The 140930-nt window shown below is 44.7% G+C and overlaps 1 protein-coding gene and 35 non-coding genes across 36 annotated transcripts; 12 read left to right on the top strand and 24 right to left on the bottom strand.

The window, feature by feature from the left end:
• Positions 1-3114: 3114 nt before the first annotated feature.
• LOC147093864 (putative G protein-coupled receptor 139) lies at positions 3115-10517 on the bottom strand. Its single transcript, XM_085973915.1, has 2 exons — positions 10382-10517; positions 3115-4459 (listed from the first exon to the last, which is right to left on the bottom strand). Exons 1-2 carry the CDS (start codon positions 10479-10481, stop codon positions 3528-3530), a joined length of 1032 nt encoding a protein of 343 aa, XP_085830041.1. The 5' UTR covers positions 10482-10517; the 3' UTR covers positions 3115-3527.
• Positions 10518-21327: 10810 nt separating this feature from the next.
• Positions 21328-21411, top strand: trnal-uaa (transfer RNA leucine (anticodon UAA)). Its single transcript has one exon. It is a non-coding gene; the product is annotated as a tRNA-Leu (tRNA).
• A 29418-nt stretch (positions 21412-50829) lies between these two features.
• On the bottom strand, positions 50830-50920 carry trnar-ucg (transfer RNA arginine (anticodon UCG)). Its single transcript is given in 2 exon segments — positions 50830-50865; positions 50884-50920. It is a non-coding gene; the product is annotated as a tRNA-Arg (tRNA).
• Positions 50921-54060: 3140 nt separating this feature from the next.
• Positions 54061-54151, bottom strand: trnar-ucg (transfer RNA arginine (anticodon UCG)). Its single transcript is given in 2 exon segments — positions 54061-54096; positions 54115-54151. It is a non-coding gene; the product is annotated as a tRNA-Arg (tRNA).
• Positions 54152-55674: 1523 nt separating this feature from the next.
• Positions 55675-55765, bottom strand: trnar-ucg (transfer RNA arginine (anticodon UCG)). Its single transcript is given in 2 exon segments — positions 55675-55710; positions 55729-55765. It is a non-coding gene; the product is annotated as a tRNA-Arg (tRNA).
• Positions 55766-57277: 1512 nt separating this feature from the next.
• On the bottom strand, positions 57278-57368 carry trnar-ucg (transfer RNA arginine (anticodon UCG)). The gene is given in 2 exon segments: positions 57278-57313; positions 57332-57368. It is a non-coding gene; the product is annotated as a tRNA-Arg (tRNA).
• Positions 57369-60508: 3140 nt separating this feature from the next.
• On the bottom strand, positions 60509-60599 carry trnar-ucg (transfer RNA arginine (anticodon UCG)). Its single transcript is given in 2 exon segments — positions 60509-60544; positions 60563-60599. It is a non-coding gene; the product is annotated as a tRNA-Arg (tRNA).
• Positions 60600-63739: 3140 nt separating this feature from the next.
• trnar-ucg (transfer RNA arginine (anticodon UCG)) lies at positions 63740-63830 on the bottom strand. The gene is given in 2 exon segments: positions 63740-63775; positions 63794-63830. It is a non-coding gene; the product is annotated as a tRNA-Arg (tRNA).
• A 1523-nt stretch (positions 63831-65353) lies between these two features.
• trnar-ucg (transfer RNA arginine (anticodon UCG)) lies at positions 65354-65444 on the bottom strand. Its single transcript is given in 2 exon segments — positions 65354-65389; positions 65408-65444. It is a non-coding gene; the product is annotated as a tRNA-Arg (tRNA).
• Positions 65445-66967: 1523 nt separating this feature from the next.
• trnar-ucg (transfer RNA arginine (anticodon UCG)) lies at positions 66968-67057 on the bottom strand. The gene is given in 2 exon segments: positions 66968-67003; positions 67021-67057. It is a non-coding gene; the product is annotated as a tRNA-Arg (tRNA).
• A 1523-nt stretch (positions 67058-68580) lies between these two features.
• trnar-ucg (transfer RNA arginine (anticodon UCG)) lies at positions 68581-68671 on the bottom strand. The gene is given in 2 exon segments: positions 68581-68616; positions 68635-68671. It is a non-coding gene; the product is annotated as a tRNA-Arg (tRNA).
• A 180-nt stretch (positions 68672-68851) lies between these two features.
• Positions 68852-68941, top strand: trnap-agg (transfer RNA proline (anticodon AGG)). The gene is given in 2 exon segments: positions 68852-68887; positions 68906-68941. It is a non-coding gene; the product is annotated as a tRNA-Pro (tRNA).
• A 1254-nt stretch (positions 68942-70195) lies between these two features.
• On the bottom strand, positions 70196-70286 carry trnar-ucg (transfer RNA arginine (anticodon UCG)). The gene is given in 2 exon segments: positions 70196-70231; positions 70250-70286. It is a non-coding gene; the product is annotated as a tRNA-Arg (tRNA).
• A 1794-nt stretch (positions 70287-72080) lies between these two features.
• Positions 72081-72170, top strand: trnap-agg (transfer RNA proline (anticodon AGG)). Its single transcript is given in 2 exon segments — positions 72081-72116; positions 72135-72170. It is a non-coding gene; the product is annotated as a tRNA-Pro (tRNA).
• Positions 72171-73423: 1253 nt separating this feature from the next.
• Positions 73424-73514, bottom strand: trnar-ucg (transfer RNA arginine (anticodon UCG)). The gene is given in 2 exon segments: positions 73424-73459; positions 73478-73514. It is a non-coding gene; the product is annotated as a tRNA-Arg (tRNA).
• Positions 73515-75037: 1523 nt separating this feature from the next.
• Positions 75038-75128, bottom strand: trnar-ucg (transfer RNA arginine (anticodon UCG)). Its single transcript is given in 2 exon segments — positions 75038-75073; positions 75092-75128. It is a non-coding gene; the product is annotated as a tRNA-Arg (tRNA).
• A 180-nt stretch (positions 75129-75308) lies between these two features.
• On the top strand, positions 75309-75398 carry trnap-agg (transfer RNA proline (anticodon AGG)). The gene is given in 2 exon segments: positions 75309-75344; positions 75363-75398. It is a non-coding gene; the product is annotated as a tRNA-Pro (tRNA).
• A 1525-nt stretch (positions 75399-76923) lies between these two features.
• Positions 76924-77013, top strand: trnap-agg (transfer RNA proline (anticodon AGG)). The gene is given in 2 exon segments: positions 76924-76959; positions 76978-77013. It is a non-coding gene; the product is annotated as a tRNA-Pro (tRNA).
• A 1254-nt stretch (positions 77014-78267) lies between these two features.
• On the bottom strand, positions 78268-78358 carry trnar-ucg (transfer RNA arginine (anticodon UCG)). The gene is given in 2 exon segments: positions 78268-78303; positions 78322-78358. It is a non-coding gene; the product is annotated as a tRNA-Arg (tRNA).
• A 3410-nt stretch (positions 78359-81768) lies between these two features.
• trnap-agg (transfer RNA proline (anticodon AGG)) lies at positions 81769-81858 on the top strand. Its single transcript is given in 2 exon segments — positions 81769-81804; positions 81823-81858. It is a non-coding gene; the product is annotated as a tRNA-Pro (tRNA).
• A 1253-nt stretch (positions 81859-83111) lies between these two features.
• On the bottom strand, positions 83112-83202 carry trnar-ucg (transfer RNA arginine (anticodon UCG)). Its single transcript is given in 2 exon segments — positions 83112-83147; positions 83166-83202. It is a non-coding gene; the product is annotated as a tRNA-Arg (tRNA).
• Positions 83203-86340: 3138 nt separating this feature from the next.
• On the bottom strand, positions 86341-86431 carry trnar-ucg (transfer RNA arginine (anticodon UCG)). Its single transcript is given in 2 exon segments — positions 86341-86376; positions 86395-86431. It is a non-coding gene; the product is annotated as a tRNA-Arg (tRNA).
• Positions 86432-87955: 1524 nt separating this feature from the next.
• trnar-ucg (transfer RNA arginine (anticodon UCG)) lies at positions 87956-88046 on the bottom strand. Its single transcript is given in 2 exon segments — positions 87956-87991; positions 88010-88046. It is a non-coding gene; the product is annotated as a tRNA-Arg (tRNA).
• A 1523-nt stretch (positions 88047-89569) lies between these two features.
• Positions 89570-89660, bottom strand: trnar-ucg (transfer RNA arginine (anticodon UCG)). The gene is given in 2 exon segments: positions 89570-89605; positions 89624-89660. It is a non-coding gene; the product is annotated as a tRNA-Arg (tRNA).
• Positions 89661-89840: 180 nt separating this feature from the next.
• trnap-agg (transfer RNA proline (anticodon AGG)) lies at positions 89841-89930 on the top strand. The gene is given in 2 exon segments: positions 89841-89876; positions 89895-89930. It is a non-coding gene; the product is annotated as a tRNA-Pro (tRNA).
• A 1253-nt stretch (positions 89931-91183) lies between these two features.
• On the bottom strand, positions 91184-91274 carry trnar-ucg (transfer RNA arginine (anticodon UCG)). The gene is given in 2 exon segments: positions 91184-91219; positions 91238-91274. It is a non-coding gene; the product is annotated as a tRNA-Arg (tRNA).
• A 180-nt stretch (positions 91275-91454) lies between these two features.
• On the top strand, positions 91455-91544 carry trnap-agg (transfer RNA proline (anticodon AGG)). The gene is given in 2 exon segments: positions 91455-91490; positions 91509-91544. It is a non-coding gene; the product is annotated as a tRNA-Pro (tRNA).
• Positions 91545-92797: 1253 nt separating this feature from the next.
• On the bottom strand, positions 92798-92888 carry trnar-ucg (transfer RNA arginine (anticodon UCG)). Its single transcript is given in 2 exon segments — positions 92798-92833; positions 92852-92888. It is a non-coding gene; the product is annotated as a tRNA-Arg (tRNA).
• A 1524-nt stretch (positions 92889-94412) lies between these two features.
• On the bottom strand, positions 94413-94503 carry trnar-ucg (transfer RNA arginine (anticodon UCG)). Its single transcript is given in 2 exon segments — positions 94413-94448; positions 94467-94503. It is a non-coding gene; the product is annotated as a tRNA-Arg (tRNA).
• A 1523-nt stretch (positions 94504-96026) lies between these two features.
• trnar-ucg (transfer RNA arginine (anticodon UCG)) lies at positions 96027-96117 on the bottom strand. Its single transcript is given in 2 exon segments — positions 96027-96062; positions 96081-96117. It is a non-coding gene; the product is annotated as a tRNA-Arg (tRNA).
• Positions 96118-96297: 180 nt separating this feature from the next.
• On the top strand, positions 96298-96387 carry trnap-agg (transfer RNA proline (anticodon AGG)). The gene is given in 2 exon segments: positions 96298-96333; positions 96352-96387. It is a non-coding gene; the product is annotated as a tRNA-Pro (tRNA).
• Positions 96388-97640: 1253 nt separating this feature from the next.
• trnar-ucg (transfer RNA arginine (anticodon UCG)) lies at positions 97641-97731 on the bottom strand. Its single transcript is given in 2 exon segments — positions 97641-97676; positions 97695-97731. It is a non-coding gene; the product is annotated as a tRNA-Arg (tRNA).
• Positions 97732-99255: 1524 nt separating this feature from the next.
• On the bottom strand, positions 99256-99346 carry trnar-ucg (transfer RNA arginine (anticodon UCG)). The gene is given in 2 exon segments: positions 99256-99291; positions 99310-99346. It is a non-coding gene; the product is annotated as a tRNA-Arg (tRNA).
• A 5768-nt stretch (positions 99347-105114) lies between these two features.
• Positions 105115-105207, top strand: trnap-agg (transfer RNA proline (anticodon AGG)). Its single transcript has 2 exons — positions 105115-105150; positions 105171-105207. It is a non-coding gene; the product is annotated as a tRNA-Pro (tRNA).
• A 28133-nt stretch (positions 105208-133340) lies between these two features.
• trnap-agg (transfer RNA proline (anticodon AGG)) lies at positions 133341-133430 on the top strand. Its single transcript is given in 2 exon segments — positions 133341-133376; positions 133395-133430. It is a non-coding gene; the product is annotated as a tRNA-Pro (tRNA).
• Positions 133431-134957: 1527 nt separating this feature from the next.
• Positions 134958-135047, top strand: trnap-agg (transfer RNA proline (anticodon AGG)). The gene is given in 2 exon segments: positions 134958-134993; positions 135012-135047. It is a non-coding gene; the product is annotated as a tRNA-Pro (tRNA).
• Positions 135048-140930: the final 5883 nt, after the last annotated feature.

Here is a 140930-nt window from a genome sequence, read left to right as displayed (position 1 = left end):
ACGTGCTCCTGTTAGTGGAGAGGCCACTCTTCCACGCTGTAATGCCAGGGGATTGCCTTCGGGCTCTGTTGTAACTCTTGAAGGTGCCCTGGATCCAACTCTATGTGACAACGTTGACTGGCAGTGGCTCCCGCCATCCCGTGAGCCTTCATAATCTTCGTACGCACTCAACCTGGCGTGTGAGACCTCGATAGCTGTTTTTATCTCCAGCTGTTCTTTCTTTGCCTGCACCTGGGCCCGTTGGGCCTGCACTTGGGCCTGCAGTTGGGCCTGTTGGGCCTGCAGTTGGGCCTCTTGGACCTGCAGTTGGGCCTCTTCCCATTCAAGAGCTTGCTTCTCCGCTAAAGATGCTGCGCACGCCATCAGCGCCGCCCGTTCAGCCTCCGCTCTCATGCGTCGCGACGAGCTTGTGGTGGAAGCGACTGACCTGCGTCCAGAAACAGAGCTACCTTCTTTTCGATTTTTGCTCGGTCTGGCGGAAGTCTCTGAAGTGCTATCGTCTGGTCCGACTTCATCGTCAACTTTATCTTTCTCTGCTGTATCAGCATCTTGTCGAATCTTTAAAATCCACTGTTCCGTGGCCTTGATATAGTCCTGAATGCTGGTTGATTTAAGATCAAACCAGTTGTGCTGATCATCGTTTCCCTCTTCTTCAGACAGAAGTGCTAATACATCTTCATTGAGTACATTAAACTCTTCATGCAGCTTGGAGAAATCGTAATACATTATGTCTTCAGCTTTCTTAATATTAGCATTATCTTCCATGAGGCGATCAATTATCTTCATTTTTCCAGTTATCTGAGCTAATTTAGCCTTCCTTGCACCTATGCTTCTATGTAACTTCTCTTCCATTGCCTTTGGGGTGAGCTTTATTTCCCTCTTTTGGCTAGCAATCCTTCTGGCTGAGGGAAGCTCCTGGCTCCGCAAGGCCTCGGCCATTTTACCCGCAGCTCTTATTTAGCTTCTCAATAGAATGAACAAAGCAAGTAGCAGTCACTGTACCTTCGCGTTCTTATATTGTCGTCTGGCTCCGTGACCATTCATGTACACGTTCGCCGACGATTCCGTCCCTTCCTTCTTAGGGAGCAAGTTTTTGACTAATGTAGTGGCGCTTCTTAGTTTCCAAACAGGCAGGCCACTGAGCTGTGGGGCCTTTAACAACGAGTAGACGCGTGTCGAAATAAAACGTTCCCAAACGTAGCTTTGTCTTTTAAACTGTTTACTATAACACTTAACAAACGGAACTACAAAGCAAACACGTATAAACGAACACGGTCAAAAACTGTACTGCTCCAAACCTCACAGCTTCTGCCTCTTTCACCACGTGCAGTTTAAACTGTAAAATGGCTGCACCCATGTGTGGCTTAGGGACTGTTCCATTGTGGCAAGAATGAAGGGGGTGTCGGACTATATGACTGGAGCAAGAAAATAGGGGGTTTCTTAATACAATAAGTCGGTCAGGTAAATTAACTGTATTATGCCATTAAGCCACTATTTTAAAGTATTTTCTTAAGCTTTTATGGCTCTTACAGGGGACTCACTACTGGAAGCACCACTGTTCATAGACACAGGGACAGGGGACTCACTACTGGAAACACCACTGTTCATAGACACCGGGACAGGGGACTCACTACTGGAAACACCGCTGTTCATAGACACCGGGATAGGGGACTCACTACTGGAAACATAGAAGATAGGAGCATGAGTAGGCCATTCGGCCCTTCGAGCCTGCTCCGCCATTCAACGAGATCATGGCTGATCATCCAAACCCTAGCACCCGGTCCCTACACCGACAGCCATCCCACCCAAGCGCTATCCCTGTAACCCCACGTATTTAATTCCCCCCCTAACACTAAGGGCCAATTTTTTATCATGGCCAATCAACCTAACCCGCACATCTTTGGACTGTGGGAGGAAACCGGAGCACCCGGAGAAAACCCATGCAAACACGGGGAGAATGTCTGTGTGGAGTTTGCACAGTCACCCGAGGCCGGATTTGAACCCAGGTCCCTGGCGCTGTGAGGCAACAGTGCTAACCACTATGCCACCGTTCATAGCCACTGCTTATAGACACAGGGACATGGGTCTCACTATTGGAAGCATCCTTGTTCATAGACACAAGTGCAGGGGAACTCGATGCTGGAAGCAACAACAATAACAACAACTTTTATTTACATAGCACCTTTAAAGTAGTAAATCGTCACAAGGCACTGCGCAGGTGCATAAAAAAACAAAAAACGACACAGAGATGCATAAGGAGAAATTCGGGCAGGTGAACAAACACTTGGTCATAGAGGTAGGTTTTAAGGAGTGTCTTAATGGAGGAAAGAGAGGTAGAGAGGTGGAGAGGGTTAGGGAGGGAATTCCAGAGCTTAGGGCCGAGGCAACAGAAGGCACGGCCACCAATGGTTGAATGATTATAATCAGGGATGCTTGAGGGCAGAATTAGAGGAGCGCAGATAACTCGGGGGGTTGTGGGGCTGGAGGAGTTTACAGAGATAGGAAGAGGCGATGCCATGGTGGGATTTGAATATTATGACAGGAATTTTGAAATCGAGGCTTTAAGCCGGAGCCAAAGTAGGTCAACGAGCACAGGGGTGATTGGTGAACGGGACTTGGTGCGAGTAAGGACACAGGCAGCTGAATTTTGGATAACCTCAAGTTTACATAGTGTGGAATGTGGAAGGCCAGCTAGGTGTGCGATGGAATAGTGAAGTCTAGAGGTAACAAAGGCATGGGTGAGAGTTTCAGCAGTGGATGAGCTGAGGCAAGGGTGGAGATGGGCGATGTTACTGAGGTGGAAATAGGCGGTCTTCATTATGCTGCGGATACTCGGAAGCTCATTCCAGGGTCAAATATGACTCCAAGGTTGTGAACAGTGCGGGTCAGCCGCAGACAGATGTTAGGGAGAGGGATGGAGTCAGTGGCTGGGAACGGAGTTCACCACTGTTCATCGGCACAAGTCCAGGAGTCTCACTATAGGAAACAACATCGCTTTAGTTCCGATAAATCCCACAGTCCCACCGGTGATGGAGAAGCTGTGCATGAGCTGGAGAAAGTAAAAGTCCAAAGACAGCACAGGCTGATTGTTTTAATGATCTGTTTATTGTTCTCCAGGCAATCCACACACATAAGCCACCACAGTTATTGTTCATGTCCTTATATTATTTAAATATTAATCACAGTCGGGCTTATTCTCCTTTCACACTCAACTGGTGTAACCCACGTGTTCTGACGCTCATCCAGTAATCAACATCCCATTCTCACATCAGCCTAAACCTCAATGCTGGGTCTTGTATTTCTTTGTGTCCAGAGTTTGATTTAATCCAATTAAACCCCTACCGCTTTTATAACCTTACCATCCACCTCTTCTACCTTGCTCACTGACTCTTACATGGAAACACACGGGCCTTGTCAGATAGAGGCCAGCGTTATATCTGGAGAAGCCTGGGGCAGAGATGGAGCCTGTTGGGGTTCCGGTAAAAGATGGAAAGAACTCAGGATGGGATATGAGATGCAATGCAGGTCTAATGCTGGGAATTACTCCGATCTTTTCGTTGCTTAACTAATTTAAATATTATTCTCAGTGGATATTTCATCCCAATCTTCAGCTCCTCTCTGAATTTAGTCTGTGTTACTGCATAAATACATGTGTTTGTGCAGCAGCTCAATAGCAGGAGCATATAGCTGGTATAATCTGCGATAATCATTGGGTCATTGAAACCTATATGATAATAATGGTTTGTAATTCGCATTAATAAGAAAAATATCACGTATGTCATCCAGAGCAGTATGAAGTTTCCGGATATAGCGAAGAGTAGAATAATGGATTTCCTTCGGTTCTCCATCTCCGGATCATTGTGATTGGCATCATTCTTGCTGCTCCTCAGCCTCCTGCGGACTCTACTGGCCGCCAAAATGTGTCCTACGGTCAGAGCATTGAGCAGCAGCATCAGGAATATTGGGAGCAGTGGGGTGAAACAGCGATCAATCCAGGTAAATACTACCCACGCAGTTAGAGTGTAATACTCTAGTTTTGGATCACAGCCCCAGGGCACGTTGTCGATTGTATAGGAGTGTTCAAATATAAAGTACCAGGGAATGTTTTTCAAACAGAACAGCAGACACACGGTTCCTATAACCATGGCTGCAGTTTTCTCGGTGCAATATTTAGTCCTCAGCTTCTGGCAACAAATGGTAACAAAACGATCAAAAGTAAAAGCGACTGTTAACCAGACAGAAATATCTGTGACTGCACGGACCAGGACAGCGTGGAAAGAACACACAGGTGTGAGGAACAGGAAGGTAGTTGGGAAATAATAATCATTAATCCGAACCAGTATCACTTCAGTGATAATGACCAGTAGATCCGCCGCCGCCATGGCCACCAGGTAGCGGGTGATACACCTGGAGAGACCGCACTTTCCCCGGGACAGGATCACAATCGTCATCACGTTCGCTGTAAATGGGAAACAGACAGAAACAGGGAATCAGCCTTCAGATTACAGCAAGGGAGCCAGTTTCACAGTATTTGGTGTGAAATGTACTTTACTGCAGGATCTGGGGGTGGGAACTGAACTCGTTACCGCTGCCAGGATTGGGCAGTTGAAAACAATTTTAACATAAAATTGCAATGTTCAGTATAAGAGAGTCTGCAGTAAATAAGTGAAAATAAACGCCATCAGCAAAGATTAAAACATGAACAACATGGATTCTCTGGGAATTTCCTCAGAGCTGCTCCTCTTCCACCATCACAGCTTCATCGGAAGTGCAAGGAATCCTGACGAGTTCCGAGTAAATTACCGGAACTTAAATTGTATGAGCAAATGGACAGCCAGATAATGAGTTATAATTAATAGCAACAAGTAGCAGTTCAGTGACGGAAGAACAAATGAAAACAAAACGAAAGAAAAGTGATTGAAAATAAGTACTGAATGGTCAGTTATAAATTGGGAGATAAATGATGGGTGAGGAGCAGTGAGAATGAAGCCGGCCCGAAATGCGGAAAATGCTAAACGGTGAGCACCGATGGTGAGATCATCGGCGGGGTTTGGATCCGTGGCCAGGAGAGGGGCGCAGATACCAGGCGGGGGTCAGAACAGGCTCGTATTTGTCAGGTTGGATTCTCAGACTGGGGGGCATGACTAAAAACTGTTGAAAAGACAAATGTCAAACACCATGTTACAAAGCGACTTGTTGTGGGTCAACTCGACCAGTTTCTGTTTACAAACCACCAGATGGACATTTCAACAAAAGCAAAATACTGCGGATGCTGGAAATCTGAAATTAAAACAGAAAATGCTGGAAATACTCAGCAGGTCAGGCAGCATCTGTAGAGGGAGAAACACAGTTAACATCTCAGGTCGATGACCCTTCGTTAGAACAGGAAAAAGTCAGATGGACAGTTCACCTGATCAACCGACTCCCCCTCGCTGGGAACCCTAGGTCCTGACATCGGCGCCTTGAACAGTTCAACATCATGTGGGCAAACTCCAACAATCACCGCAAGGGGGAGTAGGTCAGGTGTGAGCAGCAACAAAGAAGATGACCTTGTACTGTGATCCCTGGAATAATTGAACCTTAAAAAGCACATGATGTAAGATGGAGCACACTCCCGACCTCGCTTTTGTCACCTCTGATAATGGATGAAACTTCAGAGGGAGGTGATGGCGGCGATCCCGAGCTTGCAGCAAAGACCAGTGCAAGTGACAATAGCGGCTGCTGTCCAACCCATGACAACAAAGTACCTGCCGAGATTCAGCTTCAGAAAGTTTTAGTGGGAAGGTTGTACCTCTGAATTGGACGAATCCATCTGTAAAATTAATCTGACACATGAGAAATATTGAGAACCTGTCACCCTGGTCTGTAAGATTTTCCAAAATTACATCCTAGCAGATATGGGAAATATATACAACTGAGCATCCGGAATAAACAATCAACAATATCAGAGTTTCACTCAGGATAATGTGTCGTATGGCAGGTTGTCAGCTTGACATGGAAAGAAGCGTCATGGGTTAATTGGTACAGAATAAGAGAGAGAAAGTGTGTGTGGGAGAGAGAGAGAATGAGAGACGGATAGAACGAGATAGGGAGAGACTAAAAGAGAGAGTCAGTGAAAGGGAGAGGGGAGAGAGAGGGAAAAAGAAAAATTGAGATTGAGAGACAGAGACAGAGAGAGAGAAAAACGAGAACTATATATATCAGAGACAACTCTGTGCAGAAGGAACAGCCTTTGCAAGATAAGGTAGGTGAAATAGAAATAATTCACTGTCTTCCTGCAGAACCGACTTTAGCCAAGAGACACTTCGGTGGAAATGATATGACATGATTTTAGGAGTGTATAATTTTTAAATAGTTAAGCAGCTGGGGGGATCTCCATGGATACAGAAATATATTGTAAAGGTACTGCCCCCGAATCAGAGATAAGAGATGTGAGGTGCTGTCCAGTGACCCTGAGCAGGTTGAGGTGGACCTTCTGCTTGAACCGCTGCAGTCCATGTGGTGAAGTTGCTCCCACAGGGCTGTTAGGGCGGCACTTCTAAGGTTTGGACACAGTTACTATGCACCAAATGTGATGGGATAATTTTTTCCCAATGTTACCAATATTTTGTAATGAGTCAAACCATTTCAGTAATTTATTTATCTGAAACATGCAGCATTATACAAAATTGCTAAAATTATTCGCCACATTTATCATGCACTAAACCATTAATTGATTCAACAATTGGATCAGTGTTTCAATGGTTTATTAATTATAGTCCCGCCTTACTTAGAGTCACAATTTAAACAGTGGTGACACTTAAATAACAAATGATTTGGTTACACAACGATTGCCGTCAATTACACTTGTTTCTATTTCCAAGTGCAATGACGGAATATGAAGAAAAGAATATCCACCACTCTGAGAATCCAACCACCAATGTCGTCAGTTAAAAATAAAAATATCTTTACTGCTGTGCCGCAATGTTTCTATTTCCCCAGCTCTCCGTTCCTTCAGTCTCCGGGCTCACTCTGCATGCAATGTCCCGAATATAACCATTAAAGCACAGAACATTATAATATCAATAAGCATATCGCAAAAGGAAGAGGGAGGACAGTTAGGGCGTGATATTCCCAGAATTTCTGAAACAGACCCGTAATCTGTAGAATAATCACCTCCGGACAAACACAGCAACTGAGCAGACCCGCAAGGAGAGCAGTAATACAAAGAGACACGGACTTATACAATCAATAACCGGTTACAATGCCTCACCGGGAACTCCACGGGCGACAAGTATAACTTCAGAAATCACTTATACCAGTTACACTGAAAATGGACACGCGATTAATGGAACTCCCATTGCAGAAATGCTGATGACTTGGGAGCTTGATGCACAGTTACACAGGGACACAGGAGGAGGTTATTCAGCCCCACAAGCCTTTTCCAACATCACATTAGACCCTGGCTGATCTGCACCTTAACTCCATTTACCTGTCTTGGTTCCATATCCCATGATACTCATACCATAAAAAGTTATATCCATCACAGTCTTCAAAATTTCAATTGACCGAGCACTGACGGGCTTTTGGGAAAACGAGTTCCAGGTTTCCACTGCCCTTTGTGTGAGAAAGTGTTTCCTGATTTCCCTCCTAAATGGCATAACTCTCATTTTAAGATCATGTCCCCTCGTTCTCCAATCTCCACCAAGGAAACAGTTTCTCTGCATATACATTATCGAATCTCTTTATCATTTTAAATAACTCGTATATAACACCCCTCAACATTCTAAACACAAGGAATACAAACTAAGTTTATGCAATCTGTCCTCACAATTTAACCCTTTAAGCCCCGGTGTAATTCAGGCGAACCTGCGCTGAACTCCCTTCAAGACGAATACATGTTTCCGGCGATGCGGTGCCCAAGACTGAACTCGTGCTCCAGATGGGGCCTGACCAAGGTTCGATTTAACTGAAGCATCACTTGCTCACTTTCGAATTCAAACACCCTTGTGAAAAAAAACAAAATCCCATCAACATTTATCCCTGCTTTTTGTCTCCTTCCTCGCAAGCAACTACCAACCTGTCTCACAAGGTTACCTCCAATACTGTGCAATCTCACCTTTGTTAATAATTTCTGTGTGAAACTTTATCTGAAGCAGGGAAATAACTGACACTGTATTACAACTTGTGAATATGGGGACCAACATTCCATTGCATCGTGTGCTGACGGTTTTTACAGTTAAAATTACCCCCGCTGACAGGACATTGAATGAAGATAACAATTGGAGCTTTTGCTGGATATTATATGTGCATTATGATCTCAATGAACATATCACTCAAGGAAGATGGCGGACAGGGAGGATGTGATATTCAATTAAATTCTGACATTGATTTGGAAAAAGCAAAACAAATTCTTCAGAAGGAACAGAAAAAATATCGGGCATGTACAAAGACCAGTGATACACATAAACCCTGATTCACAAAGTCAGTAAGTTCAGAATCAGTTAGCGGGAACACCAAATACCGCTTGTAGAACGGGAACATGGCAAACAGATATACAATACATTCCACTTTATTTATCTCTGAGAAATGATGGGGACTCTTGGTGCAGGACACCGAGCCACAATGGACCCTGTGAGCTGTAATATTCAGAGAAAGACTTATTAATACAGGAGCGAAGCTTCCAATGGGAGCATTAGGCTGCATTGTTCCTGAGATTTGTGAGAGTCAGTGGGACAGTGAGACAACTCACTTCACTATGTCCTTACTGAGTAACATCTTTAAACAGACCTGGCAGAGTTTAAAAACCAATAGTAGAAATATTTTAGTTTGATGCCGATCACATTTGTTCAAAAAGCAACCTGGAACTTTTAGTAGCAGCGGGTATTGGGAACTCATTCCACTGAATGTGAGATTTCAGTTTCCCAGCTGAAGGGGAGAATTTGATTCTTTGTAAAGTAGGAGTTAAAATACACCGGTTTCATACCCAGGGCTCAGTCACACTAAACTATGAATCTGAGCCAGAGGAATGTAACACAGACACAGATTACAGGGCGATATGATCAAAGTGTTTAAAATGTTGCAAGGATGGGAGAAGGTAGATAGAAGCAGATTGATTCCAGCAAATGATGGGGTCAAGAACGAGGTGTCATAGATACAAGATTGAACAGAAGACATTCGGAACATTGGAAAAGGGAGCGGGAGAAACATCTTTACAAAGAGAGTTGGGAGGCAGTGGAGTTCAGTTCCAGGGTTAGTGGTTGAGGCAGAAGCTATGCTCAGTTTCAGAGTAGAGTGGATAGGTTGATGGAGGAAGAGGTGATGAAGGGATATCGGGACAGGCTGGTTAACTGTCTTTACAAATATCTTCTAACTGTAAGGATCAGAAGGAAACTAATTATAACTTGGTAGCGAGCAGCGGTTTGACCGGGCGGACAGGCTGGCTGAGAGTTCAGCCAGTGTTATATCAACATGCAAGTGTATGATCTGAACAATAAAAGTGTCCGGTTTGTATAAAGGGACCAGAACCCGGCTTCTGATCGGTGCTCTGGGTAAAATGCGGGTGATGGAAGCTGAAACGGATTTTTCAAATGGGGACAAACCCAGGAGAGTTTCACAGAGTGCCGCTGCTTTGTTTCAATTACTCTCTCACTGCATTGGATTCCCGGTCTGAGCTGCTGGAAGAGATGTGACAGGCAGCACTGTGCCCGCCCGGTGGGTGAAGAGGAGTCTGAGAACAGGCTGGTGACCGGTCAGGAGAGAAGACCAGGGCGAGATCCTATGTCCCTGCATGGAGCACAAACCCACCCTCGGCATGGAGTGTGTTCAGCAGGAACAATATCCAGCACTTTGCTGGAAACAGACTGAGAAGAGCAGGAAGATTCTGATTAATGAGACTGAACAAATCCCAGTCCTGACTCTCCGGATTCCCAGGTATATATCCAGGAGCGGCCGTCAGTCGACCGATCCCCAGCGGGAGTCAGAGGGGGAAAAACTGGAGCATTTTATAACACAGTGAATGTTCAGCAAAATATAGTCCTTGTCAGGTATTACCGAGTGTTACTGGAAAGAAGGGGAGGAGAGAAAATTTGGCCGGGCATGGAAACAATGGAATGAAAATATTCCATGGAATCACACATTGCACGAGTTCTCAGTTAAAATGGAATCATTGGAAAGACATTAAATGCAGAAAATAATCTGCAGTTTTTATGGGGTTTAAAGAAACTAAAAAATGCAAAAAATTATCAGTCAATGAACGAGGTACAGCGGGAAATACAGTCACTGAATTTCTGCCTTTCAATTGACTTGTGAAAAACAGTGAGAAAAGGACACTTACCGAGATAGGAGCAGAAACAGAGTCAACCCTGATTCACAACTTCAGTAATGGAAGATAATCTCTTACCGGGGATTCCAACGGCTGCTATAATCGGATAGTAAATCATTACTGCCTGTATAACTGGCGGTAAGATGGTAAATGGATATGCAATGTACGGAACTCTCATTCTGTCGGAGAAGTGATGGTGACTCTTTGCACTGGACACAGGGCTCAACTGAGTCTGTGAGATGAGTGATTGAGAGAAAACCATTTATAATTGAGGGACACTTCCCGTGGGATCAGGAAGCATCAGGAGTATTGACATTACTTCCAGTCATTTGGGCAGCGTGTCAACTCCCTACACTGTCATGTTTGTGCTGCACTAATTAGATACAAATTGATATTGCAAGTGTTTTGAAATGAAACCGCCCAAAGATTGGAATAATACTTTGCTCACATTTCTCTCTGTCAATGTACTGAAAGCCGGGCTCTGACAGCATCGCTGCAACACCTTCAACAGAAGCAGCTTCAGGGTCCCCCCTGTGACGTCACACGGCTCAGTCCTGTCGATGCAGCAACTGAACTCCCCCAATTCTCCAACATCTTTCAGTGTTTACACCGCCCCCGGAGCTCCAAACTCAGCGCTTTCAATGTGGGAGTTTAGGCTGGCAATTGAGTGAGGAATTTGTGTCTTTAGGACGGGAAGAGTTCGGTCTTTGCAGCAACACCTGGAATAAATTAAATCTAAAATCTCAGGTAGAAAAATGAAACCATGGACAGGGGCTCGAAAAATCCTGGATTTCACTGAAATCCACATTCTATAAAGGTTACAGGTTAAGGCAGAGCCCTGTTCCTTTAGAGGGATAATCTAGGTATGGGGTACTATACAATATTGAAATAGGTTGGGCCACATTTAGAGCAGAATCGCTGTGGAAATCTCCATCCCCCAGGATTATGTGGGCTGCGGTGGGGATTAGAGTTTCTGCTCATTTCATTATTTTCTATTATTATCCCATTCCCGGTAGTTTCACTTTGATCTTTCCAGTGATATTATCGAAGGTCAGTCCGTGGGACACAGGTGCATTCAGACCAGGAGTAAGTCATTCAGCGTCTCGGGCCTGCTCCGCCATTCAATTTGATCATGGCTGATCTGCAGCTCAGACCCGTTTCCCCGGCTTTGCTGCTTATCGCTTCATATCCTCACCTTACAACAATGTATCGATCACAGCCATGAAAGCTCCAAATAATCCCGAGCATCTGCAGCTTTTTGTGGGTTAGAGTTTCAAATTCCCACCAGCCATCGTGTGACAAAGTGTATCTTGATTTCGCTCCTGAATGACATAAATCTAATGTTAAGCTTATTGTATAGAATTACAGATAATATACAGCAGAGGAACAGGCCATTCGGCCCAACTGGTCCAAGCTGCTGTTTCTGCTCTACCAGTCTCCTCTCACCCCATCACCATGGCCTTCTAGTCATTTCACCCTCATGTATTTAGCTAGCTTCCCCTTAAATACATCTGTGCAACTCGATTCACCTAATGATTGTGGTAGCGAGTTCGACAATACGTCCCCTTGTTCATGATTCTTGCACCAGACAGAATTGTTTCCCGGTATCTACCCTATTGAATCGTTAGACATTTTAAGCACCTCCTACAGGTCAGCCCTCAATCTCCTTTTCTCAAGGAAATGGAAGCAATATTTTGCAACATGTCCTCGTAATTTAACCCTTTTAGCTCAGGTAAATTTCAGGTGATTCTGTGCTGCATCAACTCCAAGGCCTATATATAATCAGTGAGGGACTCGGGAGGTGAGAGAAGGAAGGAAGACTGGAAAATGGATTGGAGGGACAGATTGGGGCCTCGTGGAAAGAGAGGGGCAATGGGGGTCGGAGGATGGGAAGACTAGAGAATGGGAGGTCAGAGAGAGGATAATGGGGTCAGCCAGAGGGGGAATGAGGGTCATGACAGAGGAATGGGGTTAGGGAGAGGGGGCAAGAGGGTCAACAGCAGGTACATGGGATCCTGGAGACGGGGGAAGTGAATCAGCAGCAGATAAATCGGGCCAGGGAGTGCGGGAAGATGGTCAGCAGCAGGTAAATGGGTTCAAAGAGAGGGGGAAAGAGGGTCAGCAGCCGGTAAATCGGGCCAGAGAGAGGAGGGAAGAGGGTCAGCAGCAGGTAAATGGGGTCAGAGAGAGGGGGGAAGAGGGTCAGTAGCAGGTAAATGGGGTCAAAGAGAGTGGGGAAGAGGGTCAGCAGCAGGGAAATGGGGTCAAACAGAGGGGGAAGAGGGTCAGGAGCAGGTAAGTGGGTCAGAGAGAGGGGGAAGAGGGTCAGCAGCAGGTAAAAGTGGTCAGAGAGATGGGGAAGAGGGTCAGCAGCAGGAAAATGCGGCCAGAGGGAGGGGGAAGAGGGTCAGCAGCGGGTAAATGGGGTCAGAGGGAGGGGGAAGAGGGTCAGCAGCAGGTAAATGTGGTCAGAGACAGGAGGAAGAGGGTCAGCAGGTAAATGGGGTCAGAGAGATGGGGAAGAGGGTCAGCAGCAGGTAAATGGGGTCAGAGAGATGGGGCAGAGGGTCAGCAGCAGGTAAATGGGGTCAGAGAGAGTGGGAAGAGGATCAGCAGCAGGTAAATGGGGTCAGTGTGAGGGGAAGAGGGTCAGCAGCAGGTAAATGTGGTCAGTGTGAGGGGGAAGAGGGTCAGCAGCAGATAAATGGGGTCAGAGAGAGGGGGAAGAGGATCAGCAGCAGGTAAATGGGGTCAGAGAGAGGGGGAAGAGGGTCAGCAGCAGGTAAATGTGGTCAGAGAGAGGGGAATCTCCATAGGGCTGTGGATGACTATCTTCATGACTGAGATCGATAGATATCTGCGCACCAACTGAATCAAGGGATATGAAGATCGGGCGGGAAACTGAATTTGTGGTGGAAGTTCAGCCATGATCTTACTGATTGGTGGAGCAGCCTCGAGGGTTTCTATGGCCTACTCCTGCTCCTTTTTCTAATGTTATTATGAAACGCAGCAGCCAATTTGTGCACAGCAAGCTCCCACAAACGGCAATGTGACAATGACCAGATAATCTGTTGTTTTGAGTTGATTGAGGGATAAATATTGACCAGGACACCGGGTAATTTCCCTGCTCTTTATCGAAGTAGTGCCGTATGTGATCTTTTACGCCCACCTGAGAGGGCAGACGGGGCTTGGTTTTAACGTCTCAGCTAAAACACGGCAACTCCAACAGTGCAGCACTCCTTCAGTGCGGCACTGCAGTGCCCAGGTCTCTGAACCAATATCTTTCTGATTCAGGGTGTCACCAACTGAGCCAGGGCTGACACACAGCCTCCCTGAAGGACCACTTCATTGTATCGAAACGGAGCTGGAGCTTCCCGGATTGTTGGAACCGACAGGTTGCAGGTGTCCTGTTGAGCGAAAGAATCTCTCTGAGAAGAGCGGGAAGCCAATCGGGGAAATTAAAGGAAGTGGTGAATTAGTGACCTGCCAGACACCCAATCCGGGAATGACGGATTCAAACAAATATAGGAAAGAAGGAACTCTACGGGGACCTGTTCGCTAATTCTTCAACATCGTAAAACCATCCCAAGTAATTCTCCCGGTGTCCTGGCCGGTATTTCCACCTTACATTAATTTCACGGAAACTTTGACTTTAAATCAGACAATAGTCAGAAGATGGCAGCGTGAATCTACATTGCAGCTGAATGTATTGTCATGTATTGTGTTTAAAGTTACCTCACACTATTTATAAAATGGGGCGCACAGTTAAGATGAAGAGGGGCAGGCGAACTGTGGTTTCCACTGCGGCTGCTGCTCAACAATAATTGCCCTCAGTGTGTACAGTGAGCAGAAGGAATTGCTGCTGTTTCTTCACATTTCCCACTGCACTCATTGTCATTCTGCTTTAACAGAACCAGCTTGGATCTCCAGATATATTTAAACATTAAACCTCGGGGCTGATAGAATAATGATACAATAATATGAACATCATGTGCTTTCAATGGAGAAGTGTTTTCCACCTGCCGTGAGCAGAGAGCTTGGTGAAGATAGCGTTGGGTGAATCTGCTAAACTGAGTGGTGATGGGAAGTTGGTGAGAGTGGGACTTCGGTGCAGAGGGGGAGGGAGCTGCTCAGTAATTTAAATCAAGGAACAACAGTAAATACACCAAAATAGTCGAACTAATTAGAACTAGGGATAAAATTAAAATTAACTAAGTTCAGGATAGCAACATTAAAGGAATCTGAACTGCATTAAATAAAAATCGGATGTACGTCATTAATTAAATAATAAGTAGGAGTAAGGAGTGCTAAATTAATATATATAGAATAATAGAATAGAATCATAGAAGTTTACAGCACCGAAGGGGCCATTCGGCCCATCGTGCCAGTGCCTGTTCTTTGAAAGAGCGGTAAAATTTGAAGCCAGACCCCAGCGTTTTACTCTTAATCCTGGAAATCAGTTCCCTACAAATACAGGTCCAATTTTAATCAAGATCAAGGGGCAGGTGAGACCCGATGCCTGCAATTCTTGTGGCATTTAGCAGCTGCAGAAAGTTTCCTGTTTCCTGGACAACCACGTGTGCAGGATGAGCCCCCAATTTCTCGAGCTCAGGGTTTCTGAGACTGAGGAGCGGCGGGAGTCACTGCTGGGCATTCGGGTGATGGCAATTTCCCGTAGAAAAAGTTGCAGGAGGTGGTAACCACGCAGCTACAGAGAGTTCAGGTGGGGAGTAAGTGGGTGGCCAGCCGGCAGGTGAGGAAGAGGCAGGCCCTGCAGGAATCCCCCGCGAATCTGGCCCTCTCAACCCGGTTTTCCGTGCTGATACCAGTGACGGTGATGACACCCTGGGGGAGTGCATCCTAGAGCAAAGAGCTTGGTGAAGGGAGAGATGGGTGAATCTGCTAAACGGCTTCGTGGGGCAAATGGCTGCACAGGGGGCGCAGCAATGCGAGCACATTCAGTAGTGCTTGGGGATTTGATATTCAGCGGGGAGAGACAGGCGTTACAGCATCAGTCGTCGTGATTCTCGCAGAGTATGTTGCCTCCCTGATGCCAGGGTGATGGACATCATTGATAGGGTGCATAACATTTTGCGAAGGGCAGATGAACAGCCAGCAGCCATGATCATTGTTGGAACCAATGACAGAGATAGGAAACGGGCTGTGTTCCTACAGGCACATTTTCCAGAGCAAGTTAAATTGCAGGACCAAAAATGGCAGTTATCCCTGGATTACTCCCAATGTCACGTCCTGGAGCATATAGGAGAAGTAAGATAAGACATGTTGACGTGTGGCTGGAGAACTGGTGCAGATGGGAGTTGTAAGACAATCTGATTGTCTGATAGTTTATAGAGTTCAGACTCGTGGAACAGACAACACAAAACCCAATGAATATGTGAAATTTCTTTTAATTAAAAATTCACAAGAGGTTACAAGTAAAATTAGCAGAATACAAACAGTACTCAATTCATGTACTTATCACAAGCAAGTATCAAAAATCATTTACTTTAAGCTCAGGTGATTAAAAGCAAACCCACATGCATACAACACCTGGTTGGGTATTGGAGCCGTGGGGCAGTGGGTGAATGGGTGGGAATTGGAGTTGGGGGTGCGTGGGTGAATGGTTGGGTATTGGAGCCGGGGGGGGGCAGTGGGTGAATGGTTGGATATTGGAGCCGGGGGGCAGTGGGTGAATGATTGGGCATTGGAGCCGGGGGGCAGTGGGTGAATGGTTGTGTATTGGAGCCGGGGGTCCCTGGGTGAATGTTTGGGTATTGGAGCTGGCAGTCCATGGGTGAATGGTTGGGTATTGGTGCCGGGGGGCAGTGGGTGAATGTTTGGGTATTGGAGCTGGCAGTCCATGGGTGAATGTTTGGGTATTGGAGCCGGGGGGCAGTGGGTGAATGGTTGGGTATTGGTGCCGGGGGTCATGATTGCATATTGGAGCCGAGGGGGCAATGGGTGTATGTCTGGGTACTGGAGCTGCGGGGGCAGTGGGCGAATGGTTGGGTACTGGAGCCAGGGGGCAGTGGGTGAATGGCTGGGTACTGGAGCTGAGGGGGCAGTGGGTGAATGTTTGGGTACTGGAGCCGGGGGGCAGTGGGTGAATGGTTGTGTACTGGAGCCGGGGAGCAGTGGGTGAATGGTTGGGTATTGGCACCGGGGGGCAGTGGTTGAATGCTTGGGTACTGGAGCTGGGGGTGCAAGGGTGGTGCAATGGGTGAATATTTGAGTATTGGAGCCGAGGGCCGGGCGTGTTGCAGTGGGGCATGGTGGAGTATTGGAGACGATGGGCAATGGTTGGGTATTGGAGCTGGGGGCAATGGTTGGGCATTGGAGCTGGGTGCAATGGTTTGGAATTGTTGCTGTGGGGGGAGCTGTGTTTGTGTATTGGATCCGGGGGGCAATGGTTGGGCATTGGAGCCGGGGACAATGGTTGGGTTTTGTAGCTGTTGGTGGAGCTGTGTTTGTGTATTGGCTCCGGGGGGCAGTGGTTGAGTATGGCAGCTGTGGTGGGAGCAGTGTGTATGTATTGGAGCCGGGGGCAATGGTTGGGTATTGGAGCTGCGGGGCGGGGGGATGCACTGGTTGGGTTTTGTAGCTGTGGTGGGAGCAGTGGTTCGGTATTGGAGCCGGTGGGTAATGGTTGGGTATTGTAGCTGTGGTGGGAGCAGTGGTTGGGTACTGGAGCTAATGGGCAATGGTTGGGTATTGCAGCTGTGGTGGGATCAATGGTTGGGTATTGGAACCGGGGGGCAATGGTTGGGTATTGTAGCAGTGGTGGGAGCAGTGGTTAGGTATTGGAGGCGGGGGCAATGGTTGGGTACTGGAGCCTGGTGGCAATGGTTGGGTTCTGTAGCTGTGGTGGAAGCAGTGGTTGGGTATTGGAGCTTGGGGGCATTGGTTGGGTATTGTAGCTGTGGTGGGGGCAATGTTTGTGCATTGTAGCTGTGGTGGGAGCACTGATTGGTATTGGAGCTGTGCTGGGAGCAGTGGTTGGGTATTGGAGCTGAGGGGCAATGGTTGGGTATTGCAGCTGTGGTGGGAGCAATGGTTGAGTATTGGAGCCGGGGGGACAATTGTTGTGTATTGCAGCTGTGGTGGGAGCAGTGGTTGGGTATTGAGCTGGGGGGCACTGCCAGGTGCAATATGATGGACTTTGATTCCTTGGCTGGAAGTGAGGAAAAGATGCAATGGCAGCTTGAAGGAATGTTGTTAAAGGAGAACCAGATGTTCAAGGACCAGGGAGGGGAGATTAGACAGGTGTTGTTCTCAGTGACGGACCGAGTGTCCAATGAACATAAACTGCAGGTCAAAATTAGTGCACCATCCAAGAGGATGCTCAGGCTTCAATTGACGCCTCAAAGGGAGTTGCTTGTAGCATGTATGGGGTATTCCTTCTTTCCCCTAATACACCGGGGATGGGGTGATATCAAGAACAACCTAATCCCCAACTTTGTGACAAATAAACAGCTGGCAGAATGGAAGGTGTCGACGTCACGCTTTCCATTTGTGAACTCAGGAGGTTGGGCAGAGTCTGGGCTACGACTCACCCGTGCCATGCTAAACTGAAGGGTCTGGGAGGGAGCATTCCTGCCCTGACAATACAAGCGACCCAATATCCATAAAAGTATGGTCAGTAGAATCAGTTCTGATATTGGAAGAGAAATTGCATTATGAATATCAGCCATTCCCACCGTACATGGTTCAAGTAAATGAAGGAAAGACAGTGCCAGACATGGCAAAATGTTCTTTAATCAAAGGATGTGTTCATATCACCTGAGGGAAGTTAATGAAACACTATGGTGGTCTTGTTTGGAATTAAGAAACTCCAAATTGCACCATGTCTGTAATATGCTGGCACCAGAGATAAACTAATACTAGTTGTGTCACACAGGGGCGCTATTGTGTCACTACGGCCGCAGCCTCTGTGAATACAGACCCCTCACCTGCCCTGTCACCCACTCCTCTTTCTGCTTTGAACCAACCCAGGTCACCAAGATAGATCATGAGATCCTGATACCAGTGATCAAGCATAATGTTACTAACATCACAGTGCACGGTGATATGCTCTTAGACACTGACACAATATTGATTGGATTTGGATATCCACTGGACGCCCCTCCGCCACACCACGCACGTCACTAAAACTAAAATAGATTAGAGAACGAACCGTGATCACAGTAAAACACCTGCACCAACTACACCAGGAAAATGAAAACCTGCTAACAGAGCTAGAGGGAGTGGGAAGGAAATCACGGTGGGAGCAAGTCAATAACATCTTGATACGCCTGTTGTTCAGAATTATTTCACAACTGTTAATTATTTTCCAATGCCGTCTACTGTTCCTGGTGATCATTGTGTATGCATTGCTTCGACAAGCCCTTACACAATTGAAGAGGAAAAACAAGGAGCCGGGTCAGCAGAGAGCTCTCCCAAGCCTGGAGTGCGGGGAAACACAGGAATAATGATCAACCAATCAAATAAGGCCAAAGGAACCGTTGGAGCCATGCGGACATGTTTGGTGTGCTGACATCAATGTAACAGTAATCGACTGTATACTCCAAGCAAATCAACAGTAAAGACAGAAAGAAAGTTAATTGGCTCAGAGTGATTGCTCAAATTCTGGGTCTAAAGGGGGGAAATGTTAGCATGATTTAAGATGATTTATGTCAGAATGCTTTAAGATGATTCACTGGTCCAACTATCCCAGCGTCCTTTCACTTAGATTTGCATTATTATATCAACAAGGGAGATCCAAGCATATTAATAGTAACTTTCAAAAGTGAATTGAGGTGTTCCGCAAAGCAATCACCCAATCTCTGTGTGGTCTCCCCAATGTAGCGGAGTCTGCAGCATGTACAGTTTACTAAATTGCAAGAAGAAAAGTAAATCGTTGTTGCACCTGGAAGTTGTGTTTGGGTCCCTGGACAGTGAGAAGGGAAGAGGTAAAAGGGCCGGTGTTGCATCTCCTGCGCTTGCACGGGAAGGCGTCGTGGGAAGGGGAAGGTGTGGGCGGGTGATAGATGAGTGGACCAGATTGTCGCAGAGGGAGCAGTCTCTGCTGACTGCTGAAAGGGGACGGCAGGGGAAGATGTGTTTGGTGATGGGATCACGCTGGAGGTGGTGGAAATGGCGGAGGATGATGCGTTGAATGTGGAGGCTGGTGGGGTGAAAGGTGAGGACAAGGGAAATCCTATCGTGCTTCTGAGAGGAAGAGGAATGGGTGAGAGCAGAAGTGCGGGAAATGGAACAGTCGAGAGTCCTGTCCACCATGGTGGAGGGGAGTCCTTGGTTGAGGGAAAAGTGAAACATATCGGAAGGTGGCATCATCAGAAGAGATGCGATGGAGATGGAGAAACGGAGAAAAAGGAATAGAGCCCTTACAGGAATCAAGGTGGGAGGAAGTGTCGTCAAGTTAGCTATGGGAGCAGCTGGGCTTATTTGGTTGAAGTGAATGGATTCAAAGGAGAATTAGTTCAATGTATTTTCAATACAAGGGCAGCCAGGCGGAGGAGGGGCTGGTGGATGGTGACTGTGTTGGCCTCCGTTCAGGGAAGAAGCGGAGGGCCCTCCTGCCGTCCTGGTGGCTGATGGAATGTAGAGGGATTGGATGCCCACAGTGAAAGGGAGACGATGAGGAACAGGAAACTGGAAAGTAACTGCTGTTTTTTTCCACAGCAGCTTTCAAATCACTGGCATTATCAATGGATTGGTATGTTGATGTGAAAAGAATTTGTTGAATTGTGTACAACTGCGCGTCGCTGTTTAAATCAGCAGGGCGGTTGAAGGATTCGTGTTAAAGATCGAGTGTACTTCAGTTTGTGTGGTTTCGAGCACTGCTGCTGGTGGATGCGATAACTCGTCCGAGAATTGTAACCATTGGAAAGGAAGTTTTAATATTTATCTCTCACATTTCCAGGCAGCGTTCCTACATTTACAGCAGGCTCTCCGCCGATTGACTGAAAATAGAAACAGGAGTAGGCCATTTAACCCTTCGAGCCTGTTCCGGCATTCAGTGAGATCATGTCTGACCTGGATCTTAACTTCACCCACCTGCTTTGACTTCTAATCAATCCCTATCTTGTCTAACAGAAAACTATCGACCTGAGCTTTAAATTATTAATTACATTGGCAAAAGAACGCGAGGTGAGATGAGATTGTTTTATTACTCAGACGATGAGATTGTTTTATTACTCAGAGCGTAGTTATGATCTGGAATTCGCTGTCTGAACTGTTGGTGGAAGCAGATCCGATCGCTGATCCAATAGTCACTTTCAGAAGGGAATTGGATAAATACTTGATGACGAACAATGTGCAGGGCTGTGGGGAAAGTGCTTCATTCTATGGTTCTATGATGCGACAATGCTCTCCCTCAGTGAGCTTGTGTTTTCACCGGTAAACCTCAGGTCAAGGCTTTAATTCTCGTCCGAGCAGGCAGCGACTTTCTCACCTTTAATGTGATGTTTCTCTTTTTCTCGCTCTATGATTCGCTCTATTTCTCTCTGTTTCTGTCGTTCTTACCATCTGTCAGTCTCTCTGTATGTCTCACTCAGTCTCAGTCACTTTCTGTAAGCTTTTCTCATTGGGTCTCTGTTTATCCGTCCAACTATTACTTTCTCGGTCACTCTCCCCATCGCTCCCCCACATCGTTTTACTCTGCACATTATAATATAACCCTTTAAGCGCTGGCTCAGTTTAGAGCTTGCTGATCCTGGGTGTTTGACCTGCATTTTAACATTCTTCCTTCAAAGGTTTTCAGTTTTGACGGGAGGGTTACATGTTCTGTGGGCTAAAAGCCGAGGGGTTTCTTGTCCAGTTACGAACGGTCAGCGCAATGCGTTACTTGCCCAGCTGCTGTGCTTTTGCAGTTCAGCTTTTCACCGTCTGTAGTTTTAGAAAATGTCTTTATCCTCTCACATTTTCAGATTATGCTGACGCGTAGTTTGCTCTACGCTGAAAACTAAACTTAGTCAGCAAGGGATTTGTCGAATTTTCAAGCACTGCGCGGGTGGGCTTCTGCCACTAGGGTGGCCGAGTGGTTAAGGCGTTGGACTTAAGATTCAATGAGCGTGTGTCTGCGTGGGTTTGAACCCCACTCCTTGGTAGATGCTAAGGCAACGAGGTTGAAAGTAAAACCTAAAGCTATTTTTGGTATGAAAACGCTTATGATCTCTGCAAGGGATGGTGCCATATTTATAATTCACCCTTCAAGACAGCGTTTCTTCATTTACAATTGGTGTACTGAACATAGGAACCGGAGGAGGCCATTCAGCCCCTTGAGCCTGTTCGCCCTTCACTGAATTCCTGTCTGAGCTTTGCCTTAACTCCATCCAGCTGCTTTGGCAACACATCAATTCAACGCATGTGTAGCAAAAACGTACCGATCTCAGATTTACATTATTAGTTGAGCTGGCATATACTGCTATTTTGTGTGAGAGAGTTCCACACTGCTACCAACCTTCATGTGAAGAAATGTATCCTAACTTCTTTCGCGAAAGGCCTGCCTCTGATTTTACGATTATGCCCCCTTGTCCTCGGCTCCCCCACCAACGGCCAAAAAAGGTTTCTCTCTATCTAACTTATCAATTCGTTTCAAAATCTTAAAACCTCAATCAAATCCCCACAACCTTCTATATTCCAGGAAATACAAGCCCAGTTTATGTAATCTCTGTTCATATTTTAACCATTGGAGCGCTGGTAACGTTCTGGTGAATGTGCACTGCACTTCCTCTAAGGTCAATCTATCCTTTCTAACAGGCGGTGCCCAGAACGGTACACAGAACTCCAGATGTGGTCTAACCAGGTCGCTGTATAGCTGCAGAATAACTTCCTCTCCTTTATATTCTATTTTTTTGATTATTTTTGTACCTTACTGCTACATTTCAGTGGTCTGTGTACATGGACCCGAAACCCCTTTGGAACTCCACTGTTCCGAACTCTGCACCATGTAATTAATACTCGGATCTACTTTTTAGGTCTAAAATGAATGACGATATACTTACCTGCGTTGTAATCCATCAGCCACTGTTTCGTCCATTCACTTAATCTATCAATATATCTTTGTAATTATATGCTGCTGTCTACACGACTTACCATACCACCAGCCTTTGCATCATCAGCAAACGTGGATATAGGAATTTTCTAAGTCATTAATAACTATAGAAGTATTGTGGAGTATTTTAAACCAACACCTGACACAAGGTTTTCGGATCGATAATCAAGTTGTCTTTGTTACACCAGTGGGGAGACAATCTGCTCTGTCTTAGCCAGACTTCTCCAAATTGGATTAGCAAGCCCTACATTTTTATACATTACAACATATATGTCCAGCTCATTCAAAATTCATTCCTACCACCTGATTGGTCCTTGGCCCGTATACATATTCACTGATTGGTTGCCTATGCTGCGTTATATTAAAGTACCACCTTTATTATCGGAAAAGTACATGTCCATTATCCCCCAAGCTGTTGTTGCACCTATGAACTTTGTTTATGCCAGATGGGGTCTCATCAACATTGTACTTCTGACTCATTGTCCTCCTTTCATGCCTCTCTAGGCCTCTTTACTTCCAACTCATTATTTTACTTTCCTGCCAGAACAGAGCTTACATCCTCTAGGCCTCTTATGGTTTCCTCCTCCGACTATTTGCAACTGTCTCTCAGTAACACAGTAAGCAGTTCTACAACTACTGCTTAGGTTATCTCTACTGCCAGTTCAGCAATTTAGAAAAAGCTTACCACTGCAAATATTAGATTATTCTCTTTATTACACCATTCAGTGAAGCTGCCAGCGATGTCAGTTTAACTCATTCCCCACTGCAATCCCCCCTTTTGGTACTTGGCCACTGCCCAAGTTGAACAACATGTATAAGCATTGCTGTGCCTCCTGCCCCATGTGGTGATCAGGCGCTGGCTCAGGAGGCCCTGCATACCCATCATGTGTAGAGCAAACTTGTTTATTCCAGCTCTTTCCGCTTCACTTTAGCTCTTTGTTGGTCCGTTTCTTGTTACAAGTGGTGCATGCTGCTATTCCCCATCATATAGCCATGACTAACTGTACTATCACTAATATATATGGGAAATGATGCGGATCCATGGTTGTATGTTGACATTCATTCCCCAATCCCACAGCTTCTCATACCACGGGAACTCCTGTAGCTCTATCTCTATGACCCTTTCTAATTCCCCAAGGTCCCTTTGCAGCACTATGTATTGTTTCACCATCTTACTTAAATCCTCTTTCAATTCTTGCAGATCCTCTTGCAGGTGGGGCATTGCGGTCCCTACTGCTCCTTCATAATTGACCAACTCTTTCTTTAGACTATCTGGCACATTTAGGTTTATCTCCTCCCTTGAATGTACATACACCAATCTGGTGTGTCCAATTGTGACAGGGATCTTTGGCGTAAAGCAAAAGTTAGGCATTGTGATTGCACATACAAGGTTACTCTATTGGTACTCAGCCTCTGTGGTGGCTGTACAATACTCCACTTCGCCTTTATACCCTGAGCGGGTGTGATGGTGATCAACTTGTGATCAGTCCAACACACACACTCTGTCTTATTATAGGCGCACTCATCTATAGGGCCTTCTCCTACTGGATGTGGGCACACCATAAGCGTGCCTTTCTGTGGCATCCGTTTAGGGAGACGCCTCTCATAGTATCATTCTTCCTGATGGCATAGGTATCAATTGAATAGTATTGGAGGTATGTCTCACCCCTCACTATGCCTATGTTTGTTACCTGGTACTGTGGGTATGGAGCCATGTCTAGTCCCACCACTGGCATCAGGAGTACCATACCTATCATTGCTGTCACTTCTACTTTACATTTTTGTATCACTGGATATACTCTGGTCATCCCTTTGAGGGTACAAGCAGTCAGAGGGCCTGGATTCCGGCTCAGGCCACAGAGCTGTGTGCTGTTAATCCAGTCTGGTACCTCGCCTCGCTGTATCTGTGCCAGATTGTGTTTAACTGTCCGGTGATCCACTGGCCATAGGCTTAACACAAGCCTCTTCCTACCCTGTCTTTTGCCTGTTCCTCATCTCTATGGTTTGTTTTGTTGATAATGCTAGCATGGTCCTCTATAACCTTGATTCCCTTGAGTAACTTCCTTATCGTATGTCCTCCCAACTCTGATCCTTGTCGAACCAAACCAGTTTCCTTCTCTAAAATCTGTTGTATTACCCTTTGTAGTCGTTCCACACTACTTTGGACAACTTGTATATCTAGGGCATTAATGAATTATGTCCCCGTGTTTATTCCCATGGGTATATCGGTTACTAAGCTCCTCTTAATCCTTTGGTGAAATGCAGCATGTCCCCTAACGTCAGTAGCCCCTGTCACATCAGCAGCTTGGTTAATTACATTCTTTATCATATATGCATAGAATTTTCTAATTTTAGTAAACCTGTCAGAATATCCTGGCCATTGTAACATGGTTAAGTTCATTAGTACCGGTACAATTTCGTGTCTCACGCTATCATACAATTGTTCTCCCTCAGTGAATATCACCAGTCCATTTTCAGGCCCAGGCGTCCATTTCGGACACCTCCATTCTTCAGGTATTGTTGTGATTGGGGGTGTTGTTGTTTCTAGGGTTAACCCTTGCGGTGTGGTCCTTGTTGTTGTTGGTTGAGGTGTTGTAATGCCGTGTACAATAGTCCATCTTATATCATTTTCCGCGCAGCTCAGGACATATCCTCTCCCTACTTGAGCCAACATCTGCCAGTGTCTATTACATTCTACCATATTGCTGGCATTTTTTCATTCTACAGGGTCCGCATGGTTGTTGATCCAAGTTCACCCAGGTACCGTTACACCTGTAACATCATTTTCCTTGTTTTTCACACCCCTAACTGTGTGATATGATGAAGCCTCCATGAAGTCGCCATTATGGGATCTCAACCTGCAGTCCATTTCTTCCAGCCCGTTACTTGTACTTATAAATGCTGTCATCAGGGTAGTTATGACAATCCATCTTACGGGATCCATGTTTATCTGTAATTTAAACAGAGGTCTGGTTGTCACCAGAGGTAGCTCATCTCTGGTGTTTATTCCATTGTTTCTGTGGGACTTAAGATCAGATGGGTTATTGTTGTACCGGTTTAGCTGTGTCCAATGTTTCCATCTATCCTTTCCCCTCATATGTATACATGCGCACATATCGCTGGTCATGATAACCTCAAATGTTCTGGTCCATCTAGGTGAGAATCCCGATCTCTCTGGCAATATTTTAATAACTACCTGCTCGCCTACCTTGGGTAGGTGCTCCGAGGACCGCTACTTTTGTGTATTTTTATCTCTGATGTCTTGTTGTTCTTTAACTTCTTGTTAGAGCACTTTCAATTGATTATCCAATGTTTGTACGTACTTCATATTTTTATTGTTTAATGGTCCTAGCCCCTCGCTACCAGATGCTAATACATCCGGCAGACACATTGCTTGTCCACTCATGCGTTCATATGGTGTCAGTCCGGTCATCCTGTTTGAGTTGGCTCGCAGCCTCATCAGGATACATGGAAGGACATCCACCCACCCCTGTCCAGTTTCGGCTATGGCCTTGCTTAAGGCTGTTTTCAGGGTTCTGTCCATTCGCTCTACCATGCCTGAGCTTTGCGGATGGTAGGGGATTTGGAACTTCTGTCTTACCCCCAGTAACTTACAAGTTTCTTTCATTACCTTTCCCGTAAAGTGGGTACCTTGATCTGAACCTATTTGCAATGGGACCCCCATCTCGGTATCACGTCGTATGCAAATATTCGGGCCACAGTCTGAGCACTACAGTAGGGAATGCTTCCACCCAACTTGTAAACTGGTCTATGATCACTAATCAGTATTTCTTCCCTCTACTGTGAGGTAGGGTTCCAGTAAAGTTTAATTGGAGGTTTTCCCAGGGGCCTTTGTGTCGTGGCTGGTGGGCTATTCCAACCTTTATGGGCCTACCTGGGTTGTGTTGTCCACAGATGATGCAGCGTCTGCAGTATCTTGCCACATCTTTTCCCACTCCACTCCACCACCAATCTGTACTTAGCCTACCTATCATGCCATTCCACCCCCCATGGTCTGGCTCATGGTACATTTTCAACAAGTTCCCCTGTGATCCTTTTTCCATATTCCATCTCTACCTTTGGCTGCGCCTCTCTTGATCCACTGCTCCTGCTCCTCCATTTCGGTCTCCTCTTGGATTCTTTTAAGGTTCACTTCCTCTGCTGTTATTCTATCTGCAGCTATTGGTGTAGGGATCTCTGTGTCCGCTGCTGTTCTTGCTGCCTGATCAGCTAGCATATTTCCTTTTTGTTGCTCACTCACTACCTTGCGGTGTGCCTTTATTTTAATCACTGCTCCCTCTTCTGCTCCTTTTACCGCTTCTACTAGGTCTCTCACTACTTCCTCATGCTGTATTTGTCCGCCTCCAGAGGTTACATATCCTCTCCTATTCCATGCTATCATATAATCATTCACTACCCCAAATGCATATCTACTGTCTGTGTATATATTTTCTCGTTTTCCTTTTGCCAATTTCAATGCTTCCGTGAGAGTCACTAGTTCTGATCTGTCTGGTTTACCTACCGGCCAAATTGGTGAGTTTGTGGTTGCTGTGGTTTCTTTTAACACTCCCTGTTTCAGTAACTCGATTATTATCCTGAATACGGCCTCTTTGGCTGCTGGTTTTATCGGGTATTGTCTGTGCGCCTTGTGCTCCGGTCTGGGTATCATGATAGGGTTAATTGTAGTTAGTCCACAGTCCTGTTTAGAGGTGACCCATACTCCTTCCACCGCCTGGCATAGGACTCCCCATATTCCATATTGTTCCCAATCCCTTTACTACCGATCTTTATCATATAACTGGCCATAATCCTGGCTTCAAATTTATCATCACTTACGCGCTTTCATAATACAGTCTTATTTCATACATCTGTCACATGGTCCAGTTCACTTGTTTTATCCACTCCTAAGATTGTTCCCTCTGGGTTATCACATGACCATAACTGGAATGGGAGAAAAATTCCTCCTAGTTCCAATAATTGTGTCCCGTTTTTGTAAGCGCGATTGCTCTTCCCGCCCACTCCTTGTATCTTTATAGAGGTTTTGAGGTTTGTGTGTGCGGGAGGTCCAAATTGGTTATAGACACCGATGCCCCTGTGTCAACTAACATATAGCACTGCTGGCCCCATAACAGTGCTGTTAGCTCCAGACGGGGATCGGTGCCTGTACCGAGGGCCGATGACACCTAGCGGGACTGTGACAGGGTTTTGATTAGTTCGATCAATTGAATCTTATTCATATTGGCCTCGCCCGTTATCTGCTCGCTACACGCTGCCTCTTGTTGTCTTGAGCCTTGACCTTCCTTCCCCCCTCCCTTGGACCAAGAGTCTCGCTGTTCGTGTCCAGGTTTATTACAGTTTTTACATCTCCTTCCTGTGTCTTTCCTAGTTAATGTGCAATGATAACTCTTGTGCCCAAGCCTATTGCATTTTATACAGACTTCCATCTCCTTTACTGCAGCTATCTGTTCCTCCAAGGCAGCCACCTTAACTTTCTGCTGGTTGTCTACCTCAGTCGCCCTTCTGATCAATTCATCAAACGTCTGTATGGTGACCAATCCAATTTGTACTATGGCCTGATGGGCACGACTCAGTCCTTGTACATTTTCAAAAATGCCAAATTGTCTCGTTGTGGTGCTATTATACTGGAGTGGGCTACAAAACTAGTCCACTTCCGTTCTCCATAATCATGGGTTGACACCCCTTTCCCCTGACTAATTCCCATGACTAGTCCCCAGTTTACTGGTACTAATCCTAAAACTTGTGTAACAGCGGTCCTAAAAGCTGTATAATCCACATCTCATTGCTGGTTTAGAGGGGCTACATCTTGACACCATGTCCCCTCCCTATATTGTTGAGGTAATTGACCCAACATATCTTCGCTCATTTTTGCCCTCCCTAGTCCATCAACATCCCGGTTGTGGAAGTTGTGACATATTCTCATTTCTCTTAGTTTCTGCCAGAATATGGCAATACTCTGTCAGAGCTTTAGTTCCGGCAGAATTTGAAGCAACTTTAATTTATCTCCTGTGGAGAAAGATACATAAGTGATTTATACCTGAACTGGTACTGCTGGGATCGCTACGGTGCCTGGGGGTGCCCCTACAAGTATAGGCACCGCCGGGGTGACCGGAATAAATTCCACCTTAATAGGTGCCACTTTTATGTCGTCATATGGGGGCGAGATTTTCCCATCATTATAGTCGGGGTCATGTTCAGCAACTTTTCGGCTCAGCGCATCCCAGTCTATCCTGTCCTCCTCTACTCTTTTCACCTCAGATGGCGCTACAGGAGCTGTTGCCATTATGGGTACTTGGGTACAATTTTGGCACCCGTTTTTGGTCCAAACTCGAGCACAGCTGCTCAACTCATAATATGCATGAGCCACTAAAATGATGGCCCTTTCTTCCTTTAATTTTGTTTCTTTAGCCCACCATTCTCTTTGTTTGGCCGGTGGGTCGTTCGGTTGCCAATCGTTATTAACAATTTTGTCATTGCATCTTTTATTTTTGTCCATTAAACAGTGTATCAGCGACCCCACCAAGCCCCCTCGAGTTTTTCACTTTCCATGGTTAATTGTTGTCAGCGGTATGTCCCATCCTTTACTCTCGCAACCGCAGTTGTCAGAGGTACCATCCTTGCTTTACTCTCACAGTGTGAGACGGTACTTGCAACCGCAGTTGTCAGAGGTAGCTCCCTTATTTACTCTCACAGAGTGAGTCCATACTTGCAACAATTTTGTTCGGGTAATTTGTTGTCAGATGTATGCTTAGCACTACTTGCAACTGGAGTTGTCAGAGGTATGCTTAAACTTTCTGCATTGCTTGTAACTCGAGCTGTCAGAGGTACGCTTTAGACTTTTACTCCAAAGTTAACGCACTACTTGCAACACATACCATGCCTATAGTTCTGCGTATTTCACCTGAACTCCAAGACCGCTTGACTTATTGATTCAAATCTTTTAGTTCTTTGATTCCAAAGGGGGCGGTGGACACGAGACGGTGTTGCCTTGCCCTAACTGTACGTGGTTTTTCAAAATAACTCACAGCTTTGCTCAGCTTCACTCGTCCATGCCACCCATCCATGTGGGATCCTGTTCGTGATGCCAATTGCTGTGGAGTATTTTAAACCAACACTCGACACAAGGTTTTCGGATCGATAATCAATCACCTTTATTACACTGGTGGGGAGACAATCTGCTCTGTCATAGCCAGACTTCACCAAATTGGTGCAGCAAACAGTACATTTTTATACATTAAAACATATATGTCCAGCTCGGTCAGAATTCATTCCTGCCACCTGATTGGATCTTGGCCCGTATGCATCTTCACTGATTGGTTGCCTATGCTGCGTTACATTAATGTACCACTTTTATTATCGCAAACCTATATGTCCGTTATCCCCCAAGCTATTGTTGCACCTATGACCTTTGTTTATGCCAGATAGGGTCTCATCAACATTGTACTTCTGACTCATTGTCCTCCATTCCTGCCTCTGTAGGTCTCTTTACTTCCAACTCATTATTTTACTTTCCTGCCAGAACAGAACTTACATCCTCTAGGCCTCTTATGGTTTCCACATCCGACTATTTCCAATTGTCTCTAATTGACACAGTATGCATTTCTAACACTACTGCTTAGGTTGTCTCAACTGCCAGTTCAGCACTTTAGAAAAAGCTTACTACTGCAAATGCCTATTAGATTTTTTCTTTATTACACCATTCAGTAAAACTGCCAGCGGTGTCAGTTTAACTCTTCCCCCACTGCAGAAGGAACCACTTATTTAATATCAACATTTATAAATGAGCCATGCTGGAACACCCTGGCACGATCTGTGGGGAGAGGAAGGTAGGGTTAAGGTTTCAGCTCGATGACCATCTGTTCCTACAAATAAACATCATGCATATGTTAGTCGTTTTTAAACAGTAAAAAAGAGAACTTGCACTCCTATAGCAACTTTCACGACCTTGGGACGTCCTAATGCTCACCAATGCTCAGTTTGAGTCCCGACAGGACCACTAGTTTCCAGACCTCATTACAGCCTTGATCCTAACATGGACAAAGGAGCTGGATTCTAAAGGCGAGGTGAGAGTGATTGTTCTTAGCAGCAAAACAGCATTAGACCAAGTGTTGCATCAAGGAGCCCGAGTAAAATTGAAGTCAATGGAACCTGTGGGTGGACACGGGGGAAAGTCCACTGTTAGAGACATACCTAGCATAAAGGAAGATGCTTGTGGTTGTTGGAGGTCAATCATGTCAGCACCAGGACATCACTGCAGGAGTTAATCTTCACCTGCTGCATCAATGACCTTCCCTCTATCATAAGGTCAGACATGGGGATGTTCAGCGATGATCGCAAAGTGTTCAGTTCCATTCTCCTCTCATCAGATAATGAAGCAATCCTGGCCTGCATGCAGAAAGACCTGCACAACATTCCGGCTTGGGCTGATATGTGGAAAGTAAAAATCGCGCTACACAAGTGCCAAAGCTTCTTCCACAGCACCTCCCAAAACCGCGACCTTTACCTCCTAGAAGGTCAAGAGCAGTTTGCGCATGGGAACACCACCACCTGTAAGTTCCCCTCCAAGGCATGCACGATCCTGACTTGTAAATATATCGTCATTCCTTCATTGTCGCTGGGTCAAAATCCGGGACATCCTTCCCTAACAGCACTCTGGGTCCCTTCACCTCACGGACTGCAGTGGTTCAAAAAGGGGCTCATCACCACCCTCTCAAGGGCAAGTGGGATTGTGCAATAAATGCTGATATTGTTAGCGCCATCCACATCCCATGAATGGTGATTTTTGTTTAAGTTGCTTTACAAAAAAGGAAGTACTTTTTGAAGCGTAGTCACTGCTTATAATATAAGAAAACACGGCGGCCGATTTCTGCACAGAAAGGTCCCACTGTGATGTTGTTCCTGTCCCTGTTTGGGCGCTGCTTTATGGCGCCGATGAAGATGGCTGCCGTCCTTGCGGGCTCCGTGTGTACCAGGTAGCAAAGTGTCCTTGCTGCTTGGTGCGCTCGGTTTGTTAAGGAAAAAGCATTTCACTTACTGGATTTCACTTGTATTTGGTTACGTGACGAATATAATTGAAATTGAATTGATGTTGGCTGTCGGACACAGCTATGCCCAGGACACCTAGGAAAATCAGTACCTGTTAGAATCATAGAATCTTTGAAATTTGCAGCACAGAAGGAGGGTCATCGGCTCTGGTCGAAAGAGCTATCCAGCCTAATCCCACTTTCAAGCTATTGGTCCATAGCCTTGCAGTTTACGGCACATCAAGTACATATCCAAGTACTTCTCAAATATGATGAGGGTTTCTGCCTCTACCACCATTTCAGGTAGTGAGTTACAGACCCCGCCACCCTTTGGGTGATAAAAGTTCTCCTCAACTTCCTTCTAATTCTTCTACCAATTACTTTAAATCTATTCCTCCTTGTTATTGGCCTCTCTGCTAACTAAAATGGATGCTTCCTATCCACTATAGTTCGGCCGCTCATAATTTTATACACTTCAATTAAGCCTCCCCTCCGCCTCCTCTGTTCCAAAGAAAGCAACTCCAGCCTCTCCAATCTTTCCTCAGAGTCAAAATCCTCCACTCCTGGCAACACCCAGACGACAACAGACGACATCGAATTGGAAAAGATCCAGAGGGGAGATGAGGAGATTTTCTTTTTTACATTACAAGTTATTATCATCTTAATGCTCTGCCTGAAATGGTGGAGGAAGCAGATTCAATAGTAACTTTCAAAAGGGAATTGGATAAATACTTGAATTGGAAAATTTTGCAGGGGTATGGGGAACGAACTGGGAATAATTGGGTTGCTCTTCCAAGAGCACGACGGGGCAAATGGCCTCCTTCTGTGATGTAGGATTCTGTGATTCTCTGAAAGGCTTTATGAAAAGATTCATCTAAATGAGGCGGTTATTTGCTGGCTCCACCATCTCATTTTATTCCTGTATACAAGTGTCTGTTCTGCCTTCCCTCAACCTCAAAGCAAAGGCTGATGTACGGCGTGGTGGCCAGGTGGTAAGGCCATCTGTCACATAAGCCGAATATCATGGGTTCAACCCCCAACTGCGCCTGGGTGGATTTTATCATATTTTCTTTTACATTTTTAAGGTTTCTCCTTTTTTATCTCTATCAAAACCATTCATAATTTTGAATATTTCTATCAACTCTCCTCTTGACATTCACTGCTCTAAGAAGAAAAATCCCAGCTTCTCCAGTCTCTTCCCATAAATGAGGTCCCCCATCCCTGGTACCATTCCAGTAACTCTAGTCTGCACTCTCTCCAAGGCATTGACTACTTTCCTAATATGTGGTGCCCAGAATTGAACGCAATACACCAGTGCTTTATAAATGTTTAGCATAATTTCCTTGCTTTTATGCTCTATTCGTCTATTAATAAAAGAAAGGAACCCTAATCATTTTTAACATCCTTCTCACCTTGTCCTCCCACCTTCAAAGGTTTGTGTGCACACGCCCAATGTCTCCCTGTTCCTGCACCCTCTTTAAAATTGAACCATTTAGAGCTGGTTAATAAATTGCAGTGGAGAGCATTGTGAGCAGTTTCGGGGCCAGTGATCTCCAGAGGGAGCCGATAAAAGGAAATAATCGACCCCATTAAATTAGTACCATTTAGTTTACATTGCCTCTCCTCATTCTTCCGACCAAAATATATCACTTTGCACTTCTCTGCGTTAACTTTCATCTGCCTTGAGTCTGCCCATTTCACCAGTCTCTTTCTGTTCATACTCCCTCTTTGTAGCTATTACTATCTGCTCTTACTCTCTGTTCTTTGTATCTTTCCCATTCGCCAGGATCTGTGCTATGTTTAGCATTTTTGTGTGCTTTTTATTTTATTTTAACGCTGTCTGTCTCTTACCTCTTTAGTCGTCCATGCCTGTTTTTTTGTCCAGTAGAGTTCTTGCCCCTCAGGGGTATAAACTGATTCCGTACCATGTTAAATTTATTTTGAACACCTCCCACTGATCTTCTCTCATTTTACCTATTAACAGATTTGCCCAGTTTAATGTGGACAGTCTCTGCCTCATCCCGTTGAAGTCGGCCCCACCCAAATCTAGAATCTTAGCAGTTGTGTCGCGTTTCTCCCTTTCAAACACTACGTTGAACTCGATCATGTTATGATCACTATTAAATAAATGTTCATGCACCTTTAGTCTGTTGAATAAATCTGACTCATTACTCATTCCTAAATCAAATATGGCCTGCCCGTGTGTTGTTTCTAAGGCATATTGTTGTCGAAAACTATTCCGGATGCACTCAATAAATTAACTTTCTGATAGGTTCTAGTCTGCTTATCCCTATCTATATGAAAATTTACATCCTCCATTAAAACCACTCTGCTTTTCCTACAGGCTTGTCTAATTTCTGCTTTTACTAGAACTAGGGGGCATAATCTTAAAATAATGGGCTGCTCATTCAAATCTGAGATGAGGAGAAACTTCTTCACTCAGAGGGTGGTAGGTTTGTGGAATTTGCTGCCCCAGAAAGCTGTGGAAGCTACATCATTAAATAAATTTAAAACAGAAATAGATAGTTTCCTAGAAGTAAAGGGAATTAAGGGTTACGGGGAGCGGGCAGGAAATTGGACATGAGTTTTGGTTCGGAATGGTCATGGCCCTGTGGGTAGTGGAGTGGGCCCAGGGGCCGTGTAGCCTTGTTCTGCACCAACTGTGTTCTAATTCTGTGTTAAATTTCAGGAGATGGTTTTATTCCTGTTCCTGGCTGGGGTGGAGATCGCCTTTACAGAAGGTAAGTACTGTAGAAAATATAGGGACAGAGTGATCTCCTGGAAGAATTTCGATCGCCTAGATGGGTCGGAGAGGAATTTCCCAGATTTTTTTCTCCCAAATTGGCCATTGGGTCTTTATCTGGTTTTTCACCTCACATGGGTTCGGGTGGATGCAGAGTGATAGAAGATTTGAGGTTAGGATCAGATCAGCCATGATCTTATTGAATGGTGGAGCAGGCTCGAGGGGCCGATTGGCCTACTCCTGCTCCTATTTCTTATGTTCTTATGTTCTTTATAAAATCTAGCACTTCACAGCTGCGATCAGAGGGCCTCTACTCAACTCCCACTGCAGTCTTAAATTTTTCCTAGCTCTTAATTCTAACCATAAAGTCTCCATTGCCTGCTTGTCTCTCATTATAGTCTCTCTTATGATTGAAGTGATTTCACACTTAGTCACTAAGACTACTGCTCCCCCCTGTACCATTTCCCTATCTTTCCTGTAGACGTCCAGCAGACCTTCCACCACTCTGTATTACTGCCAACTTGAGATGAAGGCTACAATTCCATGAACCTTTCATCTTCTTTTGTACCTGTCCAGCAGTTTGAAGTAATCAATGTACGTAGACTTTTAACACTTTCTGCTCCTCCACGGTTCCTAACTTCTCACCTTTTTGAATATACTCTGATCTATATTTCTCAGGTCTAAAGTGGATGATCTCACAGTTCTCCACTTTGAACTCCATCGGCCACAGTTGTGCCCACTCATTTAATCTATCAATGTTTCTTTGGAACTTTCTGCTCCCACCTACACTACTTACTTTGCCGCCTAACTTAATGCCATCAGCAAACTTGGTTATAGGATGGACGTCATCGAAATGTGAAAAAGTGCTGGGAATGGGAATAGATCAGCGGGCTGAGCTGACAGGGCATTGGAATTCGGAATGTATAAAATGCAGTCTCCAATGCTCCACTTATCTGCATCAGACTGAAAGTAATTTGTAATACATCATCGATCCATACTGGTCGCTGTAATCTGAGGTTGTAGCTCGGTGTTTCAGTTTGGAAAGGGTTGGGTCTCGTTGGCACAATCGGTTGACAAGGTCAGCTGTCAGCTCAAATAATTGATGGTTCCATTAACGATCGAGTAATCTTTACCTTATTGTCTCACTGTTTCAGGTTTCAACGAATGAACACAAATGTGCTGCAAACATTGCCAGCTGGGCCCGGCTGATATTCCCAACATTTACCCTGCGGTCGGATAGCAAGCACATCAAAAATATATAAAAGCCTGAGACTGGCTTCACGGAAATCAGAATTCATCTTAGCAGACTAGGCCCCGAAAGGACGGATGGGAGGCTGCACTGGCTGCAGGAGAGCTGGTTCGCTGTGACATGGATGTTTCCGCAGTGAGCCACACCAGACTCTCTCCATGTTTCCACAGTGAAAGTCACACCGTTTATTTTAGAAAAGCAAAATGATATTCACATCCTCACTGGCTTCAGTTGATTTGTGAGAGATCATTATAAGATCCTGCAGGGCTGCCTCGGTTAATAACAACTGTTTTAAGCTACATTTCAGACACGGCAACAAATCTATCGTTTTGTTGCTGTTTTCTAGAGCCTGGAATGAGTGAGGCTGCGAAAGCAGCTCTCTTCAATAACCCGCTGCTGGCAAATAGCAGCGAATGTGGCCTCAGACAGCGCATTACAGCCCATTTCTGGGGAACAAGATACCACTGAAGCAGAGTTCTGCAGAGCTTTGCATCTCTCGCCTATAGGTGACACCATGGAGATCGATAACATAGAATCATAGAATATTACAGCACAGTAGGGGGCATTCGGCCCATCGAGCCTTTGTAAGAGTGAACCAATTAATCCCACTCCCCTGCGGGTTCCCCATAGTCCAGCATATTTTTTTTATTTCCAAGTGTTTATCTAATTACCTTTTAAATGTTAGTATTGAATCAGCTCTGCACCTAGCTGAAGTCTTTCATCACTTGTACCATTCCAGTAAATCTCCACTGCACACTCTCTGAGGGCTTGACATGATTCCTCACTGTGGAGCCCAGAATTGGCCACAATACTCCAGCTTGTGCCTAATTAGTATTTTATGAAGTTTGAACATAAATTCCTTGCTTTTTCCTCAAATCCTCGATTTATAAAGTCATGGACCGCGAATGCCCTCCTTACAGCCTTCTCAACTTGTCCCACCACCTGCAAATACATGTGAACGTACACCCCCAGGTCGCTCTGTTCCTGCCCCCACTTTAAATGAAACACGTGGTTTATTTTGACTCTCCTGATACTTCCTACCAAACTTAATTAATTTGTCAAATTTCATCTGCCATGACCATTTCGCCGGTCTGTCTATGTCCTCCTGAAATCTGCCAATAACATACTCACTACTTATTACGTTGCCAACACATCCACAAACTTTGAAATTTGACTCGCTATACCCAACTCCAGGTCATTTATATATAACAAGAAAAGAAATAATCCTAATACCCATCGCTGGGGGACCCACTGCAGCGAAAGCAGCGCATTACTGCCAGTGAAGCAAGATACGACATGGCCCAGCGAGGCCTCCTCATACACTAGAACACATTGACAGTGAAATCCCAGGGCCTTCCAGCAACAGTTCGCGTTTTGTTTACCTCAGTGTGTAACTGCAGGGTCATTAGGTTTTGAATCAGGAGGTCAGAATGATCGAATGGTCTAAGGCGCTCTGTTTAGGTTGTAATTTCCTCTAGAGGCGAGTGTTCGAATTCCACTTCTGACAATTTGTCCTTTACTTATACAGAACGATTTTATCTAGATTTTTTGGAGGTAATTTTTCGGCCCAGTTGATTTATTCCTTCCAGAAAACGAAGCCCACTTCCATCCAAGGCAGGTTTGTTTCATTGGTTGTAAGTATGTATTGTGTTGGCAGTCAGCAGAACAGGGCCAGTGGAATCAATCCATTGTGCTTCAAACTTGCAGTTCCACATCATAAATTATCAGATAGGGCCCATATCATTCCACAGCAATCTCCAGTGGCTTTGGAAGAAGACTAATGTAAACTAGCATATTTACTTCAGGACTTAAAGACACTCAATTAAAGTCTTTTTTTAGCAATCAATAACCTGTGATCCTTTTAAATATATTTAGATGTGCCCATGTTAGATACACGTGTATTTGCGAGTTGCTAATGTGTTGAATGTAAATGATTTTGCGTCTCTGTTATTTACTAATATAGTTAGATGTGTCTGTATTATTATTTTTGTATTGGGTGGGGGATCTGTGTCAGTAATAAATGTAATAAATGTATATCTGAGCGCTGCAAATGTCCAGTCCGACACCATTCTATCTTCCCATTGTCCCTGTTATGTTCATTAATAAATAGACATTCTTATTATGAACACAGCTAGCTTTTGCTAGGTACTTTATTGAGCTCATGTGGACTGGTACAGTATCTGTAGAGGCTTCGATCTTGACTGCTGCCTTGTGGGTAGCCTAGTGCCTCATGGGTAATGTAGTCTTAATATATATACAGCTGAGTAGTGTAGTCTTATATACAGCTCTACACAGCTCTACGGCTCCACCTAGTGTCCACTATAGAATGACATGTTATTGATCGTTACATCCCCCTTTCTTTGAGGTTTAACAAAATCAATATCAATCAACTTTCAAGAAAACAATAAAGATAATATCAGTAACACTTTTGTTAGTGCTCTATAAACATAAACATTTTCAAAACAGTCAGCCCTATTCAAAGCTTTACATTGTACTCAAAGATTAAGTCTATCAGGCTCTTTTACTTCACGTGTGGATCTTCTCAACACGGGTAAGTCTGATGTGTCTTCATGAGATTGTTCTGGAGGTGAATGACAAGATGCAGTTGCGGCATTCTCATCAATCTGGTCTTGAATAGATCGAGGTCTCCTTGCAATCTTTGCTTGGAGAGGGTTTCAGTGCCATAACTCTCAATGGAGTCAATGCACTCTCGAAAAACTGCTGGCAGCTGGATCCCATCATACAGCATAGTCCTCTCAGCAGCCTCGGCTAATGGAACACCAAAGATTGGCCTAAGGGAAGAATGAGTATCCTCCAGAACTGCTTCCTGCTCTGGTGCAGGCTTCTTCTTTTTCTTTTTCTCTTTCCACTGCTTAACAACATCTGCTGCGGTTATATCTTTGGACTTTTTCTCCTTGTGTTTTCCTCTTTGTGCTTTTCTTCCTTTGGCTTCTCTTTGACCTTAAAGTATTTTTCCTTCTTCTTGGAGAAACTAGGCTTTTTGAAGACATGGATACCTTTCGCCTTTTCATCCTTGATGGGCTCTCTGCTTCATCACCTGAGTCATCTGGTCTGCTTATGGCACAGTTTATACGGTAGTCTCTCTTGACCAGTTCTAAGTCTTCACAAGCTTTGTCACCTAGTATCGAATCAAGTCGTTCAGCCACAACAGAAAACAAGAGATGATGCACTTTGTCTTTGACTGTCACTTTAAGTCTGCATACACCTAAGCTATCTATGTTCTGTCCATCATAGCTCTTCAGTAGTACTGACTTTTTCTGTATTTTCGGCTTTTCTTTCTTATTTTTTATGTCACTCATACTGATTAAGTTTGCTTTTGCCCCAGTGTCCAGTATCAATGTAACTAATGCTCCATTTATCTGCAGTGGGATCATCCATTTGTCCACTTTTACTGCATTGACTTTATGTTCAGCATTGTCCATTTCTGAGGGCTGCACATTTTCTGTACTTTTTTTGATATCGTCACATGACACCATTCCTACAAAAAATGTCTCACTTAAATCATAAGAACATCAGAACATAAGAAATAGGAGCAGGAGTAGGCCAATCGGCCCCTCGAGCCTGCTCCGCCATTCAATAAGTAATGGCTGATCTGATCCTAACCGCCAATCCACTATCACAGAACCATCTCCTGAATCTAACAGAATTAGACACACGAAATAGGAGCAGTATCAGGCTACACGGCCCCTGGGCCCGCTCCGCGACCCACAGGGCCATGACCGATCCGAACCTAGACTCATGTCCAAATTCCTGCCCGCTCCACGTAACCCTTAATTCCCTTTACTTCTAGGAAACTGTCTATTTCTGTTTTAAATTTATGTAATGATGTAGCTTCTACAGCTTTTTGGGGCAGCATATTCCACGGACCTACCACCGTCTGAGTGAAGTAGTTCCTCCACATCTCAGTTTTGAAAGAGCAGCTCCTTATTCTAAGACTACGCCCCCTAGTTCTAGTTTCACCCATCATCGGCAACATCTTCCCCGCATCCACCCGATCCACCCCCTTCACAATCTTATATGTTTCAATAAGATCGCCTCTCATTCTTCTGAACTCCAATGAGTAGAGTCCCAATCAACTCAACCTCTCCTCATATGTCCATCCTCTCATCCCCGGGATTAACCGAGTGAACCTTCTTTGTACTGGCTCGAGAGCAAGTATGTCCTTTCTTAAGTATGGACACCAAAACTGTACGCAGTATTCCAGGTGCGGTCTCACCAATACCTTGTACAACTGAAGCAATACCTCCCTATTTTTATATTCTATTCCCCTAGCAATGAAAGCCAACATTCCATTGACCTTCTTAATCCTTTGCTGCACCTGCATACTAACCTTTTGAGTTTCGTGCATCAGGACCCCCAGATCCCTTTGTACTTCAGTACTTTCCAGTTTCTTGCCATTAAGATAATAACTTGCTCTACGATTTTTCCTGCCAAAGTGCATAACCTCACACTTTCCAGTATTGTATTCCATCTGCCAAATCTCTGCCCACTTACTTAGCCTGTCGATGTCCCCTTGCAGGTTGTTTATGTCCTCCTCACTCACTACTTTCCCTCCCATCTTAGTATCATCTGCAATCTTTGATATGTTACACTCGGTCCCCTCCTCCAAATCGTTAATATAGATTGTAAAGAGCTGGGGCCCCAGCACTGACCCCTGCAGAACACCACTAGTTACTGATTGCCAGTCTGAGAATGAACCATTTATCCCAACTCTCTGCCTTCTGTTAGATAGCCAATCCTCTATCCATGCCAGAATATTACCCTCAATCCCGTGGTTTTTTATCTTAAGCAATAATCTTTTGTGTGGCACCTTGTCAAATGCCTTTTGGAATTCTAAATACACTACGTCCACTGGTTCCCCTTTATCCACCCTATATGTTACTTCCTCAAAGAACTCCAGCAAATTTGTCAAACATGACTTCCCCTTCATACAACCATACTAACTTTGTCCTATTAAATTCTGATATTCTAAATGTCCTGTTACTGTCTCCTTAATAATGGACTCCAAAATTTTACCTACCACAGATGTTAGGCTAACCAATCTATAGTTTCCAGCCTTCTGTCTGCTGCCCTTTTTAAATAAGGGTGTTACATTAGCAGTTTTCCAGTCTGCCGGGACCTTTGCCGAGTCCAGGGAGTTTTGGAAAATTATTATCAATGCATCCACAATCCCAACCGCCACTTCCTTCAAGACCCTAGGATGTAAGCCATCAGGTCCAGATGATTTATCCGCCTTGAGTCCCATTATTTTACCGAGTACCACTTCCTTAGTGATTTTGATCGTGTTTAGCTCATCCCCCCCTTTAGCCCCCTGTTTATCCAGTGTTGGTATATTCTTAGTGTCTTCTACTGTAAAGACTGATGTAAAATATTCATTCAGTGTTTTTGCCATCTCCATATTTCCCACCATTAATTTCCCGGTCTCATCCTCTAAGGGACCAACATTTACTTTAGCCACCCTTTTTCTTTTTATATAACTATAAAAACTCTTACTATCTGTTTTTATATTTTATGCTAATTTACTTTCATAATCTATCTTCCCTTTCTTAATCAATCTTTTTGTTATTTTTTGCTGTCTTTTAAAGTTTTCCCAATCCTCTATCCTCCCAATAGATTTGGCTTCCTTATATGCCCTTGTTTTTAGTCGAATACTATCCTTAATTTCTTTACTTAGCCACGGATGGCTGTCTTTTCTTTTACACTCTTTTCTTCTCAGTGGAATATATTTTTTTTGGAAGTTGTAAAATAACTCCTTAAATGTACACCACTGATCATGTATCGTCTTACCCTTTAATCTATTGTCCCAATCCACTCTACTCAATCCGCTCTCATACCTTCATAGTCTCCTTTATTCAAGCTTAGCACGCTTGTTTGAGATCCAACCTTCTCACCCTCTAATTGAATATGGAATTCAACCATGTTATGGTCACTCATTCCAAGGGGATCCTTTACTAGGACATTTTTAATTAATCCCATCTCGTTACACAGGACCAGATCTAAGTTTGCTTGCCCCCTCGTCGGTTCAGTTACATACTGCTCAAGAAACCCATCCCTAATACACTCAATGAACTCATCCTCAAGGCAGCCATGCCCAATTTGATTTGTCCAATTAATATGATAGTTAAAATCCCCCATAATTATAGATGTTCCCTTATTACAAGCCTCAACTATTTCCTGATTGATACTCCGTCCAACAGAGTTGCCACTGTTCGGAGGCCTATAGAGTACGCCCACTAGTGTTTTTTCCCCTTATTATTCCTTACCTCCACCCAAACTGTTTCATTATCCTGATCTTTTGACCCAATATCATTTCTCTCTATTACAGTGATTCCTTCCTTTAATATCATAGCCACCCCACCTCCCCTTCCTTCCTGCCTGTCCTTCCTGATCGTTAAATAACCTGGTATGTTTAATCCCCAGGCATTGTCATCCTGCAGCCATGTTTCTGTAATGGCCACAAGATCATACCCATATGTAGTTATTTGTGCCATTAACTCGTCTATTTTGTTACAAATGCTACGTGCATTCAGATAGAGAACTTTCAAAGATGTTTTGTGACACTTAGTTCCTGCTTTTCCCCTTTTTAGTACTTTACCTTTTACTGCATACCTTCTGCCCCTTCCTGACACGCACTGATTTTTAATTTCCCCACTGCAACCTAAGTCTATGACCTTCTCTGTTGTCATTTTTATTATTTGCTCTCTAGGAATCTCCCCCCCCCACGAGTCAGTTTAAAGCCCTCTCTACAACCCTAGTTATATGATCCGCCAGGACTCTAGTCCCAGCACTGGCCAAGTGAAGCCCATCCCAATGGAACAGCTCCCTCCTGCCCCAGTACTGGTGCCAGTGCCCCAGGAAGCAAAACCCATTTCTCCCACACCAGTCTTTGAGCCACGCATTTAACTCTCTAATTTTATTTGTCCTAGCCAAATTCGCTCGTGGCTCAGGTAATAATCCAGAGATTATTACCCTTGTGGTTCTGCTTTTTAATTTGACCCCTAGCTGCTCAAACTCCCTCAGCAGTACCTCCTTCCTTGTCCTATCTATGTCGTTGGTACCAACATGGACCACGACAACTGGATCCTCCCCCTCCCACTCCAAGTTTCTCTCCAGTCCAGAGGCGATGTCCTTAACCCTGGCACCGGGCAGGCAACACAGCCTTCGGGACTCTCGCTCTCGGCTGCAAAGAACTCTATCTATCTCCCTAACGATACCATCCCCTTCCACTACAACATTTATTTTAACTCCCCCCAATTGAATGGCCGCCTGTCCACGGTGCTGTGGCCAGGTTGCTCATCCTCCCTGCAGTTCCTGCTCCTGTTCCCACAGGGAGTAAGAGCCTCGAACCTGTTGGACAAGTGCAAGGGCTGCGGCTCCTCCAACACTACCTCCTTGGTCCCCGCACCTGCCTCACTTCTAGTCACACCATCCTGACCCTGGCCACGGACTACATCTGAATTAATTAATCTAATTGGTGTGACTACCTCGTGATACACAGAGTCCAGGTAACTCTCCCCCTCCCTGATGTGTCTCAGTGTTTGAAGCAAGGACTCCAGCTCTTCAACACGGAGCCGGAGTTCCTCGAGCAGCCAAAACTTACTGCAAATGTGATCACTTTGAGCATCAATGTCCTCAATCACATTAACTTGTTGCCCTTTCGTTATTTTTACTTTTGAAAAGCATTGCTTGGCAAAGTGATTCTTTCCATTACACTTTGTGCACATTTTTCCAAACGCTGGGCATTGTCTTTACTGGTGTTTGTAACCACAGCGTTTACAATTAAAAATTTCATCCTCCGATTGCTTTTCATTTCTGTTCTGCCCACGTTTCTTCCCCTTGTAGTACACAGCACCGACAGCAGCATTATCACTCATTGCAATCGCATCATTATTGATTTCACTGAAAGTCTTCGTGTGCTTTCGAGCTAGCTCGCTGGCTTGGCATATTTTCACCGCATTTTCCAAATTTAGTTTGGTTTCTCTCAACAGACGTTCCCTGACTTTTTTTATCATGAATACCAAACACAATCTGGTCACGAATCATGGATGCTTTGAGCTCAGAGAAATTACATGTCTGTGCTTTCAGTTTCAGGTCAGTTATAAAGCTAGCAAAAGTCTCATTTTGTTGCTGTGTCCGAGAACGGAAGATGTATCTTTCATACGTCTCATTCTTTTTGGGAGCGCAAAGTGCATCAAATTTTTTTAGCACATCTCCTCATTTTTCTCTGTTCTCCACTGGATTAAATACAAATGTATTAAATACCTCTATCACCTGTGGGCCTGCATCCGTAAGCAGCAATTCTATCTTCCTTGCGTCTGGCTTCGTACCGAATCCGATGGCTGCAATGTAGAGTTCGAATTACTGTTTAAAAGTCTGCCAATTGTAGTCGATTTTTTCTGTGAGATTCAAACGCTCTGGTGGCTTCAAATTCTCCATGTCGCTTTTAACAATTTTCAGCAGATCTTCACCATCCTGGTACCATGTTATGTTCATTAATAAATAGACATTCTTATTATGAACACAGCTAGCTTTTGTTAGTTACTTTGTTGAGCACATGTGGACTGGTACAGTATCTGCAGAGGCTTCCATCTTGACTGCTTCCTTGTTGGTAGCCTAGTGCCTCATGGGTAATGTAGTCTTAATATATATACAGCTGGGTAGTGCAGTCTTATATACAGCTCTACACAGCTCTATGGCTCCACCTAGTGTCCACTATAGAATGACATGTTATTGATCGTTACAGTCCCCACTTAGGACACGGCAGACCAGCTGTTACATTCGGATTCAACTTTGCTTTCATTAACCATGTTGATATTTAGACAATGTGAAGTTTACGCGATAAAAACTCATGTTCCACCAGACTCACTGCTACCACCTAAGCGTTCCTCAATCTTTCTGATAAAACCTGAGTGTTCATTTCTCACTCTGATATCTCCAGAGTATTGCTTACTCTCACTGATAGCTCCTCAGCGTCCCGTACCCTCTTCGATACAGTCTGAGCGCCCCTTACACACTCTCATACCTCCCGAGGCCTCATTAAACCTCTCTGATAACTCCTGAGTTCCCTTTCCCTCTATAATACCTTCTGAGTGTCCGTTACTCTCTCTGGTATCCATTTAGAGCCCTCATACCCACGTGATACTATCTCAGAAACCCTTCAATTCCCTCACAGCTTCTGAGCTCCCCATTGCTCTGGCAATCCCCTCTGAGAAACTCTGAGACTCCCTGATGCCAGGAGCAACGTGTGTTTGGAATGTTGCGGTGCAGGAGAAAGTGGGCAGAAACAGCTGCCTTTACATCGTGTGCGGGGAAAGGTAAGTAGATCTTGTATGTGAGAAGAGCGCAGAAACGTTTTGCCTGAAACTGCGCCCTTGAGGCAGGTTTTGTGTTGTCGGGTAAACTGCTACAGTGAAAGCACAAAATTAAAACAGAACATATTGGAAATATTCAATAGATCAGGCAGCATCTGAAGAGAAATTTTCCTTTTATCAGACGTCACTGTTCACTTTCAATTACACTTCACGTAACTTATAGCTTACAATTTCAACACCTCCGTGCAAGAAACAGTTTGGGCTGAAATGAGGACTTTGCTGATTTGTGCAAATAGAGTGAGGCAGCAAAACAAAACTTCCCACTGCGGATTGGGCAAGGAAAGGACTCAGGAGTCTTGGATGCGTTGAAAAAGATCTAGTCTTAAATACAATAACGGTAGAATTCAAAACAATGCGTGTAGAGCACAGATGATTAGCGACCCACCGCCTTAACCCCTCAACCACCTCGCTCCATAAACAGAGCTCAGAAAGCTCTTTGTTTCCTTCTTTCTCAATGCAAAGCCCTTGACTCAATGCTGGCTTTCAATTATCAGTCACCAGTATCAGAAATGAAATCCCACCAGTGTGCTAGCGTGGCCGAGCAGTCTAAGGCACTGAATTAAAGCTTCATTCTTTTCGGGGGCGTGGATTCGAAACGCACTCCTGTCATAAAATTGTATTGATTTTGTTGTTGCCCGAAGAAATGCTCGCTGCAAAGTTCAAAATAAAAAATATATGATGGAGCGAACGTTGATCAGGTCAAGTAGCATCTAGTGAGACAGGCACTTCATCAACAATCCCTTTATTAAGCAACATCAGGCGCGAAAAAACTGTTGTTTTTATTCCTTCCTGGAACGTGGGCCTCGCTGGCAATCCCTATCAAACGTAATAACGACGAGGATGGGATCCAGAACCCACGCGTACAGAGCCCAATAGATTAACAGTCCATCGCCTTAATCTCTCGGCCACCTCGTCTCCACCATACACTGCTCTCAGCCATTCCATTTCCAGCTTTTTGCATTTAAGCAGAAATACCCTGAAAGAAAGTTCACTTCACCGCTTATTCTGCCCGTGCACACAGATCTACAATGTTGAAAATGTACAATCAGCTTAATGTAAGCAAAAGGCCTTCCGCTGCTTCAGTTGAGGGACTGTCAAAAATGGTCGGTTTGCAGCCAGATTCAGAAAAGAAAAAGCGTCTCCCAGTTAATTAAACGACCGCGGCAGGACTCCAACCTGCAATCTTTCGATAACTGAAAAACTCGCAACCGAATTCAGACGCCTTATCCATTAGGCCACGCGGCCGCTGAAGCTGCTGAGCCTCTTTTTATGGGGAGAATTGTGAGCAGATTCAAGGAAACTGCTCGCAAAAACAAGCGGATTGAGGAAAAGATAAACATATTTTAACTGAGTGAACAGGACTTCTGCGAGCTGGTTTGCACCAGCGCAGGGAATCGCAATGCAACTTGAACCATAACATCGGTGGCTCGTTGGTCTAGGGGTATGATTCTCCCTTCGGTAAATTTCGTGTGGCTTAAAATGCGAGAGGTCCCGGATTCAAATCCCGGACGAGCCCAGTCACATTTAGTTAAACTCAACACCTCAGTCATGAAAGCTGAAATCGTTCTCCTTTAAAAAAAACGGAATGATCCGGGACTGTGAGCTCTGCCATTTTAAACAGACACAGAATGATCCGGGACTGTGAGCTCTGGCATTTTAAACAGACACAGAATGATCCGGGACTGTGAGCACTCCCGGTTTAAACAGACCCAGAGTGATTAACAACTGACCACGACCAATTCCATTAAAGACAGGCCTGATTTACAATGCTTATGAAATCAATGGCAACATAAATCGGACTGTTTCTATAATAGGCGGCCGATTACAATGCCCGCTCTTCTGCTGGACGACAATTTGAAGGTTTACTCCATTATAATTTTTCCATTTATCTCCGTCATTTCTCTCCAGCCAAATGAACTGAGTGCAGGTGTCAGCCGTGGCTCAGCGGCAGCAAAGTCAAGCAGCACTCCAGAGACTTGAGCACATAATCCAGGCTGACACTCCAGTGCAGTACTGAGGTAGTGCTGCACTGTTGGTGCCCCCGTCTTGCTAGTTAAGACGTTAAACCGGGCCCTCCGATCCCATGAGAGTATGCCGAAAAGAACGAGGATTTCTCACCCATTATTTAGCTCTCAACCAAAGACACTAAAACAGAAAATCTCTTCATTAATGTTGATAAATATTTTTGAAATTACATTGCCTACTAAAGCAGAAATTTATGTTTCTGCTCCCTAAACATTTGCCTCTGGTCCCGCTACACTTTCAGTCAGTGACAATCTCAGCAGAAGAAAGGAGGAGTTCGACAATCTCCGAATCACGATCACTGCTCCACATTCATTCAAGAAGTTGAAGAATTGCAGTGGTCTCGTTAATTTTAACAAGATATGAGTAATGCATGGGGCACAGACCAGGAGCACCAGGGCGATTCTGACGAAATTGCATTTGAAAGTTCATATTAGGCAAGTTTCAGTTAAAAGCTCGGAAAGTGTACCAATATCAAACGTAATAACGACGAGGATGGGATCCGCATTTTCCATTAACAGTCCATCGCCTTAACCTCTCGGCCACCTCGTCTCAACCATGCACTGCTCTCAGCCATTCCATTTCCTGGTTTTTGCATCTAAGCAGAAATACCCTGAAAGAAAGTCCACTTCACTGCTTATCATGCCCATGCACACAGATCGACAATGTTGAAAATGTACAATCAGCTTAATGTAAGCAAAAGGCCTTCCGCTGCTTCAGTTGAGGGACTGTCAACAATGGTCGGTTTGAAGCCAGATTCAGAACAGAAAAACCTCCGCCCAGTTAATTGAACGACCGCGGCAGGACTCGAACCTGTAATCGTCTGATAACTGAAAAACCTCGCAACCAAAGTCACACGCCTTATCCATTAGGCCACGCGGCCACTGACGTTGCTGGATCTCTTTTTATGGGGAGAATTGTGAGCAGATTCAAGTAAAATGCTCGCAAAAAGAAGCGGATTGAGGAAAAGGGAAACATATTTTAACTGAATGAACAGGACTTCTGCGAGCTGGGTTTGCACCAGCGCAGGGAATCGCAATGCAACTTGAAACAATACATCGGCGGCTCGTTGGTCTAGGGGTATGATTCTCGCTTAGGGAATTTCCGTGGCTTAAAATGCCAGAGATCCCGGGTTCAAATCCCGGACGAGCCCAGTCACATTTAGTTGAACTCAACACCTCAGTCATGAAAGCTGAAATCGCTCTACTTTAAAAAAAACGGAATGATCCGGGACTGTGAGCTCTGCCATTTTAAACAGTCACAGAATGATCCGGGACTGCAAGCACTCCCGGTTTAAACAGACCCAGAGTGATTAACAACTGACCACGAGCCATTCCATTAAAGACAGGCCTGATTTTCAATGCTTAAGAAAGCGACGGCAAGATAAATCGGACTGTTTCTATAATCGGCGGCCGATTACAATGCCCGCTCTTCTGTTGGACGACAAATTGAAGCTTTTCTCCATTATAATTTTTCCATTTATCTCCGTCATTTCTCTCCAGCCAAATGACCTGAGTGTAAGTGTCAGCCGTGGCTCAGCTGCAGCCAAGTCAAGCAGCACTCCAGAGATTTGAGCACATAATCCAGGCTGACACTCCAGTGCATTACTGAGGTAGTGCTGCACTGTTGGTGCCCCCGTCTTGCTGGTAAGACGTTAAACCGGGCCCTCCGATCCCATGAGAGTATGGCGAAAAGAACGAGGATTTCTCGCCCATTATTTAGCTCTCATCCAAAGACACTAAAACAGAAAATCTCTTCATTAAAGTTGATCAATATTTTTGAAATTACATTGTCTCCTGAAGGAGAAATTTATGTTTCTGCTCCCTAAACATTTGCCTCTGGTCCCGCTACTCTTTCATTCGGTGACAATCTCAACAGAAGAAAGGAGGAGTTCGACCATCTCCGAATCACGATCACTGCTCCACATTCATTCAAGATGTTGAAGAATTGCAGTGGTCTCTTTTAATTTTAACAAGATATGAGTAATGCATGGGACACAGACCAGGAGCACCAGGGCGATTCTGACGAAATTGCATTTGAAAGTTTATTTTAGGCAAGTTTCAGTTAAAAGCTCGGAAAGGGTACCAGTATCAAACGTAATAACGACGAGGATGGGATCCGCATTCTCGATGAACAGTCCATCGCCTCAACCTCTCGGCCACCTCGTCTCAACCATGCACTGCTCTCAGCCATTCCATTTCCTGGTTAATTCATCTAAGCAGAAATACCCTGAAAGAAAGTCCACTTCACCGCTTATCCTGCCCATGCACACAGATCTACAATGTTGAAAATGTACAATCAGCTTAATGTAAGCAAAAGGCCTTCCGATGCTTCAGTTGAGGGACTGTCAAAAATGGTTGGTTTGAAGCCAGATTCAGAACAGAAAAAGTGTCGCCCAGTTAATTGAACGACCGCGGCAGGACTCGAACCTGCAATCGTCTGATAACTGAAAAACCTCGCAACCGAAATCAAACGCCTTATCCATTAGGCCACGGGGCCACTGATGCGGCTGTACCTTTTTTTATGGGGAGAATTGTGAGCAGATTCAATTAAAATGCTCGCAAAAAGAAGCGGATTGAGGAAAAGATAAACATATTTTAACTGAATGAACAGGACTTCTGCGAGCTGGGTTTGCACCAGCGCAGGGAATCGCCATGCAACTTGAAACAAAACATCGGCGGCTCGTTGGTCTAGGGGTATGATTCTCGCTTAGGGAATTTCTGTGGCTTAAAATGCGAGAGGTCCTGGTTTCAAATTTTGGACGAGCCCAGTCACATTTAGTTAAACTCAACACCTCAGTCATGAAAGCTGAAATCGCTCTACTTTAAAAAAAACGGAATGATCCGGGACTGTGAGCTCTGCCATTTTAAACAGACACATAATGATCCGGGACTGTAAGCACTCCCGGTTTAAACAGACCCAGAGTGATTAACAACTGGCCACGAGCCATTCCATGAAAGACAGGCCTGATTTTCAATGCTTAAGAAAGCGATGGCAACATATATCGGACTGTTTCTATAATAGGCGGCCGATTACAATGCCCGCTCTTCTGTTGGACGACAAATTGAATGTTTACTCCATTATAATTTTTCCATTTATCTCCGTCATTTCTCTCCAGCCAAATGACCTGAGTTTAAGTGTCAGCCGTTGCTCAGCTGCAGCCAAGTCAAGCAGCACTCCAGAGATTTGAGCACATAATCCAGGCTGACACTCCAGTGCATTACTGAGGTAGTGCTGCACTGTTGGTGCCCCCGTCTTGCTGGTAAGACGTTAAACCGGGCCCTCCGATCCCATGTGAGTATGCCGAAAAGAACGAGGATTTCTCGCCCATTATTTAGCTCTCATCCAAAGACACTACAACAGAAAATCTCTTCATTAAGGTTGATCAATATTTTTGAAATTACATTGCCTCCTGAAGGAGAAATTTATGTTTCTGCTCCCTAAACATTTGCCTCTGGTCCCGCTACACTTTCATTCGGTGACAATCTCAGCAGAAGAAAGGAGCAGTTCGACAATCTCCGAATCACGATCACTGTTCCACATTCATTCAAGATGTTGAAGAATTGCAGTGGTCTCTTTTAATTTTAACAAGATATGAGTAATGCATGGGGCACAGACCAGGAGCACCAGGGCGATTCTGACGAAATTGCATTTGAAAGTTTATTTTAGGCAAGTTTCAGTTAATAGCTCGGAAAGGGTACCAGCATCAAACGTAATAACGACGAGGATGGGATCCGCATTCTCGATGAACAGTCCATCGCCTCAACCTCTCGGCCACCTCGTCTCAACCATGCACTGCTCTCAGCCATTCCATTTCCTGGTTTTTGCATCTAAGCAGAAATACCCTGAAAGAAAGTGCACTTCACCGCTTATCCTGCCCATGCACACAGATCTACAATGTTGAAAATGTACAATCAGCTTAATGTAAGCAAAAGGCCTTCCGCTGCTTCAGTTGAGGGACTGTCAAAAATGGTTGGTTTGAAGCCAGATTCAGAACAGAAAAAGTGTCACCCAGTTAATTGAACGACCGCGGCAGGACTCGAACCTGCAATCGTCTGATAACTGAAAAACCTCGCAACCGAAGTCAGACGCCTTATCCATTAGGCCACGCGGCCACTGATGCGGCTGTACCTCTTTTTATGGGGAGAATTGTGAGCAGATTCAATTAAAATGCTCGCAAAAAGAAGCGGATTGAGGAAAAGATAAACATATTTTAACTGAATGAACAGGACTCCTGCGAGCTGGGTTTGCACCAGCGCATGGAATCGCAATGCAACTTGAAACATAACATCGGCGGCTCGTTGGTCTAGGGATATGATTCTCGCTGAGGGAATTTCTGTGGCTTAAAATGCGAGAGGTCCCGGGTTCAAATCCCGGACGAGCCCAGTCACATTTAGTTAAACTCAACACCTCAGTCATGAAAGCTGAAATCGCTCTCCTTTAAAAAAAACGGAATGATCCGGGACTGTGAGCTCTGCCATTTTAAACAGTCACAGAATGATCCGGGACTGCAAGCACTCCCGGTTTAAACAGACCCAGAGTGATTAACAACTGACCACGAGCCATTCGATTAAAGACAGGCCTGATTTTCAATGCTTAAGAAAGCGATGGCAACATAAATCGGACTGTTTCTATAATAGGCGTCCGATTACAATGCCCGCTCTTCTGTTGGACGACAAATTGAAGGTTTACTCCATTATAATTTTTCCATTTATCTCCGTCATTTCTCTCCAGCCAAATGACCTGAGTGTAGGTGTCAGCCGTGGCTCAGCTGCAGCCAAGTCAAGCAGCACTCCAGAGATTTGAGCACATCATCCAGGCTGACACTCCAGTGCAGTACTGAGGAAGTGCTGCACTGTTGGTGCCCCCGTCTTGCTGGTAAGACGTTAAACCGGGCCCTCCGATCCCATGAGAGTATGCCGAAAAGAACGAGGATTTCTCGCCCATTATTTAGCTCTCATCCAAAGACACTAAAACAGAAAATCTCTTCATTAAGGTTGATCAATATTTTTGAAATTACATTGCCTCCTGAAGGAGAAATTTATGTTTCTGCTCCCTAAACATTTGCCTCTGGTCCCGCTACTCTTTCATTCGGTGACAATCTCAACAGAAGAAAGGAGGAGTTCGACAATCTCCGAATCACGATCACTGCTCCACATTCATTCAAGATGTTGAAGAATTGCAGTGGTCTCTTTTAATTTTAACAAGATATGAGTAATGCATGGGACACAGACCAGGAGCACCAGGGCGATTCTGACGAAATTGCATTTGAAAGTTTATTTTAGGCAAGTTTCAGTTAAAAGCTCGGAAAGGGTACCAGTATCAAACGTAATAACGACGAGGATGGGATCCGCATTCTCGATGAACAGTCCATCGCCTCAACCTCTCGGTCACCTCGTCTCAACCATGCACTGCTCTCAGCCATTCCATTTCCTGGTTTTTGCATCTAAGCAGAAATACCCTGAAAGAAAGTCCACTTCACCGCTTATCCTGCCCATGCACACAGATCTACAATGTTGAAAATGTACAATCAGCTTAATGTCAGCAAAAGGCCTTCCGCTGCTTCAGTTGAGGGACTGTCAAAAATGGTTGGTTTGAAGCCAGATTCAGAACAGAAAAAGTGTCGCCCAGTTAATTGAACGACCGCGGCAGGACTCGTACCTGCAATCGTCTGATAACTGAAAAACCTCGCAACCGAAGTCAGACGCCTTATCCATTAGGCCACGCGGCCACTGATGCGGCTGTAACTTTTTTTATGGGGAGAATTGTGAGCAGATTCAATTAAAATGCTCGCAAAAAGAAGCGGATTGAGGAAAAGGTAAACATATTTATCTGAATGAACAGGACTTCTGCGAGCTGGGTTTGCACCAGCGCAGGGAATCGCAATGCAACTTGAAACATAACATCGGCGGCTCGTTGGTCTAGGGGTATGATTCTCGCTTAGGGAATTTCTGTGGCTTAAAATGCGAGAGGTACTGGTTTCAAATTCTGGACGAGCCCAGTCACATTTAGTTAAACTCAACACCTCAGTCATGAAAGCTGAAATCGCTCTACTTTAAAAAAAACGGAATGATCCGGGACTGTGAGCTCTGCCATTTTAAACAGACACAGAATGATCCGGGACTGTAAGCACTCCCGGTTTAAACAGAACCAGAGTGATTAACAACTGACCACGAGCCATTCCATTAAAGACAGGCCTGATTTTCAATGCTTAAGAAAGCGATGGCAACATAAATCGGACTGTTTCTATAATAGGCGGCCGATTACAATGCCCGCTCTTCTGTTGGAGGACAAATTGAAGGTTTATTCCATTATAATTTTTCCATTTATCTCCGTCTTTTCTCTCCAGCCAAATGACCTGAGTGTAAGTGTCAGCCGTGGCTCAGCTGCAGCCAAGTCAAGCAGCACTCCAGAGATTTGAGCACATAATCCAGGCTGACACTCCAGTGCAGTACTGAGGTAGTGCTGCACTGTTGGTGCCCCCGTGTTGCTGGTAAGACGTTAAACCGGGCCCTCCGATCCCATGAGAGTTTGCCGAAAAGAACGAGGATTTCTCGCCCATTATTTAGCTCTCATCCAAAGACACTACAATGGAAAATCACTTCATTAAGGTTGATGAATATTTTTGCAATTACATTGCCTCCTGAAGGAGAAATTTATGTTTCTGCTCCCTAAACATTTGCCTCTGGTCCCGCTACTCTTTCATTCGGTGACAATCTCAACAGAAGAAAGGAGCAGTTCGACAATCTCCGAATCACGATCACTGCTCCACATTCATTCAAGATGTTGAAGAATTGCAGTGGTCTCTTTTAATTTTAACAAGATATGAGTAATGCATGGGGCACAGACCAGGAGCACCAGGGCGATTCTGACGAAATTGCATTTGAAAGTTTATTTTAGGCAAGTTTCAGTTAAAAGCTCGGAAAGGGTACCAGTATCAAACGTAATAACGACGAGGATGGGATCCGCATTCTCGATGAACAGTCCATCGCCTCAATCTCTCGGCCACCTCGTCTCAACCATGCACGGCTCTCAGCCATTCCATTTCCTGGTTTTTGCATCTAAGCAGAAATACCCTGAAAGAAAGTCCACTTCACCGCTTATCCTGCCCATGCACACAGATCTACAATGTTGAAAATGTACAATCAGCTTAATGTAAGCAAAAGGCCTTCCGCTGCTTCAGTTGAGGGACTGTCAAAAATGGTTGGTTTGAAGCCAGATTCAGAACAGAAAAAGTGTCACCCAGTTAATTGAACGACCGCGGCAGGACTCGAACCTGCAATCGTCTGATAACTGAAAAACCTCGCAACCGAAGTCAGACGCCTTATCCATTAGGCCACGCGGCCACTGATGCGGCTGTATCTCTTTTTATGGGGAGAATTGTGAGCAGATTCAATTAAAATGCTCGCAAAAAGAAGCGGATTGAGGAAAAGATAAACATATTTTAACTGAATGAACAGGACTTCTGCGAGCTGGGTTTGCACCAGCGCATGGAATCGCAATGCAACTTGAAACATAACATCGGCGGCTCGTTGGTCAAGGGGTATGATTCTCGCTTAGGGAATTTCTGTGGCTTAAAATGCGAGAGGTCCTGGTTTCAAATTCTGGACGAGCCCAGTCACATTTAGTTAAACTCAACACCTCAGTCATGAAAGCTGAAATCGCTCTACTTTAAAAAAAACGGAATGATCCGGGACTGTGAGCTCTGCCATTTTAAACAGACACAGAATCATCCGGGACTGTAAGCACTCCCGATTTAAACAGACCCAGAGTGATTAACAACTGACCACGACCCATTCCATTAAAGACAGGCCTGATTTTCAATGCTTAAGAAAGCGATGGCAACATATATCGGACTGTTTCTATAATAGGCGGCCGATTACAATGCCCGCTCTTCTGTTGGACGACAAATTGAATGTTTACTCCATTGTAATTTTTCCATTTATCTCCGTCATTTCTCTCCAGCCAAATGACCTGAGTGTAAGTGTCAGCCGTGGCTCAGCTGCAGCCAAGTCAAGCAGCACTCCAGAGATTTGAGCACATAATCCAGGCTGACACTCCAGTGCATTACTGAGGTAGTGCTGCACTGTTGGTGCCCCCGTCTTGCTGGTAAGACGTTAAACCGGGCCCTCCGATCCCATGAGAGTATGCCGAAAAGAACGAGGATTTCTCGCCCATTATTTAGCTCTCATCCAAAGACACTACAACAGAAAATCTCTTCTTTAAGGTTGATCAATATTTTTGAAATTACATTGCCTCCTGAAGGAGAAATTTATGTTTCTGCTCCCTAAACATTTGCCTCTGGTCCCGCTACACTTTCATTCGGTGACAATCTCAGCAGAAGAAAGGAGCAGTTCGACAATCTCCGAATCACGATCACTGTTCCACATTCATTCAAGATGTTGAAGAATTGCAGTGGTCTCTTTTAATTTTAACAAGATATGAGTAATGCATGGGGCACAGACCAGGAGCACCAGGGCGATTCTGACGAAATTGCATTTGAAAGTTTATTTTAGGCAAGTTTCAGTTAAAAGCTCGGAAAGGGTACCAGCATCAAACGTAATAACGACGAGGATGGGATCCGCATTCTCGATGAACAGTCCATCGCCGCAATCTCGGCCACCTCGTCTCAACCATGCACTGCTCTCAGCCATTCCATTTCCTGGTTTTTGCATCTAAGCAGAAATACCCTGAAAGAAAGTCCACTTCACCGCTTATCCTGCCCATGCACACAGATCTACAATGTTGAAAATGTACAATCAGCTTAATGTAAGCAAAAGGCCTTCCGCTGCTTCAGTTGAGGGACTGTCAAAAATGGTTGGTTTGAAACCAGATTCAGAACAGAAAAAGTGTCACCCAGTTAATTGAACGACCGCGGCAGGACTCGAACCTGCAATCGTCTGATAACTGAAAAACCTCGCAACCGAAGTCAGACGCCTTATCCATTAGGCCACGCGGCCACTGATGCGGCTGTATCTCTTTTTATGGGGAGAATTGTGAGCAGATTCAATTAAAATGCTCGCAAAAAGAAGCGGATTGAGGAAAAGATAAACATATTTTAACTGAATGAACATGACTTCTGCGAGCTGGGTTTGCACCAGCGCTGGGAATCGCAATGCAACTTGAAACATAACATCGGCGGCTCGTTGGTCTAGGGGTATGATTCTCGCTTAGGGAATTTCTGTGGCTTAAAATGCGACAGGTCCCGGGTTCAAATCCAGGACGAGCCCAGTCACATTTAGTTAAACTCAACACCTCAGTCATGAAAGCTGAAATCGCTCTACATTAAAAAAAACGGAATGATCCGGGACTGTGAGCTCTGCCATTTTAAACAGACACAGAATGATCCGGGACTGTAAGCACTCCCGGTTTAAACAGACCCAGAGTTATTAACAACTGACCACGAGCCATTCCATTAAAGACAGGCCTGATTTTCAATGCTTAAGAAAGCGATGGCAACATAAATCGGACTGTTTCAATAATAGGCGGCCGATTACAATGCCCGCTCTTCTGTTGGACGACAAATTGAAGCTTTTCTCCATTATAATTTTTCCATTTATCTCCGTCATTTCTCTCCAGCCAAATGACCTGAGTGTAAGTGTCAGCCGTGGCTCAGCTGCAGCCAAGTCAAGCAGCACTCCAGAGATTTGAGCACATAATCCAGGCTGACACTCCAGTGCATTACTGAGGTAGTGCTGCACTGTTGGTGCCCCCGTCTTGCTGGTAAGTCGTTAAACCGGGCCCTCCGATCCCATGAGAGTTTGCCGAAAAGAAAGAGGATTTCTCGCCCATTATTTAGCTCTCATCCAAAGACACTACAACGGAAAATCTCTTCATTAAGGTTGATCAATATTTTTGCAATTACATTGCCTCCTGAAGGAGAAATTTATGTTTCTGCTCCCTAAACATTTGCCTCTGGTCCCGCTACTCTTTCATTCGGTGACAATCTCAGCAGTTCGACAATCTCCGAATCACGATCACTGCTCCACATTCATTCAAGATGTTGAAGAATTGCAGTGGTCTCTTTTAATTTTAACAAGATATGAGTAATGCATGGGACACAGACCAGGAGCACCAGGGCGATTCTGACGAAATTGCATTTGAAAGTTTATTTTAGGCAAGTTTCAGTTAAAAGCTCGGAAAGGGTACCAGTATCAAACGTAATAACGACGAGGATGGGATCCGCATTCTCGATGAACAGTCCATCACCTCAAACTCTCGGCCACCTCGTCTCAACCATGCACTGCTCTCAGCCATTCCATTTCCTGGTTTTTGCATCTAAGCAGAAATACCCTGAAAGAAAGTCCACTTCACCGCTTATCCTGCCCATGCACACAGATCTACAATGTTGAAAATGTACAATCAGCTTAATGTAAGCAAAAGGCCTTCCGCTGCTTCAGTTGAGGGACTGTCAAAAATGGTTGGTTTGAAGCCAGATTCAGAACAGAAAAAGTGTCGCCCAGTTAATTGAACGACCGCGGCAGGACTCGAACCTGCAATCGTCTGATAACTGAAAAACCTCGCAACCGAAGTCAGACGCCTTATCCATTAGGCCACGCGGCCACTGATGCGGCTGTATCTTTTTTTATGGGGAGAATTGTGAGCAGATTCAATTAAAATGCTCGCAAAAAGAAGCGGATTGAGGAAAAGATAAACATATTTTAACTGAATGAACAGGACTTCTGCGAGCTGGGTTTGCACCAGCTCAGGGAATCGCAATGCAACTTGAAACATAACATCGGCGGCTCGTTGGTCTAGGGGTATGATTCTCGCTTAGGGAATTTCTGTGGCTTAAAATGCGAGAGGTCCTGGTTTCAAATTCTGGACGAGCCCAGTCACATTTAGTTAAACTCAACACCTCAGTCATGAAAGCTGAAATCGCTCTACTTTAAAAAAAACGGAATGATCCGGGACTGTGAGCTCTGCCATTTTAAACAGACACAGAATGATCCGGGACTGTAAGCACTCCCGGTTTAAACAGACCCAGAGTGATTAACAACTGACCACGAGCCATTCATTAAAAACAGGCCTGATTTTCAATGCTTAAGAAAGCGATGGCAACATAAATCGGACTGTTTCTATAATAGGCGGCCGATTACAATGCCCGCTCTTCTGTTGGACGACAAATTGAAGCTTTTCTCCATTATAATTTTTCCATTTATCTCCGTCATTTCTCTCCAGCCAAATGACCTGAGTGTAAGTGTCAGCCGTGGCTCAGCTGCAGCCAAGTCAAGCAGCACTCCAGAGATTTGAGCACATAATCCAGGCTGACACTCCAGTGCATTACTGAGGTAGTGCTGCACTGTTGGTGCCCCCGTCTTGCTGGTAAGACGTTAAACCGGGCCCTCCGATCCCATGAGAGTATGCCGAAAAGAACAAGGATTTCTCGCCCATTATTTAGCTCTCACCCAAAGACACTACAACGGAAAATCTCTTCATTAAGGTTGATCAATATTTTTGCAATTACATTGCCTCCTGAAGGAGAAATTTATGTTTCTGCTCCCTAAACATTTGCCTCTAGTCCCGCTACTCTTTCATTCGGTGACAATCTCAGCAGAAGAAAGGAGCAGTTCGACAATCTCCGAATCACGATCACTGCTCCACATTCATTCAAGATGTTGAAGAATTGCAGTGGTCTCTTTTAATTTTAACAAGATATGAGTAATGCATGGGACACAGACCAGGAGCACCAGGGCGATTCTGACGAAATTGCATTTGAAAGATTATTTTAGGCAAGTTTCAGTTAAAAGCTCGGAAAGGGTAGCAGTATCAAACGTAATAACGACGAGGATGGGATCCGCATTCTCGATGAACAGTCCATCGCCTCAACCTCTCGGCCACCTCGTCTCAACCATGCACTGCTCTCAGCCATTCCATTTCCTGGTTAATTCATCGAAGCAGAAATACCCTGAAAGAAAGTCCACTTCACCGCTTATCCTGCCCATGCACACAGATCTACAATGTTGAAAATGTACAATCAGCTTAATGTAAGCAAAAGGCCTTCCGCTGCTTCAGTTGAGGGACTGTCAAAAATGGTTGGTTTGAAGCCAGATTCAGAACAGAAAAAGTGTCGCCCAGTTAATTGAACGACCGCGGCAGGACTCGAACCTGCAATCGTCTGATAACTGAAAAACCTCGCAACCGAAGTCAGACGCCTTATCCATTAGGCCACGCGCGCACTGATTCGGCTGTACCTTTTTTTATGGGGAGAATTGTGAGCAGATTCAATTAAAATGCTCGCAAAAAGAAGCGGATTGAGGAAAAGATAAACATATTTTATCTGAATGAACAGGACTTCTGCGAGCTGGGTTTGCACCAGCGCAGGGAATCGCAATGCAACTTGAAACATAACATCGGCGGCTCGTTGGTCTAGGGGTATGATTCTCGCTTAGGGAATTTCTGTGGCTTAAAATGCGAGAGGTCCCGGGTTCAAATCCAGGACGAGCCCAGTCACATTTAGTTAAACTCAACACCTCAGTCATGAAAGCTGAAATCGCTCTACTTTAAAAAAAACGGAATGATCCGGGACTGTGAGCTCTGCCATTTTAAACAGACACAGAATGATCCGGGACTGTAAGCACTCCCGGTTTAAACAGACCCAGAGTTATTAACAACTGACCACGAGCCATTCCATTAAAGACAGGCCTGATTTTCAATGCTTAAGAAAGCGATGGCAACATAAATCGGACTGTTTCAATAATAGGCGGCCGATTACAATGCCCGCTCTTCTGTTGGACGACAAATTGAAGCTTTTCTCCATTATAATTTTTCCATTTATCTCCGTCATTTCTCTCCAGCCAAATGACCTGAGTGTAAGTGTCAGCCGTGGCTCAGCTGCAGCCAAGTCAAGCAGCACTCCAGAGATTTGAGCACATAATCCAGGCTGACACTCCAGTGCATTCCTGAGGTAGTGCTGCACTGTTGGTGCCCCCGTCTTGCTGGTAAGACGTTAAGCCGGGCCCTCCGATCCCATGAGAGTATGCCGAAAAGACCGAGGATTTCTCGCCCATTATTTAGCTCTCATCCAAAGACACTACAACAGAAAATCTCTTCATTAAGGTTGATCAATATTTTTGAAATTACATTGCTTCCTGAAGGAGAAATTTATGTTTCTGCTCCCTAAACATTTGCCTCTGGTCCCGCTACTCTTTCATTCGGTGACAATCTCAACAGAAGAAAGGAGGAGTTCGACAATCTCCGAATCACGATCACTGCTCCACATTCATTCAAGATGTTGAAGAATTGCAGTGGTCTCTTTTAATTTTAACAAGATATGAGTAATGCATGGGACACAGACCAGGAGCACCAGGGCGATTCTGTCGAAATTGCATTTGAAAGTTTATTTTAGGCAAGTTTCAGTTAAAAGCTCGGAAAGGGTACCAGTATCAAACGTAATAACGACGAGGATGGGATCCGCATTCTCGATGAACAGTCCATCGCCTCAACCTCTCGGCCACCTCGTCTCAACCATGCACTGCTCTCAGCCATTCCATTTCCTGGTTTTTGCATCTAAGCAGAAATACCCTGAAAGAAAGTCCACTTCACCGCTTATCCTGCCCATGCACACAGATCTACAATGTTGAAAATGTACAATCAGCTTAATGTAAGCAAAAGGCCTTCCGCTGCTTCAGTTGAGGGACTGTCAAAAATGGTTGGTTTGAAGCCAGATTCAGAACAGAAAAAGTGTCGCCCAGTTAATTGAACGACCGCGGCAGGACTCGAACCTGCAATCGTCTGATAACTGAAAAACCTCGCAACCGAAGTCAGACGCCTTATCCATTAGGCCACGCGGCCACTGATGCGGCTGTACCTTTTTTTATGGGGAGAATTGTGAGCAGATTCAATTAAAATGCTCGCAAAAAGAAGCGGATTGAGGAAAAGATAAACATATTTTATCTGAATGAACAGGACTTCTGCGAGCTGGGTTTGCACCAGCGCAGGGAATCGCAATGCAACTTGAAACATAACATCGGCGGCTCGTTGGTCTAGGGGTATGATTCTCGCTTAGGGAATTTCTGTGGCTTAAAATGCGAGAGGTCCTGGTTTCAAATTCTGGACGAGCCCAGTCACATTTAGTTAAACTCAACACCTCAGTCATGAAAGCTGAAATCGCTCTACTTTAAAAAAGACGGAATGATCCGGGACTGTGAGCTCTGCCATTTTAAACAGACACAGAATGATCCGGGACTGTGAGCACTCCCGGTTTAATCAGACCCAGAGTGATTAACAACTGACCACGAGCCATTCCATTAAAGACAGGCCTGATTTTCAATGCTTAAGAAAGCGATGGCAACATATATCGGACTGTTTCTATAATAGGCGGCCGATTACAATGCCCGCTCTTCTGTTGGACGACAAATTGAATGTTTACTCCATTATAATTTTTCCATTTATCTCCGTCATTTCTCTCCAGCCAAATGACCTGAGTGTAAGTGTCAGCCGTTGCTCAGCTGCAGCCAAGTCAAGCAGCACTCCAGAGATTTGAGCACATAATCCAGGCTGACACTCCAGTGTATTACTGAGGTAGTGCTGCACTGTTGGTGCCCCCGTCTTGCTGGTAAGTCGTTAAACCGGGCCCTCCGATCCCATGTGAGTATGCCGAAAAGACCGAGGATTTCTCGCCCATTATTTAGCTCTCATCCAAAGACACGACAACAGAAAATCTCTTCATTAAGGTTGATCAATATTTTTGAAATTACATTGCCTCCTGAAGGAGAAATTTATGTTTCTGCTCCCTAAACATTTGCCTCTGGTCCCGCTACACTTTCATTCGGTGACAATCTCAGCAGAAGAAAGGAGCAGTTCGACAATCTCCGAATCACGATCACTGTTCCACATTCATTCAAGATGTTGAAGAATTGCAGTGGTCTCTTTTAATTTTAACAAGATATGAGTAATGCATGGGGCACAGACCAGGAGCACCAGGGCGATTCTGACGAAATTGCATTTGAAAGTTTATTTTAGGCAAGTTTCAGTTAAAAGCTCGGAAAGGGTACCAGCATCAAACGTAATAACGACGAGGATGGGATCCGCATTCTCGATGAACAGTCCATCGCATCAACCTCTCGGCCACCTCGTCTCAACCATGCACTGCTCTCAGCCATTCCATTTCCTGGTTTTTGCATCTAAGCAGAAATACCCTGAAAGAAAGTCCACTTCACCGCTTATCCTGCCCATGCACACAGATCTACAATGTTGAAAATGCACAATCAGCTTAATGTAAGCAAAAGGCCTTCCGCTGCTTCAGTTGAGGGACTGTCAAAAATGGTTGGTTTGAAGCCAGATTCAGAACAGAAAAAGTGTCACCCAGTTAATTGAACGACCGCGGCAGGACTCGAACCTACAATCGTCTGATAACTGAAAAACCTCGCAAGCGAAGTCAGACGCCTTATCCATTAGTCCACGCGGCCACTGATGCGGCTGTACCTCTTTTTATGGGGAGAATTGTGAGCAGATTCAATTAAAATGCTCGCAAAAAGAAGCGTATTGAGGAAAAGATAAACATATTTTAACTGAATGAACAGGACTTCTGCGAGCTGGGTTTGCACCAGCGCTGGGAATCGCAATGCAACTTGAAACATAACATCGGCGGCTCGTTGGTCTAGGGGTATGATTCTCGCTCAGGGAATTTCTGTGGCTTAAAATGCGAGAGGTCGCGCGTTCAAATCCAGGACGAGCCCAGTCACATTTAGTTAAACGCAACACCTCAGTCATGAAAGCTGAAATCGCTCTGCTTTAAAAAAAACGGAATGATCCGGGACTGTGAGCTCTGCCATTTAAACAGTCACAGAATGATCCGGGACTGCAAGCACTCCCGGTTTAAACAGACCCAGAGTGATTAACAACTGACCACGAGCCATTCCATTAAAGACAGGCCTGATTTTCAATGCTTAAGGAAGCGATGGCAACATAAATCGGACTGTTTCTATAATAGGCGGCCGATTACAATGCCCGCTCTTCTGTTGGACGACAAATTGAAGGTTTATTCCATTAAAATTTTTCCATTTATCTCCGTCTTTTCTCTCCAGCCAAATGACATGAGTGTAGGTGTCAGCCGTGGCTCAGCTGCAGCCAAGTCAAGCAGCACTCCAGAGATTTGAGCACATAATCCAGGCTGACACTCCAGTGCAGTACTGAGGTAGTGCTGCACTGTTGGTGCCCCCGTCTTGCTGGTAAGTCGTTAAACCGGGCCCTCCGATCCCATGAGAGTTTGCCGAAAAGAAAGAGGATTTCTCGCCCATTATTTAGCTCTCATCCAAAGACACTACAACGGAAAATCTCTTCATGAAGGTTGATCAATATTTTTGCAATTACATTGCCTCCTGAAGGAGAAATTTATGTTTCTGCTCCCTAAACATTTGCCTCTGGTCCCGCTACTCTTTCATTCGGTGACAATCTCAGCAGAAGAAAGGAGCAGTTCGACAATCTCCGAATCACGATCACTGCTCCACATTCATTCAAGATGTTGAAGAATTGCAGTGGTCTCTTTTAATTTTAACAAGATATGAGTAATGCATGGGACACAGACCAGGAGCACCAGGGCGATTCTGACGAAATTGCATTTGAAAGTTTATTTTAGGCAAGTTTCAGTTAAAAGCTCGGAAAGGGTACCAGTATCAAACGTAATAACGACGAGGATGGGATCCGCATTCTCGATGAACAGTCCATCACCTCAAACTCTCGGCCACCTCGTCTCAACCATGCACTGCTCTCAGCCATTTCATTTCCTGGTTTTTGCATCTAAGCAGAAATACCCTGAAAGAAAGTCCACTTCACCGCTTATCCTGCCCATGCACACAGATCTACAATGTTGAAAATGTACAATCAGCTTAATGTAAGCAAAAGGCCTTCCGCTGCTTCAGTTGAGGGACTGTCAAAAATGGTTGGTTTGAAGCCAGATTCAGAACAGAAAAAGTGTCGCCCAGTTAATTGAACGACCGCGGCAGGACTCGAACCTGCAATCGTCTGATAACTGAAAAACCTCGCAACCGAAGTCAGACGCCTTATCCATTAGGCCACGCGGCCACTGATGCGGCTGTACCTTTTTTTATGGGGAGAATTGTGAGCAGATTCAATTAAAATGCTCGCAAAAAGAAGCGGATTGAGGAAAAGATAAACATATTTTATCTGAATGAACAGGACTTCTGCGAGCTGGGTTTGCACCAGCGCAGGGAATCGCAATGCAACTTGAAACATAACATCGGCGGCTCGTTGGTCTAGGGGTATGATTCTCGCTTAGGGAATTTCTGTGGCTTAAAATGCGAGAGGTCCTGGTTTCAAATTCTGGACGAGCCCAGTCACATTTAGTTAAACTCAACACCTCAGTCATGAAAGCTGAAATCGCTCTGCTTTAAAAAAAACGGAATGATCCGGGACTGTGAGCTCTGCCATTTTAAACAGACACAGAATCATCCGGGACTGTAAGCACTCCCGACTTAAACAGACCCAGAGTGATTAACAACTGACCACGACCCATTCCATTAAAGACAGGCCTGATTTTCAATGCTTAAGAAAGCGATGGCAACATATATCGGACTGTTTCTATAATAGGCGGCCGATTACAATGCCCGCTCTTCTGTTGGAGGACAAATTGAATGTTTACTCCATTGTAATTTTTCCATTTATCTCCGTCATTTCTCTCCAGCCAAATGACCTGAGTGTAAGTGTCAGCCGTGGCTCAGCTGCAGCCAAGTCAAGCAGCACTCCAGAGATTTGAGCACATAATCCAGGCTGACACTCCAGTGCATTACTGAGGTAGTGCTGCACTGTTGGTGCCCCCGTCTTGCTGGTAAGACGTTAAACCGGGCCCTCCGATCCCATGTGAGTATGCCGAAAAGAACGAGGATTTCTCGCCCATTATTTAGCTCTCATCCAAAGACACTACAACAGAAAATCTCTTCATTAAGGTTGATCAATATTTTTGAAATTACATTGCCTCCTGAAGGAGAAATTTATGTTTCTGCTCCCTAAACATTTGCCTCTGGTCCCGCTACACTTTCATTCGGTGACAATCTCAGCAGAAGAAAGGAGCAGTTCGACAATCTCCGAATCACGATCACTGTTCCACATTCATTCAAGATGTTGAAGAATTGCAGTGGTCTCTTTTAATTTTAACAAGATATGAGTAATGCATGGGGCACAGACCAGGAGCACCAGGGCGATTCTGACGAAATTGCATTTGAAAGTTTATTTTAGGCAAGTTTCAGTTAAAAGCTCGGAAAGGGTACCAGCATCAAACGTAATAACGACGAGGATGGGATCCGCATTCTCGATGAACAGTCCATCGCCGCAATCTCGGCCAACTCGTCTCAACCATGCACTGCTCTCAGCCATTCCATTTCCTGGTTTTTGCATCTAAGCAGAAATACCCTGAAAGAAAGTCCACTTCACCGCTTATCCTGCCCATGCACACAGATCTACAATGTTGAAAATGTACAATCAGCTTAATGTAAGCAAAAGGCCTTCCGCTGCTTCAGTTGAGTGACTGTCAAAAATGGTTGGTTTGAAACCAGATTCAGAACAGAAAAAGTGTCACCCAGTTAATTGAACGACCGCGGCAGGACTCGAACCTGCAATCGTCTGATAACTGAAAAACCTCGCAACCGAAGTCAGACGCCTTATCCATTAGGCCACGCGGCCACTGATGCGGCTGTATCTCTTTTTATGGGGAGAATTGTGAGCAGATTCAATTAAAATGCTCGCAAAAAGAAGCGGATTGAGGAAAAGATAAACATATTTTAACTGAATGAACATGACTTCTGCGAGCTGGGTTTGCACCAGCGCTGGGAATCGCAATGCAACTTGAAACATAACATCGGCGGCTCGTTGGTCTAGGGGTATGATTCCCGCTTCGGGAATTTCTGTGGCTTAAAATGCGAGAGGTCTCGGGTTCAAATCCAGGACGAGCCCAGTCACATTTAGTTAAACTCAACACCTCAGTCATGAAAGCTGAAATCGCTCTACTTTAAAAAAAACGGACTGATCCGGGACTGTGAGCTCTGCCATTTTAAACAGACACAGAATGATCCGGGACTGTCAGCACTCCCGGTTTAAACAGACCCAGAGTTATTAACAACTGACCACGAGCCATTCCATTAAAGACAGGCCTGATTTTCAATGCTTAAGAAAGCGATGGCAACATAAATCGGACTGTTTCTATAATAGGCGGCCGATTACAATGCCCGCTCTTCTGTTGGACGACAAATTGAAGCTTTACTCCATTATAATTTTTCCATTTATCTCCGTCATTTCTCTCCAGCCAAATGACCTGAGTGTAAGTGTCAGCCGTGGCTCAGCTGCAGCCAAGTCAAGCAGCACTCCAGAGAATTGAGCACATAATCCAGGCTGACACTCCAGTGCATTACTGAGGTAGTGCTGCACTGTTGGTGCCCCCATCTTGCTGGTAAGACGTTAAACCGGGCCCTCCGATCCCATGAGAGTATGCCGAAAAGAACGAGGATTTCTCGCCCATTATTTAGCTCTCATCCAAAGACACTACAACAGAAAATCTCTTCATTAAGGTTGATCAATATTTTTGAAATTACATTGCCTCCTGAAGGAGAAATTTATGTTTCTGCTCCCTAAACATTTGCCTCTGGTCCCACTACACTTTCATTCGGTGACAATCTCAGCAGAAGAAAGGAGCAGTTCGACAATCTCCGAATCACGATCACTGTTCCACATTCATCCAAGATGTTGAAGAATTGCAGTGGTCTCTTTTAATTTTAACAAGATATGAGTAATGCATGGGGCACAGACCAGGAGCACCAGGGCGATTCTGACGAAATTGCATTTGAAAGTTTATTTTAGGCAAGTTTCAGTTAAAAGCTCGGAAAGGGTACCAGCATCAAACGTAATAACGACGAGGATGGGATCCGCATTCTCGATGAACAGTCCATCGCCGCAATCTCGGCCACCTCGTCTCAACCATGCACTGCTCTCAGCCATTCCATTTCCTGGTTTTTGCATCTAAGCAGAAATACCCTGAAAGAAAGTCCACTTCACCGCTTATCCTGCCCATGCACACAGATCTACAATGTTGAAAATGTACAATCAGCTTAATGTAAGCAAAAGGCCTTCCGCTGCTTCAGTTGAGGGACTGTCAAAAATGGTTGGTTTGAAACCAGATTCAGAACAGAAAAAGTGTCACCCAGTTAATTGAACGACCGCGGCAGGACTCGAACCTGCAATCGTCTGATAACTGAAAACCTCACAACCGAAGTCAGACGCCTTATCCATTAGGCCACGCGGCCACTGATGCGGCTGTATCTCTTTTTATGGGGAGAATTGTGAGCAGATTCAATTAAAATGCTCGCAAAAAGAAGCGGATTGAGGAAAAGATAAACATATTTTATCTGAATGAACAGGACTTCTGCGAGCTGGGTTTGCACCAGCGCAGGGAATCGCAATGCAACTTGAAACATAACATCGGCGGCTCGTTGGTCTAGGGGTATGATTCTCGCTTAAGGAATTTCTGTGGCTTAAAATGCGAGAGGTCCCGGGTTCAAATCCAGGACGAGCCCAGTCACATTTAGTTAAACTCAACACCTCAGTCATGAAAGCTGAAATCGCTCTGCTTTAAAAAAAACGGAATGATCCGGGACTGTGAGCTCTGCCATTTAAACAGTCACAGAATGATCCGGGACTGCAAGCACTCCCGGTTTAAACAGACCCAGAGTGATTAACAACTGACCACGAGCCATTCCATTAAAGACAGGCCTGATTTTCAATGCTTAAGAAAGCGATGGCAACATAAATCGGACTGTTTCTATAATAGGCGGCCGATTACAATGCCCGCTCTTCTGTTGGACGACAAATTGAAGGTTTATTCCATTATAATTTTTCCATTTATCTCCGTCATTTCTCTCCAGCCAAATGACCTGAGTGGAGGTGTCAGCCGTGGCTCAGCTGCAGCCAAGTCAAGCAGCACTCCAGAGATTTGAGCACATAATCCAGGCTGACACTCCAGTGCAGGACTGAGGTAGTACTGCACTGTTGGTGCCCCCGTCTTGCTGGTAAGACGTTAAACCGGGCCCTCCGATCCCATGAGAGTTTGCCGAAAAGAACGAGGATTTCTCGCCCATTATTTAGCTCTCTTCCAAAGAAACTACAACGGAAAATCTCTTCATTAAGGTTGATCAATATTTTTGCAATTACATTGCCTCCTGAAGGAGAAATTTATGTTTCTGCTCCCTAAACATTTGCCTCTGGTCCCGCTAATCTTTCATTCGGTGACAATCTCAGCAGAAGAAATCGCAGTTCGACAATCTCCGAATCACGATCACTGCTCCACATTCATTCAAGATGTTGAAGAATTGCAGTGGTCTCTTTTAATTTTAACAAGATATGAGTAATGCATGGGGCACAGACCAGGAGCACCAGGGCGGTTCTGACGAAATTGCATTTGAAAGTTTATTTTAGGCAAGTTTCAGTTAAAAGCTCGGAAAGGGTGCCAGTATCAAACGTAATAACGACGAGGATGGGATCCGCATTCTCGATGAACAGTCCATCGCCTGAACCTCTCGGCCACCTCGTCTCAACCATGCACTGCTCTCAGCCATTCCATTTCCTGGTTTTTGCATCTAAGCAGAAATACCCTGAAAGAAAGTCCACTTCACCGCTTATCCTGCCCATGCACACAGATCTACAATGTTGAAAATGTTCAATCAGCTTAATGTAAGCAAAAGGCCTTCCGCTGCTTCAGTTGAGGGAGTGTCAAAAATGGTTGGTTTGAAGCCAGATTCAGAACAGAAAAAGTGTCGCCCAGTTAATTGAACGACCGCGGCAGGACTCGAACCTGCAGTCGTCTGATAACTGAAAAACCTCGCAACCGAAGTCAGACGCCTTATCCATTAGGCCACGCGGCCACTGATGCGGCTGTATTTCTTTTTATGGGGAGAATTGTGAGCAGATTCAATTAAAATGCTCGCAAAAAGAAGCGGATTGAGGAAAAAATAAACATATTTTAACTGAATGAACAGGACTTCTGCGAGCTGGGTTTGCACCAGCGCGGGGAATCGCAATGCAACTTGAAACATAACATCGGCGGCTCGTTGGTCTAGGGGTATGATTCTCGCTTAGGGAATTTCTGTGGCTTAAAATGCGAGAGGTCCCGGGTTCAAATCCCGGACGAGCCCAGTCACATTTAGTTAAACTCAACACCTCAGTCATGAAAGCTGAAATCGCTCTGCTTTAAAAAAAACGGAATGATCCGGGACTGTGAGCTCTGCCATTGAAACAGACACAGAATGATCCGGGACTGCAAGCACTCCCGGTTTAAACAGACCCAGAGTGATTAACAACTGACCACGAGCCATTCCATTAAAGACAGGCCTGATTTTCAATGCTTAAGAAAGCGATGGCAACATATATCGGACTGTTTCTATAATAGGCGGCCGATTACAATGCCCGCTCTTCTGTTGGACGACAAATTGAATGTTTACTCCATTATAATTTTTCCATTTATCTCCGTCATTTCTCTCCAGCCAAATGACCTGAGTGTAAGTGTCAGCCGTTGCTCAGCTGCAGCCAAGTCAAGCAGCACTCCAGAGATTTGAGCACATAATCCAGGCTGACACTCCAGTGCATTACTGAGGTAGTGCTGCACTGTTGGTGCCCCCGTCTTGCTGGTAAGACGTTAAACCGGGCCCTCCGATCCCATGTGAGTATGCCGAAAAGAACGAGGATTTCTCGCCCATTATTTAGCTCTCATCCAAAGACACTACAAAAGAAAATCTCTTCATTAAGGTTGATCAATATGTTTGAAATTACATTGCCTCCTGAAGGAGAAATTTATGTTTCTGCTCCCTAAACATTTGCCTCTAGTCCCGCTACTCTTTCATTCGGTGACAATCTCAGCAGAAGAAAGGAGCAGTTCGACAATCTCCGAATCACGATCACTGCTCCACATTCATTCAAGATGTTGAAGAATTGCAGTGGTCTCTTTTAATTTTAACAAGATATGAGTAATGCATGGGACACAGACCAGGAGCACCAGGGCGATTCTGACGAAATTGCATTTGAAAGATTATTTTAGGCAAGTTTCAGTTAAAAGCTCGGAAAGGGTAGCAGTATCAAACGTAATAACGACGAGGATGGGATCCGCATTCTCGATGAACAGTCCATCGCCTCAACCTCTCGGCCACCTCGTCTCAACCATGCACTGCTCTCAGCCATTCCATTTCCTGGTTAATTCATCGAAGCAGAAATACCCTGAAAGAAAGTCCACTTCACCGCTTATCCTGCCCATGCACACAGATCTACAATGTTGAAAATGTACAATCAGCTTAATGTAAGCAAAAGGCCTTCCGCTGCTTCAGTTGAGGGACTGTCAAAAATGGTTGGTTTGAAGCCAGATTCAGAACAGAAAAAGTGTCGCCCAGTTAATTGAACGACCGCGGCAGGACTCGAACCTGCAATCGTCTGATAACTGAAAAACCTCGCAATCGAAGTCAGACGCCTTATCCATTAGGCCACGCGGCCACTGATGCGGCTGTACCTTTTTTTATGGGGAGAATTGTGAGCAGATTCAATTAAAATGCTCGCAAAAAGAAGCGGATTGAGGAAAAGATAAACATATTTTATCTGAATGAACAGGACTTCTGCGAGCTGGGTTTGCACCAGCGCAGGGAATCGCAATGCAACTTGAAACATAACATCGGCGGCTCGTTGGTCTAGGGGTATGATTCTCGCTTAGGGAATTTCTGTGGCTTAAAATGCGAGAGGTCCCGGGTCCAAATCCAGGACGAGCCCAGTCACATTTAGTTAAACTCAACACCTCAGTCATGAAAGCTGAAATCGCTCTGCTTTAAAAAAAACGGAATGATCCGGGACTGTGAGCTCTGCCATTTAAACAGTCACAGAATGATCCGGGACTGCAAGCACTCCCGGTTTAAACAGACCCAGAGTGATTAACAACTGACCACGAGCCATTCCATTAAAGACAGGCCTGATTTTCAATGCTTAAGAAAGCGATGGCAACATAAATCGGACTGTTTCTATAATAGGCGGCCGATTACAATGCCCGCTCTTCTGTTGGACGACAAATTGAAGGTTTATTCCATTATAATTTTTCCATTTATCTCCGTCATTTCTCTCCAGCCAAATGACCTGAGTGGAGGTGTCAGCCGTGGCTCAGCTGCAGCCAAGTCAAGCAGCACTCCAGAGATTTGAGCACATAATCCAGGCTGACACTCCAGTGCAGGACTGAGGTAGTGCTGCACTGTTGGTGCCCCCGTCTTGCTGGTAAGACGTTAAACCGGGCCCTCCGATCCCATGAGAGTTTGTCGAAAAGAACGAGGATTTCTCGCCCATTATTTAGCTCTCATCCAAAGACACTACAACGGAAAATCTCTTCATTAAGGTTGATCAATATTTTTGCAATTACATTGCCTCCTGAAGGAGAAATTTATGTTTCTGCTCCCTAAACATTTGCCTCTGGTCCCGCTAATCTTTCATTCGGTGACAATCTCAGCAGAAGAAATCGCAGTTCGACAATCTCCGAATCACGATCACTGCTCCACATTCATTCAAGATGTTGAAGAATTGCAGTGGTCTCTTTTAATTTTAACAAGATATGAGTAATGCATGGGGCACAGACCAGGAGCACCAGGGCGGTTCTGACGAAATTGCATTTGAAAGTTTATTTTAGGCAAGTTTCAGTTAAAAGCTCGGAAAGGGTACCAGTATCAAACGTAATAACGACGAGGATGGGATCCGCATTCTCGATGAACAGTCCATCGCCTGAACCTCTCGGCCACCTCGTCTCAACCATGCACTGCTCTCAGCCATTCCATTTCCTGGTTTTTGCATCTAAGCAGAAATACCCTGAAAGAAAGTCCACTTCACCGCTTATCCTGCCCATGCACACAGATCTACAATGTTGAAAATGTTCAATCAGCTTAATGTAAGCAAAAGGCCTTCCGCTGCTTCAGTTGAGGGAGTGTCAAAAATGGTTGGTTTGAAGCCAGATTCAGAACAGAAAAAGTGTCGCCCAGTTAATTGAACGACCGCGGCAGGACTCGAACCTGCAATCGTCTGATAACTGAAAAACCTCGCAACCGAAGTCAGACGCCTTATCCATTAGGCTACGCGGTCACTGATGCGGCTGTACCTCTTTTTATGGGGAGAATTGTGAGCAGATTCAATTAAAATGCTCGCAAAAAGAAGCGGATTGAGGAAAAGATAAACATATTTTAACTGAATGAACAGGACTTCTGCGAGCTGGGTTTGCACCAGCGCGGGGAATCGCAATGCAACTTGAAACATAACATCGGCGGCTCGTTGGTCTAGGGGTATGATTTTCGCTTAGGGAATTTCTGTGGCTTAAAATGCGAGAAGTCCCGGGTTCAAATCCCGGACGAGCCCAGTCACATTTAGTTAAACTCAACACCTCAGTCATGAAAGCTGAAATCGCTCCGCTTTAAAAAAAACGGACTGATCCGGGACTGTGAGCTCTGCCATTTAAACAGTCACAGAATGATCCGGGACTGCAAGCACTCCCGGTTTAAACAGACCCAGAGTGATTAACAACTGACCACGAGCCATTCCATTAAAGACAGGCCTGATTTTCAATGCTTAAGAAAGCGATGGCAACATATATCGGACTGTTTCTATAATAGGCGGCCGATTACAATGCCCGCTCTTCTGTTGGACGACAAATTGAATGTTTACTCCATTATAATTTTTCCATTTATCTCCGTCATTTCTCTCCAGCCAAATGACCTGAGTGTAAGTGTCAGCCGTTGCTCAGCTGCAGCCAAGTCAAGCAGCACTCCAGAGATTTGAGCACATAATCCAGGCTGACACTCCAGTGCATTACTGAGGTAGTGCTGCACTGTTGGTGCCCCCGTCTTGCTGGTAAGACGTTAAACCGGGCCCTCCGATCCCATGTGAGTATGCCGAAAAGAACGAGGATTTCTCGCCCATTATTTAGCTCTCATCCAAAGACACTACAAAAGAAAATCTCTTCATTAAGGTTGATCAATATGTTTGAAATTACATTGCCTCCTGAAGGAGAAATTTATGTTTCTGCTCCCTAAACATTTGCCTCTGGTCCCGCTACACTTTCATTCGGTGACAATCTCAGCAGAAGAAAGGAGCAGTTCGACAATCTCCGAATCACGATCACTGTTCCACATTCATTCAAGATGTTGAAGAATTGCAGTGGTCTCTTTTAATTTTAACAAGATATGAGTAATGCATGGGGACAGACCAGGAGCACCAGGGCGATTCTGACGAAATTGCATTTGAAAGTTTATTTTAGGCAAGTTTCAGTTAAAAGCTCGGAAAGGGTACCAGTATCAAACGTAATAACGACGAGGATGGGATCCGCATTCTCGATGAACAGTCCATCGCCTCAACCTCTCGGCCACCTCGTCTCAACCATGCACTGCTCTCAGCCATTCCATTTCCTGGTTAATTCATCGAAGCAGAAATACCCTGAAAGAAAGTCCACTTCACCGCTTATCCTGCCCATGCACACAGATCTACAATGTTGAAAATGTACAATCAGCTTAATGTAAGCAAAAGGCCTTCCGCTGCTTCAGTTGAGGGACTGTCAAAAATGGTTGGTTTGAAGCCAGATTCAGAACAGAAAAAGTGTCGCCCAGTTAATTGAACGACCGCGGCAGGACTCGAACCTGCAATCGTCTGATAACTGAAAAACCTCGCAACCGAAGTCAGACGCCTTATCCATTAGGCCACGCGGCCACTGATGCGGCTGTACCTTTTTTTATGGGGAGAATTGTGAGCAGATTCAATTAAAATGCTCGCAAAAAGAAGCGGATTGAGGAAAAGATAAACATATTTTAACTGAATGAACAGGACTTCTGCGAGCTGGGTTTGCACCAGCGCAGGGAATCGCAATGCAACTTGAAACATAACATCGGCGGTTCGTTGGTCTAGGGGTATGATTCTCGCTTAGGGAATTTCTGTGGCTTAAAATGCGAGAGGTCCTGGTTTCAAATTCTGGACGAGCCCAGTCACATTTAGTTAAACTCAACACCTCAGTCATGAAAGCTGAAATCGCTCTACTTTAAAAAAAACGGAATGATCCGGGACTGTGAGCTCTGCCATTTTAAACAGACACAGAATGATCCGGGACTGTAAGCACTCCCGGTTTAAACAGACCCAGAGTGATTAACAACTGACCACGAGCCATTCATTAAAAACAGGCCTGATTTTCAATGCTTAAGAAAGCGATGGCAACATAAATCGGACTGTTTCTATAATAGGCGGCCGATTACAATGCCCGCTCTTCTGTTGGACGACAAATTGAAGCTTTTCTCCATTATAATTTTTCCATTTATCTCCGTCATTTCTCTCCAGCCAAATGACCTGAGTGTAAGTGTCAGCCGTGGCTCAGCTGCAGCCAAGTCAAGCAGCACTCCAGAGATTTGAGCACATAATCCAGGCTGACACTCCAGTGCATTACTGAGGTAGTGCTGCACTGTTGGTGCCCCCGTCTTGCTGGTAAGACGTTAAACCGGGCCCTCCGATCCCATGAGAGTTTGCCGAAAAGAACGAGGATTTCTCGCCCATTATTTAGCTCTCATCCAAAGACACTACAACGGAAAATCTCTTCATTAAGGTTGATCAATATTTTTGCAATTACATTGCCTCCTGAAGGAGAAATGTATGTTTCTGCTCCCTAAACATTTGCCTCTGGTCCCGCTAATCTTTCATTCGGTGACAATCTCAGCAGAAGAAATCGCAGTTCGACAATCTCCGAATCACGATCACTGCTCCACATTCATTCAAGATGTTGAAGAATTGCAGTGGTCTCTTTTAATTTTAACAAGATATGAGTAATGCATGGGGCACAGACCAGGAGCACCAGGGCGGTTCTGACGAAATTGCATTTGAAAGTTTATTTTAGGCAAGTTTCAGTTAAAAGCTCGGAAAGGGTACCAGTATCAAACGTAATAACGACGAGGATGGGATCCGCATTCTCGATGAACAGTCCATCGCCTGAACCTCTCGGCTACCTCGTCTCAACCATGCACTGCTCTCAGCCATTCCATTTCCTGGTTTTTGCATCTAAGCAGAAATACCCTGAAAGAAAGTCCACTTCACCGCTTATCCTGCCCATGCACACAGATCTACAATGTTGAAAATGTTCAATCAGCTTAATGTAAGCCAAAGGCCTTCCGCTGCTTCAGTTGAGGGAGTGTCAAAAATGGTTGGTTTGAAGCCAGATTCAGAACAGAAAAAGTGTCGCCCAGTTAATTGAACGACCGCGGCAGGACTCGAACCTGCAATCGTCTGATAACTGAAAAACCTCGCAACCGAAGTCAGACGCCTTATCCATTAGGCCACGCGGCCAGTGATGCGGCTATACCTTTTTTTATGGGGAGAATTGTGAGCAGATTCAATTAAAATGCTCGCAAAAAGAAGCGGATTGAGGAAAAGATAAACATATTTTAACTGAATGAACAGGACTTCTGCGAGCTGGGTTTGCACCAGCGCGGGGAATCGCAATGCAACTTGAAACATAACATCGGCGGCTCGTTGGTCTAGGGGTATGATTCTCGCTTAGGGAATTTCTGTGGCTTAAAATGCGAGAGGTCCCGGGTTCAAATCCCGGACGAGCCCAGTCACATTTAGTTAAACTCAACACCTCAGTCATGAAAGCTGAAATCGCTCCGCTTTAAAAAAAACGGACTGATCCGGGACTGTGAGCTCTGCCATTTAAACAGTCACAGAATGATCCGGGACTGCAAGCACTCCCGGTTTAAACAGACCCAGAGTGATTAACAACTGACCACGAGCCATTCCATTAAAGACAGGCCTGATTTTCAATGCTTAAGAAAGCGATGGCAACATAAATCGGACTGTTTCTATAACAGGCGGCCGATTACAATGCCCGCTCTTCTGTTGGACGACAAATTGAAGGTTTATTCCATTATAATTTTTCCATTTATGTCCGTCTTTTCTCTCCAGCCAAATGACCTGCGTGTAGGTGTCAGCCGTGGCTCAGCTGCAGCCAAGTCAAGCAGCACTCCAGAGATTTGAGCACATAATCCAGGCTGACACTCCAGTGCAGTACTGAGGTAGTGCTGCACTGTTGGTGCCCCCGTCTTGCTGGTAAGACGTTAAACCGGGCCCTCCGATCCCATGAGAGTTTGCCGAAAAGAACGAGGATTTCTCGCCCATTATTTAGCTCTCATCCAAAGACACTACAACGGAAAATCTCTTCATTAAGGTTGATCAATATTTTTGCAATTACATTGCCTCCTGAAGGAGAAATTTATGTTTCTGCTCCCTAAACATTTGCCTCTGGTCCCGCTACTCTTTCATTCGGTGACAATCTCAGCAGAAGAAAGGAGCAGTTCGACAATCTCCGAATCACGATCACTGCTCCACATTCATTCAAGATGTTGAAGAATTGCAGTGGTCTCTTTTAATTTTAACAAGATATGAGTAATGCATGGGACACAGACCAGGAGCACCAGGGCGATTCTGACGAAATTGCATTTGAAAGTTTATTTTAGGCAAGTTTCAGTTAAAAGCTCGGAAAGGGTACCAGTATCAAACGTAATAACGACGAGGATGGGATCCGCATTCTCGATGAACAGTCCATCGCCTCAACCTCTCGGCCACCTCGTCTCAACCATGCACTGCTCTCAGCCATTCCATTTCCTGGTTTTTGCATCTAAGCAGAAATACCCTGAAAGAAAGTCCACTTCACCGCTTATCCTGCCCATGCACACAGATCTACAATGTTGAAAATGTTCAATCAGCTTAATGTAAGCAAAAGGCCTTCCGCTGCTTCAGTTGAGGGACTGTCAAAAATGGTTGGTTTGAAGCCAGATTCAGAACAGGAAAAGTGTCGCCCAGTTAATTGAACGACCGCGGCAGGACTCGAACCTGCAATCGTCTGATAACTGAAAAACCTCGCAACCGAAGTCAGACGCCTTATCTATTAGGCCACGCGGCCACTGATGCGGCTGTATTTCTTTTTATGGGGAGAATTGTGAGCAGATTCAATTAAAATGCTCGCAAAAAGAAGCGGATTGAGGAAAAAATAAACATATTTTAACTGAATGAACAGGACTTCTGCGAGCTGGGTTTGCACCAGCGCGGGGAATCGCAATGCAACTTGAAACATAACATCGGCGGCTCGTTGGTCTAGGGGTATGATTCTCGCTTAGGGAATTTCTGTGGCTTAAAATGCGAGAGGTCCCGGGTTCAAATCCCGGACGAGCCCAGTCACATTTAGTTAAACTCAACACCTCAGTTATGAAAGCTGAAATCGCTCTGCTTTAAAAAAAACGGAATGATCCGGGACTGTGAGCTCTGCCATTGAAACAGACACAGAATGATCCGGGACTGCAAGCACTCCCGGTTTAAACAGACCCAGAGTGATTAACAACTGACCACGAGCCATTCCATTAAAGACAGGCCTGATTTTCAATGCTTAAGAAAGCGATGGCAACATATATCGGACTGTTTCTATAATAGGCGGCCGATTACAATGCCCGCTCTTCTGTTGGACGACAAATTGAATGTTTACTCCATTATAATTTTTCCATTTATCTCCGTCATTTCTCTCCAGCCAAATGACCTGAGTGTAAGTGTCAGCCGTTGCTCAGCTGCAGCCAAGTCAAGCAGCACTCCAGAGATTTGAGCACATAATCCAGGCTGACACTCCAGTGCATTACTGAGGTAGTGCTGCACTGTTGGTGCCCCCGTCTTGCTGGTAAGACGTTAAACCGGGCCCTCCGATCCCATGTGAGTATGCCGAAAAGAACGAGGATTTCTCGCCCATTATTTAGCTCTCATCCAAAGACACTACAAAAGAAAATCTCTTCATTAAAGTTGATCAATATGTTTGAAATTACATTGCCTCCTGAAGGAGAAATTTATGTTTCTGCTCCCTAAACATTTGCCTCTGGTCCCGCTACACTTTCATTCGGTGACAATCTCAGCAGAAGAAAGGAGCAGTTCGACAATCTCCGAATCACGATCACTGCTCCACATTCATTCAAGATGTTGAAGAATTGCAGTGGTCTCTTTTAATTTTAACAAGATATGAGTAATGCATGGGACACAGACCAGGAGCACCAGGGCGATTCTGACGAAATTGCATTTGAAAGATTATTTTAGGCAAGTTTCAGTTAAAAGCTCGGAAAGGGTAGCAGTATCAAACGTAATAACGACGAGGATGGGATCCGCATTCTCGATGAACAGTCCATCGCCTCAACCTCTCGGCCACCTCGTCTCAACCATGCACTGCTCTCAGCCATTCCATTTCCTGGTTTTTGCATCTAAGCAGAAATACCCTGAAAGAAAGTCCACTTCACCGCTTATCCTGCCCATGCACACAGATCTACAATGTTGAAAATGTACAATCAGCTTAATGTAAGCAAAAGGCCTTCCGCTGCTTCAGTTGAGGGACTGTCAAAAATGGTTGGTTTGAAGCCAGATTCAGAACAGAAAAAGTGTCGCCAGGTTAATTGAACGACCGCGGCAGGACTCGAACCTGCAATCGTCTGATAACTGAAAAACCTCGCAACCGAAGTCAGACGCCTTATCCATTAGGCCACGCGGCCACTGATGCGGCTGTACCTTTTTTTATGGGGAGAATTGTGAGCAGATTCAATTAAAATGCTCGCAAAAAGAAGCGGATTGAGGAAAAGATAAACATATTTTAACTGAATGAACAGGACTTCTGCGAGCTGGGTTTGCACCAGCGCAGGGAATCGCAATGCAACTTGAAACATAACATCGGCGGCTCGTTGGTCTAGGGGTATGATTCTCGCTTAGGGAATTTCTGTGGCTTAAAATGCGAGAGGTCCTGGTTTCAAATTCTGGACGAGCCCAGTCACATTTAGTTAAACTCAACACCTCAGTCATGAAAGCTGAAATCGCTCTACTTTAAAAAAAACGGAATGATCCGGGACTGTGAGCTCTGCCATTTTAAACAGACACAGAATGATCCGGGACTGTAAGCACTCCCGGTTTAAACAGACCCAGAGTGATTAACAACTGACCACGAGCCATTCATTAAAAACAGGCCTGATTTTCAATGCTTAAGAAAGCGATGGCAACATAAATCGGACTGTTTCTATAATAGGCGGCCGATTACAATGCCCGCTCTTCTGTTGGACGACAAATTGAAGCTTTTCTCCATTATAATTTTTCCATTTATCTCCGTCATTTCTCTCCAGCCAAATGACCTGAGTGTAAGTGTCAGCCGTGGCTCAGCTGCAGCCAAGTCAAGCAGCACTCCAGAGATTTGAGCACATAATCCAGGCTGACACTCCAGTGCATTACTGAGGTAGTGCTGCACTGTTGGTGCCCCCGTCTTGCTGGTAAGACGTTAAACCGGGCCCTCCGATCCCATGAGAGTATGCCGAAAAGAACAAGGATTTCTCGCCCATTATTTAGCTCTCACCCAAAGACACTACAACGGAAAATCTCTTCATTAAGGTTGATCAATATTTTTGCAATTACATTGCCTCCTGAAGGAGAAATTTATGTTTCTGCTCCCTAAACATTTGCCTCTAGTCCCGCTACTCTTTCATTCGGTGACAATCTCAGCAGAAGAAAGGAGCAGTTCGACAATCTCCGAATCACGATCACTGCTCCACATTCATTCAAGATGTTGAAGAATTGCAGTGGTCTCTTTTAATTTTAACAAGATATGAGTAATGCATGGGACACAGACCAGGAGCACCAGGGCGATTCTGACGAAATTGCATTTGAAAGATTATTTTAGGCAAGTTTCAGTTAAAAGCTCGGAAAGGGTAGCAGTATCAAACGTAATAACGACGAGGATGGGATCCGCATTCTCGATGAACAGTCCATCGCCTCAACCTCTCGGCCACCTCGTCTCAACCATGCACTGCTCTCAGCCATTCCATTTCCTGGTTAATTCATCGAAGCAGAAATACCCTGAAAGAAAGTCCACTTCACCGCTTATCCTGCCCATGCACACAGATCTACAATGTTGAAAATGTACAATCAGCTTAATGTAAGCAAAAGGCCTTCCGCTGCTTCAGTTGAGGGACTGTCAAAAATGGTTGGTTTGAAGCCAGATTCAGAACAGAAAAAGTGTCGCCCAGTTAATTGAACGACCGCGGTAGGACTCGAACCTGCAATCGTCTGATAACTGAAAAACCTCGCAACCGAAGTCAGACGCCTTATCCATTAGGCCACGCGGCCACTGATGCGGCTATACCTTTTTTTATGGGGAGAATTGTGAGCAGATTCAATTAAAATGCTCGCAAAAAGAAGCGGATTGAGGAAAAGATAAACATATTTTATCTGAATGAACAGGACTTCTGCGAGCTGGGTTTGCACCAGCGCAGGGAATCGCAATGCAACTTGAAACATAACATCGGCGGCTCGTTGGTCTAGGGGTATGATTCTCGCTTAGGGAATTTCTGTGGCTTAAAATGCGAGAGGTCCCGGGTTCAAATCCAGGACGAGCCCAGTCACATTTAGTTAAACTCAACACCTCAGTCATGAAAGCTGAAATCGCTCCGCTTTAAAAAAAACGGACTGATCCGGGACTGTGAGCTCTGCCATTTAAACAGTCACAGAATGATCCGGGACTGCAAGCACTCCCGGTTTAAACAGACCCAGAGTGATTAACAACTGACCACGAGCCATTCCATTAAAGACAGGCCTGATTTTCAATGCTTAAGAAAGCGATGGCAACATAAATCGGACTGTTTCTATAACAGGCGGCCGATTACAATGCCCGCTCTTCTGTTGGACGACAAATTGAAGGTTTATTCCATTATAATTTTTCCATTTATGTCCGTCTTTTCTCTCCAGCCAAATGACCTGCGTGTAGGTGTCAGCCGTGGCTCAGCTGCAGCCAAGTCAAGCAGCACTCCAGAGATTTGAGCACATAATCCAGGCTGACACTCCAGTGCAGTACTGAGGTAGTGCTGCACTGTTGGTGCCCCCGTCTTGCTGGTAAGACGTTAAACCGGGCCCTCCGATCCCATGAGAGTTTGCCGAAAAGAACGAGGATTTCTCGCCCATTATTTAGCTCTCATCCAAAGACACTACAACGGAAAATCTCTTCATTAAGGTTGATCAATATTTTTGCAATTACATTGCCTCCTGAAGGAGAAATTTATGTTTCTGCTCCCTAAACATTTGCCTCTGGTCCCGCTACTCTTTCATTCGGTGACAATCTCAGCAGAAGAAAGGAGCAGTTCGACAATCTCCGAATCACGATCACTGCTCCACATTCATTCAAGATGTTGAAGAATTGCAGTGGTCTCTTTTAATTTTAACAAGATATGAGTAATGCATGGGACACAGACCAGGAGCACCAGGGCGATTCTGACGAAATTGCATTTGAAAGTTTATTTTAGGCAAGTTTCAGTTAAAAGCTCGGAAAGGGTACCAGTATCAAACGTAATAACGACGAGGATGGGATCCGCATTCTCGATGAACAGTCCATCGCCTCAACCTCTCGGCCACCTCGTCTCAACCATGCACTGCTCTCAGCCATTCCATTTCCTGGTTTTTGCATCTAAGCAGAAATACCCTGAAAGAAAGTCCACTTCACCGCTTATCCTGCCCATGCACACAGATCTACAATGTTGAAAATGTTCAATCAGCTTAATGTAAGCAAAAGGCCTTCCGCTGCTTCAGTTGAGGGACTGTCAAAAATGGTTGGTTTGAAGCCAGATTCAGAACAGGAAAAGTGTCGCCCAGTTAATTGAACGACCGCGGCAGGACTCGAACCTGCAATCGTCTGATAACTGAAAAACCTCGCAACCGAAGTCAGACGCCTTATCTATTAGGCCACGCGGCCACTGATGCGGCTGTATTTCTTTTTATGGGGAGAATTGTGAGCAGATTCAATTAAAATGCTCGCAAAAAGAAGCGGATTGAGGAAAAAATAAACATATTTTAACTGAATGAACAGGACTTCTGCGAGCTGGGTTTGCACCAGCGCGGGGAATCGCAATGCAACTTGAAACATAACATCGGCGGCTCGTTGGTCTAGGGGTATGATTCTCGCTTAGGGAATTTCTGTGGCTTAAAATGCGAGAGGTCCCGGGTTCAAATCCCGGACGAGCCCAGTCACATTTAGTTAAACTCAACACCTCAGTTATGAAAGCTGAAATCGCTCTGCTTTAAAAAAAACGGAATGATCCGGGACTGTGAGCTCTGCCATTGAAACAGACACAGAATGATCCGGGACTGCAAGCACTCCCGGTTTAAACAGACCCAGAGTGATTAACAACTGACCACGAGCCATTCCATTAAAGACAGGCCTGATTTTCAATGCTTAAGAAAGCGATGGCAACATATATCGGACTGTTTCTATAATAGGCGGCCGATTACAATGCCCGCTCTTCTGTTGGACGACAAATTGAATGTTTACTCCATTATAATTTTTCCATTTATCTCCGTCATTTCTCTCCAGCCAAATGACCTGAGTGTAAGTGTCAGCCGTTGCTCAGCTGCAGCCAAGTCAAGCAGCACTCCAGAGATTTGAGCACATAATCCAGGCTGACACTCCAGTGCATTACTGAGGTAGTGCTGCACTGTTGGTGCCCCCGTCTTGCTGGTAAGACGTTAAACCGGGCCCTCCGATCCCATGTGAGTATGCCGAAAAGAACGAGGATTTCTCGCCCATTATTTAGCTCTCATCCAAAGACACTACAAAAGAAAATCTCTTCATTAAAGTTGATCAATATGTTTGAAATTACATTGCCTCCTGAAGGAGAAATTTATGTTTCTGCTCCCTAAACATTTGCCTCTGGTCCCGCTACACTTTCATTCGGTGACAATCTCAGCAGAAGAAAGGAGCAGTTCGACAATCTCCGAATCACGATCACTGTTCCACATTCATTCAAGATGTTGAAGAATTGCAGTGGTCTCTTTTAATTTTAACAAGATATGAGTAATGCATGGGGACAGACCAGGAGCACCAGGGCGATTCTGACGAAATTGCATTTGAAAGTTTATTTTAGGCAAGTTTCAGTTAAAAGCTCGGAAAGGGTACCAGTATCAAACGTAATAACGACGAGGATGGGATCCGCATTCTCGATGAACAGTCCATCGCCTCAACCTCTCGGCCACCTCGTCTCAACCATGCACTGCTCTCAGCCATTCCATTTCCTGGTTTTTGCATCTAAGCAGAAATACCCTGAAAGAAAGTCCACTTCACCGCTTATCCTGCCCATGCACACAGATCTACAATGTTGAAAATGTACAATCAGCTTAATGTAAGCAAAAGGCCTTCCGCTGCTTCAGTTGAGGGACTGTCAAAAATGGTTGGTTTGAAGCCAGATTCAGAACAGAAAAAGTGTCGCCAGGTTAATTGAACGACCGCGGCAGGACTCGAACCTGCAATCGTCTGATAACTGAAAAACCTCGCAACCGAAGTCAGACGCCTTATCCATTAGGCCACGCGGCCACTGATGCGGCTGTACCTTTTTTTATGGGGAGAATTGTGAGCAGATTCAATTAAAATGCTCGCAAAAAGAAGCGGATTGAGGAAAAGATAAACATATTTTAACTGAATGAACAGGACTTCTGCGAGCTGGGTTTGCACCAGCGCAGGGAATCGCAATGCAACTTGAAACATAACATCGGCGGCTCGTTGGTCTAGGGGTATGATTCTCGCTTAGGGAATTTCTGTGGCTTAAAATGCGAGAGGTCCTGGTTTCAAATTCTGGACGAGCCCAGTCACATTTAGTTAAACTCAACACCTCAGTCATGAAAGCTGAAATCGCTCTACTTTAAAAAAAACGGAATGATCCGGGACTGTGAGCTCTGCCATTTTAAACAGACACAGAATGATCCGGGACTGTAAGCACTCCCGGTTTAAACAGACCCAGAGTGATTAACAACTGACCACGAGCCATTCATTAAAAACAGGCCTGATTTTCAATGCTTAAGAAAGCGATGGCAACATAAATCGGACTGTTTCTATAATAGGCGGCCGATTACAATGCCCGCTCTTCTGTTGGACGACAAATTGAAGCTTTTCTCCATTATAATTTTTCCATTTATCTCCGTCATTTCTCTCCAGCCAAATGACCTGAGTGTAAGTGTCAGCCGTGGCTCAGCTGCAGCCAAGTCAAGCAGCACTCCAGAGATTTGAGCACATAATCCAGGCTGACACTCCAGTGCATTACTGAGGTAGTGCTGCACTGTTGGTGCCCCCGTCTTGCTGGTAAGACGTTAAACCGGGCCCTCCGATCCCATGAGAGTATGCCGAAAAGAACAAGGATTTCTCGCCCATTATTTAGCTCTCACCCAAAGACACTACAACGGAAAATCTCTTCATTAAGGTTGATCAATATTTTTGCAATTACATTGCCTCCTGAAGGAGAAATTTATGTTTCTGCTCCCTAAACATTTGCCTCTAGTCCCGCTACTCTTTCATTCGGTGACAATCTCAGCAGAAGAAAGGAGCAGTTCGACAATCTCCGAATCACGATCACTGCTCCACATTCATTCAAGATGTTGAAGAATTGCAGTGGTCTCTTTTAATTTTAACAAGATATGAGTAATGCATGGGACACAGACCAGGAGCACCAGGGCGATTCTGACGAAATTGCATTTGAAAGATTATTTTAGGCAAGTTTCAGTTAAAAGCTCGGAAAGGGTAGCAGTATCAAACGTAATAACGACGAGGATGGGATCCGCATTCTCGATGAACAGTCCATCGCCTCAACCTCTCGGCCACCTCGTCTCAACCATGCACTGCTCTCAGCCATTCCATTTCCTGGTTAATTCATCGAAGCAGAAATACCCTGAAAGAAAGTCCACTTCACCGCTTATCCTGCCCATGCACACAGATCTACAATGTTGAAAATGTACAATCAGCTTAATGTAAGCAAAAGGCCTTCCGCTGCTTCAGTTGAGGGACTGTCAAAAATGGTTGGTTTGAAGCCAGATTCAGAACAGAAAAAGTGTCGCCCAGTTAATTGAACGACCGCGGTAGGACTCGAACCTGCAATCGTCTGATAACTGAAAAACCTCGCAACCGAAGTCAGACGCCTTATCCATTAGGCCACGCGGCCACTGATGCGGCTATACCTTTTTTTATGGGGAGAATTGTGAGCAGATTCAATTAAAATGCTCGCAAAAAGAAGCGGATTGAGGAAAAGATAAACATATTTTATCTGAATGAACAGGACTTCTGCGAGCTGGGTTTGCACCAGCGCAGGGAATCGCAATGCAACTTGAAACATAACATCGGCGGCTCGTTGGTCTAGGGGTATGATTCTCGCTTAGGGAATTTCTGTGGCTTAAAATGCGAGAGGTCCCGGGTTCAAATCCAGGACGAGCCCAGTCACATTTAGTTAAACTCAACACCTCAGTCATGAAAGCTGAAATCGCTCCGTTTTAAAAAAAACGGACTGATCCGGGACTGTGAGCTCTGCCATTTAAACAGTCACAGAATGATCCGGGACTGCAAGCACTCCCGGTTTAAACAGACCCAGAGTGATTAACAACTGACCACGAGCCATTCCATTAAAGACAGGCCTGATTTTCAATGCTTAAGAAAGCGATGGCAACATAAATCGGACTGTTTCTATAACAGGCGGCCGATTACAATGCCCGCTCTTCTGTTGGACGACAAATTGAAGGTTTATTCCATTATAATTTTTCCATTTATGTCCGTCTTTTCTCTCCAGCCAAATGACCTGCGTGTAGGTGTCAGCCGTGGCTCAGCTGCAGCCAAGTCAAGCAGCACTCCAGAGATTTGAGCACATAATCCAGGCTGACACTCCAGTGCAGTACTGAGGTAGTGCTGCACTGTTGGTGCCCCCGTCTTGCTGGTAAGACGTTAAACCGGGCCCTCCGATCCCATGTGAGTATGCCGAAAAGAACGAGGATTTCTCGCCCATTATTTAGCTCTCATCCAAAGACACTACAAAAGAAAATCTCTTCATTAAAGTTGATCAATATGTTTGAAATTACATTGCCTCCTGAAGGAGAAATTTATGTTTCTGCTCCCTAAACATTTGCCTCTGGTCCCGCTACACTTTCATTCGGTGACAATCTCAGCAGAAGAAAGGAGCAGTTCGACAATCTCCGAATCACGATCACTGTTCCACATTCATTCAAGATGTTGAAGAATTGCAGTGGTCTCTTTTAATTTTAACAAGATATGAGTAATGCATGGGGACAGACCAGGAGCACCAGGGCGATTCTGACGAAATTGCATTTGAAAGTTTATTTTAGGCAAGTTTCAGTTAAAAGCTCGGAAAGGGTACCAGTATCAAACGTAATAACGACGAGGATGGGATCCGCATTCTCGATGAACAGTCCATCGCCTCAACCTCTCGGCCACCTCGTCTCAACCATGCACTGCTCTCAGCCATTCCATTTCCTGGTTTTTGCATCTAAGCAGAAATACCCTGAAAGAAAGTCCACTTCACCGCTTATCCTGCCCATGCACACAGATCTACAATGTTGAAAATGTTCAATCAGCTTAATGTAAGCAAAAGGCCTTCCGCTGCTTCAGTTGAGGGACTGTCAAAAATGGTTGGTTTGAAGCCAGATTCAGAACAGAAAAAGTGTCGCCCAGTTAATTGAACGACCGCGGCAGGACTCGAACCTGCAATCGTCTGATAACTGAAAAACCTCGCAACCGAAGTCAGACGCCTTATCCATTAGGCCACGCGGCCACTGATGCGGCTGTACCTTTTTTTAAGGGGAGAATTGTGAGCAGATTCAATTAAAATGCTCGCAAAAAGAAGCGGATTGAGGAAAAGATAAACATATTTTAACTGAATGAACAGGACTTCTGCGAGCTGGGTTTGCACCAGCGCAGGGAATCGCAATGCAACTTGAAACATAACATCGGCGGCTCGTTGGTCTAGGGGTATGATTCTCGCTTAGGGAATTTCTGTGGCTTAAAATGCGAGAGGTCCTGGTTTCAAATTCTGGACGAGCCCAGTCACATTTAGTTAAACTCAACACCTCAGTCATGAAAGCTGAAATCGCTCTACTTTAAAAAAAACGGAATGATCCGGGACTGTGAGCTCTGCCATTTTAAACAGACACAGAATGATCCGGGACTGTAAGCACTCCCGGTTTAAACAGACCCAGAGTGATTAACAACTGACCACGAGCCATTCATTAAAAACAGGCCTGATTTTCAATGCTTAAGAAAGCGATGGCAAAATAAATCGGACTGTTTCTATAATAGGCGGCCGATTACAATGCCCGCTCTTCTGTTGGACGACAAATTGAAGCTTTTCTCCATTTTAATTTTTCCATTTATCTCCGTCATTTCTCTCCAGCCAAATGACCTGAGTGTAAGTGTCAGCCGTGGCTCAGCTGCAGCCAAGTCAAGCAGCACTCCAGAGATTTGAGCACATAATCCAGGCTGACACTCCAGTGCATTACTGAGGTAGTGCTGCACTGTTGGTGCCCCCGTCTTGCTGGTAAGACGTTAAACCGGGCCCTCCGATCCCATGAGAGTATGCCGAAAAGAACAAGGATTTCTCGCCCATTATTTAGCTCTCACCCAAAGACACTACAACGGAAAATCTCTTCATTAAGGTTGATCAATATTTTTGCAATTACATTGCCTCCTGAAGGAGAAATTTATGTTTCTGCTCCCTAAACATTTGCCTCTAGTCCCGCTACTCTTTCATTCGGTGACAATCTCAGCAGAAGAAAGGAGCAGTTCGACAATCTCCGAATCACGATCACTGCTCCACATTCATTCAAGATGTTGAAGAATTGCAGTGGTCTCTTTTAATTTTAACAAGATATGAGTAATGCATGGGACACAGACCAGGAGCACCAGGGCGATTCTGACGAAATTGCATTTGAAAGATTATTTTAGGCAAGTTTCAGTTAAAAGCTCGGAAAGGGTAGCAGTATCAAACGTAATAACGACGAGGATGGGATCCGCATTCTCGATGAACAGTCCATCGCCTCAACCTCTCGGCCACCTCGTCTCAACCATGCACTGCTCTCAGCCATTCCATTTCCTGGTTAATTCATCGAAGCAGAAATACCCTGAAAGAAAGTCCACTTCACCGCTTATCCTGCCCATGCACACAGATCTACAATGTTGAAAATGTACAATCAGCTTAATGTAAGCAAAAGGCCTTCCGCTGCTTCAGTTGAGGGACTGTCAAAAATGGTTGGTTTGAAGCCAGATTCAGAACAGAAAAAGTGTCGCCCAGTTAATTGAACGACCGCGGCAGGACTCGAACCTGCAATCGTCTGATAACTGAAAAACCTCGCAACCGAAGTCAGACGCCTTATCCATTAGGCCACGCGGCCACTGATGCGGCTGTACCTTTTTTTATGGGGAGAATTGTGAGCAGATTCAATTAAAATGCTCGCAAAAAGAAGCGGATTGAGGAAAAGATAAACATATTTTATCTGAATGAACAGGACTTCTGCGAGCTGGGTTTGCACCAGCGCAGGGAATCGCAATGCAACTTGAAACATAACATCGGCGGCTCGTTGGTCTAGGGGTATGATTCTCGCTTAGGGAATTTCTGTGGCTTAAAATGCGAGAGGTCCCGGGTTCAAATCCAGGACGAGCCCAGTCACATTTAGTTAAACTCAACACCTCAGTCATGAAAGCTGAAATCGCTCTGCTTTAAAAAAAACGGAATGATCCGGGACTGTGAGCTCTGCCATTTAAACAGTCACAGAATGATCCGGGACTGCAAGCACTCCCGGTTTAAACAGACCCAGAGTGATTAACAACTGACCACGAGCCATTCCATTAAAGACAGGCCTGATTTTCAATGCTTAAGAAAGCGATGGCAACATAAATCGGACTGTTTCTATAATAGGCGGCCGATTACAATGCCCGCTCTTCTGTTGGACGACAAATTGAAGGTTTATTCCATTATAATTTTTCCATTTATCTCCGTCATTTCTCTCCAGCCAAATGACCTGAGTGGAGGTGTCAGCCGTGGCTCAGCTGCAGCCAAGTCAAGCAGCACTCCAGAGATTTGAGCACATAATCCAGGCTGACACTCCAGAGCAGGACTGAGGTAGTGCTGCACTGTTGGTGCCCCCGTCTTGCTGGTAAGACGTTAAACCGGGCCCTCCGATCCCATGAGAGTTTGCCGAAAAGAACGAGGATTTCTCGCCCATTATTTAGCTCTCATCCAAAGACACTACAACGGAAAATCTCTTCATTAAGGTTGATCAATATTTTTGCAATTACATTGCCTCCTGAAGGAGAAATTTATGTTTCTGCTCCCTAAACATTTGCCTCTGGTCCCGCTAATCTTTCATTCGGTGACAATCTCAGCAGAAGAAATCGCAGTTCGACAATCTCCGAATCACGATCACTGCTCCACATTCATTCAAGATGTTGAAGAATTGCAGTGGTCTCTTTTAATTTTAACAAGATATGAGTAATGCATGGGACACAGACCAGGAGCACCAGGGCGATTCTGACGAAATTGCATTTGAAAGTTTATTTTAGGCAAGTTTCAGTTAAAAGCTCGGAAAGGGTACCAGTATCAAACGTAATAACGACGAGGATGGGATCCGCATTCTCGATGAACAGTCCATCGCCTCAACCTCTCGGCCACCTCGTCTCAACCATGCACTGCTCTCAGCCATTCCATTTCCTGGTTTTTGCATCTAAGCAGAAATACCCTGAAAGAAAGTCCACTTCACCGCTTATCCTGCCCATGCACACAGATCTACAATGTTGAAAATGTTCAATCAGCTTAATGTAAGCAAAAGGCCTTCCGCTGCTTCAGTTGAGGGACTGTCAAAAATGGTTGGTTTGAAGCCAGATTCAGAACAGGAAAAGTGTCGCCCAGTTAATTGAACGACCGCGGCAGGACTCGAACCTGCAATCGTCTGATAACTGAAAAACCTCGCAACCGAAGTCAGACGCCTTATCCATTAGGCCACGCGGCCACTGATGCGGCTGTATTTCTTTTTATGGGGAGAATTGTGAGCAGATTCAATTAAAATGCTCGCAAAAAGAAGCGGATTGAGGAAAAAATAAACATATTTTAACTGAATGAACAGGACTTCTGCGAGCTGGGTTTGCACCAGCGCGGGGAATCGCAATGCAACTTGAAACATAACATCGGCGGCTCGTTGGTCTAGGGGTATGATTCTCGCTTAGGGAATTTCTGTGGCTTAAAATGCGAGAGGTCCCGGGTTCAAATCCCGGACGAGCCCAGTCACATTTAGTTAAACTCAACACCTCAGTTATGAAAGCTGAAATCGCTCTGCTTTAAAAAAAACGGAATGATCCGGGACTGTGAGCTCTGCCATTGAAACAGACACAGAATGATCCGGGACTGCAAGCACTCCCGGTTTAAACAGACCCAGAGTGATCAACAACTGACCACGAGCCATTCCATTAAAGACAGGCCTGATTTTCAATGCTTAAGAAAGCGATGGCAACATATATCAGACTGTTTCTATAATAGGCGGCCGATTACAATGCCCGCTCTTCTGTTGGACGACAAATTGAATGTTTACTCCATTATAATTTTTCCATTTATCTCCGTCATTTCTCTCCAGCCAAATGACCTGAGTGTAAGTGTCAGCCGTGGCTCAGCTGCAGCCAAGTCAAGCAGCACTCCAGAGATTTGAGCACATAATCCAGGCTGACACTCCAGTGCATTACTGAGGTAGTGCTGCACTGTTGGTGCCCCCGTCTTGCTGGTAAGACGTTAAACCGGGCCCTCCGATCCCATGTGAGTATGCCGAAAAGAACGAGGATTTCTCGCCCATTATTTAGCTCTCATCCAAAGACACTACAAAAGAAAATCTCTTCATTAAGGTTGATCAATATGTTTGAAATTACATTGCCTCCTGAAGGAGAAATTTATGTTTCTGCTCCCTAAACATTTGCCTCTGGTCCCGCTACACTTTCATTCGGTGACAATCTCAGCAGAAGAAAGGAGCAGTTCGACAATCTCCGAATCACGATCACTGTTCCACATTCATTCAAGATGTTGAAGAATTGCAGTGGTCTCTTTTAATTTTAACAAGATATGAGTAATGCATGGGGACAGACCAGGAGCACCAGGGCGATTCTGACGAAATTGCATTTGAAAGTTTATTTTAGGCAAGTTTCAGTTAAAAGCTCGGAAAGGGTACCAGTATCAAACGTAATAACGACGAGGATGGGATCCGCATTCTCGATGAACAGTCCATCGCCTCAACCTCTCGGCCACCTCGTCTCAACCATGCACTGCTCTCAGCCATTCCATTTCCTGGTTTTTGCATCTAAGCAGAAATACCCTGAAAGAAAGTCCACTTCACCGCTTATCCTGCCCATGCACACAGATCTACAATGTTGAAAATGTACAATCAGCTTAATGTAAGCAAAAGGCCTTCCGCTGCTTCAGTTGAGGGACTGTCAAAAATGGTTGGTTTGAAGCCAGATTCAGAACAGAAAAAGTGTCGCCCAGTTAATTGAACGACCGCGGCAGGACTCGAACCTGCAATCGTCTGATAACTGAAAAACCTCGCAACCGAAGTCAGACGCCTTATCCATTAGGCCACGCGGCCACTGATGCGGCTGTACCTTTTTTTATGGGGAGAATTGTGAGCAGATTCAATTAAAATGCTCGCAAAAAGAAGCGGATTGAGGAAAAAATAAACATATTTTAACTGAATGAACAGGACTTCTGCGAGCTGGGTTTGCACCAGCGCGGGGAATCGCAATGCAACTTGAAACATAACATCGGCGGCTCGTTGGTCAAGGGGTATGATTCTCGCTTAGGGAATTTCTGTGGCTTAAAATGCGAGAGGTCCCGGGTTCAAATCCCGGACGAGCCCAGTCACATTTAGTTAAACTCAACACCTCAGTTATGAAAGCTGAAATCGCTCTGCTTTAAAAAAAACGGAATGATCCGGGACTGTGAGCTCTGCCATTGAAACAGACACAGAATGATCCGGGACTGCAAGCACTCCCGGTTTAAACAGACCCAGAGTGATTAACAACTGACCACGAGCCATTCCATTAAAGACAGGCCTGATTTTCAATGCTTAAGAAAGCGATGGCAACATATATCGGACTGTTTCTATAATAGGCGGCCGATTACAATGCCCGCTCTTCTGTTGGACGACAAATTGAATGTTTACTCCATTATAATTTTTCCATTTATCTCCGTCATTTCTCTCCAGCCAAATGACCTGAGTGTAAGTGTCAGCCGTTGCTCAGCTGCAGCCAAGTCAAGCAGCACTCCAGAGATTTGAGCACATGATCCAGGCTGACACTCCAGTGCATTACTGAGGTAGTGCTGCACTGTTGGTGCCCCCGTCTTGCTGGTAAGACGTTAAACCGGGCCCTCCGATCCCATGTGAGTATGCCGAAAAGAACGAGGATTTCTCGCCCATTATTTAGCTCTGATCCAAAGACACTACAAAAGAAAATCTCTTCATTAAGGTTGATCAATATGTTTGAAATTACATTGCCTCCTGAAGGAGAAATTTATGTTTCTGCTCCCTAAACATTTGCCTCTGGTCCCGCTACACTTTCATTCGGTGACAATCTCAGCAGAAGAAAGGAGCAGTTCGACAATCTCCGAATCACGATCACTGTTCCACATTCATTCAAGATGTTGAAGAATTGCAGTGGTCTCTTTTAATTTTAACAAGATATGAGTAATGCATGGGGACAGACCAGGAGCACCAGGGCGATTCTGACGAAATTGCATTTGAAAGTTTATTTTAGGCAAGTTTCAGTTAAAAGCTCGGAAAGGGTACCAGTATCAAACGTAATAACGACGAGGATGGGATCCGCATTCTCGATGAACAGTCCATCGCCTCAACCTCTCGGCCACCTCGTCTCAACCATGCACTGCTCTCAGCCATTCCATTTCCTGGTTTTTGCATCTAAGCAGAAATACCCTGAAAGAAAGTCCACTTCACCGCTTATCCTGCCCATGCACACAGATCTACAATGTTGAAAATGTACAATCAGCTTAATGTAAGCAAAAGGCCTTCCGCTGCTTCAGTTGAGGGACTGTCAAAAATGGTTGGTTTGAAGCCAGATTCAGAACAGAAAAAGTGTCGCCCAGTTAATTGAACGACCGCGGCAGGACTCGAACCTGCAATCGTCTGATAACTGAAAAACCTCGCAACCGAAGTCAGACGCCTTATCCATTAGGCCACGCGGCCACTGATGCGGCTGTACCTTTTTTTAAGGGGAGAATTGTGAGCAGATTCAATTAAAATGCTCGCAAAAAGAAGCGGATTGAGGAAAAGATAAACATATTTTAACTGAATGAACAGGACTTCTGCGAGCTGGGTTTGCACCAGCGCAGGGAATCGCAATGCAACTTGAAACATAACATCGGCGGCTCGTTGGTCTAGGGGTATGATTCTCGCTTAGGGAATTTCTGTGGCTTAAAATGCGAGAGGTCCTGGTTTCAAATTCTGGACGAGCCCAGTCACATTTAGTTAAACTCAACACCTCAGTCATGAAAGCTGAAATCGCTCTACTTTAAAAAAAACGGAATGATCCGGGACTGTGAGCTCTGCCATTTTAAACAGACACAGAATGATCCGGGACTGTAAGCACTCCCGGTTTAAACAGACCCAGAGTGATTAACAACTGACCACGAGCCATTCATTAAAAACAGGCCTGATTTTCAATGCTTAAGAAAGCGATGGCAAAATAAATCGGACTGTTTCTATAATAGGCGGCCGATTACAATGCCCGCTCTTCTGTTGGACGACAAATTGAAGCTTTTCTCCATTTTAATTTTTCCATTTATCTCCGTCATTTCTCTCCAGCCAAATGACCTGAGTGTAAGTGTCAGCCGTGGCTCAGCTGCAGCCAAGTCAAGCAGCACTCCAGAGATTTGAGCACATAATCCAGGCTGACACTCCAGTGCATTACTGAGGTAGTGCTGCACTGTTGGTGCCCCCGTCTTGCTGGTAAGACGTTAAACCGGGCCCTCCGATCCCATGAGAGTATGCCGAAAAGAACAAGGATTTCTCGCCCATTATTTAGCTCTCACCCAAAGACACTACAACGGAAAATCTCTTCATTAAGGTTGATCAATATTTTTGCAATTACATTGCCTCCTGAAGGAGAAATTTATGTTTCTGCTCCCTAAACATTTGCCTCTAGTCCCGCTACTCTTTCATTCGGTGACAATCTCAGCAGAAGAAAGGAGCAGTTCGACAATCTCCGAATCACGATCACTGCTCCACATTCATTCAAGATGTTGAAGAATTGCAGTGGTCTCTTTTAATTTTAACAAGATATGAGTAATGCATGGGACACAGACCAGGAGCACCAGGGCGATTCTGACGAAATTGCATTTGAAAGATTATTTTAGGCAAGTTTCAGTTAAAAGCTCGGAAAGGGTAGCAGTATCAAACGTAATAACGACGAGGATGGGATCCGCATTCTCGATGAACAGTCCATCGCCTCAACCTCTCGGCCACCTCGTCTCAACCATGCACTGCTCTCAGCCATTCCATTTCCTGGTTAATTCATCGAAGCAGAAATACCCTGAAAGAAAGTCCACTTCACCGCTTATCCTGCCCATGCACACAGATCTACAATGTTGAAAATGTACAATCAGCTTAATGTAAGCAAAAGGCCTTCCGCTGCTTCAGTTGAGGGACTGTCAAAAATGGTTGGTTTGAAGCCAGATTCAGAACAGAAAAAGTGTCGCCCAGTTAATTGAACGACCGCGGCAGGACTCGAACCTGCAATCGTCTGATAACTGAAAAACCTCGCAACCGAAGTCAGACGCCTTATCCATTAGGCCACGCGGCCACTGATGCGGCTGTACCTTTTTTTATGGGGAGAATTGTGAGCAGATTCAATTAAAATGCTCGCAAAAAGAAGCGGATTGAGGAAAAGATAAACATATTTTATCTGAATGAACAGGACTTCTGCGAGCTGGGTTTGCACCAGCGCAGGGAATCGCAATGCAACTTGAAACATAACATCGGCGGCTCGTTGGTCTAGGGGTATGATTCTCGCTTAGGGAATTTCTGTGGCTTAAAATGCGAGAGGTCCCGGGTTCAAATCCAGGACGAGCCCAGTCACATTTAGTTAAACTCAACACCTCAGTCATGAAAGCTGAAATCGCTCTGCTTTAAAAAAAACGGAATGATCCGGGACTGTGAGCTCTGCCATTTAAACAGTCACAGAATGATCCGGGACTGCAAGCACTCCCGGTTTAAACAGACCCAGAGTGATTAACAACTGACCACGAGCCATTCCATTAAAGACAGGCCTGATTTTCAATGCTTAAGAAAGCGATGGCAACATAAATCGGACTGTTTCTATAATAGGCGGCCGATTACAATGCCCGCTCTTCTGTTGGACGACAAATTGAAGGTTTATTCCATTATAATTTTTCCATTTATCTCCGTCATTTCTCTCCAGCCAAATGACCTGAGTGGAGGTGTCAGCCGTGGCTCAGCTGCAGCCAAGTCAAGCAGCACTCCAGAGATTTGAGCACATAATCCAGGCTGACACTCCAGAGCAGGACTGAGGTAGTGCTGCACTGTTGGTGCCCCCGTCTTGCTGGTAAGACGTTAAACCGGGCCCTCCGATCCCATGAGAGTTTGCCGAAAAGAACGAGGATTTCTCGCCCATTATTTAGCTCTCATCCAAAGACACTACAACGGAAAATCTCTTCATTAAGGTTGATCAATATTTTTGCAATTACATTGCCTCCTGAAGGAGAAATTTATGTTTCTGCTCCCTAAACATTTGCCTCTGGTCCCGCTAATCTTTCATTCGGTGACAATCTCAGCAGAAGAAATCGCAGTTCGACAATCTCCGAATCACGATCACTGCTCCACATTCATTCAAGATGTTGAAGAATTGCAGTGGTCTCTTTTAATTTTAACAAGATATGAGTAATGCATGGGACACAGACCAGGAGCACCAGGGCGATTCTGACGAAATTGCATTTGAAAGTTTATTTTAGGCAAGTTTCAGTTAAAAGCTCGGAAAGGGTACCAGTATCAAACGTAATAACGACGAGGATGGGATCCGCATTCTCGATGAACAGTCCATCGCCTCAACCTCTCGGCCACCTCGTCTCAACCATGCACTGCTCTCAGCCATTCCATTTCCTGGTTTTTGCATCTAAGCAGAAATACCCTGAAAGAAAGTCCACTTCACCGCTTATCCTGCCCATGCACACAGATCTACAATGTTGAAAATGTTCAATCAGCTTAATGTAAGCAAAAGGCCTTCCGCTGCTTCAGTTGAGGGACTGTCAAAAATGGTTGGTTTGAAGCCAGATTCAGAACAGGAAAAGTGTCGCCCAGTTAATTGAACGACCGCGGCAGGACTCGAACCTGCAATCGTCTGATAACTGAAAAACCTCGCAACCGAAGTCAGACGCCTTATCCATTAGGCCACGCGGCCACTGATGCGGCTGTATTTCTTTTTATGGGGAGAATTGTGAGCAGATTCAATTAAAATGCTCGCAAAAAGAAGCGGATTGAGGAAAAAATAAACATATTTTAACTGAATGAACAGGACTTCTGCGAGCTGGGTTTGCACCAGCGCGGGGAATCGCAATGCAACTTGAAACATAACATCGGCGGCTCGTTGGTCTAGGGGTATGATTCTCGCTTAGGGAATTTCTGTGGCTTAAAATGCGAGAGGTCCCGGGTTCAAATCCCGGACGAGCCCAGTCACATTTAGTTAAACTCAACACCTCAGTTATGAAAGCTGAAATCGCTCTGCTTTAAAAAAAACGGAATGATCCGGGACTGTGAGCTCTGCCATTGAAACAGACACAGAATGATCCGGGACTGCAAGCACTCCCGGTTTAAACAGACCCAGAGTGATCAACAACTGACCACGAGCCATTCCATTAAAGACAGGCCTGATTTTCAATGCTTAAGAAAGCGATGGCAACATATATCAGACTGTTTCTATAATAGGCGGCCGATTACAATGCCCGCTCTTCTGTTGGACGACAAATTGAATGTTTACTCCATTATAATTTTTCCATTTATCTCCGTCATTTCTCTCCAGCCAAATGACCTGAGTGTAAGTGTCAGCCGTGGCTCAGCTGCAGCCAAGTCAAGCAGCACTCCAGAGATTTGAGCACATAATCCAGGCTGACACTCCAGTGCATTACTGAGGTAGTGCTGCACTGTTGGTGCCCCCGTCTTGCTGGTAAGACGTTAAACCGGGCCCTCCGATCCCATGTGAGTATGCCGAAAAGAACGAGGATTTCTCGCCCATTATTTAGCTCTCATCCAAAGACACTACAAAAGAAAATCTCTTCATTAAGGTTGATCAATATGTTTGAAATTACATTGCCTCCTGAAGGAGAAATTTATGTTTCTGCTCCCTAAACATTTGCCTCTGGTCCCGCTACACTTTCATTCGGTGACAATCTCAGCAGAAGAAAGGAGCAGTTCGACAATCTCCGAATCACGATCACTGTTCCACATTCATTCAAGATGTTGAAGAATTGCAGTGGTCTCTTTTAATTTTAACAAGATATGAGTAATGCATGGGGACAGACCAGGAGCACCAGGGCGATTCTGACGAAATTGCATTTGAAAGTTTATTTTAGGCAAGTTTCAGTTAAAAGCTCGGAAAGGGTACCAGTATCAAACGTAATAACGACGAGGATGGGATCCGCATTCTCGATGAACAGTCCATCGCCTCAACCTCTCGGCCACCTCGTCTCAACCATGCACTGCTCTCAGCCATTCCATTTCCTGGTTTTTGCATCTAAGCAGAAATACCCTGAAAGAAAGTCCACTTCACCGCTTATCCTGCCCATGCACACAGATCTACAATGTTGAAAATGTACAATCAGCTTAATGTAAGCAAAAGGCCTTCCGCTGCTTCAGTTGAGGGACTGTCAAAAATGGTTGGTTTGAAGCCAGATTCAGAACAGAAAAAGTGTCGCCCAGTTAATTGAACGACCGCGGCAGGACTCGAACCTGCAATCGTCTGATAACTGAAAAACCTCGCAACCGAAGTCAGACGCCTTATCCATTAGGCCACGCGGCCACTGATGCGGCTGTACCTTTTTTTATGGGGAGAATTGTGAGCAGATTCAATTAAAATGCTCGCAAAAAGAAGCGGATTGAGGAAAAGATAAACATATTTTAACTGAATGAACAGGACTTCTGCGAGCTGGGTTTGCACCAGCGCAGGGAATCGCAATGCAACTTGAAACATAACATCGGCGGCTCGTTGGTCTAGGGGTATGATTCTCGCTTAGGGAATTTCTGTGGCTTAAAATGCGAGAGGTCCTGGTTTCAAATTCTGGACGAGCCCAGTCACATTTAGTTAAACTCAACACCTCAGTCATGAAAGCTGAAATCGCTCTACTTTAAAAAAAACGGAATGATCCGGGACTGTGAGCTCTGCCATTTTAAACAGACACAGAATGATCCGGGACTGTAAGCACTCCCGGTTTAAACAGACCCAGAGTGATTAACAACTGACCACGAGCCATTCATTAAAAACAGGCCTGATTTTCAATGCTTAAGAAAGCGATGGCAACATAAATCGGACTGTTTCTATAATAGGCGGCCGATTACAATGCCCGCTCTTCTGTTGGACGACAAATTGAAGCTTTTCTCCATTATAATTTTTCCATTTATCTCCGTCATTTCTCTCCAGCCAAATGACCTGAGTGTAAGTGTCAGCCGTGGCTCAGCTGCAGCCAAGTCAAGCAGCACTCCAGAGATTTGAGCACATAATCCAGGCTGACACTCCAGTGCATTACTGAGGTAGTGCTGCACTGTTGGTGCCCCCGTCTTGCTGGTAAGACGTTAAACCGGGCCCTCCGATCCCATGAGAGTATGCCGAAAAGAACAAGGATTTCTCGCCCATTATTTAGCTCTCACCCAAAGACACTACAACGGAAAATCTCTTCATTAAGGTTGATCAATATTTTTGCAATTACATTGCCTCCTGAAGGAGAAATTTATGTTTCTGCTCCCTAAACATTTGCCTCTAGTCCCGCTACTCTTTCATTCGGTGACAATCTCAGCAGAAGAAAGGAGCAGTTCGACAATCTCCGAATCACGATCACTGCTCCACATTCATTCAAGATGTTGAAGAATTGCAGTGGTCTCTTTTAATTTTAACAAGATATGAGTAATGCATGGGACACAGACCAGGAGCACCAGGGCGATTCTGACGAAATTGCATTTGAAAGATTATTTTAGGCAAGTTTCAGTTAAAAGCTCGGAAAGGGTAGCAGTATCAAACGTAATAACGACGAGGATGGGATCCGCATTCTCGATGAACAGTCCATCGCCTCAACCTCTCGGCCACCTCGTCTCAACCATGCACTGCTCTCAGCCATTCCATTTCCTGGTTAATTCATCGAAGCAGAAATACCCTGAAAGAAAGTCCACTTCACCGCTTATCCTGCCCATGCACACAGATCTACAATGTTGAAAATGTACAATCAGCTTAATGTAAGCAAAAGGCCTTCCGCTGCTTCAGTTGAGGGACTGTCAAAAATGGTTGGTTTGAAGCCAGATTCAGAACAGAAAAAGTGTCGCCCAGTTAATTGAACGACCGCGGCAGGACTCGAACCTGCAATCGTCTGATAACTGAAAAACCTCGCAACCGAAGTCAGACGCCTTATCCATTAGGCCACGCGGCCACTGATGCGGCTGTACCTTTTTTTATGGGGAGAATTGTGAGCAGATTCAATTAAAATGCTCGCAAAAAGAAGCGGATTGAGGAAAAGATAAACATATTTTATCTGAATGAACAGGACTTCTGCGAGCTGGGTTTGCACCAGCGCAGGGAATCGCAATGCAACTTGAAACATAACATCGGCGGCTCGTTGGTCAAGGGGTATGATTCTCGCTGAGGGAATTTCTGTGGCTTAAAATGCGAGAGGTCCCGGGTTCAAATCCCGGACTAGCCCAGTCACATTTAGTTAAACTCAACACCTCAGTCATGAAAGCTGAAATCGCTCTCCTTTAAAAAAAACTAAATTATCTGGGACTGTGAGCTCTGCCATTTTAAACAGACACAGAATGATCCGGGACTGTAAGCACTCCCGGTTTAAACAGACCCAGAGTGATTAACAACTGACCACGAGCCATTCCATTAAAGACAGGCCTGATTTTCAATGCTTAAGAAAGCGATGGCAACATAAATCGGACTGTTTCTATAATAGGCGGCCGATTACAATGCCCGCTCTTCTGTTGGACGACAAATTGAATGTTTACTCCATTATAATTTTTCCATTTATCTCCGTCATTTCTCTCCAGTCAAATGACCTGAGTGTAAGTGTCAGCCGTGGCTCAGCTGCAGCCAAGTCAAGCAGCACTCCAGAGATTTGAGCACATAATCCAGGCTGACACTCCAGTGCAGTACTGAGGTAGTGCAGCACTGTTGGTGCCCCCGTCTTGCTGGTAAGACGTTAAGCCGGGCCCTCCGATCCCATGAGAGTTTGCCGAAAAGAACGAGGATTTCTCGCCCATTATTTAGCTCTCACCCAAAGACACTACAACGGAAAATCTCTTCATTAAGGTTGATCAATATTTTTCCAATTACATTGCCTCCTGAAGGAGAAATTTATGTTTCTGCTCCCTGAACATTTGCCTCTGGTCCCGCTACTCTTTCATTCGGTGAAAATCTCAGCAGAAGAAAGGAGCAGTTCGACAATCTCCGAATCACGATCACTGCTCCACATTCATTCAAGATGTTGAAGAATTGCAGTGGTCTCTTTTAATTTTAACAAGATATGAGTAATGCATGGGACACAGACCAGTAGCACCAGGGCGATTCTGACGAAATTGCATTTGAAAGATTATTTTAGGCAAGTTTCAGTTAAAAGCTCGGAAAGGGTAGCAGTATCAAACGTAATAACGACGAGGATGGGATCCGCATTCTCGATGAACAGTCCATCGCCTCAACCTCTCGGCCACCTCGTCTCAACCATGCACTGCTCTCAGCCATTCCATTTCCTGGTTTTTGCATCTAAGCAGAAATACCCTGAAAGAAAGTTCACTTCACCGCTTATCCTGCCCATGAGCACAGATCTACAATGTTGAAAATGTACAATCAGCTTAATGTAAGCAAAAGGCCTTCCGCTGCTTCAGTTGAGGGATTGTCAAAAATGGTTGGTTTGAAGCCAGATTCAGAACAGAAAAAGTGTCACCCAGTTAATTGAACGACCGCGGCAGGACTCGAACCTACAATCGTCTGATAACTGAAAAACCTCGCAACCGAAGTCAGACGCCTTATCCATTAGGCCACGCGGCCACTGATGCGGCTGTACCTCTTTTTATGGGGAGAATTGTGAGCAGATTCAATTAAAATGCTCGCAAAAAGAAGCGGATTGTGGAAAAGATAAACATATTTTAACTGAATGAACAGGACTTCTGCGAGCTGGGTTTGCACCAGCGCATGGAATCGCAATGCAAACTGAAACATAACATCGGCGGCTCGTTGGTCAAGGGGTATGATTCTCGCTTAGGAAATTTCTGTGGCTTAAAATGCGAGAGGTCCAGGGTTCAAATCCCGGACTAGTCCAGTCACATTTAGTTAAACTCAACACCTCAGTCATGAAAGCTGAAATCGCTCTCCTTTAAAAAAAACTAAATTATCCGGGACTGTGAGCTCTGCCATTTTAAACAGACACAGAATGATCCGGGACTGCAAGCACTCCCGGTTTAAACAGACCCAGAGTGATTAACAACTGACCACGAGCCATTCCATTAAAGACAGGCCTGATTTTCAATGCTTAAGAAAGCGATGGCAACATATATCGGACTGTTTCTATAATAGGCGGCCGATTACAATGCCCGCTCTTCTGTTGGACGACAAATTGAATGTTTACTCCATTATAATTTTTCCATTTATCTCCGTCATTTCTCTCCAGCCAAATGACCTGAGTGTAAGTGTCAGCCGTTGCTCAGCTGCAGCCAAGTCAAGCAGCACTCCAGAGATTTGAGCACATAATCCAGGCTGACACTCCAGTGCATTACTGAGGTAGTGCTGCACTGTTGGTGCCCCCGTCTTGCTGGTAAGACGTTAAACCGGGCCCTCCGATCCCATGTGAGTATGCCGAAAAGAACGAGGATTTCTCGCCCCTTATTTATATCTCAACCAAAGACACTAAAGCAGAAAATCTCGTCATTAAGGTTGATAAATATTTTTGAAATTACATTGCCTCCTAAAGGAGAAATTTATGTTTCTGCTCCCTAATCATTTGGCTCTGGTCCCGCTACTCTTTAATTCGGTGACAATCTCAGCAGAAGAAAGGAGGAGTTCGACATTTAGTTGAATTCAACACCTCGGTCATGAAAACTGAAATCGTTCTCCTTTAAAAAAAACGGAATGATCCGGGACTGTGAGCTCTGCCATTTCAAACAGAAACAGAATGATCCGGGACTGTGAGCACTCTCTTTTTAAACAGACCCAGAGTGATTAACAACTGACCACGTCCCATTCCATTATAGACAGGCCTGATTTTCAATGCTTATGAAATCGATGGCAACATATATCGGACTGTTTCTATAACAGGCGGCCGATTACGATGCCCGCTTATCTGTTGGGTGACAAATTGAAAGTTTACTCCATTGTAATTTTCCCTTTATCTCCGTCATTTCTCTCCAGCCAAATTAACTGAGTCTAGGTGTCAGCCGTGGCTCAGCGGCAGCAAAGTCAAGCACCACTCCAGAGACTTGAGCACATAATCCAGGCTGACACTCCAGTGCAGTAATGACGTTGTGCTGCACTGTTGGTGCCTCCGTCTTTCTAGTAAGACGTTAAACCGGGCCCTCGGATCCCATGAGAGTATGCCGAAAAGAACGAGGATGTCTCGCCCATTATTTATATCTCAACCAAAGACACTAAAGCAGAAAATCTCGTCATTAAGGTTGATAAATATTTTTGAAATTACATTGCCTCCTAAAGGAGAAATTTATGTTTCTGCTCCCTAATCATTTGGCTCTGGTCCCGCTACTCTTTAATTCGGTGACAATCTCAGCAGAAGAAAGGAGGAGTTCGACAATCTCCGAATCGCGATCACTGCTCCAACTTCATTCAAGAAGTTGAAGAATTGCAGTGGTCTCTTTTAATTTTAACAAGATATGAGTAATGCATGGGGCACAGACCAGGAGCACCAGAGCGCCTCTGACGAAATTGCATTTGAAAGCTTATTTTAGACAAGATTCAGTTAAATGCTCGGAAAGTGTACCTGTATCAAACGTAATAACGACGAAGATGGGAGCTGAACCCTTGCGTACAGATCGGCAATAGATTAACTGTCTATCGCCTTAACCTTTCGGCCACCTCGACTCAACCATATACTGCTCTCAGCCATTTCATTTCCTGCTTTTTGCATCTAAGCAGAAATACCCTGAAAGAAAGTCCACTTCACCGCTTATCCTGCCCGTGCACCCAGATCAACATTGTTGAAAATGTACAATCAGCTTAATGTAAGCAAAAGGCCTTCCACTGCTTCAGTTGAGGGACTGTCAAAAATGGTCGGTTTGAAGCCAGATTCGGAACAGAAGAAGTGTCGCCCAGTTAATAAAACGACTGCGGTAGGACTCGAACCTGCAACCTTCTGATGACTGAATAACTCATAACCGAAGTCAGACGCCTTATCCATTAGGCCACGCAGCCGCTGATACTGCTAGGTGTCTTTTTATGGGGAGAATTGTGAGCAGATTCAAGGAAACTGCTCGCAAAAAGAAGCGGATTGAGGAAAAGTTAAACATTTTAACTGAATGAACAGGACTTCTGCGAGCTGGGTTTGCACCAGCGCAGGGAATCACAATGCAACTTGAAGCAGAGCATCGGTGGTCCGTTGGTCTAGGGGTATGACTCTCGCTTAGAGAATTTCCGTGGCTTAAAATGCGAGACGTCCCGGGTTCAAATCCCGGACTGAGCCCCGCCGCATTTAGTTAAACTCAACACCTCGGTCATGAAAGCTGAAACCGTTCTACTTTAAAAAATACGGAATACAGAAACAGAATGATCCGGGAATGTGAGCACTCCCGGTTTAAATAGACCCAGAGTGATTAACAACTGACCACGACCCATTCCATTATAGACAGGCCTGATTTTCAATGCTTATGAAATCGATGGCAACATAAATCGGACTGTTTCTATAACAGGCGGCCGATTACGATGCCCGCTTTTCTGTTGGGTGACAAATTGAAAGTTTACTCCATTGTAATTTTTCCCTTTATCTCCGTCATTTCTCTCCAGCCAAATGAACTGAGTCTAGGTGTCAGCCGTGGCTCAGCGGCAGCAAAGTCAAGCACCACTCCAGAGACTTGAGCAGATAATCCAGGCAGACACCCCAGTGCAGTAATGAGGTAGTGCTGCACTGTTGGTGCCTCCGTCTTTCTAGTAAGACGTTAAACAGGGTCCTCCGATCCCATGAGAGTATGCCGAAAAGAACGAGGATGTCTCGCCCCTTATTTATATCTCAACCAAAGACACTAAAACAGAAAATCTCGTCATTAAGGTTGATAAATATTTTTGAAATTACATTGCCTCCTAAAGGAGAAATTTATGTTTCTGCTCCCTAATCATTTGCCTCTGGTCCCGCTACTCTTTCATTCGGTGACAATCTCAGCAGAAGAAAGGAGGAGTTCGACAATCTCCGAATCGCGATCACTGCTCCAACTTCATTCAAGAAGTTGAAGAATTGCAGTGGTCTCTTTTAATTTTAACAAGATATGAGTAATGCATGGGGCACAGACCAGGAGCACCAGAGCGACTCTGACGAAATTGCATTTGAAAGCTTATTTTAGGCAAGATTCAGTTAAATGCTCGGAAATTGTACCAGTATCAAACGTAATAATGACGAGAATGGGAGCTGAACCCTCGCGTACAGATCGGCAATAGATTAACAGTCTATCGCCTTAACCTTTCGGCCACCTCGACTCAACCATATACTGCTCTCAGCCATTCCATTTCCTGCTTTTTGCATCTAAGCAGAAATACCCTGAAAGAAAGTCCACTTCACCGCTTATCCTGCCCGTGCACCCAGATCTACAATGTTGAAAATGTACAATCAGCTTAATGTAAGCAAAAGGCCTTCCCCTGCTTCAGTTGAGGGACTGTCAAAAATTGTCGGTTTGAAGCCAGATTCGGAACAGAAGAAGTGTCGCCCAGTTAATTAAACGACCGCAGCAGGACTCGAACCTGCAATCTTTCTGATAACTGAAAAACTCGCTAACCGAATTCAGACGCCTTACCCATTAGGCCACGCAGCCGCAGATGCTGCTGAGTTTCTTTTTATGGGGAGAATTGTGAGCAGATTCAAGTAAACTGCTCGCAAAAAGAAGCGGATTGAGGAAAAGTTAAACATTTTAACTGAATGAACAGGACTTCTGCGAGCTGGGTTTGCACCAGCGCAGGGAATCGCAATGCAACTTAAAACATAACATCGGCGGCTCGTTGGTCTAGGGGTATGATTCTCGCTTAGGGAATATTCCATGGCTTAAATTTGCGAGAGGTCCCGGGTTCAAATCCCGGACTGAGCCCCGCCGCATTTAGTTAAACTCAACACCTCGGTCATGAAAGCTGAAACCGTTCTACTTTAAAAAATACGGAATTAATCGGGACTGTGAGCTCTGCCATTTCAAACAGAAACAGAATGATCCGGGACTGTGAGCACTCCCGGTTTAAATAGACCCAGAGTGATGAACAACTGACCACGACCCATTCCATTATAGACAGGCCTGATTTTCAATGCTTATGAAATCGATGGCAACATAAATCGGACTGTTTCTATAACAGGCGGCCGATTACGATGCCCGCTTTTCTGTTGGGTGACAAATTGAAAGTTTACTCTATTGTAATTTTTCCCTTTATCTCCGTCATTTCTCTCCAGCCAAATGAATTGAGTCTAGGTGTCAGCCGTGGCTCAGCGGCAGCAAAGTCAAGCACCACTCCAGAGACTTGAGCAGATAATCCAGGCAGACACCCCAGTGCAGTAATGAGGTAGTGCTGCACTGTTGGTGCCTCCGTCTTTCTAGTAAGACGTTAAACAGGGTCCTCCGATCCCATGAGAGTATGCCGAAAAGAACGAGGATGTCTCGCCCCTTATTTATATCTCAACCAAAGACACTAAAACAGAAAATCTCGTCATTAAGGTTGATAAATATTTTTGAAATTACATTGCCTCCTAAAGGAGAAATTTATGTTTCTGCTCCCTAATCATTTGCCTCTGGTCCCGCTACTCTTTCATTCGGTGACAATCTCAGCAGAAGAAAGGAGGAGTTCGACAATCTCCGAATCGCGATCACTGCTCCAACTTCATTCAAGAAGTTGAAGAATTGCAGTGGTCTCTTTTAATTTTAACAAGATATGAGTAATGCATGGGGCACAGACCAGGAGCACCAGAGCGACTCTGACGAAATTGCATTTGAAAGCTTATTTTAGGCAAGATTCAGTTAAATGCTCGGAAATTGTACCAGTATCAAACGTAATAATGACGAGAATGGGAGCTGAACCCTCGCGTACAGATCGGCAATAGATTAACAGTCTATCGCCTTAACCTTTCGGCCACCTCGACTCAACCATATACCGCTCTCAGCCATTCCATTTCCTGCTTTTTGCATCTAAGCAGAAATACCCTGAAAGAAAGTCCACTTCACCGCTTATCCTGCCCGTGCACCCAGATCTACAATGTTGAAAATGTACAATCAGCTTAATGTAAGCAAAAGGCCTTCCACTGCTTCAGCTGAGGGACTGTCAAAAATTGTCGGTTTGAAGCCAGATTCGGAACAGAAGAAGTGTCGCCCAGTTAATTAAAGGACCGCAGCAGGACTCAAACCTGCAATCTTCTGATAACTGAAAAACTCGCTAACCGAATTCAGACGCCTTACCCATTAGGCCACGCAGCCGCAGATGCTGCTGAGCTTCTTTTTATGGGGAGAATTGTGAGCAGATTCAAGGAAACTGCTCGCAAACAGAGGAAAAGTTAAACATTTTTACTGAATGAACAGGACTTCTGCGAGCTGGGTTTGCACCAGCGCAGGGAATCACAATGCAACTTAAACCATAACATCGGCGGCTCGTTGGTCTAGGGGTATGACTCTCGCTTAGTGAGATTTCCGTGACTTAAAATGCGAGACGTCCCGGGTTCAAATCCCGTACTGAACCGCGCCGCATTTAGTTAAACTCAACTCCTCGGTCATGAAAGCTGAAACCGTTCTTCTTTAAAAAATACGGAATTAATCGGGACTGTGAGCTCTGCCATTTTAAACAGAAACAGAATGATCCGGGAATGTGAGCACTCCCGGTTTAAAAAGACCCAGAGTGATTAACAACTGAACACGACCCATTCCATTATAGACAGGCCTGATTTTCAATGCTTATGAAATCGATGGCAACATAAATCGGACTGTTTCTATAACAGGCGGCCGATTACGATGCCCGCTTTTCTGTTGGGTGACAAATTGAAAGTTTACTCCATTGTAATTTTTCCATTTATCTCCGTCATTTCTCTCCAGCCAAATGAACTGAGTCTAGGTGTCAGCCGTGGCTCAGCGGCAGCAAAGTCAAGCACCACTCCAGAGACTTGAGCACATAATCCAGGCAGACACTCCAGTGCAGTAATGAGGTAGTGCTGCACTGTTGGTGCCTCCGTCTTTCTAGTAAGACGTTAAACCGGGCCCTTGGATCCCATGAGAGTATGCCGAAAAGAACGAAGATGTCTCGCCCCTTATTTATATCTCAACCAAAGACACTAAAACAGAAAATCTCGTCATTAAGGTTGATAAATATTTTTGAAATTACATTGCCTCCTAAAGGAGACATTTATGTTTCTGCTCCCTAATCATTTTGCTCTGGTCCCGCTCCTCTTTCATTCGGTGACAATCTCAGCAGAAGAAAGGAGGAGTTCGACAATCACCGAATCGCGATCACTGCTCCAACTTCATTCAAGAAGTTGAAGAATTGCAGTGGTCTCTTTTAATTTTAACAAGATATGAGTAATGCATGGGGCACAGACCAGGAGCACCAGAGCGACTCTGACGAAATTGCATTTGAAAGCTTATTTTAGGCAAGATTCAGTTAAATGCACGGAAATTGTACCAGTATCAAACGTAATAATGACGAGGATGGGAGCTGAGCCCTCGCGTACAGATCGGCAATAGATGAACAGTCTATCGCCTTAACCATTCGGCCATCTCGACTCAACCATATACTGCTCTCAGCCATTCCATTTCCTGCTTTTTGCATCTAAGCAGAAATACCCTGAAAGAAATTCCACTTCACCGGTTATCCTGCCCGTGCACCCAGATCAACAATGTTGAAAATGTACAATCAGCTTAATGTAAGCAAAAGGCCTTCCACTGCTTCAGTTGAGGGACTGTCAAAAGTGGTCGGTTTGAAGCCAGATTCGGAACAGAAAAAGTGTCGCTCAGTTAATTAAACGACCGCTGTTGGACTCGAACCTGCAATTTTCTGATGACTGAAAAACGCATAACCGAAGTCAGACACCTTATCCATTAGGCCACGCGGCCGCAGATGCTGCGGAGATTCTTTTTATGGGGAGAATTGTGAGCAGATTCAAGGAAACTGCTCGCAAAAAGAAGCGGATTGAGGAAAAGTTAAACATTTTAACTGAATGAACAGGACTTCTGCGAGCTGGGTTTGCACCAGCGCAGGGAATCACAACGCTACTTGAAACAGAACATTGTCGGCTCGTTGGTCCAGGGGTATGATTCTCGCTTAGGCAATTTCCGTGGTTTAAAATGTGAGAAGTCTCGGGTTCAAATCCCGGATCTAAACCTCACCGCATTTAATTAATCTCAACACCTCGGTCATGAAAACTGAAATCGTTCTACTTTAAAAAAAATGGAATTAACCGTGACTGTGAACTCTGCCATTTCAAACAGAAACAGAATGATCCGGGAATGTGAGCACTCCCGTTTTAAATAGACCCAGAGTGGTTAACAACTGACCACGACCCATTCCGTTATAGACAGGCCTGATTTTCAATGCTTATGAAATCGATGGCAACATATATCGGACTGTTTCTATAACAGGCGGCCGATTACAATGCCCGCTCTTCTGCTGGACGACAAATTGAAGGTTTACTCCATTGTAATTTTCCCTTTATCTCCGTCATTTCTCTCCAGCCAAATGAACTGAGTCTAGGTGTCAGCCGTGGCTCAGCGGCAGCAAAGTCAAGCACCACTCCAGAGACTTGAGCAGATAATCCAGGCTGACACCCCAGTGCAGTAATGAGGTAGTGCTGCACTGTTGGTGCCTCCGTCTTTCTAGTAAGACGTTAAACCGGGTCCTCCGATCCCATGAGAGTATGCCGAAAAGAACGAGGATGTCTCGCCCATTATTTATGTCTCAACAAAAGACACTAAAACAGAAAATCTCGTCATTAAGGTTGATAAATATTTTTGAAATTACATTGCCTCCTAAAGGAGAAATTTATGTTTCTGCTCCCTAATCATTTGGCTCTGGTCCCGCTACTCTTTCATTCGGTGACAATCTCAGCAGAAGAAAGGAGGAGTTCGACAATCACCGAATCGCGATCACTGCTCCAACTTCATTCAAGAAGTTGAAGAATTGCTGTGGTCTCTTTTAATTTTAACAAGATATGAGTAATGCATGGGGCACAGACCAGAAGCACCAGAGCGACTCTGACGAAATTGCATTTGAAAGCTTATTTTAGGCAAGATTCAGTTAAATGCTCGGAAATTGTACCAGTATCAATCGTAATAATGACGAGGATGGGAGCTGAACCCTCGCGTACAGATCGGCAATAGATGAAAAGTCTATCGCCTTAACATTTCGGCCATCTCGACTGAACCATATACTGCTCTCAGCCATTCCATTTCCTGCTTTTTGCATCTAAGCAGAAATACCCTGAAAGAAAGTCCACTTCACCGCTTATCCTGCCCGTGCACCCAGATCAACAATGTTGAAAATGTACAATCAGCTTAATGTAAGCAAAATGCCTTCCACTGCTTCAGTTGAGGGACTGTCAAAAATGGTCGGTTTGAAGCCAGATTCGGAACAGAAAAAGTGTGCCCAGTTAATTAAACGACTGCGGCAGGACTCGAATCTGCAATTTTCTGATGATTGAATAATCGAAGTCAGACGCCTTATCCATTAGGCCACGCAGCCGCTGACACTGCTGAGTCTCTTTTTATGGGGAGAATTGTGAGCAGATTCAAGGAAACTGCTCGCAAAAGGAAGCGGATTGAGGAAAAGTTAAACATTTTAACTGAATGAACAGGACTTCTGCGAGCTGGGGTTGCACCAGCGCAGGGAATCGCAATGCAAATCGAAACAGAACATCGGCGGCTCGTTGGTTTAGGGGTATGATTCTCGCTAAGGGAATTTCCGTGGCTTAAAGTGCGAGAGGTCTCGCGTTCAAAGCCCTGACGAACCCTGCCGCATTTAGTTAAACTCAACACCTCGGTCATGAAAGCTGAAATCGCTCTACTTTAAAAAAAACGGAATGACACGGGACTGTGAGCTCTGCCATTTTAAACAGACACAGAATGATCCGGGACTGTGAGCACTCCCGTTTTAAACAGACCCAGATTGATGAACAACTGACCACGACCCATTCCATTTTAGACAGGCCTGATTTTCAATGCTTATGAAATCGATGGCAACATAAATCGGACTGTTTCTATAACAGGCGGCCAATTACGATGACCGCTTTTCTGTTGGATGACAAATTGAAGGTTTACTCCATTATAATTTTTCCCTTTATCTCCGTCATTTCTCGCCAGTCAAATGAAATGATTGTAGGTGTCAGCCGTGGCTCAGCGTCAGCAAAGTCAAGCACCACTCCAGAGACTTGAGCAGATAATCCAGGCAGACACCCCAGTGCAGTAATGAGGTAGTGCTGCACTGTTGGTGCCTCCGTCTTTCTAGTAAGACGTTAAACCGGGCCCTCCGATCCCATGAGAGTATGGCGAAAAGAACGAGGATGTCTCGCCCATTATTTATATCGCAACCAAAGACACCAAAACAGAAAATCTCGTCATTAAGGTTGATAAATATTTTTGAAATTACATTGTCCCCTAAAGGAGAAATTTGTGTTTCTGCTCCCTTATCATTTGCCTCTGTTCCCGCTACTCTTTCATTCGGTGACAATCTCAGCAGAAGAAAGGAGGAGTTTGACAATCTCCGAATCGCGATAACTGCTCCACCTTCATTCAAGAAGTTGAAGAATTCAGTGGTCTCTTTTAATTTTAACAGCATATGAGTAATGCAAGCGGCACAGACCAGGAGCATCAGAGCGGTTCTGACGATGTTGCATTTGAAAGCTTATTTTAAGCAAGATTCAGTTAAATGCTCGGAAAGTGTACCAGTATCAGACGTAATAACGATGAGGATGGGATCCGAACCCTCGTGTACAGAGCACAACTAAATTAACAGTCCATCGCCTTAATTTCTCGGCCACCTCCTCTCAACCATTCACTGCTCTCAGTCATTCCATTTCCTGCTTTTTGCATCTGGGCAGAAATAGCCTGAAAGAAAGTCCACTTCACTGCTTATCCTGCCCGTGCACACAGATCTACAATGTTGAAAATGTACAATCAGCTTAATGTAAGCAAAAGTCCTTCCGCTGCTTCAGTTGAGGGACTGTTAGAAATGGTCGGTTTGAAGAGAGATTCAGAACAGAAAAAGTGTCGCCCAGTTAATTAAACGACCGCGGCAGAACTCGAACCTGCAATTTTCTGATAACTGTAAAACTCGCAACCGAAGTCAGAAACTTTATCCATTAGGCCACGCGGCCGCTGATGATACTGAACCACTTTTTATGGGGAGAATTGTGAGCAGATTGAAGGAAACTGCTCGCAAAAAGAGGTCATTAACAACTGACCACTCATAACTCTTGTGCCACATCCTGTTGCATTTAATACAGACTTTATTTAAAATTATTCATTGATGGGATGTGGGCGTCGCTGGCTGGTTGGCCTGCATTTAGTGCCTATCCCCAATTGCCCTTGAGAAGATGGTGATGAGCCGCCTTCTTGAACCGGTGCAGTCCATATGGTGTAGGTACTCCCACAATGCTGTTCGGAAGGGAGTTCCAGGATTTTGGCCCAGCGGCAGTGAAGGAACGGCGATACAGGTCCAAGTACGGATGGTGTGTGGCTTGGTGGGGAACTTGTAGGTGGTGATATTCCGATGCGTCTGCTGCCCTTGTCCTTCTAAGTGGTAGAGGTCACAGGTTTGGAAGGTGCTGTTGAAGGAGCTTTGGCGAGTTGCTGCAGCGCATCTTGCAGATGGTACACACTGCAGCCACAATGTGCCGGTGGTGGAGGGAGTGAATGTTGAAGGTGGTGGATGGAGTGCCAATCAAGCGGGCTGCCTTATCTTGAATGGTGTCGAGCTTCTTGAGTGTTGTTGGAGCTGCACTCATCCAGGCAAGTGGAGAGTATTCCATCACACTCCTGACTTGTGCCTTGTAGATGGTGGAAAGGCTTTGGGGAGTCAGGAGGTGAGACACTCGCCGCAGAATTCCCAGCCTCTGGCCTGCTCTTGCAGCCACAGTATTTATATGGCTGGTCCAGTTCAGTTTCTGATCAATGGTAACCCCCAGAATGTTGATAGTGGGGGATTCAGCGATGGTAATGCCATTGAATGTCAAGGGGTGATGGTTAGAGTCTCGCTTGTTGGAGATGGTCATTGCGTGGCAGTTGTGTGGTGCGAATGTTACTTGCCACTTGTCAGCCCAAGTCTGAATGTTGTCCAGGTCTTGCTGCATATGGACATGGACTGCGTCATTATCCAACGAGTCTCGAATGTTGCTGAACAGTGTGCAATCATCAGCGAACATCACCACTTCTGACCTTATGATGGAGGGAAGGTCATTGATGAAACAGCTGAAGATGGTTGGGCCTAGGACACTGCCCTGAGGAACTCCTACAGTGATGTCATGTGATTGAGATGAATGTCCCCCAACAACCACAGCCAACTTCCTTTATGCTAGGTATGATTCCAACCAATGGAGAGTTTTCCCCTTGATTCCCATTGACTTCAGTTTTGCTAGGGCTCCTTGATGCCATACTCGATCAAATGCTGCCTTGATGTCAAGGGCAGTGACTCTCACGTCACCTCTTGAGTTCAGCTCTTTTGTCCATGTTTGGACCAAGGCTGTAATGAGGTCAGGAGCTGAGTGGCCCTGGAGGAGCCCAAACTGGGTGTCAGTTAGTAGGTTATTGCTGAGTAAGGGCCGCTTGATGGCACTGTCAAAGACACCTTCCATCACTTTGCTGATGATTGAGAGTAGACTGATAGGACGGTAATTGGCTGGGTCGGATATGTACTGCTTTTTGTAGACAGCACATACTTGGGCAATTTTCCACATTGCCGGGTAGATACCAGTGTTGTAGCTGTACTGGAACAGCTTGGCTAGGGGCGCAGCTTGTTCTGGAGCACAAGTCTTTAGTACTATTGCCGTAATGTTGTCAGGGCCCATAGCCTTTGCAGTATCCAGTGTCTTCAGCCGTTTCTTGACATCACGTGGAGTGAATTGAATGGGCTGAAGACTGGCATCTGTGATGCTGGGGACCTCAGTAGGAGGCCGAGATGAATCATCCACTCGGCACTACTGGCTGAAGATAGTTGAAAATGCTTCAGCCTTGTCTTTGCACTCACGTGCTGGGCTCCACCATCATTGAGGATGGGGTATGTTTGGACCCTCCTCCTCCTGTTAACTGTTTAATTGTCCACCACCACTCACGACTGGATGTGGCAGTACTGCAGAGCTATGATTTGATCCGATGGTTGTGAGATCGCTTAGCTCTGCCATCTCCTTTACTGCAGCTATCTGTTCCTCCAAGGCAGCCACTTTAACTTTCTGCTGGTTGTCTACCTCGGTCGCCCATCTGATCAGTTCATCAAAGGTCTGCATGGTGACCAAACCAGTTTTCAGTATGGCCTGATGGGCACCACACAGCCCTTCCTTGTACATTTAAAAACATGCCAAATTGTCTTGTTGTGGTGCTATTATACCTGAGTGGGCTACAAAACTAGTCCACTTCCGTTCTCCATAGTCATGGGCGGACTCCCCTTTCCCCTGACTAATTCCCATGACTTGTCCCTAGTTTACTGGTACAAATCCTAAAACGTGCGTAACTGCGGTCCTAAATGCTATATAATCCATATCTCGTTGCTGCTTTGTCGGGGCTACATTTTGATACCATGTTCCGTCCCTATATTGTTGAGGTAATTGACCCCACATATCTTCACTCATTTTTGCCCTCACTACTCCATCAGCATCCCGGTTTTTGAAGTTCTGACCTATTCTCATTTCTCTTAGTTTCTGTCAGAATATGGCATTACTCTGTCGGGGCTTTAGTTCCGGCAGTATTTGAAGCAACTTTAATTTATCTCCTGGGGAGAAAGGTACGTAAGTGTTTTTTATCTGAACTGGTACTGCTGGGATGGTAATGGTGCCTGTGGATGCCCCTACCAGTGTAGGCACCGCCGGGGTGCCCGGAATAAATTCCACCTTAATCGGTGCCGCTTTTATGTCATCATATGGGGGCGGGATATCCCCATCATTATAGTCGAGGTCATGTTCAGCCCCTTTTTCGCTTAGCACCTCCCAGTCTATCCTGTCCTTGAATACTCTTTTCACCTCTGATGGCGCTACAGGATCTGTTGCCATTACTGGTACTTCGGTACAATTTTCGCGCCCATTTTTGGTCCAAATTCGAGCATGGCTACTCAACTCATAATATGCGCGAGCCACTAAATTGATGGCCTTTTCTTCATTTAATTTTGTTTCTTTAGCTTACCATTCTCTTTGTTTGGCTGGTGGGTCATTCGGTTGCCAATGGTTATAAACAATTTTGTCAATTAATCTTTTATTTTTGTCCGCTAAATAGCGTGTCAGAGACCCCACTGGTCCCCACTCGAGTTTTTCACTTTCCATGGTTAATTGTTGTCAGCAGTACGTCCCGTACTTTACTCTCGCAGAGTGAGACAGTACTTGAAACTACAGTTGTCAGAGGTACCATCTTTGATTTACTCTCGCAGAGTGAGATGTTACTTGCAAACGCAGTTCTCAGAGGTACCTCCCTTATTTACTCTCACAGAGTGAGTCCATCCTGGCAACAATTTTGTTCGGGTAATTTGTTGTCAGATGTATTCTGAGCACTACTTGCAACTGGAGTTGTCAGAGGTATGCTTAAACTTTCTGCATTGCTTGCAACTCGAGTTGTCAGAGTTATGCTTTAGACTTTTTCTCCAAAGTTAACGCACTACTTGCAACACATACCACACCTACACTTCCGCGCATTTCACCTGCACCCCAAGACCGCTTGACATATAGATTCAAATATTTTATTTCTTTGATTCAAAAGGGGGCGGTGGACATGAGACGGTGTTGCCTTGCCCTAACTGTATGTGGCTTTTTAAAGTACTCACGTTTTTGGCTCAGCTTCACTCGCCCATGCTTCCCGTCCATGAGGATCCTGTTCATGATGCCAATAGATGTGGAACATTTTAAACAAACACTTGACACAAGGTTTTCGGATCGATAATCAAGTCTTCTTTATTACACTGGTGGGGAGACAATCTGCTCTGTCTTAGCCAGACTTCACCAAATTGGTACAGCAAACACGACATTTTTATACATTAAAACACATATGTCCTGCTCGCTCAGAATTCATTCCTGCCACCTGATTGGACCTTGGCCGTATGCATTTTCACTGATTGTTTGCCTATGCTGCATAACATTAAAGTACCACTTTTATTATCGTAAACCTTTATGTCCGTTATCCCCCACGCTGTTGTTGCACCTATGATCTTTGCTTATGCCAGATAGGGTCTCATCAACATTGTACTTCTGACTCATTGTCCTCCTTTCCTGCCTCTCTAGGCCTCTTTACTTCCAACTCATTGTTTTACTTTCCTGCCAGAACAGAACTTACATCCTCTAGGCCTCTTATGGTTTCCACATCTGACTATTTGCAATTGTCTGTCAGTGACACAGTATGCAGTTCTAACACTACCGCTTAGGTTATCTCAACTGCCAGTTCAGCAATTTAGAAAAAGCTTACTGCTGCAATGACTTGTTAGATTATTTTCTTTATTACACCATTCAGTGAAACTGCCAGCGATGTCACTTTAACTTTTTCCCCACTGCAGAAGGAACCATTTATTTAATATCAACATTTATAAACGGGCCATCCTGGGACACCCTGGCAGGATCTGTGGGGAGAGGAAGGCAGAGTTAAGGTTTCAGCTCGATGACCATCTGTTCCTACAAATAAACATCACGCATATGTTAGTAGTTTTTAAACAGTAAAAAAGAGAACTTGCACTGCTATAGCACCTTTCACGACCGTCGGACGTCCCAGTTGCTCACCAATGCTCAGTTTGAGTCCCGACAGGACCACTAGGTTCCAGACCACATTACAGCCTTGATTCTAACATGGACAAAGGAGCTGAATTCTAAAGGCAAGGTGAGAGTGATTGCTCTTAGCAGCAAAACAGCATTAGACCAAGTGTTGCATCAAGGAGCCCGAGTAAAATTGAAGTCAATGGAACTTGTGGGTGGACACAGGGGAAAGTCGACTGTTGGAGACATACCTAGCATAAAGGAAGATGCTTGTGGATGTTGGAGGCATATCATGTCAGCACCGGGACATCACTGCAGGAGTTAATCTTCACCTGCTTCATCAATGACCTTCCTTCTATCATAAGGTCAGACCTGGGGATGTTCAGCGATGATTGCACAATGTTCAGTTCCATTCTCGTCTTATCAGATAATGAAGCAATCCTGGCCTGCATGCAGCAAGACTTGCACAACATTCAGGCTTGGGCTGATATGTTGTAAGTAACTAGCGCGCTACACAAGTGCCAAATCTTCTTCCACCGCACCTCCCAAAACCGCGACCTGTACCTCCTAGAAGGACAAGAGCAGTTAGTGCATGGGAACACCTCCAGCTGCAAGTTCCCGTCCAAGGAATGCAACATCCTGACTTTGAAATATATCATCGTTCCTTCATTGTCGCTGGGTCAAAATCCGGGATCTCCATCCCTAAAAGCAACGTGGGTACCTTCACCTCACGGACTGCAGTGTTTCAAAAAGGCGCTCATCACCACCTTTTCAAGGGCAATTAGGGATGTGCAATAAATTCTGATGTTGCCAGCGACACCCACATCCCATCCATGGTTATTTTTTTTAAATTGCTTTACAGAAAATGAAGTACCTTTTGAAGCGTAGTCACTGCTTATAATATAGGAAAACACGGCAGCCGATTTCTGCACAGCAAGATCCCACTGTGATGTTGGCTGTCGGACACAGCTATGCCCAGGACACCTAGGAGAACTCAGTACCTCTTAGACTCAAAGAACCTTCGAAATTTACAGCACAGAAGGAGGGCGATCGGCTCTGGCTGAAAGACCGACCCAGCCTAATCCCACTTGCCAGCTATTGGTCCGTAGCCTTGCAGTTTACGGCACATCAAGTGAATATCCAAGTCCTTTTCAAATATGACGTGGGTTCCTGCTCTACCACCATTTCAGGTAGAGAGTTACAGACCCCCACCAAGCTTTGGGTGAAAAAAGTTCTCCCCAACTTCCCTCTAATTCTTCTACCAATTACTTTAAATCTATTCCTCCTTGTTATTAACCTCTCTGCTAACTGAAACGGATGCTTCCTATCCACTCTAGCTCGGCCCCTCATTATTTTATACACCTGAATTAAGTCTCACCTCCGCCTCCTCTGTTCCAAAGAAAACAACTCCAGCCTATCCAATCTTTCCTCAGAGCCAAAATTCTCCAGTCCTGGCAACACCCAGAGAACAACAGTCGAAATGTAATTGGCAAAATAACCAGAGGGGAGATGAGGAGTTTTTCTTTTTTACATTACGAGTTATTATAATCTGTAATGCTCTGCCTGAAATGGTGGTGGATGCAGCTTCAATAGTAAGTTTCAAAAGGGAATTGGATAAATACTTGAATTGGAAAATTGTGCAGGGGTATGGGGAAAGAGCTGGGAATAATTGGATTGCTCTTTCAAGAGCACGACGGGGCAAATGGCCTCATTCTGTGATGTATGATTCTGTGATTCTCTGAAAGGTTTTATTAAAGGATTCATCTAAATGAGGCGGTTATTTGCCGGCTCCACTATCTCATTTTATTGCTGTATACAAGTATCTGTTCTGTTTTCCCTCAACCTCAACTCAAGCTCTGAGTACTGCGCGGTGGTCAAGTGGTAAGGCGTCCCTCTCATAAACCAAATATCACCCCCAACTGTGCCTGGGAGGGTTTTATCATATTTAATTTGACATTTTTAAGGTTTCTCCTTTTTTATCTCTATCAAAACCATTCTTAATTTTGAACATATCTATCAACAATCTTCTTGACATTCACTGCTCCAAGGAGAAAAATCCCAGCTTCTCCAGTCTCTTCGCATAAATGAGGTCCCCCATCCCTGGTACCATTCCAGTAACTCTATTCTAGACTCTCTACAAGGCCTTGAGTTCTTTCCTAAAGTGTGGTGCCCAGAATTGAAAGCAACACTCCAGCTGAGGCTTCACCATTGCTTTATACATGTTTAGCATAATTTCCTTGCTTTTATGCTCTATTCATCTATTAATAAAAGAAAGGAACCCTAATCATTTCTAACATCCTTCTCGCCTTGTCCTGCCACCTTCAAAGGTTTGTGTGCACACACCCAATGTCTCCCTGTTCCTGCACCTTCTTTATAATTGTACCATTTAGAGCTGGTTAATAAATTGCAGGGGAGAGCATTCTGAGCAATTTAGGGGCCAGTGATCTCCAGAGGGAGCCGATAAAAGGAAATAATCGACCCCATTAAATTAGTACCATTTAGTTTACATTGCCTCTCCTCATTCTTCCGACCAAAATATATCACTTTGCACTTCTCTGCGTTAACTTTCATCTGCCATGTGTCTGCCCATTTCACCAGTCTCTTTCTGTTCATACTCCCTCTTTGTAGCTATTACTATCTGCTCTTACTATCTGTGCTTTGTATCTTTCCCATTCGCCAGGATCTGTGCTATGTTTAGCATTTTTGTATGCTTTTTATTTTATTTTACCGCTGTCTGTCTCTTACCTCTTTAGTCGTCCATGCCTGTTTTTTTGTCCAGTAGAGTTCTTGCCCCACAGGGATATAAACTGATTCCGTACCATGTTAAATTTATTTTGAACACCTCCCACTGATCTTCTGTCATTTTACCTATTAACAGATTTGCCCAGTTTAATGTGGACAGTCTCTGCCTCATCCGTTGAAGTCGGCCCCACCCAAATCTAGAATCTTAGTAGTTGTGTCGCGTTTCTCCCTTTCAAACACTACGTTGAACTCGATCATGTTATGATCACTATTAAATAAATGTTCATGCACCTTTAGTCTGTTGAATAAATCTGACTCATTACTCATTCCTAAATCAAATATGGCCTGCCTGCGTGTTGTTTCTAAGGCATATTGTTGTCGAAAACTATTCAGGATGCACTCAATAAATTAACTTTCTGATAGGTGCTAGTCTGCTTATCCCTATCTATATGAAAATTTACATCCTCCATTAAAACCACTCTGCTTTTCCTACACGCTTGTCTAATTTCTGCTTTTACTAGAACTAGGGGGCATAATCTTAAAATAATGGGCTGCTCATTCAAAACTGAGGTGAGGAGAAACTTCTTCACTCAGAGGGTGGTAGGATTGTGGAATTTGCTGCCCCAGAAAGCTGTGGAAGCTACATCATTAAATAAATTTAAAACAGAAATAGATAGTTTCCTAGAAGTAAAGGGAATTAAGGGTTACGGGGAGCGGGCAGGAAATTGGACATGAGTCTAGGTTCGGAATGGTCATGGCCCTGTGGGTAGTGGAGTGGGTCCAGGGGCCGTGTAGCCTTGTTCTGCACCTACTGTGTTCTAATTCTGTGTTAGATTTCAGGAGATGGTTTTATTCCTGTTCCTGGCTGGGGTGGAGATCGCCTTTACAGAAGGTAAGTACTGTAGAAAATATAGGGACAGAGTGATCTCCTGGAAGAATTTCGATCGCCTAGATGGGTCGGAGAGGAATTTCCCAGATTTTTTTCTCCCAAATTGGCCATTGGGTCTTTATCTGGTTTTTCGCCTCACATGGGTTCGGGTGGATGCAGAGTGATAGAAGATTTGAGGTTAGGATCAGATCAGCCATGATCTTATTGAATGGTTGAGCAGGCTCGAGGGGCCGATTGGCCTACTCCTGCTCCTATTTCTTATGTTCTTATGTTCTTTATAAAATCTAGCACGTCACAGCTGCGATCAGAGGGCCTCTACTCAACTCCCACTGCAGTCTTAAATTTTTCCTAGCGCTTAATTCTAACCATAAAGTCTCCATTGCCTGCTTATCTCTCATTATAGTCTCTCTTATGATTGAAGTGATTTCACGCTTAGTCACTAAGACGACTGCTCCCCCCTGTACCATTTCCCTATCTTTCCTGTAGACGTCCAGCAGACCTTGCACCACTCTGTATTACTGCCAACTTGAGATGAAGGCTACAATTCCATGAACCTTTCATCTTCTTTTGTACCTGTCCAGCAGTTTGAAGTAATTAATGTACGTAGACTTTTAACACTTTCTGCTCCTCCACGGTTCCTAAATTCTCACCTTTTTGAATATACTCTGATCTATATTTCTCAGGTCTAAAGTGGATGATCTCACGGTTCTCCAGTTTGAACTCAATCGGCCAGAGTTGTGCCCACTCATTTAATCTATCAATGTTTCTTTGGAACTTTCTGCTCCCACCTACACTACTTACTTTGCCGCCTAACTTAATGCCATCAGCAAACTTGGTTATAGGATGGACGTCATCGAAAATTGAAAAAGGGCTGGGAATGGGAATAGATCAGCGGGCTGAGCTGACAGGGCATTGGAATTCGGAATGTATAAAATGCAGTCTCCAATGCTCCACTTATCTGCATCAGACTGAAAGTAATTTGTAATACATCATCGATCCATACTGGTCGCTGTAATCTGAGGTTGTAGCTCGGTGTTTCAGTTTGGAAAGGGTTGGGTCTCGTTGGCACAATCGGTTGACAAGGTCAGCTGTCAGCTCAAATAATTGATGGTTCCATTAACGATCGAGTAATCTTTACCTTATTGTCTCACTGTTTCAGGTTTCAACGAATGAACACAAATGTGCTGCAAACATTGCCAGCTGGGCCCGGCTGATATTCCCAACATTTACCCTGCGGTCGGATAGCAAGCACATCAAAAATATATAAAAGCCTGAGACTGGCTTCACGGAAATCAGAATTCATCTTAGCAGACTAGGCCCCGAAAGGACGGATGGGAGGCCGCACTGGCTGCAGGAAAACTGATTCACTGTGACATGGATATTTCCGCAGTGAGCCACACCAGACTCTCTCCATGTTTCCACAATGAAAGTCACACCGTTTATTTTAGAAAAGCAAAATGATATTCACATCCTCACTGGCTTCAGTTGATTTGTGAGAGATCATTATAAGATCCTGCAGGGCTGCCTCGGTTAATAACAACTGTTTTAATCTACATTTCAGACACGGCAACAAATCTATCGTTTTGTTGCTGTTTTCTAGAGCCTGGAATGAGTGAGGCCGCGAAAGCAGCTCTCTTCAATAACCCGCTGCTGGCAAATAGCAGCGAATGTGGCCTCAGACAGCGCATTACAGCCCATTTCTGGGGAACAAGATACCACTGAAGCAGAGTTCTGCAGAGCTTTGCATCTCTCGCCTATAGGTGACACCATGGAATCGATAACATAGAATCATAGAATATTACAGCACAGTAGGGGGCATTCGGCCCATCGAGCCTTTGTAAGAGTGAACCAATTAATCCCACTCCCCTGCGGGTTCCCCATAGTCCAGCATATTTTTTTTTATTTCCAAGTGTTTATCTAATTACCTTTTAAATGTTAGTATTGAATCAGCTCTGCACCTAACTGAAGTCTTTCATCACTTGTACCATTCCAGTAAATCTCCACTGCACACTCTCTGAGGGCTTGACATGATTCCTCACTGTGGAGCCCAGAATTGGCCACAATACTCCAGCTTGTGCCTAATTAGTATTTTATGAAGTTTGAACATAAATTCCTTGCTTTTTCCTCAAATCCTCGATTTATAAAGTCATGGACCGCGAATGCCCTCCTTACAGCCTTCTCAACTTGTCCCACCACCTGCAAATACATGTGAACGTACACCCCCAGGTCGCTCTGTTCCTGCACCCACTTTAAATGAAACACGTGGTTTATTTTGACTCTCCTGATACTTCCTACCAAACTTAATTAATTTGTCAAATTTCATCTGCCATGACCATTTCGCCGGTCTGTCTATGTCCTCCTGAAATCTGCCAATAGCATACTCACTACTTATTACGTTGCCAACACATCCACAAACTTTGAAATTTGACTCGCTATACCCAACTCCAGGTCATTTATATAAAACAAGAAAAGAAATAATCCTAATACCCATCGCTGGGGGACCCACTGCAGCGAAAGCAGCGCATTACTGCCAGTGAAGCAAGATACCACATGGCCCAGCGAGGCCTCCTCATACACAGAACACATTGACAGTGAAATCCCAGGGCCTTCCAGCAACAGTTCGCGTTTTGTTTACCTCAGTGTGTAACTGCAGGGTCATTAGGTTTTGAATCAGGAGGTCAGAATGACCGAATGGTCTAAGGCGCTTTGTTTAGGTTGTAATTTCCTCTCGAGGCGAGTGTTCGAATTCCACTTCTGACAATTTCTCCTTTACTTATACAGAACGATTTTATCTAGATTTTTTGGAGGTAATTTTTCGGCCCAGTTGATTTATTCCTTCCAGAAAACGAAGCCCACTTCCATCCAAGGCAGGTTTGTTTCATTGGTTGTAAGTATGTATTGTGTTGGCAGTCAGCAGAACAGGGCCAGTGGAATCAATCCATTGTGCTTCAAACTTGCAGTTCCACATCATCAATTATCAGATAGGGCCCATATCATTCCACAGCAATCTCCAGTGGCTTTGAAAGAAGGCTAATGTAAACTAGCATATTTCCTTCAGGACTTAAAGACACTCAATTAAAGTCTTTTGTTAGCAATCAATAACCTGTGATCCTTTTAAATATATTTAGGTGTGCCCATGTTAGATACACGTGTATTTGCGAGTTGCTAATGTGTTGAATGTAAAGGATTTTGCGTCTCTGTTATTTACTAATATAGTTAGATGTGTCTGTATTATTATTTTTGTATTGGGTGGGGGATCTGTGTCAGTAATAAATGTAATAAATGTATATCTGAGCGCTGCAAATGTCCAGTCCGACACCATTCTATCTTCCCATTGTCCCTGTTATGTTCATTAATAAATAGACATTCTTATTATGAACACAGCTAGCTTTTGCTAGTTACTTTATTGAGCTCATGTGGACTGGTACAGTATCTGTAGAGGCTTCCATCTTGCCTGCTGCCTTGTGGGTAGCCTAGTGCCTCATGGGTAATGTAGTCTTAATATATATACAGCTGAGTAGTGTAGTCTTATATGCAGCTCTACACAGCTCTACGGCTCCACCTAGTGTCCACTATAGAATGACATGTTATTGATCGTTACATCCCCCTTTCTTTGAGGTTTAACAAAATCAATATCAATCAACTTTCAAGAAAACAATAAAGATAATATCAGTAACACTTTTGTTAGTGCTCTATAAACATAAACATTTTCAAAACAGTCAGCCCTATTCAAAGCTTTACATTGTACTCAAAGATTAAGTCTATCAGGCTCTTTTACTTCACGTGTGGATCTTCTCAACACGGGTAAGTCTGATGTGTCTTCATGAGATTGTTCTGGAGGTGAATGACAAGATGCAGTTGCGGCATTCTCATCAACCTGGTCTTGAATAGATCGAGGTCTCCTTGCAATCTTTGCTTGGAGAGGGTTTCAGTGTTTCCTTCACTCTTCATGCCATAACTCTCAATGTAGTCAATGCACTCTCGAAAAACTGCTGGCAGCTGGATCCCATCATACAGCATAGTCCTCTCAGCAGCCTCGGCTAATGGAACACCAAAGATTGGCCTGAGGGAAGAATGAGTATCCTCCGGAACTGCTTCCTGCTCTGGTGCAGGCTTCTTCTTTTTCTTTTTCTCTTTCCACTGCTTAACAACATCTGCTGCGGTTATATCTTTGGACTTTTTCTCCTTGTGTTTTCCTCTTTGTGCTTTTCTTCCTTTGGCTTCTCTTTGACCTTAAAGTATTTTTCCTTCTTCTTGGAGAAACTAGGCTTTTTGAAGACATGGATACCTTTCGCCTTTTCATCCTTGATGGGCTCTCTGCTTCATCACCTGAGTCATCTGGTCTGCTTATGGCACAGTTTATACGGTAGTCTCTCTTGACCAGTTCTAAGTCTTCACAAGCTTTGTCACCTAGTATCGAATCAAGTCGTTCAGCCACAACAGAAAACAAGAGACGATGCACTTTGTCTTTGACTGTCACTTTAAGTCTGCATACACCTAAGCTATCTATGTTCTGTCCATTATAGCTCTTCAGTAGTACTGACTTTTTCTGTATTTTCGGCTTTTCTTTCATATTTTTTATGTCACTCATACTGATTAAGTTTGCTTTTGCCCCAGTGTCCAGTATCAATGTAACTAACGCTCCATTTATCTGCAGTGGGATCATCCATTTGTCCACATTTACTGCATTGACTTTATGTTCAGCATTGTCCATTTCTGAGGGCTGCACATTTTCTGTATTTTTTTTGATATCGTCACATGACACCATTCCTACAAAAAATGTCTCACTTAAATCATAAGAACATAAGAACATAAGAAATAGGAGCAGGAGTAGGCCAATCGGCCCCTCGAGCCTGCTCCGCCATTCAATAAGTAATGGCTGATCTGATCCTAACCGCCAATCCACTATCACAGAACCATCTCCTGAATCTAACAGAATTAGACACACGAAATAGGAGCAGTATCAGGCTACACGGCCCCTGGGCCCGCTCCGCTACCCACAGGGCCATGACCGATCCGAACCTAGACTCATGTCCAAATTCCTGCCCGCTCCCCGTAACCCTTAATTCCCTTTACTTCTAGGAAACTGTCTATTTCTGTTATAAATTTATGTAATGATGTAGCTTCTACAGCTTTTTGGGGCAGCATATTCCATGGACCTACCACCGTCTGAGTGAAGTAGTTCCTCCTCATCTCAGTTTTGAAAGAGCAGCCCCTTATTCTAAGACTATGCCCCCTAGTTCTAGTTTCACCCATCATCGGCAACATCTTCCCCGCATCCACCCGATCCAACCCCTTCACAATCTTATATGTTTCAATAAGATCGCCTCTCATTCTTCTGAACTCCAATGAGTAGAGTCCCAATCTACTCAACCTCTCCTCATATGTCCATCCCCTCATCCCTGGGATTAACCGAGTGAACTTTCTTTGTACTGACTCGAGAGCAAGTATGTCCTTTCTTAAGTATGGACACCAAAACTGTACGCAGTATTCCAGGTGCGGTCTCACCAATACCTTGTACAACTGAAGCAATACCTCCCTATTTTTATATTCTATTTCCCTAGCAATGAAAGCCAACATTCCATTGGCCTTCTTAATCCCTTGCTGCACCTGCATACTAACCTTTTGAGTTTCGTGCATCAGGACCCCCAGATCCCTTTGCACTTCAGTACTTTCCAGTTTCTTGCCATTAAGATAATAACTTGCTCTACGATTTTTCCTGCCAAAGTGCATAACCTCACACTTTCCAGTATTGTATTCCATCTGCCAAATCTCTGCCCACTTACTTAGCCTGTCGATGTCCCCTTGCAGGTTGTTTATGTCCTCCTCACTCACTACTTTCCCTCCCATCTTAGTATCATCTGCAAACTTTGATATGTTACACTCGGTCCCCTCCTCCAAATCGTTAATATAGATTGTAAAGAGCTGGGGCCCCAGCACTGACCCCTGCGGAACACCACTAGTTACTGATTGCCAGTCTGAGAATGAACCATTTATCCCAACTCTCTGCCTTCTGTTAGATAGCCAATCCTCTATCCATGCCAGAATATTACCCTCAATCCCGTGATTTTTTATCTTAAGCAATAATCTTTTGTGTGGCACCTTGTCAAATGCCTTTTGGAAGTCTAAATACACTACGTCCACTGGTTCCCCTTTATCCACCCTATATGTTACTTCCTCAAAGAACTCCAGCAAATTTGTCAAACATGACTTCCCCTTCATATAACCATGCTGACTTTGTCCTATTAAGTTATGATATTCTAAATGTCCTGTTACTGTCTCCTTAATAATGGACTCCAAAATTTTACCGACCACAGATGTTAGGCTAACCGATCTATAGTTTCCAGCCTTCTGTCTACTGCCCTTTTTAAATAAGGGTGTTACATTAGCAGTTTTCCAGTCTGCCGGGACCTTTGCCGAGTCCAGGGAGTTTTGGAAAATTATTACCAATGCATCCACAATCCCTGCCGCCACTTCCTTCAAGACCCTGGGATGTAACCCATCAGGTCCAGATGATTTATCCGCCTTGAGTCCCATTATTTTACTGAGTACCACTTCCTTAGTGATTTTGATCATGTTTAGCTCATCCCCCCCTTTAGCCCCCTGTTTATCCAGTGTTGGGATATTCTTAGTGTCTTCTACTGTAAAGACTGATGTAAAATATTCATTCAGTGTTTTTGCCATCTCCATATTTCCCACCATTAATTTCCCGGTCTCATCCTCTAAGGGACCAACATTTACTTTAGCCACCCTTTTTCTTTTTATATAACTATAAAAACTCTTACTATCTGTTTTTATATTTTATGCTAATTTACTTTCATAATCTATCTTCCCTTTCTTAATCAATCTTTTTGTTATTTTTTGCTGTCTTTTAAAGTTTTCCCAATCCTCTATCCTCCCAATAGATTTGGCTACCTTATATGCCCTTGTTTTTAGTCGAATACTATCCTTAATTTCTTTACTTAGCCACGGATGGCTGTCTTTTCTTTTACACTCTTTTCTTCTCAGTGGAATATATTTTTTTTGGAAGTTGTAAAATAACTCCTTAAATGTACACCACTGATCATGTATCGTCTTACCCTTTAATCTATTGTCCCAATCCACTCTACTCAATCCGCTCTCATATCTTCATAGTCTCCTTTATTCAAGCTTAGCACACTTGTTTGAGATCCAACCTTCTCACCCTCTAATTGAATATGGAATTCATCCATGTTATGGTCACTCATTCCAAGGGGATACTTTACTAGGACATTTTTAATTAATCCCATCTCGTTACACAGGACCAGATCTAAGGTTGCTTGCCCCCTCGTCGGTTCAGTTACATACTGCTCAAGAAACCCATCACTAATACACTCAATGAACTCATCCTCAAGGCAGCCCTGCCCAATTTGATTTGTCCAATTAATATGATAGTTAAAATCCCCCATAATTATAGATGTTCCCTTATTACAAGCCTCAACTATTTCCTGATTGATACTCCGTCCAGCAGAGTTGCCACTGTTCGGAGGCCTATAGACTACGCCCACTAGTGTTTTTTCCCCTTATTATTCCTTACCTCCACCCAAACTGTTTCATTATCCTGATCTTTTGACCCAATATCATTTCTCTCTATTACAGTGATTCCTTCCTTTATTATCATAGCCACCCCACCTCCCCTTCCTTCCTGCCTGTCCTTCCTGATCGTTAAACAACCTGGTATGTTTAATTCCCAGGCATTGTCACCCTGCAGCCATGTTTCTGTAATGGCCACAAGATCATACCCATATGTAGTTATTTGTGCCATTAACTCGTCTATTTTGTTACAAATGCTACGTGCATTCAGACAGAGAACTTTCAAAGATGTTTTGTGACACTTAGTTCCTGCTTTTCCCCTTTTTAGTACTTTACCTTTTACTGCATACCTTCTGCCCCTTCCTGACACGCTCTGATTTTTAATTTCCCCACTGCAACCTAAGTCTATGACCTTCTCTGTTGTCATTTTTATTATTTGCTCTCTAGGAATCTCCCCCCCACTAGTTAGTTTAAAGCCCTCTCTACAACCCTAGTTATATGATCCGCCAGGACTCTAGTCCCAGCACTGGCCAAGTGAAGCCCATCCCAATGGAACAGCTCCCTCCTGCCCCAGTACTGGTGCCAGTGCCCCAGGAAGCAAAACCCATTTCTCCCACACCAGTCTTTGAGCCAAGCATTTAACTCTCTAATTTTATTTGTCCTAGCCAAATTCGCTCGTGGCTCAGGTAATAATCCAGAGATTATTACCCTTGTGGTTCTGCTTTTTAATTTGACCCCTAGCTGCTCAAACTCCCTCAGCAGTACCTCTTTCCTTGTCCTATCTATGTCGTTGGTACCAACATGGACCACGACAACTGGATCCTCCCCCTCCCACTCCAAGTTTCTCTCCAGTCCAGAGGCGATGTCCTTAACCCTGGCACCGGGCAGGCAACACAGCCTTCGGGACTCTCGCTCTCGGCTGCAAAGAACTCTATCTATCCCCCTAACGATACTATCCCCTACCACTACAACATTTATTTTAACTCCCCCCAATTGAATGGCCCCCTGTCCACGGTGCTGTGGCCAGGTTGCTCATCCTCCCTGCAGTTCCTGCTCCTGTCCCCACAGGGAGTAAGAGCCTCGAACCTGTTGGACAAGTGCAAGGGCTGCGGCTCCTCCAACACTACCTCCTTGGTCCCTGCACCTGCCTCACTTCTAGTCACACCATCCTGACCCTGGCCACGGACTACATCTGAATTAATTAATCTAATTGGTGTGACTACCTCGTGATACACAGAGTCCAGGTAACTCTCCCCCTCCCTGATGTGTCTCAGTGTTTGAAGCTCGGACTCCAGCTCTTTAACACGGAGCCGGAGTTCCTCGAGCAGTCAACACTTACTGCAAATGTGATCACTTTGAGCATCAATGTCCTCAATCACTTTAACTTGTTGCCCTTTCGTTGTTTTTACTTTTGAAAAGCATTGCTTGGCAAAGTGATTCTTTCCATTACACTTTGTGCACATTTTTCCAAACGCTGGGCATTGTCTTAACTGGTGTTTGCAACCATAGCGTTTACAATTAAAAATTTCATCCTCCGATTGCTTTTCATTTCTGTTCTGCCCACGTTTCTTCCCCTTGTAGTACACAGCACCGACAGCAGCATTATCACTCATTGCAATCGCATCATTATTGATTTCACTGAAAGTCTTCGTGTGCTTTCGAGCTAGCTCGCTGGCTTGGCATATTTTCACCGCATTATCCAAATTTAGTTTGGTTTCTCTCAACAGACGTTCCCTGACTTTTTTATCATGAATACCAAACACAATCTGGTCACGAATCATGGATGCTTTGAGCTCAGAGAAATTACATGTCTGTGCTTTCAGTTTCAGGTCAGTTATAAAGCTAGCAAAAGTCTCATTTTGTTGCTGTGTCCGAGAACGGAAGATGTATCTTTCATACGTCTCATTCTTTTTGGGAGCGCAAAGTGCATCAAATTTTTTTAGCACATCTCCTAATTTTTCTCTGTTCTCCACTGGATTAAATACAAATGTATTAAATACCTCTGTCACCTGTGGGCCTGCAACCATAAGCAGCAATTCTATCTTCCTTGCGTCTGGCTTCGTACCGAATCCGATGGCTGCAATGTAGAGTTCGAATTACTGTTTAAAAGTCTGCCAATTGTAGTCGATTTTTTCTGTGAGATTCAAACGCTCTGGTGGCTTCAAATTCTCCATGTCGCTTTTCACAATTTTCAGCAGATCTTCACCATCCTGGTACCATGTTATGTTCATTAATAAATAGACATTCTTATTATGAACACAGCTAGCTTTTGTTAGTTACTTTGTTGAGCAAATGTGGACTGGTACAGTATCTGTAGAGGCTTCCATCTTGACTGCTTCCTTGTGGGTAGCCTAGTGCCTCATGGGTAATGTAGTCTTAATATATATACAGCTGGGTAGTGCAGTCATATATACAGCTCTACACAGCTCTACGGCTCCACCTAGTGTCCACTATAGAATGACATGTTATTGATCGTTACAGTCCCCACTTAGGACATGGCAGACCAGCTGTTACATTCGGATTCAACTTTGCTTTCATTAACCATGTTGATATTTAGACAATGTGAAGTTTACACGATAAAAACTCATGTTCCACCAGACTCACTGCTACCACCTAAGCGTTCCTCAATCTTTCTGATAAAACCTGAGTGTTCATTTCTCACTCTGATATCTCCAGAGTATTGCTTACTCTCACTGATAGCTCCTCAGCGTCCCGTACCCTCTTCGATACATTCTGAGCGCCCCTTACACACTCTCATACCTCCCGAGCGCTCATTAAACCTCTCTGATACCTCCTGAGTTCCCTTTCCCTCTATAATACCTTCTGAGTGTCCGTTACTCTCTCTGGTATCCATTTAGAGCCCTCATACCCACGTGATACTATCTCAGAAACCCTTCAATTCCCTCACAGCTTCTGAGCTCCCCATTGCTCTGGCAATCCCCTCTGAGAAACTCTGAGACTCCCTGATGCCAGGAGCAACGTGTGTTTGGAATGTTGCGGTGCAGGAGAAAGTGGGCAGAAACAGCTGCCTTTACATCGTGTGTGGGGAAAGGTAAGTAGATCTTGTATGTGAGAAGAGCGCAGAAACGTTTTGCCTGAAACTGCGCCCTTGAGGCAAGTTTTGTGTTGTCGGGTAAACTGCTACAGTGAAAGCACAAAATTAAAACAGAACATATTGGAAATATTCAATAGATCAGGCAGCATCTGAAGAGAAATTTTCCTTTTACCAGACGTCACTGTCCACTTTCAATTACACTTCACGTAACTTATAGCTTACAATTCAACACCTCCGTGCAAGAAACAGTTTGGGCTGAAATGAGGACTTTGCTGATTTGTGCAAATAGAGTGAGGCAGCAAAACAAAACTTCCCACTGCGGATTGGGCAAGGAAAGGACTCAGGAGTCTTGGATGCGTTGAAAAAATCTAGTCTGAAATACAATAACGGTAGAATTCAAAACAATGCGTGCAGAGCACAGATGATTAGCGACCCACCGCCTTAACCCCTCAACCACCTCGCTCCATAAACAGAGCTCAGAAAGCTCTTTGTTTCTTTCTTTCTCAATGCAAAGCCCTTGACTCAATGCCGGCTTTCAATTATCAGTCACCAGTATCAGAAATAAAATCACACGGGTGTGGTAGCGTGGCCGAGCAGTCTAAGGCACTGAATTAAAACTCCATTCTTTTCGGGGGCGTGGATTCGAAACCCACTCCTGTCATAAAATTGTATTGATTTTGTTGTTGCCCGAAGAAATGCTCGCTGCAAAGTTCAAAATAAAAAAATATATGATGGAGCGAACGTTGATCAGGTCAAGTGGCATCTAGTGAAACAGGCACTTCATCAACAATCACTTCATTAAGCAACATCATGTGCGAAAAAACTGTTCTTTTTATTCCTTCCTGGAACGTGGGCCTCGCTGGCAATCCCTATCAAACGTAATAACGACGAGGATGGGATCCAAAACCCACGCGTACAGAGCCCAATAGATTAACAGTCCATCGCCTTAATCTCTCGGCCACCTCGTCTCCACCATACACTGCTCTCAGCCATTCCATTTCCTGCTTTTTGCATTTAAGCAGAAATACCCTGAAAGAAAGTTCACTTCACCGCTTATTCTGCCCGTGCACACAGATCTACATTGTTGAAAATGTACAATCAGCTTAATGTAAGCAAAAGGCCTTCCGCTGCTTCAGTTGAGGGACTGTCAAAAATGGTCGGTTTGCAGCCAGATTCAGAAAAGAAAAAGCGTCTCCCAGTTAATTAAACGACCGCGGCAGGACTCCAACCTGCAATCTTTCGTTAAGTGAAAAACTCGCAACCGAATTCAGACGCCTTATCCATTAGGCCACGCGGCCGCTGAAGCTGCTGAGCCTCTTTTTATGGGGAGAATTGTGAGCAGATTCAAGGAAACTGCTCGCAAAAACAAGCGGATTGAGGAAAAGATAAACATATTTTAACTGAATGAACAGGACTTCTGCGAGCTGGGTTTGCACCAGCGCAGGGAATCGCAATGCAACTTGAACCATAACATTGGCGGCTCGTTGGTCTAGGGGTATGATTCTCGCTTCGGGAATTTCTGTGTCTGATAATGCGAGCGATCCCGGGTTCAAATTCCCAGACGAGCCCACTCGCATTTAGTTAAACTCAACACCTCAGTCATGAAAGCTGAAATCGCTCTCCGTTAAAAAAAACGGAATGATCCGGGACTGTGAGCTCTGCCATTTTAAACAGACACAGAATGATCCGGGACTGTGAGCACTCCCGGTTTAAACAGACCCAGAGTGATTAACAACTGACCACGACCCATTCCATTAAAGACAGGCCTGATTTTCAATGCTTATGAAATCGATGGCAACATAAATCGGACTGTTTCTATAATAGGCGGCCGATTACAATGCCCGCTCTTCTGTTGGACGACAAATTGAAGGTTTACTCCATTATAATTTTTCCATTTATCTCCGTCATTTCTCTCCAGCCAAATGAACTGAGTGCAGGTGTCAGCCGTGGCTCCGCGGCAGCAAATTCAAGCAGCACTCCAGAGACTTGAGCACATAATCCAGGCTGACACTCCAGTGCAGGACTGAGGTAGTGCTGCACTGTTGGTGCCCCCGTCTTGCTAGTAAGACGTTAAACCGGGCCCTCCGATCCCATGAGAGTATGCCGAAAAGAACGAGGATTTCTCGCCCATTATTTAGCTCTCAACCAAAGACACTAAAACAGAAAATCTCTTCATTAAGGTTGATAAATATTTTTAAACTACATTGCCTCCTAAAGGAGAAATTTATGTTTCTGCTCCCTAAACATTTGCCTCTGGTCCCGCTACACTTTCATTCGGTGACAATCTCAGCAGAAGAAAGGAGGAGTTCGACAATCCCCGAATCACGATCACTGATCCACATTCATTCAAGATGTTGAAGAATTGCAGTGGTGTCTTTTAATTTTAACAAGATATGATTAATGCATGGGGCACAGACCAGGAGCACCAGGGCGGTTGTGACGAAATTGCATTTGAAAGTTTATTTTAGGCAAGTTTCAGTTAAAAGCTCGGAAAGGGTACCAGTATCAAACGTAATAACGACGAGGATGGGATCCGCATTCTCGATTAACAGTCCATCGCCTCAACCTGTCGGCCACCTCGTCTCAACCACGCACTGCTCTCAGCCATTCCATTTCCTGGTTTTTGCATCTAAGCAGAAATACCCTGAAAGAAAGTTCACTTCACCTCTTATCCTGCCCATGCACACAGATCTACAATGTTGAAAATGTACAATCAGCTTAATGTAAGCAAAAGGCCTTCCGCTGCTTCAGTTGAGGGACTGTCAAAAATGGTCGGTTTGAAGCCAGATTCAGAACAGAAAAAGTGTCGCCGAGTTAGTTAAACGACCGCGGCAAGACTCGAACCTGCAATCGTCTGATAACTGAAAAACCGCGCAACCGAAGTCAGACGCCTTATCCATTAGGCCACGCGGCCACTGATGCGGCTGTACCTCTTTTTATGGGGAGAATTGTGAGCAGATTCAATTAAAATGCTCGCCAAAAAGAAGCGGATTGAGGAAAAGATAAACATATTTTAACTGAATGAACAGGACTTCTGCGAGCTGGGTTGGCACCAGCGCAGGGAATCGCAATGCAACTTGAAACATAACATCGGCGGCTCGTTGGTCTAGGGGTATGATTCTCGCTTAGGGAATTTCTGTGGCTTAAAATGCGAGAGGTCCCGGGTTCAAATCCCGGACGAGCCCCGACACATTTAGTTAAACTCAACACCTCAGTGATGAAAGCTGAAATCGCTCTACGTTAAAAAAAACGGAATGTTCCGGGACTGTGAGCTCTGCCATTTTAAACAGACACAGAATGATCCGGGACTGTGAGCACTCCCGGTTTAAACAGACCCAGAGTGATTAACAACTGACTACGGCCCATTCCATTAAAGACAGGCCTGATTTTCAATGCTTATGAAATCGAGGGCAACAAAAATCGGACTGTTTCTATAATAGGCGGCCGATTACAATGCCCGCTCTTCTGCTGGACGACAAATTGAAGGTTTACTCCATTATAATTTTTCCATTTATCTCCGTCATTTCTCTCCAGCCAAATGATCTGAGTGTAGGTGTCATCCGTGGCTCAGCGGCAGAAAAGTCAAGCAGCACTCCAGAGACTTGAGCACATAATCCAGGCTGACACTCCAGTGCAGTACTGAGGTAGTGCTGTACTGTTGGTGCCCCCGTCTTGCTGGTAAGACGTTAAACCGGGCCCTCCGATCCCATGATAGTATGCCGAAAAGAACGAGGATTTCTCGCCCATTATTTAGCTCTCAACCAAAGACACTAAAACAGAAAATCTCTTCTTTAAGGTTGATAAATATTTTTGAAATTACATTGCCTCCTAAAGGAGAAATTTATGTTTCTGCTCCCTAAACATTTGCCTCTGGTCCCGCTACTCTTTCATTCGGTGACAATCTCAGCAGAAGAAAGGAGGAGTTCGACCATCCCCGAATCACGATCACTGCTCCACATTCATTCAAGATGTTGAAGAATTGCAGTGGTGTCTTTTAATTTTAACAAGATATGATTAATGCATGGGGCACAGACCAGGAGCACCAGGGCGGTTGTGACGAAATTGCATTTGAAAGTTTATTTTAGGCAAGTTTCAGTTAAAAGCTCGGAAAGGGGACCAGTATCAAACGTAATAACGACGAGGATGGGATCCGCATTCTCGATTAACAGTCCATCGCCTCAACCTCTCGGCCACCTCGTCTCAACCGCGCACTGCTCTCAGCCATTCCATTTCCTGGTTTTTGCATCTAAGCAGAAATACCCTGAAAGAAAGTCCACTTCACCTCTTATCCTGCCCATGCACACAGATCTACAATGTTGAAAATGTACAATCAGATTAATGTAAGCAAAAGGCCTTCCGCTGCTTCAGTTGAGGGACTGTCAAAAATGGTCGGTTTGAAGCCAGATTCAGAACAGAAAAAGTGTCGCCGAGTTAATTGAACGACCGCAGCAAGACTCGAACCTGCTATCGTCTGATAACTGAAAAACCTCACAACCGAAGTCAGACGCCTTATCCATTAGGCCACGCGGCCACTGATGCGTCTGTACCTCTTTGTATGGGGAGAATTGTGAGTAGATTCAATTAAAATGCTCGCCAAAAAGAAGCGGATTGAGGAAAAGATAAACATATTTTAACTGAATGAACAGGACTTCTGCGAGCTGGGTTTGCACCAGCGCAGGGAATCGCAATGCAACTTGAAACATAACATCGGCGGCTCGTTGGTCTAGGGGTATGATTCTCGCTTAGGGAATTTCTGTGGCTTAAAATGCGAGAGGTCCCGGGTTCAAATCCCGGACGAGCCCAGACACATTTAGTTAAACTCAACACCTCAGTCTTGAAAGCTGAAATCGCTCCACGTTAAAAAAAACGGAATGATCCGGGACTGTGAGCTCTGCCATTTTAAACAGACACAGAATGATCCGGGACTGTGAGCACTCCCGGTTTAAACAGACCCAGAGTGATTAACAACTGACCACGACCCATTCCATTAAAGACAGGCCTGATATTCAATGCTTATGAAATCGATGGCAACATAAATCGGACTGTTTCTATAATAGGCGGCCGATTACAATTCCCGCTCTTCTGCTGGACGACAAATTGAAGGTTTACTCCATTATAATTTTTCCATTTATCTCCGTCATTTCTCTCCAGCCAAATGAACTGAGTGTAGGTGTCAGCCGTGGCTCAGCGGCAGCAAAGTCAAGCACCACTCCAGAGACTTGAGCACATAATCCAGGCTGACACTCCAGTGCAGTACTGAGGTAGTGCTGCACTGTTGGTGCCCCCGTCTTGCTGGTAAGACGTTAAACCGGGCCCTCCGATCCCATGAGAGTATGCCGAAAAGAACGAGGATTTCTCGCCCATTATTTAGCTCTCAACCAAAGACACTAAAACAGAAAATCTCTTCATTAAGGTTGATCAATATTTTTGAAATTACATTGCCTCCTAAAGGAGAAATTTATGTTTCTGCTCCCTAAACTTTTGCCTCTGGTCCCGCTACTCTTTCATTCGTTGACAATCTCAGCAGAAGAAAGGAGGAGTTCGACAATCCCCGAATCACGATCACTGCTCCACATTCAGTCAAGGTGTTGAAGAATTGCAGTGGTGTCTTTTAATTTTAACAAGATATGATTAATGCATGGGGCACAGACCAGGAGCACCAGGGCGGTTGTGACGAAATTGCATTTGAAAGTTTATTTTCGGCAAGTTTCAGTTAAAAGCTCGGAAAGGGGACCAGTATCAAACGTAATAACGACGAGGATGGGATCCGCATTCTCGATTAACAGTCCATCGCCTCAACCTCTCGGCCACCTCGTCTCAACCATGCACGGCTCTCAGCCATTCCATTTCCTGGTTTTTGCATCTAAGCAGAAATACCCTGAAAAAAGTCCACTTCACCTCTTATCCTGCCCATGCACACAGATCTACAATGTTGAAAATGTACAATCAGCTTAATGTAAGCAAAAGGCCTTCCGCTGCTTCAGTTGAGGGACTGTCAAAAATGGTCGGTTTGAAGCCAGATTCAGAACAGAAAAAGTGTCGCCGAGTTAATTGAACGACCGCGGCAAGACGCGAACTTGCAATCGTTTGATAACTGAAAAACCTCGCAACCGAAGTCAGACGCCTTATCCATTAGGCCACGCGGCCACTGATGCGCCTGGATCTCTTTTTATGGGGAGAATTGTGAGCAGATTCAATTAAAATGCTCGCCAAAAAGAAGCGGATTGAGGAAAAGATAAACATATTTTAACTGAATGAACAGGACTTCTGCGAGCTGGGTTTGCACCAGCGCAGGGAATCGCAATGCAACTTGAAACATAACATCGGCGGCTCGTTGGTCTAGGGGTATGATTCTCGCTTAGGGAATTTCTGTGGCTTAAAATGCGAGAGGTCCCGGATTCAAATCCCGGACGAGCCCCGACACATTTAGTTAAACTCAACACCTCAGTGATGAAAGCTGAAATCACTCAACGTTAAAAAAAACGGAATGATCCGGGACTGTGAGCTCTGCCATTTTAAACAGACACAGAATGATCCGGGACTGTGAGCACTCCCGGTGTAAACAGACCCAGAGTGATTAACAACTGACCACGACCCATTCCATTAAAGACAGGCCTGATTTTCAATGCTTATGAAATCGATGGCAACATAAATCGGACTGTTTCTATAATAGGCGGCCGATTACAATGCCCGCTCTTCTGCTGGACGACAAATTGAAGGTTTACTCCATTATAATTTTTCCATTTATCTCCGTCATTTCTCTGCAGACAAATGAACTGAGTGCAGGTGTCAGCCGTGGCTCAGCGGCAGCAAAGTCACGCAGCACTCCAGAGACTTGAGCACATAATCCAGGCTGACACTCCAGTGCAGTGCTGAGGTAGTGCTGCACTGTTGGTGCCCCCGTCTTGCTGGTAAGACGTTAAACCGGGCCCTCCGATCCCATGAGAGTATGCCGAAAAGAACGAGGATTTCTCGCCCATTATTTAGCTCTCAACCAAAGACACTAAAACAGAAAATCTCTTCATTAATGTTGATAAATATTTTTGAAATTACATTGCCTCCTAAAGGAGAAATTTATGTTTCTGCTCCCTAAACATTTGCCTCTGGTCCCGCTACTCTTTCATTCGATGACAATCTCAGCAGAAGAAAGGAGGAGTTCGACAATCTCCGAATCACGATCACTGCTCCACATTCAGTCAAGAAGTTGAAGAATTGCAATGGTCTCTTTTAATTTTAACAAGATATGAGTAATGCATGGAGCACAGACCAGGAGCACCAGGGCGATTCTGACGAAATTGCATTTGAAAGTTTATTTTAGGCAAGTTTCAATTAAACGCTCGGAAAGGGGACCAGTATCAAACGTAATAACGACGAGGATGGGATCCGCATTCTCGATTAACAGTCGATCGCCTCAACCTCTCGGCCACCTCGTCTCAACCATGCACTGCTCTCAGCCATTCCATTTCCTGGTTTTTGCATGTAAGCAGAAATACCCTGAAAGAAAGTCCACTTCACCTCTTATCCTGCCCATGCACACAGATCTACAATGTTGAAAATATACTATCAGCTTAATGGAAGCATGAGGCCTTCCGCTGCTTCAGTTGAGGGACTGTCAAAAATGGTCGGTTTGAAGCCAGATTCAGAACAGAAAAAGTGTCGCCGAGTTAATTGAACGACCGCGGCATGGCTCGAACTTGCAATCGTCTGAAAAACCTTGCAACTGAAGTCAGACGCCTTATCCATTAGGCCACGCGGTCACTGATGCGACTATACCTCTTTTATGGGGAGAATTGTGAGCAGATTCAATTAAAATGCTCGCCAAAAAGAAGCGGATTGAGGAAAAGATAAACATATTTTAGCTGAATGGACAGGACTTCTGCGAGCTGGGTTTGCACCAGCGCAGGGAATCGCAATGCAACTTGAAACATAAGATCGGCGGATCGTTGTTCTAGGGGTATGATTCTCGCTTCGGGAATTTCTGTGGCTTAAAATGCGAGAGGTCCCGGGTTCAAATCCCGGACGAGCCCAGACACATTTAGTTAAACTCAACACCTCAGTCTTGAAAGCTGAAATCGCTCCACGTTAAAAAAAACGGAATGATCCGGGACTGTGAGCTCTGCCATTTTAAACAGACACAGAATGATCCGGGACTGTGAGCACTCCCGGTTTAAACAGACCCAGAGTGATTAACAACTGACCACGACCCATTCCATTAAAGACAGGCCTGATATTCAATGCTTATGAAATCGATGGCAACATAAATCGGACTGTTTCTATAATAGGCGGCCGATTACAATTCCCGCTCTTCTGCTGGACGACAAATTGAAGGTTTACTCCATTATAATTTTTCCATTTATCTCCGTCATTTCTCTCCAGCCAAATGAACTGAGTGTAGGTGTCAGCCGTGGCTCAGCGGCAGCAAAGTCAAGCACCACTCCAGAGACTTGAGCACATAATCCAGGCTGACACTCCAGTGCAGTACTGAGGTAGTGCTGCACTGTTGGTGCCCCCGTCTTGCTGGTAAGACGTTAAACCGGGCCCTCCGATCCCATGAGAGTATGCCGAAAAGAACGAGGATTTCTCGCCCATTATTTAGCTCTCAACCAAAGACACTAAAACAGAAAATCTCTTCATTAAGGTTGATAAATATTTTTGAAATTACATTGCCTCCTAAAGGAGAAATTTATGTTTCTGCTCCCTAAACTTTTGCCTCTGGTCCCGCTACTCTTTCATTCGTTGACAATCTCAGCAGAAGAAAGGAGGAGTTCGACAATCCCCGAATCACTATCACTGCTCCACATTCATTCAAGGTGTTGAAGAATTGCAGTGGTCTCTTTTAATATTAACAAGATATGATTAATGCATGGGGCACAGACCAGGAGCACCAGGGCGGTTGTGACGAAATTGCATTTGAAAGTTTATTTTCGGCAAGTTTCAGTTAAAAGCTCGGAAAGGGGACCAGTATCAAACGTAATAACGACGAGGATGGGATCCGCATTCTCGATTAACAGTCCATCGCCTCAACCTCTCGGCCACCTCGTCTCAACCATGCACGGCTCTCAGCCATTCCATTTCCTGGTTTTTGCATCTAAGCAGAAATACCCTGAAAAAAGTCCACTTCACCTCTTATCCTGCCCATGCACACAGATCTACAATGTTGAAAATGTACAATCAGCTTAATGTAAGCAAAAGGCCTTCCGCTGCTTCAGTTGAGGGACTGTCAAAAATGGTCGGTTTGAAGCCAGATTCAGAACAGAAAAAGTGTCGCCGAGTTAATTGAACGACCGCGGCAAGACGCGAACTTGCAATCGTTTGATAACTGAAAAACCTCGCAACCGAAGTCAGACGCCTTATCCATTAGGCCACGCGGCCACTGATGCGCCGGGATCTCTTTTTATGGGGAGAATTGTGAGCAGATTCAATTAAAATGCTCGCCAAAAAGAAGCGGATTGAGGAAAAGATAAACATATTTTAACTGAATGAACAGGACTTCTGCGAGCTGGGTTTGCACCAGCGCAGGGAATCGCAATGCAACTTGAAACATAACATCGGCGGCTCGTTGGTCTAGGGGTATGATTCTCGCTTAGGGAATTTCTGTGGCTTAAAATGCGAGAGGTCCCGGATTCCAATCCCGGACGAGCCCCGACACATTTAGTTAAACTCAACACCTCAGTGATGAAAGCTGAAATCACTCAACGTTAAAAAAAACGGAATGATCCGGGACTGTGAGCTCTGCCATTTTAAACAGACACAGAATGATCCGGGACTGTGAGCACTCCCGGTGTAAACAGACCCAGAGTGATTAACAACTGACCACGACCCATTCCATTAAAGACAGGCCTGATTTTCAATGCTTATGAAATCGATGGCAACATAAATCGGACTGTTTCTATAATAGGCGGCCGATTACAATGCCCGCTCTTCTGCTGGACGACAAATTGAAGGTTTACTCCATTATAATTTTTCCATTTATCTCCGTCATTTCTCTGCAGACAAATGAACTGAGTGCAGGTGTCAGCCGTGGCTCAGCGGCAGCAAAGTCACGCAGCACTCCAGAGACTTGAGCACATAATCCAGGCTGACACTCCAGTGCAGTGCTGAGGTAGTGCTGCACTGTTGGTGCCCCCGTCTTGCTGGTAAGACGTTAAACCGGGCCCTCCGATCCCATGAGAGTATGCCGAAAAGAACGAGGATTTCTCGCCCATTATTTAGCTCTCAACCAAAGACACTAAAACAGAAAATCTCTTCATTAATGTTGATAAATATTTTTGAAATTACATTGCCTCCTAAAGGAGAAATTTATGTTTCTGCTCCCTAAACATTTGCCTCTGGTCCCGCTACTCTTTCATTCGATGACAATCTCAGCAGAAGAAAGGAGGAGTTCGACAATCTCCGAATCACGATCACTGCTCCACATTCAGTCAAGAAGTTGAAGAATTGCAATGGTCTCTTTTAATTTTAACAAGATATGAGTAATGCATGGAGCACAGACCAGGAGCACCAGGGCGATTCTGACGAAATTGCATTTGAAAGTTTATTTTAGGCAAGTTTCAATTAAACGCTCGGAAAGGGGACCAGTATCAAACGTAATAACGACGAGGATGGGATCCGCATTCTCGATTAACAGTCGATCGCCTCAACCTCTCGGCCACCTCGTCTCAACCATGCACTGCTCTCAGCCATTC

Source organism: Somniosus microcephalus, unplaced genomic scaffold (assembly GCF_052327205.1).
Source record: "Somniosus microcephalus isolate GS21.2 unplaced genomic scaffold, FLI_Smic_1.0 unresolved_chr1, whole genome shotgun sequence".
Classification (NCBI taxonomy): Eukaryota; Metazoa; Chordata; class Chondrichthyes; order Squaliformes; family Somniosidae; genus Somniosus; species Somniosus microcephalus.
This window is presented reverse-complemented; position numbering and strand designations above follow the sequence as displayed.

Coding starts and splice junctions, on each gene's coding strand:
- LOC147093864 (XM_085973915.1), bottom strand. CDS start 10,481: ATGAGAGTTCCGTACATTGCATATCCATTTACCATCTTACCGCCAGTT. Junction 4,460..10,381: donor AGCAGCCGTTGGAATCCCCG/GTAAGAGATTAT, acceptor TCCCATTTACAG/CGAACGTGATGACGATTGTG.